Source organism: Sprattus sprattus (genome assembly GCF_963457725.1).
Source record: "Sprattus sprattus genome assembly, chromosome: 1".
NCBI classification, from domain to species: Eukaryota; Metazoa; Chordata; class Actinopteri; order Clupeiformes; family Clupeidae; genus Sprattus; species Sprattus sprattus.
The window spans coordinates 23,627,383-23,771,561 of record NC_137920.1 but is presented as its reverse complement, the minus strand read 5'-3'; the positions used below and the strand labels follow the sequence as shown (position 1 = coordinate 23,771,561).

The following is a 144,179-nucleotide window of genomic DNA, read 5'->3' as shown; positions in this document are numbered from 1 at the left end:
CATGCACAAACAAACACACACACACACACACACACACACACAAACACACATACACACACACACATACACGTGCAGAAATACACACAAGCACGTACATAAGCAAACACAGAAACAAATACACACGCAGTACAAGACACAACCCCTCCCCCCACCAGTGCTCCTCTCCTCCCCCACAGGTAAATTACGGACCTTCTCCACTGACCAGGTGTCGTCTCCTGCATTCTGGCCGGCTGGACTGGAGACTCATCTCCACTACTGAGGTGGGGGCAAGTGTGTGTGTGTAGGAAGGGGGGGTCTGTGTGTGTGTGTGTGTGTGTGTGTTTGTGTAGGGGGGGGGGGGTCTGTGTGTGTATGTGTGTATGTAGGAGGGGTGTGGTCTGTGTGTGTGTGTGTGTGTGGGGGGGGTCTGTGTGTGTGTGTAGGGGTGTCTCTGTGTGTGTGTGTGTGCGTGCGTGTGTGTGTGTGTGTGTGTAGGGGTGTCTCTGTGTGTCTGTGTGTCTGTGTGTGTGTATGCGTCTGTGTGTGTTTAGGGGTCTCTCTCTCTCTCTCTCTGTCTGTGTGTGTGTGTGCGGTTTGTGGCGGGGGGTCTTTGTGTGTGTGTGTGTGTGTGTGTGCATGTAAACCTATGGCATGGTGTGGCCCATAGCTCTCTAGCTGCCAGTCTTGCCGGGCCCCTGGAGACCCCTAATGGACTGTGGTGCTGTGATCCGTCAAACAGTGGAGCCATTCAGAGACACTGGGGCTTGAAGGCACAGGCCGTTGCCCCTACTGACACCCGTGCTATTAGAGGCCTGTCTGAGCTGCTCGTTAGAACAGGAAACATGTGGGGAGGCCAGACTAATGGCTATAAGTACTACTATTGGTAATATTACAACTACTCCTACTACTACTACTACAACTGCTGCTGCTAATACTACTGAGTCTGGATGCCAGACCGAACTTAGCCAGGCCCACAACATTTGGGGTCTGGAAGTTTGGTCTTAAAATTATGCCTGACCAAAAACTATACAGCCAATGAAATTGTCAGGGCGGACTTCATACGATGATGGACAGATAATCAACCATAACGTAATCAACCACATCACCAAAGAGAGCTTGGTTTGAAGCGTTTTCAACAATCATGGCTGCCGCTGGAGAGCTGAAATGTGGAGATTTGAGTCTGTTTTAAAAGACATTGACAGTGCAGTCATTTTGAAAGAGGAACAGAGAAACGCGATCAAGGCATTTGTCGACCAAAAAGATATTTTTGCCGTCCTTAGTACGGGATCCGGTAAAAGTTTAATGTATCAGCTGGCCCCGATGGTCTACGGTTGAAACACGCCCCATAATCAAAGCCCAATGGAGCAGTATCAGACTCATATTCTGACTAGAATTACGAGTGTGACATCGTCAGGCTAAGTACTAGTACTACTATTACTACTGTACAACTACTATCACCATCACTTGGACAATTTATAATTTATAATTTATAGTTTTTTGCCTACTTGACAAGGCTAAGGTCATCCAGCTGGCTTGAATACTTCCCATCATGATACAATGCTTTTCAAAACAGATTGGTAACGTACCTTGACAAGGAATGAAAAGGTGTCAAATATGATCAAATCATCAAATAAGCCTATGTAGAGTGCAGGTTTGTGATATCATATCATATTGCCTTCAAATACTAAATACTGTAGTTTATTTTGATGCATGTTATGGGTTGCTGTATTCAGTGTTTAATTTTGATGCTTTTACACCTTGAGTATTTTGTATCTTATGTCAAAGAACACTTTGTACCTATGTGTATGTGTGTGCTATTTTCACACACAGATATAATAATATATCTGTGTGTGATAATAATAATAATAATAATAATGCAGTAGATGGTACTGTACATTTTCACAACATCCAGTTGGCCGTCTATTCCTATCCATTCACTCGTAATTCCATCATCCCAAAACAGACACGCTTGCACACACACACACGCACACGCACACGCACACGCACACGCACACGCACACTCACACGCACACGCACACGCACGAGCACGCGCACGCGCACACGCACGAGCACGCGCACGCGCACACGCACACGCACACAAACATGCACACACACACACACACACACACACACACACACACACACACACACACACACACACACACACACACACACACACACACACACACACACACACACACACACACACACCTTGCCAACACCCCCCGACAGAGGCCCCTCCACTAACACCATCCTCCTTCACCTAGCTCGGATATGTGAGCATCCTAATGATTATTGGCTAAACAGTGAATGGTCACCGTGGTGACAGCAGCCATCCATCTGTGCCGTCGTGGCGACGCCGGATGCTGGGATCAATGAGGCCTTTTAATGCTGTCTCTGCCACTATCTGACAACAGCACTGAGAGTGAGGCCCCAGGTAATAGACTAGATAGGAGGCACAGGGGAGACCAGTCGATACGTGGCCAGAGGAACAGGTAATAAAACATGAAGGGTCGCCCCCCCTCTCTATTTCCATATGTGTGTGAGTGTGTGTGTGAGTGTGTGTGTGTGTGTGTGTGTGTGTGTGTGTGTGTGTGTGTGTGTGTGTGTGTGTGTGTGTATATATATATGTGTGTGTGTGTGTGTGTGTGTGTGTGTGTGTGTGTGTGTGTGTGTGTATATGTGAGTGTGTCTGTGTGTGAGAGAGAGAGTGTGTGTGTGGGTGTGAGTGTGTGAGTATGTGAGTGGGAGGGTGTGAGTTTATGGGTGTGTGGAAGAGAGGACATCGAGAAATAAAGGTAGACAGATAATATAACAGTCAGGTTTTTCTGTGTGTGGTGTGTGTGTGTGTGTGAGAGAGAGAGAGAGAAAAAGAGAGAGAAAAGAGGCAATATAACATCATTGTACCCCAGACACACACACTCATTCTAAAGTCTCCTGTATTCAAAAGGCACTCCCACAGTTACATATGATAAGAACCTCTCGTCTCCTTTACAGCTCTTCTGAGGCTGCTCTACACACACAACTTCTCTCTCTGTCTCTATATCCCCCTTGCTCTCTCTGTCTCTATATCCCCTTTGCTCTCTCTTTCTCTCCTCTCTCTCTCTTTCTCTCCTCTTTCTCTCTTTCTGTCCCCTTGCTCTCTCTCTGTCTCTATCTATCCCTCTTTTTTCTCATCTCTCTCTGTCTCTACCCCCCTCTCTTTTTCTCTCATCTCTCTGTCTTTCTGTCCCCCTTGCTCTCTATCTCTCTCCTCCTCCCTCTCTTCTGAAGTTGATAGCCCACTAATCAATGAAAGCCTATTTCCGCTGATAATAAGAACACTACATAATGCTTATCCAGATCACCCAGAGTCATCTGATAAGGGAGAGCCCCACTGAATTTACCCAAGGTAGTTATTTTATTTAACGAACCAATAAAAACCTTAACAATAATTACAGTTCTCCGCCTAAATCGACGAGGCCATACTTGCTAGTGAGAAGGTTTACCTGAGGTAGTTATTTGATTTAACGAACCAATATAAACCTTAACAATAATTCACCCAGACAGTACAAACCCAAATGATTCCAGTTCTCCGCCTAAATCGGCTAAGTGATCTCGAGCTGGTGAGAAAGCGACTTGTGCTGACACATTCCCACTGCTAAAGTGTCTGAAAGGGTGAAGGCTGAAGACCATGATCTCTACAGGCTTTGCCCTTAGCTTAAGTTGGCATTATGAGTAATTAAGTACTTTAATTTTATATAGTGCTTTTCTAGGTACTCCAAGATGCAAATAAGTGTGTTTAAGTGTGTGCCTATTGAGTGTGTATGCCAGTCAAGTTGTTATGGAAGCTGCCTTGTACATATTCGACTAGCACTGACAAAACCTGCCATTTAGCGATTCCTGCACATTCGTTTTGACGTGACTAGAGGCTTCTGGTTAGATGGCTGGCTCGCCAACTGGTACCTGTAATCTCAATCAACTGGTACCTGTAATCTCAATGTGAACTGCACAGGTATGTAGACAAACACAGATGTGCCAAAAACACGTAGGCTGGGACCCGTTCGAAGACATACCACACTCCAGTGAACAAAAAGGAGGATAAATCTTTAATTTAAATAACAGAATATATCTTTGATTTAAATAACAGAAAATATCTTTAATTTAAATAACAGAATATATCTTTAATTACTAAAGACAAACACAGTCAAGAAGGTTTGAGACGTGTGTGAGAGCTGACCCAAGCTACCCAGCTGGTTTCCATTTCACACACCCACTCCCAGAGATGAAGAAAAAGATTTCTGATTTGGTGCCTTTTTCTCTTCGTCTTTTTCAGCAGGCATGTGTCAAAACCCAGTGCTGGCTTCTGGACCCTCTCTTGCGTGTTGAGACAAGGCCAGAGGGTTTGTCCATAGCCTGTGCTATACAACATTCAGAAGAGGACCTTGTTTGAAGTAGCGGGTTAATTGAAAACACTCCCAGATTTGACGAAGAATTCCATAACTTTGAGAACTTTTTAAACAATGGCTATATTGTATGGGGGTGACCACACACACCTATGTTTAAAGCCTGCAAAAGCATTTTCCAGCAGCACAGTACTTTTGTGATAACAGTGTCCTACCATTTTGGTATCACAGTGTACCCTTTCGACAATAAAGGCACACTGGGTAGTTTTTCTGGTCAGAAACAAAACGCTGTTAAGAGCATACTTAAAAGTTACAATCTGAAGAAACAGTGCAAGCTACAAATTACTTTACACTGAAAGAAGTTGAACTGCAGCTAAACTGGTTTGGTCATCTAAAGGTACTTGGAAAAAGTTGACATTGACAATGTTTATACGATACGAAATTATAACAAAAGGATAATACAAAAAAGGCCACATGCCAGCAAAAAATGCAACTGACTTGAGATGACTGACTATGCCAATGTGAACATAAATTGCATGCAGTGCTGTCTTTTTTTTATCACGTCTTCTGAAGGATATCAGTGTTGTAAGTCCCCAAGCACTTTTGGGTTTTGTCATCAGATATGACATATTGCACCTTTAAGCTAAAGTGAAGTCTCTGTTCCTGAGAGTCACCAGAACCAGAACTATGGCTCCTAAAGTTGTAACCCATATGTGACTCCTGCTGGGGAAACTAGCAGCAGCCCCCCCCCCCCCGCTTCATATAATTGACTCCTTGTGCCACCCACTTAGCGGCCGTCTGTGTTCCTGGCACCCTGGCGGTGCTGCCATTGTCCACCCTCGCAAACCAGGGCATGCCGTGAATTGATTCTCGGACCTTCCGCTTTCCTGGAAACTATCCAGTAGCCGCTGTCTCCGCTAATAACTTCACAATGTAACATGCAGCTTTGTTGGGTTTCCAAGGAAATGTCTTTCTTGTTTGTAGCGTCCGTAGTAGTGTAGTTTGCACAGCCGAGGGAAAAGAACAACACCCCATGCTTTTCACTTAATCCAAGATGACATAGATATTAATGCGGTAGGAATAGCAAGCATGAAAGAGCTGGCTGTCACTACAGTGTGCTGCTCAGTACAGGCTGAGTATAGGACAGAGGTCAGATTCAGCTGTGTTGGCATATCAACTATAAGAATTAACGGACGTTTCTCTTTATATGTCATAATGGATGCTGAAAACGAATATTTTGTCAAGTAGTGGTAGCTGCTATTGCCTATCATATATATACTACTTCAAAGCTTTGAGCAGCCCTACACAGTGGTGTAGTCCAGGGTATACCCACTTCATTTTCAGTCAGAAATGCGTATACCCACTTCTCAAAACAGGCCGTTTATCCTGTGCTGTATGGGCTGCTTAAAAAAAATAAGAGTATACCCACTTCTCCAGGGACCACTACACCACTGGGCCTACACATAGTCTACAGTGGTTGACTGGTGTGGCATGTGCCTGTCCGATAGCACTGCTAATCTCATAATGCAATGTGATTGTGTTAGGTAGAGCCTAAATGTTTAATTCTGTGTAAGTGTTCGATCTTTAAATGTATTTTGTGTCTCCCTATTGCGTCTCATCCATAGGGCGCTGGATCAATGCGCTACGTTGTAATGCTTGCGTGTTAGTTTTGTGTTAGCTAGCATATTCGTTCACCATTACTGTTACTGCTACATCAAGAGTATATATTCCCTGCCTTTGTCTATCTTTCTATCCTCTCTCTCTGTCTCTCTGTTTCTCTATCTCCACGTCTCTCTCTTTCTCTCCTCTCCTCTCTCTCTGTCTCTCTCTCTCTCCCCCTTTCTCTCTCTGTCTTTATCTATCTGTATTCCCTGCCTTTCTGTGTCAGGGTTTCTCGCCTGTTGTGTGCATCCTCAATAAACGGCTCAATGTCAGAGGAACCTGCTTCCACCTTTCATTCCTCTCGTCATCCCAATATCAAATGCCTGCGCATGAATATTGTATTCTAGTTTTACATAACAAATAGCTCCCAGCGCTAACTAGTCCCTCGTGACCTTCCTGACTTTTGATGTACAAAGAATTTTTCAAAGGGGAAAAAAATCCGTCCAGCTGCCTATTGACAATGACGTGTAAAACGTAAATAAAACATTAATAAAACATAGAACCCTTAAAAATAGATTTTAAAGGTTTTGCTACTTTTTAGGCCTTTTTAATGTGGGCTTCCAGTTCTCTGCTGTGGTTGTATTCCGTCGACTCGAAGGGGGCTTCATATAGTGCAGTTAGCACTACAGAGGCTCAGAATCTGATGTAACTCACTGTTCAGACTACATTACGGGAACACGTAAATCCTTATGGATGCAGTCCTGTCAAGATATAAACAACAAAAACCTGTAGCATGAGGACTGTGCTGTATCCAATATGTCTCACACGACTTCAAAACTAATTTAATTATGCCTGTCTTGTGGTGGTGGGCCAAGTAGGCCAAGTTTGAAGTCTACATGTTGTCATGGTAAATAAAATATAATTTTCAGCTAAAGCTAGCGTTAATTGTTAATTAATGTTAATTGCTGGGATAGATTGAAGGTACCAATATCAAAGTGTCAAAGACACAACAGTTTCAGAGAGAAGGCTGCAGTTATGTTATTATTACTTTTCTGCCATTATATTATGTATTCAGTTACTGAGTCACATTTATGTGTGCTTTCCGTTGAAGAGGAACATTAAAAACAACTGCAGCCTAATGAGCAACATGCAAATCAATTTCTGTTTGTGTGTAAATCTACATTTTCAGACAAAACTTTTCTTTCTTCCTGCGTGTATATCTACATCAAATAATATATAGTAGCAGATACTATTCTTTTTGACTTAATTCATATAGACATTTTCAGAGTGAAATCCCAGCCACTTTTCCTCAGAGTAAGAGGATGACGCCCTCTTGTGGTCTAATACAGGAACTGAAAAAAAAGAAAAAAACTAAATCGGATAAAGCGAGTGCATCCTGGAGAGCGTGTGGTAAACTGTGTTCTGTGTGCAGCACAGGCACTCAAGTCACAACTACCTCTTTTAAAATGTGCTGTGCTCATTCAACACGAGTCCCACATGCACCATGCTTCTACAGTTATCAAACATGAATATATGAATATGTATGAGACGCTGGTTTGATGGGCCTATCAGCTAGTAGTCTTTAAAGCATCACCATGGAGGAATTAACCACATTTGAGGAATAGTTAGCTAGTTTTTGTATCATCTCCAAATTCATTTTGATACAGTCACGTGAAGGATATATAAACGCACTCGTCATTCCCGTTACAGTTTTTCACTGTTGCTAAAACCCGTTTTTCAAAACAGTAACGTCTTTCTCAAAACTGCACACAGAAAATTGAAAACCTCACACACAAAATGCTAAACCTGACACTCCCTTTGCAAGATGACTCTTTGCTATCAAATCTCTTAACTGTTCACAAAATGGAACTCGTGTTTTCATTTGGTACACACAGCCATATTTTCAAAACACACACACATACATTCATTTAGTACACACAACTAAGCATTAGCTGCACACTACCAAGCATTTACAGCACACAGAAGTGCAAAATTGAAAACACAATCATCGAAACACACCATATGAATGACAATGACTCATTGAGCCCTTTCTCCTTTTGTAAAATGTATCAGTGTAGGCCTACATTTTTCATAGTCAAACATAAAACAGCAATACCGTTGTTCTCACAAACCATATTTACAATTTTAGTCTCCTGTTCCACCAGATTGTATTGACATAAAATTGTATACAAAATGCTTATAGTTTTTCTCAATTGCTTACACACATTTTTTGAAAGCATGCCTCGTTCTCAAAACTCTAAACACAAATTCCAAAGCAACTAACTGAAAATGCAAAACCCTTTATATCTCCTGGAAAATGGTACTTTGCTTTCAAAAAATATTGAAAGTGTGTTTTCTTCCTCCACAGTGTGGTTCTCTTTCAGTCCTGCAAAATACAAATACTGTGAGCACACTACGTATATTATATTGATATGCAGTATTACAGTACACAAGGCAAACAGATTTCGTACTTGTTCTCCATCCTGAAGGTTCTAATGAAAAACCATGAAAACATGGTCTACCACAGCGGCCCAAATCTCATTAGAGATGACCATTCTCCTTCTTCTTTCTCCTGATCCTCCTCCTTCTTCACCTTGTCCTCATTCTGTTCCTCCTCCTTGTCCTCCTCTTCCTTCTCTCTGTCCTCCTACTCTTCAACCTCCTACTCCTCCTCCTTCTTGTCCTCCTCTTCTTCCTCCTCTCACTCTTACCCCTCTCCTTCTCTGGTTGTGGATCTTTTCAAAGTTTTCAATAGTTTATCCAACAAAACAGAGGCTCAAGACACTATAATGGTGCAATCCTCACTGCAAATTGGTCAAAAGACCTGAAAGTTTAGAGATTTGACTATTTGTGGTTTGCAGGTTGATGCTTTGAGATTTTACTTGAAAATTGTGTGCAACAACAGAACTTTGTGTACACTGTTTTGACAACAACGTGATGTGTAATTGACATCAGTGTGTTCACAAGGAAAATCGGACTCTAATGTAGATAAGGGAATCTTAAGTATTTCCCACTTGGGGCGAGCGATTGATACATGACGTGAAGGTTGTGCAGATTGTGCCGAATTTTAGCTTTATACTTTTTAACAATAGTGAAAAACTGTAACCACCCAGGGAATGCACTCTGCAGTTATCTTTTATCAGAATCATTTGTCAAGAATTTATGAAGCACTGCCGCTTTTGGTTAAGGTTGATGTTGGCAGGGGGTTGATGCTCATATTCATAGGACTGGAGTTACATGCACTGTAGCTATCGTTGTACGTCATCCGAGCTCTGCCTTCGAACTCTGCCTTTGGACTCATTAGGACCGGACCACATAACCAGATGACCCCCCTCCAAACAGTGAAACAGTGTCCCAATTACCACAAAGCACCCAGGGATATTGGTCTGTGTCTGCAGCGGATGTCCTCGCTGAAGCAGCCTCACCCAGAACAGGGTCTGCTACAGAACTGGAGGTGCACAGGTCTCTCAAAGTAACATCTTGTCTCTGAGAGGAGGAAGAGGAGAGAGGAGAAAGAGGAGGATACCGAGGAGAGAGAAGAACGAGAGGAGAGAGGAGGAGACAGAGGAGAAAGATGAGGAAGATGATGAGGAAGAGGAGAGAGAGAGGAGAGAGAGGAGGAGACAGAGGAGACAGAGGAGAGAGAGGAGGAGAGAGAGAGGAGAGAGAGAGGGGAGAGGAGGAAGAGGAGAGAGAGGAGAGAGGAGGAGACATAGGAGAGAGGAGAAAGAGGAGAGAGAGGAGAAAGAGGAGACAGAGGAGAGAGAAGAGGAGACAGAGGAGAGAGAGAGAGGAGAAAGAGGAGCGAGAGGAGAGAGATAGGGAGAGAGGAGAGAGAGGATGAGACAGAGGAGAGAGAGAGAGGACAGAAGGGAGAGGAGTAGGAAGATGAGGACACAAAGGAGAGAAAAGAGAGAGGTATGAGCATGAAGCAGTCATCTCTGCCGACACTCCACTGAAAGGGGCCTCAGACGCTACGCCTATGGAGTGAAATGAAACAAGGGGGGCAGCCGTGTGCAGCTTTGGGGGTTAGGGGTGCGGATGAGCTGAACACCTGTGTGTGAGAGAGGGGGGGAACTCTGCTAGACCCAGTGGTGTAGTCCAGGGTATACGCAGGTATACGGAGTAAACCCACTTATTTTTCAGTCAGCATTGAGTATACCCACTTCTCAAAACAGGGCGTTTATCCTGTGCTGTATGGGCTGCTTACAAAATTAAGTAAGAGTATACCCACTTCTCCAGGGACCACTACACCACTGGCTAGACCCTCTAATCGAATCTCTGCTCGCAGATTTTTAGCCATTTGAGAATGTTAAATGGAGAAAGATCAACCTTTTCCTCTTCCTCTCACTCCCCTGCCTCTCCGAACACCTCTTACTTCAATGTTGCCATCCATTGTTCTCCAAACCAGGAGCTCACCTGTCGCCCTTATATTGCCAGAGCTTTGACTCCAAATTGCAACAGCCTTGGAAATGGAAGTTTTGCCATTTGAATGGCAGTGTGTTCTGTCTGAACACAAGAAGATTTGGCATTGATAAAGTGTGCAAAATAGAGAGGATTGTGTGTAGTGTTTTGAAGAAAATGTGGTTTACAATGGACCTGGGTCTAAAGCAGGTAATTGTGTGTTGTGTTGTGAAGAAAGTGTGGTAAACAATTGAAATCTGGGTCTAAAGCAGATAATTGAGTTTATAGTTCAGCAGAGATGAGGCTTCTCTCTCTTGCATTGTGCATTGTGATCTGTAAATTCTCGCCTCCAATTTATGCTTGTCATCAATCATTTTGCATTTTGTATCTCTCCATTGCATAATGAAGTCCCTTTTGAAGGCTTTTAGGCGAAATCAGGTCCTTCTGTCTCCAAAAGTTGCTTAGAGCCTCTAGGGATATCATTTTGACACATCATGTTGCTGACCGAAGGTCCACCATGTGCTCATTAAATGCTAACATTAGCCAAAAATGCCCACCCTGTCATTGTCCACCCTGTCAGCAAGCCTCCCATGACAGGGTGGACATGGTTCGGGACAGGGAGGACATGCACATAGTTTGTGCCACATGCTGATAAATGTGGGTAATAGCTGTTGTAATATGTATATTACAACACTTTAACAGCCAATTAAAGTGTTAAGGGAACATTTTGAATGGTCTTTTAGAAAGGAATGAGTTCAAAAGGAGCTGAGATAGCAAGGAGGTATCGGGAACGTCGTGATGCTGACCCGGACAGAAGAAGAAATGACCTTGAGAAAGAGAGGGACAAATGGAATAAAGACAGAGAGACTGGAAAGAAGAAGGGTGCCAGTGAGCTCAGTGAGAGAGAGAAGAGGGCAAAAACAGAGAAATGGAGAGATATTCCCACAGCTCTATGTTCCCACATTTTAAGAGATTTTTCAAAATTAGGTCTTGTGTTAAAATTGTCAGTGAAAACAAATCCTTAGAAATGTGGGAACATAGGGTTGTGGGAACATAGGACTGACCCCATGGATTCAAGGGACACCAACCATCTCTACTTTGTGAAAGAATAAGAAAAACACGAGACAGTAAAGCTAAAAGTGGAATTTATTGTATGGATCAAATACTGGAACACAATTATCTATGAAAATTGAGCAAAATTAGAAATATTAATACAATAACTCTTTAAAAGGTAATACAAAAAAATCTTTAAAACTGGACTACTTGTTTCCTAGGCCAAGAGCGTCTATTTAGTAAAAGCGTAGTCCTAATGACAGTATTGCAAGAAACTTTGGCTTTCAGTTTAAAGCTCGTCTAGAGAAGCATAATTGTTGAAGCTCTGCTCTTCCCCTAGACCACCAGTTGGTGTAGTTGAGCTCCCCTAGGCTCTACTCGTCACACTGCTGTAGATCACAGAGAGCTCCCCCTCTGGTTGGTCAGGAGAACTGCAGGAAGACATCAGTACAGGGACAGAGAGCTCAGCACAAGAACGAGTCCATCTCATAATTATGACATACTATCTCATATTTATGACTCACCCATGTGCAGAGCTGGTCTTTTTGAACTGAACGCTGGAGTACTGGACGTCGTCCCCCTGAGCTCCTGCAGTCTCTCTGGAGCCGTGGGGCTGGATGGTGGAGTACTGATCATCATCCTCTGCCCCTCCTGCAGTCTCTCTGGAGCCGTGGGGCTGGATGGTGGAGTACTGAACATCATCCTCTGCTCCTCCTCTGCTCTGGAGTTTGATAGCGGTGTTCTGATGGTCCTGAGAAGACAGATAAAGCCAGAATTAGATGGTGAAGGAAGATAGAAGACACCTTACACTGGAATAAAAGGTGCCTTACCTGATCATCTGGTTTCTTTCTCCTTCTCATTTTCCTATCAAAGAAGACATGAAAAACATACTAAAGTAAATTAAAACAAAAATGACTAAAATATGCAATAATGATCCTTTTGGAGCCACAGGATCCCTGTCACTCACCTCAGCCCAACTAAAGCACACAGCAGACACACAAGTCCACAGACAGAGACTGCCACCACGGGAATCAACACAGAGGATTGGTCTCCTAAAAGGAACCAATTAGACATGAAGCACAGGAGGAGGACAATCACAAGTTACATCATCATTGGAGAAACAAGGAGACGCACTGATACCTTCAACTATGACTGACACAATAGATGAGTTCCCAGCTCCATATGTATTCCTGGCCTCACAGTAGTACTGTCCTCCATTCTCAGAGCTGATGTTGTACTGCTGTCCTAATCCTGCTGGAGTGGATTCACCCACCTTAAACCAGGTGTAGATCCCCACTGGTGGGTTGGCATCACTGCTGCAGGTCAGAGTCACTGAACTGCCCTTGGTTATCACACCTGAAGGTCTAGTGAAGACTGTTGTGTTCTTTGGAGAATCTAAATGGGACAAAGTAACATAAGCATCAGGTCAGATTCAGCTTGTTTATTCACTTTTGATACACTTCCATGATTGTAGCACCTCTATCTTTTGACTCTGCCTCCTTATCACTATGCCAAAACACCATCCCCAATCATATCTTGAAACTAAATGTACAAATGAAAATAATAGTATTGTATAATAATGGAAATCTTAAGTCCATAATATCTCAAGTAACCTGCTACAAAATGTAGCTTCTCTTCCCAAAGTGTTGTAAAGGCTACTCACATAAAACCTGGATATGAGAAGATGAGTATCGGGGGCCACATTCATACTCTGACCTACAGTGATACCATCCACTGTCTTCAGGTCTGATGTGTTTGATGGTGTATGTTCTCCCAGTCTCCATGACTATAGGGATACGATTCTTGTACCAGCTGTAGCTCCTCACTGATAGATCAGATGTGCTGGTGCAGGTCAGAGTCACGTCTGTGCCTTCCTGTATGTAACCAGGGGGACTGATGGACACTGATATCTGAGGGGTGTCTGTAAGATAAATCATTACATATCTGATTACATGTGTCACTAAGAGGAGATATTCAACACATGCAGAACAAGTGATTTTATTTGTCTTTACCTTTAACATCCAGATTAATCCCTGGTGTTCCAATCCAGTTCTTGCTTACATAGTTTGTTGTTATCCTGCAGTAATACTGACCACTATCTAATTTAGTCAATGACTTTATACGTAAATCACATCTTGTAGCTATATAGTCTCCACTGACTCTGTTGCTGTCTTTATAGAGATCAGGAGGATCCTCATATAAGTGTTTTGTCCAGTAAACTTGTGTAATGGTCAGGTCACTGGGGTCGTTGTACAGATAATTGTAAGTGTAAGAGCAGGACATGTCCACTGAAGACCCCAAAAAAGCACAGATGCTCTCAGGCCGGTATGTGACGCTCCACCAGCCAGCACACACACCTACAACAGAACAAAAAAACAATACACCGTTAAACAACGTCATGTTAACAAAAGGTCTAACAGCAGTATTAGACTGCCTAAGAAGGCTATGTTTGAGAAAAAGAGTCTTTGGAGAGAATGGGTATACTATGTGACTACTGACTAGCTGCTAACAGTCTTTCATTACTTTAACATGACTAGGTTGAGGTTCTAAAACTGCAATGTTAAACCAACAAACAAAATGTCTGAAGTAAAATGGGAGTTGGTGTGAAGAGGGCATGTGTTGTAAGCTGAAGACCGTGACAGAAGAGGAGTGGACAGATGTAGAGATGAAGATGGTGCAGGAGATTAAGCCCACATCCTGTGCGACTGAGAAATGTTAATGGTGTGTGTGAACAAAAACACACATTCACACTTATACATGCACACTCAAATATACACACACTCCGACAAAAACACACATGCACACTCACACACATACATGCACACTCAAATATATACAAACACACGCTCACGCTCACGCACATGCACACAAGACGTTAAAGGCACCCAGTGCAACTTTCGAGGCTCAAAAATAAAAATTCAATTTCTAGTCTTTTTTACACGTAGTAAGTTTCAATAACTCCATACCATTACATACCGACATTCAAGCAGCAAAGATGAGACGTCCTTGTGTGGTGAGAACTGAAAATGGCGGCGATTGTTGTTGTTTACGATTTTCTATCAGTTCTCACCACACAACGACGTCTCATCTTTGCTCCTTGAATGTCGATATGTAATGGTATGGAGTTATTGAAACTTACTACGTGTAAAAAAGACTAGAAATTGAATGTTTATTTTTCATTGAATGTTTACATAAAGTTGCACTGGGTGCCTTTAACACAAATCAGAGGTACACAAAAAAAATGTCATGACATCAGCATGTTGAATAGGGCTGTTTGTTCCTGTATGTCAGTCAACCACAAGAGCTGCGTCTATTAATAGTTGAAGTAGAACCTAGTGTTGCTCTTTTACAATCTGAACTCAACAATCAGAGCAGCAATACTTAACAGCAAACTGTCTCATTTACTAACTGAACTCAGCACTTAGCAAAGTAAAACTCCTCATAAACCAGCATAAATACACACACACACACACACACACACACACACACACACACACACACACACACACACACACACACACACACACACACACACACACACACACACACACACACACACACACACACACACACATACACACATACACATACTGCATAGGCACACTCTGATATACATTAAATTCAATTGATAATTCAATATTCAATATACTGTATATACTGTGCATAGTGAATACTTCAAATGAATTAGTAAACATCATGAAAAACATGAAAACATGAAAAACTCATCTACTCTCAAACTCATTTACTGAGAGACAGTAAAATTGCAGGGAAGAAAAAATGGAAAATAGACACAAATGTTTAATTTACCTTGAATTGTGAGCAGAATCACCACATAAAGATACTTCACAAAGCTCATGATCATCATCAACAGCAAACCCTAAACATTTAGATCCAACAGATTCACTATCAGAAGTAGACACCACTTGTTTAGCACAGCATGTGTGTTAGAACATAAAGTAACACTGGATACTCAATACTGGATAAGTCAGTGGTGCAGTGATATTTTAAGCATACTTCCTCTAAAATTGCCGAACGCTTCATGTTGTTCTAACTTTCATGACGCAAGTTTTACTTAATACATGTCAGAATATACAGTATATGTCTTAAGAAGCTCTTACCTTTCCACTATCCTGACACATATCATGGCACCAAATGAAAATCTCTGACAGGGAAGTACACTTTTCTAGGCTGCAGCAAATGATACAGGAAGGGAGTGCTACCCAGAATGAATATTTTAGACTTCTTCATTTGACCTCTGTCTGTCTTTTTCTTTTTGTATTTAGTGTAAACATTAGCAGAGCATTCTTCAGCATTCTCAGTATGGACTAAGCAGATATTAGATTTGTTTTCAGACAGAACACATGAAGGGTTACAGACCAGTTTTATCTTGACTTAAAAAATGGCCTGATTGCTGTGATATTATCAAAAACAGTCAACACTCTGCTTCACACAGCTTCATCTAGTGGTCCGTCTCTTGTTTGGAAGTGTTGTTTTATGCATCGTCCTGTGCTAACTATATGCATTACAGTGTTGATATTAGATAATTGATTACCATGACATGTTGACATGTTTCATAGTCTGATATTTAAAAGCTCTTACCATGTTCTATTGTGTCCTCTGTGAGACTCCAGTAATGTCCGGCTCAGAGACCAAATTAAGCTCTCTCGCCAGGGTCTTAACGGTTCACAGCGTCAGCGGGTGTCATCACACATTTTCAGAGCACAGACGGGGCTTGTGACTTCTTCATTTGACAGACTTCTGCTCAGTAACAGTCTTTCTTCATGTTTGCGGTTTTGACACATCTTGTTGAGGTGCACATGTGCATGAAATGCGCCGTATAAATAAAGTTTGCCTTGCCTTGTGTGTGGTGCTCTACACCACGGTTAAGCTGGCCTGTGCTTCCTGCCTACTCACTTTGTGTTACTGCTGCAGACTCACCATTGAGAAATAGGGAAGTGTAGGTGGGCAGTAGGGGGCTAACCACAGGCGTCTGGCATGCAATCTTCCTGCCCACTTGCCAAACATTCCCTTGCAGCCACCAATTACGGTGTGAAACAACTGCCTGTACACTGAGGCATTTACTACATTAAAGTCAAGCAATATTTAGGTGATAAACCCGGAGGAAAGTTAAAAATAGAAAGATAATAAAAGAAGTAAACTATTCCATTTTCTGTAGGAACTAAAAGGCGGACACACACACACACACACACACACACACACACACACACACAAACACAGGCACGCATGCATACACACACAAAAAAACACACATGCATACACACAAACCCACACACTGTCTGGTGGTAGTTGTTTCACGTCATCTCTCTCAGAGTGATGGTGCCCCTCTCTTTCTGTACAACCCTGGTCTGCACAGTGCTGTACATCAGAGAGGGCTCCACCTCTGGCTGAACAGGGGAACTACAATTGAAAACATATCAACAAACTAATCAACACTGACGGAAACAACACATACACACACAGACCTCTCTCACACACACACACACACACACACACACACACACACACACACACACACACACACAAACAATCACGCACATCGCACAGCTGAGAAAATACGTGTTGTCTGTTTGACTGACTTGAGGCTCTTGTGTTGTCTTCAATGCTGTAGAGCAAGGTCGGTGAACCAGCTTAGTTAGTTTGCCATGAAGAGGACAAGAAGGCAATAGCTGAAGAGTCCCTCTACAATGGGATCATGTGCAGTACAGTGACATCTGCAGTGCAATGAAACAGAAAAAACGAGACCACAATTATAAATACTTTCTTTCACCTCATTATAGCGGTGATGCATTTATTAATAAAGAGTTACTGTGCACGTTACAGAATAACACAACAGATCATGAATTAACTGAACTCCTGCAGTCTCTCTGGCGCTGGGGCTGGATGGTGGAGTTCTGAACATGAGCGGCCACCGACGCCTAAGCGCTCAAGGGCATTCAGGGTCTGTGCCCTGTGAAACACCTTGAGACATTTTCAATTGGTAATAGTGCTATATATACATAAAAACAATCCAGTTTAACTGAATTGATGTATTTCGCAAAGCTGTGCTGTTCAATATATATTTTAAGGCTGTCAACGTTAACGCGTTAATATATGCGATTAATGCGGCCACGATTAACGTGAAAAATACTTTAACGCAATTTAAGCAGCTTTAAAAACATTTTTTTTTTTTTTTATTAACTTTAGTTTAGTTTATTTAGGGCTGTGTAGGCTACTGTTAACTCGCCTTGCTCCTTTATTGATGTCAGGTGAAAACTTATGAGTGAAACAGTTATACACAAGAAATGGAAAATACGTAAGTATAAGCACATAAACAATTGAGTAACAATGAACAAGGCACAACGTATGTGTGTGTGCAATGCAATTGTTTAAGTCTGAATAAAACATTTATTAAAAGTAGCAAACAGTAATTAATGGCTAATAATAATCAAGTATAATCACATAAACAATTGAGTATGACAATGAACAAGGCACAAAGTGGAGTTGGTCTTCCTATTCCTATTATACAGAGGAGGCTACGTCAGAGCTAACTCGTCTGTGTGTGTGCGCGTGTGTGTGTGTGTGTGTGTGTGTGTGTGTGTGTGTGTGTGTGTGTGTGTGTGTGTGTGTGTGTGCGTGTGTGTGTGTGTGTGTGTACGCGGGTATGCACGCAAGCTAAGGGGAGAAAGGGAGGTTGTGTCCATGTGCACAGGTGAGAGATGGTGTGTGCTGATGATTTGTGGCACCGCCACAGAGGAATTAGGATTTAGACACCCTCACAAAAGACCCCAGTAAGTAACGGAGTTTACACTAAACTGTTGAGGTACAGGAGAGGGAGTCTAGAGAGGAAATCTTTATTTTTCTAATTATTGTACTTGATATGGGGATGCTCTTTTCTTTATTTTCTGCAGAGTTTTATTCTTATTTTACTGTATAATTGTATTTTTCATACATCCCTAATGGTTATCAGGAATGTTACTGATGATCACGTACATGAAGTAGTACTTTTAAGTTGATATAAGACAGAGCACACCTGAAGAAACAGGAAGTGAGTGCACGTTTCGGACATAGATATATATAAAGGCTAGATGTCTCATGGTGGAGTCTAGAACGTCCGGACATGGTAGCCATCTTGCTGCGGGGAGCTTGCTCTCCCATAACATTGTGTTGGCAGTGGTATGTTCTTTTTAAATAACCATAACTTACTCAATTTTCAATCGATTTTTAAACGGGTTGGTTTGTTATAAACGGAAGAGACGTAGTTATAACACTGTATACTTATAATAATTGTGTCATTTTTTCAACAATATCCAAAAAGCATTCAACATATAACCACGTTAATAACGTTTGTAAGAAACCAAGGGCCGTATTCACAAAGAATCTTAGGGCTAAAAGTAGCTCATAAGTGGCGAATTTAGGAGAAACTCCTAAAAATAATGGGCGTGTCAGTCTTAAATGTAGGACTCCTAATTTTTTTTACTAAGAGCAATTCACAAAATATTTTATCCCTAAAAGTAGCACCTAAGTCTAGGACAGCTTAAAACTCCTCATGAGGACTCCTAAGTCACTAAGACCTATTCACAAAAAATCGTAAGATGGCTGCAGCCGACTTGGAATTGATAAAAGACATTGCTTAAACCGTGAAGGTATTAATATTGTCGTAGAATTAGCGCGGGATGCAATGACGCCTTTAAACAACGATGTGTCCCGAAGTGAAATGTTTGGACACATAAAGATAGCCTATTTGGCTTCGCGGAAAACGCAAATGACGACACTGGGGATCATCATTCAGCCGTTTAATTCATCAAACTATCAACGCACTGTAGACCCCACATCATCCAACAGTTGGATGTACCGATGACTTGTGCAGCGGTCTGCAGCAGGTTTTTGAGAACTTACCAGCTGGATGCCGCTGGGGTGACAGTGGCTATTGGTCCTGGGACCAGTAGGCTTTCGCTTAGGCTATACGTTTCACGTTCGTTTCGCTTTGATCAATTAAGATTGAAGGGCTTAAAGGGCCGCATGTGCTGATATTTGAAGTGGTCAAGGGCTGGAAATATAATAGCCTTACAGTTTGCTGGGTGCTTTAATTATTACTGCCTTGATTACATGCAATTGCCATATTTTATATTGATCGCTTTATATTTCTCTTAACGTGCAAAGTGTCATTCCCGTTGGATGCACAAACTTGTTATCATGCGTGTGCATTCTGCTAACTGCACTGTCCATAACTATTTAATATGACTTAATTTGAAGGCTAGGTTATTCTCTTATTTTCAGTCGATATAGTGGGATTGTTAGAGAGACGTCACGAATGAGTTTTTAATGAGAGAGCCTGTCAACAACCAATCACCGTCCTCACCCCTTCTAAACTCGTGCATGAGAAGCGACGTCATCCATAGCAACGGAGTTTTTATCTTAAGCTTAGGAGTTGGTATTATCCTTAGTATGAGTAGGTCTCAGAGCCGTTGTGAATCACTTTTAAGAAATTACTCCTACGTAAAAGGTTTTAGCGCGAGTTAGGAGCACTCCTAGTGGTAAGATAAAAGGCTTTGTGAATACGGCCCCAAACCATTTGTAAATCCATTAAAAGTTGAGCAAGTTATGGTTATTTAAAAAGTGCATACCACTAACAACACAATGTTATGGGTGAGCTAGCTCTCCACAGCAAGATGGCCGCCATGTACGGACGTTCGACTCCTTTGGCCGGCAACCCGGACGAGACATCTAGCCTTTTTATATATCTATGGTTTGGGAAGGCCGACTTTTTCTGTTGCACCCTCCTTTACCCAATCTCATAACAGAGCAATGCTTCAAGGAATTTGATGTATAATTTGATATGTATGCTTCCTTTGTTATTTAGTCTTGCAAATGTTTGCTTAGGTTCACAAAGCTTGATCTTAAAATTAGAGTGAAATAAGGATAATGTAAACTTGTGTTTTCAATTTGCACTTCTACAGTGTCTTGAATAAAGTTTAATAATTTTAGTTTCTAAGTTGAAGCCAATTTGAGTACAAACCTGTATAACAATCCATAGCAATGAGCTCAAACATGTTATCAACAAAATGGGTGCAGTCATGCTTCAGGACTGAGCTCATATATTCTTTCTTACGCAATCATGTTATGGGGATTGTGTATTTGTGGATGAGGATGACAGAACAAAGTTTAGAGGTTTATTTCTTTAGGGTTTGGTAGACTTGCTCAGGTTAGGTGGTGTTGGGGTCCAGACTCTGGTAAACTGCATCTGGTTGGGAGGTGTTGGGGTTCATGCTCTCATAAACAACATCAGGTTGGATGGTGTTGGGGTTCAGACCTTGATAAACTGCATCAGGTTGGATGGTGTTGGGGTCCAGACTCTGATAAACTGCATCAGGTTGGATGGTGTTGGGGTTCAGACCTTGATAAACTGCATCAGGTTGGATGGTGTTGGGGTTCAGACCTTGATAAACTGCATCAGGTTGGATGGTGTTGGGGTTCACACCTTGATAAGCTGCATCAGGTTGGATGGTGTTGGGGTTCAGACCTTGATAAACTGCATCAGATTGGATGGTGTTGGGGTTCAGGCCTTGATAAACTGCATCAGGTTGGATGGTGTTGGGGTTCAGACCTTGATAAACTGCATCAGATTGGATGGTGTTGGGGTTCAGACCTTGTTAAACTGCATCAGGTTGGATGGTGTTGGGGTCCAGACCTTGATAAACTGCATCAGGTTGGATGGTGTTGGGGTTCAGACCTTGATAAACTGCATCAGGTTGGATGGTGTTGGGGTTCAGACCTTGATAAACTGCATCAGGTTGGATGGTGTTGGGGTTCAGACCTTGATAAACTGCATCAGGTTGGGTGGAATTGGTGTTCAAATTCTGATAAACTGCATCAGGTTGGATGGTGTTGGCGTTCAGACTCTGGGCAGCTGAACTCATCTGGATGGTGTAAGGGTTCTCCCTTTGGGTATTGCCAACAGAATCGCCGGCATCCTAACAAAGAAGACAGAAATAAATCTCACGCATACATATACATTAATATTAGCACAGGCAGTTCACCCTTGGAAACTTTCGAAATGTCCTCTGTCTCACCTGTTCATTCCTTCTTTTTGCCATAATCTCTTTCCTGCATTTATTGCTGCAACCACAAGAAACAAAACATGTCATGATCTTTTCAGTGAAAGGCATCATTCCCTAGTGCCCTCATTTTAAACTGCTTGCTGTCCTTTAAATAGCATTACACACATCTACGCTCACATTTAAATTGGTTACACTCGATTATCTCTTTCACAGCCACTCACCTCAGCCAGAAAACACCAGAGAAGAGACCCAATAGTCCACAGACTGTTATTACAGCAGTCATTGCTGGTCTTTGTTCACCTGCTCAAACACATGTGACATGAGTAAGGTGGGTAAAACATCACAACTGAAATAAAGACTTCTTAAGCAGTTATAATCGTAAGTACAGAGAGATAGAGATGCACTGATACCTTCAACTATGACTGACACAATAGATGAGTTCCCAGCTCCATATGTATTCCTGGCCTCACAGTAGTACTGTCCTCCATCCTCAGAGCTGATGTTAGTGATGCTGTACTGCTGTCCTGATCCTACTGGAGTGGATTCACCAACCTTAAACCAGGTGTAGATCTCCACTGGTGGGTTGGCATTACTGCTGCAGGTCAGAGTCACTGAACTGCCCTTGGTTATGACACCTGAAGGTGTAGTGAAGACTGTTGTGTTCTTTGGAGAATCTAAATGGGACAAAGTAACATAAGTAATCATCAGGTCAGAGTCACTGTGCTTCCCTCAGTCATTTCAACAGATGGATCAGACTAGATTATTGTGTCCTTTGGAAGATTTGCATACCATCAACATGACAAACCTCTTAATAAAGTCCTCATGTATGCAAAGTGTTGTTACTACATAATGTGGACTAATTGGAGAGTGTGTATATTCACTTTTGATACACTTCCCTGATTCTAGCACCTCTATCTTTCGACTGTGCTTCCTTTCTCTTTTTTCTATTGATAGTGTTATCACTATGCCAAAACGTAACTCCAACCCCAATCATATCTTGAAACTAAATGTACTAATACAATGAATTGTCCTCAATAATGGAAATCTTAAGTCCATAATATCTCAAGTTACCTGCTACAAAGTGTCGTAAAGGCTACTCACATAAAACATGGAGACGAGTAGATGGGTATCGTAAGCCACATTCATACTTTGACCCACAGTGATACCATCCACTATCTTCAGGTCTGATGTGTTTGATGGTGTATGTTTTTCCATTCTCCTTGGCTATAGAGATACGAGACTTGTACCAGTAGTAGCTCCTCACTGGTAGATCAGAGGTGCTGGTGCAGGTCAGAGTCACGTCTGTGCCTTCCTGTATGTTACCAGGGGGACTGATGGACACAGATGTCTGTGGGGCGTCTGTGAGAGAAATCATTACATGTCTGATCACATGTGTCACTACAAGGAGATGGTTAACTCTTGCAGAACAAGAGTTCTTCACCAAACACAGGCAACACTGACAGACATGAACCACCGTAGGCTGCACACATATACATTTAAGTAAACATGTACACAGACAGACAGACAGACAGACAGACAGACAGACAGACAGACAGACAGACAGACAGACAGACAGACAGACAGACTCAGACTCAGACTCAGACTCAGACTCAGACTCAGACTCAGACTCAGACTCAAAGAGGATAAATATAAGACAAGCATACTGAGATTGTATTTGTCTTTACCTTTAATATCCAAGTTAATCCCTGGTGTTCCAATCCACTTCTTGCCTTGAGAGTGTGTTGTTATCAAGCAGTAATACCTACCAATATCTAATTTAGTCAATGACTTTATTTGTAAATTACATCTTTTAGTTTCATATTGACAGACCTCTGTGGTTCTGTTGCTGTACTCTGGGTCATCACCAAGACGAGGAGCATCTGTATAGTTGTGTTTTGTCCAGTAAACTTTTGTGATGATCAGGTCACTGGGGTAGGTGTAAGAGCAGGACAAGTTCAATTTAGACCCCACATAAGCACAGGTGTTCTCAGACTGGTACGTGACACTCCACTCCTCACCACACACACCTACAACAGAAAACACACACAATGTAGCGTCAAACAATGTCATATTAACAAAGGGTCTAACAGCAGTATTAGACTGTTTAAGTAGGCCATGTCTAAGGACAAGACTCTTTGGAGAGCATGGGCAGATGTGACTAGCATGCTTACAGCCCTTCATTTCTATAACATGACTATGTTGAGGTTCTAAATCTGCAATGTTAAACCAACAAACAAAATGGGAGGTGGTGTGAAGAAGGCATGTGTTGTAAGCTGAAGACCATGGCTGAAGAGGAGTGGACAGATGTAGAGATGAAGATGGTTTAGGAGATTAACGCCACATCCTGTCTCCCTCATCCTTCTAGTAATTTGCAAATGCAACTGAGAAAAGTTGTGTGCACACAAACACACCTCTCCACACTCACACACATGTATGCACACTCAAATACAAACACATGCACACTCACACACATGCATGCACACTCAAATTGAACACTCAAATAGATGCTCATGCACACGCACTCACACACACACACAAATATGTAATGTACATCAGGTCTCTCAGTCAACACTGGCACACATCCTTAAAAAGACATGAGGTTAAGATGATACAACCTTATCAGTACTGTAGTTTCAGTTATTTTCTGATCTTTTTTTTTCTCTTTTTTTATGGAATTGTAACCTGTACTGGATACATAATTTTACGTTTGTCTGATATTTGCTGAGCTCACAGTGTTATGCACACTCATGTAGTAGCATGTTTTGTTGTGCTTCTCCATGTTGACTGATATACAGTATGGAGAGAATTGGTACAAACAGAATTCAGTCATATGCAACGTATGTGTTGCGTATGGTAACAAAATATGGGTTTGATAAATTAGTGTATAGTTTTTACAAGAGTGTTTCATTTGGCAGAGGATCTGAGGTGTTTTGCTGTGTGGTTGTGCTAATTGTGTGTAGTGTTTTGAAAAACAAAATAAAACCATCACAATTGTGCTAAATCAATCGAGAAAAACTCTAATGCTCAGAGCAGCTAGTGTTGGTCTTTTACCATCTGAGCTGAGCAATCAGCACGGTACAACAACCTCTCTCATTTATGAACTAAACTCAGCACTTAGCAAAGTAAAACTCTTTTTAGAGAGCTGTTGCCTATTTACAAACTGAACTTAAAACTCAGCATGGTTAACTCCATATAAACACACAGACACACACACACACAGACACACAGACACACACACACACACAGACACACACAGACACACACACACACACACACACACACACACACACACACACAGACACACAGACACACACAGACACACACACACACAAACCCACAGACACACACAGACACACACAGACACACACAGACACACACAGACACACACAGACACACACACACACACAGACACATACATACACACACAGAGACACACACAGAGACAGACACACAGCCACACAGCCACACAGACACACACAGACACACACACACACACACACACACACATACACACATACACACAGACACATACATACACACACACACAGCAAACACAGACACAGATACACACACAGATACACACACACACACACACACACACACACACACACACACACACACACACACACACACTCTGATATGTATCAATTCAATTGATAATTCATGTCAATAGTCAGTGTTTAATTTACCTTGAATTGTGAGCAGAATCACCACAGAAAGAGACGTCACACAGCTCATCATCATCAACAGCAAACCCTAAACGTTTAGATCCAACAGATTGACTATCAGAAGTAGATCCCACTTGTTTAGTACCACATGTTCGTTAGATCATAAAGTAATACTGGATACGAAGTCGGTGGTACAGTGTCCTGACACATATCATGGCACCAAATGAAGATCTCTGACAGGGAAGTTAACTTTTCTGGGCTGCAGCAAATTACACAAGACAGGAAGGGAGTGCTCCCAAGAATGCTTATTTTAGACTTCTTTGACCATTTGACCTCTTTCTGTGTTTTTTATTTACTGTTAACAGTCTCTTGTTTGTAAAATGTATGCATCGTCTTCAGCTAACTATGTGCATTACAGTGATGATATATTAGATTATTTATGATTACGGAAGACCTCAGAACCTAGGCAAAAAGATAATGCAGCACAGTGGTATTGACTATAACTACTACAGAAAGAAAAAGCTCCTCTCTGTCTCTCTACATCTCTCTCTCTCTCTCTCTGTCTCTCTCTCTCCATCTCTCTCTCTCTCTTTCTCTCTGTCTCTCTCTCTCCATCTCTCTCTATCTTCTTTTTCTCTCTCTCTCCATCTCTTTGCCTGCAGCACTTTTCAAAGCGTCTGACTGAAAGCAGAAGTGTTCCGTCACAGTCAGTGTGTTCTGAGCCCCAATGAGAAAATTAGAAAATACAACAAAAAATATTTATACATTCCAGAAACAGTTGACCGATATGCTGCTGTCTGAAAGATTTGTCTGAAGACATTTTTATTTTATTCTTCCAGAGATTAGTAAAGAGAGGGGGATGCACAGATACAGCAAAAAGAAGCCAAATCCTGCAAGTCGCTTCTGACAGACCCTTCTCAGACACTTTGGACAAACACTGTAGTAGTAGTAGTAGCAGTAGAAGTAGTAGTAGTAGTAGTAGCAGTAGTAGTAGCAGTAGCAGCAGTAGAACAGAAACGCTCCTACCACCTTTGTTCTTATTAAACTAAAAACAACAACAACAAGAATCTCTCAGCACAGACTAAGGCTAAACACTGTGATGCATTTTCTTTATGAATAGGATGATGACAGGTGGAGGTGAGGTGTGTGTGTGTGTGTGTGTGTGTGTGTGTGTGTGTGTGTGTGTGTGTGTGTGTGTGTGTGTGTGTGTGTGTGTTTGTTTGTCTGTGTGTCTGTGTGTCTGTGTGTCTGTGTGTCTGTGCGTGTGCGCGCGCGTGTGTGTGTGTGTGTGTGTGTGTGTGTGTTTGTTAAGCTGAATCAATATCAAAAAGGGTAAACGTGCATTCATGCTATAGTCAGCCTCCTTGTTAAATTCTGATTATGAACACCATGGAAAATTTCAACTGACTCTTGGGTTGACTGTGAAAAGCTATTGCTGCACACATGGGCACACACCTAGGCACACAGACAGACACAGAAACACACATACACACACACACACACACACACACACACACACACACACACACACACACACACACACTTCTGCTTTATTCATCTGTGTGGTTCTGGAGTAAGACATTGACACCTACGTCAGCTCTCTGAATGAGGACAGATAAACATTATGTGAAAGTATACGGTCATGTAAGTCAGATAAACATATCTGTTGGACCCCCTAGCCATTCCGACTACGCACTATGTAGTGTGTGAAAGGAGAGAGAGAGAGATAAGAGAAGAGAAGGGGATCTGACACAGACAGGAAAGCAGAGGAGGGCAGGAAGAGTTTAGGGTCCAGCTATGAGAGCCCTCTACTGGACATGTCATGATACTACACTTCAATGACACTTAACCCCTTTAACTAAAGGCTCCATAATACAGCAGCACCAGCTGTGTTTTTATCTGTGTGTGTGTGTGTGTGTGTTTGTGTTTTTGTGAGAGTGTGTGTGTGTGTTTCGCTGTGTGTGTGTGTGTGTGTGTGTGTGTGTGTTTTTGTGAATGCCTGTGTGTCTGTTTGTCCTTGTTTGTGTGTGTGTGTGTGTGTGTGTGTGTGTGTGTGTGTGTGTGTGTGCGCGTGTGTGTGTGTGGGCGACTGGACTTGGTGTTGAAGATGGGGAAGAACATGCAAGAAATGGTGGATTTTCATATAAAAATATAAACATTTATTTACAAGGGCTAGGTTGACCCCAGAACATGTGTCCACACAAAGATCAAACCAATCAAAATACAAACAGTACTCACAGTAACTCAAGTCACTAGGCACCTGCTTCGCCCATTTAGGCCCCCTCTGGCACCCTCTGCCACCCTCAGGGCACCATCTAGGCCCCAAACTAGGCCCAGAAACTAAGTATATCAGCTAGTGGCCCAAAACAAGGCACCAAACATGGCAAACAGTGTCCACACAGCTACACACAGTAGACACTTAACCTGACGGCAGGTCAGCGCTACACCTTAGGGCCTATCATCATGAAAGTGAGGAACCCTTTAAACAGGGCAGCCGGTTGGGCCTAATTGGACCAATTAGGTCTCCCGGGTCCAACCACTTATGTGGGGGAGTCCGGACCTAATCATTTCGGTGGGGGAGTCCACTCCACACCATTGCCACACTCCTCACGGTGAAAAGGGGGGGGGGGATTTCACCTTCTCACAGTGTGTCTGTGTATGAGTGTGTGTCTGTCTGTGTTTGTGTGTCTAGGTGTATGCTTGACTCTGTGTTTCTGTGTATGAGTATGTGTCTGTACGTCTCTGTGCGTCTCTCTCTCTCTCTGTGTGTGTCTGTGTGTCTGTGTGTGTCTATGTGTGTATAGGTTTGTGTGTGTGTGTGTATGAGTGGGTTTGAGTGTGTATGTGTGAATGAATTTGTCTTCTGCTGAGTATAGCAGTGCAGTGATGGGTTGATGATCTGGACTCTAGAGACACCACATGACAATCATCTGTACTCTGAGATGGAGAATGAGAAAAACACACTCAAGACAGTAAACCAAACAGTTGAATTGATTTTATTCACCAGATTATGGAAAACAAATCTTTATGAAAATTGAGCAAAATTAGAAATATTAAAACAATACATCTTTAAAAAGTTAAGCAAGCTGGACTCCTATATGTTTCCTATACGTCATGGCTATAAAATGGCAAGGCAGAGAGCGTCTATTAAGTAAAAGTATACTCCAAATGACAGCATTGCAAAGAAATGGACAATTACTTTCAGTTTCATGAATTTGCATCATTGGTGTTGCTCTGCACTATCCCCAGACCATCAGCTGGTTTAGATGGGTTCCCTTTAAGCCCACTTTATGGTCGTCCGTTTTCGGAGACACAGAGACATGGAGACACGGAGGCACAGAGACACAGAAACCCTATCCTTGGCCTGACGAGTACCTCCCAAATGTTGTAACTATCTGTCTCAGTCAATCCGTCAATACATTGCTGTTTACCTTGTGAGTAGTAGCATGCTAACATTAGATAGCTGGCTCAGACACCTCACAAATCCCCTCAGCCTTATTTTTCAGTTACATTAACAGGGTTTTTACATTGCACAGTGTGTATTAAAAAATCGAAGCAAAAATATATTTAAAAATCAACTGCATTACACTATGGATGCCACAGGCTACCCAGTACAGTAGTCAAGAAAAGCAGAGCAATTCCTACAATATTGCCTGGAAAGGAAACACTAATTATTTAAGTCGAATCTTCTCTATACTGTCAACTGAATTATTCAAACAAAGCAACAGAAAAAAAAAAATCTACTCTTTACATACCAGTATAAGAATCCATAGCAATGAGCTAAAACATGTTTCTCAACTAAATGGGTGCAGTCATGCTTCAGGACTGAGCTCATATATTTGATCTTACGCAATCATGTTATGGGGATTGTGTATTTGTGGATGAGGAGGACAGAACAAGATTAAGAGGTATTTTTCTTAAGGTTTTGGTAGACAGGTTCGATGGTGTTGGCGTTCAGGCGCTGGTAAATTGCGGCAGGTTCGATGGTGTTGGGATTCAGACTCTGATAAACTGTATCAGGTTGGATGGTGTTGGGCTTCAGGTTCTGATAAACTGCATCAGGTTGGATGGTGTTGGCGTTCAGTCTCTGGCCATCTGAACTCATCTGGATGGTGTTAGGGTTCTCCCTTCGGGTATTGCCAACAGAATCATCGGCATCCTAACAAAGAAGACAGAAAAATAAATCACAAGCACACATAAACATTAATATTAGCAAAGGCAACACACCCTTGGAAACTGACCACATGTCCTCTGTCTCACCCGTTCATTCCTTCCTTTTTCCAACATCTCTTTCTTGCATTTCCTGCTGCAACCAAAACAAACAAAACATGTCACGATATTTTCAGTAAAAGGCATCGTTCACTAGTTCCCTCATTGAAAACTGCTGTCTCTCCTTAACATGGCACTAAACACACCCTCACACCAACTTGGACACATTCGACTCTCTCTGTAACAGCAACTCACCTCAGCCAGAAAACAGCACCCCCACAGAAGAGACACAATAGTCCACAGACAGAGACTAATATCACAACAGTCATTGCAGGACTCTGCTCTCCTGCTACAGACACATGTGACATGAGTAAGGTGAGGAGAAACATCACAAGTTAAGTAAAGATGTCTTAAGCAATTATTATCATAAGCACAGAGAGATAGAGATGCACTGATACCTTCAACTATGACTGACACAATAGATGAGTTCCCAGCTCCATATTTATTCCTGGCCTCACAGTAGTACTGTCCTCCATCCTCAGATCTGATGTTAGTGATGTTGTATTGCTGTCCTGATCCTACTGGAGTGGACTCGTTCACATTAAACCAGGTGTAGATCTCCACCGGTGGGTTGGCATCACTGCTGCAGGTCAGAGTCACTGAACTTCCCTTGGTTATCACACCTGAAGGTCTAGTGAAGACTGTTGTGTTCTTTAGAGTATCTGAATAAGATCAATTAACACAAGTAATCATCAGGTCAGAGTCACTGTGCTTCCCTCAGTCATTTCACATGATTATGTTATCAAGATGCCAAAAGTTAACTCCAAACTCCCCAATTATATCTTTAAAAAAATGTTTTAATAGTACTTAATAATAATTTAAATATTTAGGCCATAATCAAGTCACCTGCTACAAAATGTAGCTGATTTTCCCAAAGTTTCTTAAAGGCTACTTACATAAAACCTGGAGATGATTAGTTGAGTGTCGGAAGCCACATTCATACTCTGAACTACAGTGATATAGTCCACTGTCTTCAGGTCTGATGTGTTTGATGTCATATATTTTTCCAGTCTCATTGGCTATAGAATCTTGGATAAGAATCTTGTGCCACCTGTAGCTCCTCACTGGTAGATCAGATGTGCTGGTGCAGGTCAGAGTCACGTCTGTGCCTTCCTGTATGTAACCATGGGGACTGATGGACACTGATGTCTGTGGGACGTCTGTGAGAGAAATCATTACATGTCTGATTACATGTGTCACTAATGTTTAACACATGCAGAAAAAGAGAGTGTTTCCATTTACCTAAGACATACAAGACTGACAGACATCAACCACTCCAGGCTTTGTTCACACAAACACACACACACACACACACACACACACACACACACACACACACACACACACACACACACACACACACACACAAACAAAGACACTCACACACACACACCCACACACACACAAACACACACAGTCCCAGGCATGCACACAAAAACACACACTCATATACAACCACACATATACGAAGAGGATAAATATTACACCAACATACTGCTGTTTTATTTGTCTTTACCTTCAACATCCAGATGAATCCCTGGTGTTCCAATCCAGTTCTGGCCTTCATAGTTTGTTGTTATCCTGCAGTAATACTCACCACTATCTAATTTAGTCAATGAGTCTATTCGTAAATTACATTTTTTTGTTTCATATTGACAGACCTCTGTGGTTCTGTTGCTGTACTCTTGGTCGTCACGAAGACGAGGAGGATCAGTATAGTTGTGTTTTGTCCAGTAAACTTCTGTGATGATCAGGTCACTGGGGTAGGTGTAGGAGAAGGACATGGTCACTGAAGACCCCACATAAGCACAGGTGTTCTCAGACTGGTACGTGACACTCCACTCCTCACCACACACACCTACAACAGAAAACACACGCTATGCACCGTTAAAGAATGTCATATTAACAAAGGGTCTAACAGCAGTATTAGACTGCCTAAGTAGGCTATACTGTATCTGAGGACAAGACTCTTTGGAGAGTTTGGGCAGATATGACTAGCTTTCTAACAGCCCTTCATTAATAAAATATGATAAATATAAATATTGAGGTTCTGAATCTGCAATTTTAAACCAACAAACAAAATGTCTGAAGTAAAATGGTAGGTGGTGTGAAGAGGGCATGTGTTGTTAGCTGACGACCATGACAGAAGAGGAATGTAGAGGTGTAGAGATGTAGATGGTGCAGGAGATTAACCCTACATCCTTTCTCCTTCCTCCTTCAAGTCATTTATAAAATACAAGTGCGACTGAGAAAAGGTTAATGGTGTGTGCCCACACAGCAAACTTACACACATGTATGCACCCTCAAATACACACAAACAGACAAACACACATGCATGCATACTCAAATACACACACACACGCACATGCACACTCACACAAACACAAACACATGCACACACACACAAACCCACACACACACACCTGCACACGCACTCACACACACACACACACACTGTGAAAGATATATTCTATATACGTAAGTATTATCATGATATGGTTTTCTGGTTATTAAATTAATTTCTTATTTGTCTGTGTTACTGTTGAGAGGCGAAGACTGTCTGGTACGAGAGAGGCCCATCGGGGATGTTTAACTTACATGTCATGACATGTTTAGGTTAGACTGAGTTATTGTCTTGGTACCTGGTACAGAGTGAAGCGAAGAAGACTCTGTCTGGAGCGAAATGAATGAACAAAGGACCTGGGAGGGTTAGGGTTATTTCATGTTAAATTTATGTGAACATTATTTTGAATAAAGTATACAGACATTTTGAGAAGGGAGCCAGTCGTGTTTGAAGAGATTCAAACAACCTCACTCCTCTGGGCCAGAGTTAACGTCTGTTATTAATAATATTTCTGTTTGTGTGAGTCTTAATTCTGAGGAAATACAGTCATAGTTAAGGGTGAATTTCCCTGACACACACACACACGCACATGCACACGCATACGCACACGCACACGCACACGCACACGCACACTGAATAAAACAATCAATCAATGAATCAATGCTGCCATATTAATGCATGACAAACCCTCCCCAATTCTTAAGGAAACCCTCCTTAATTCTGAGGAAATACAGTCATAGTTAAGGGTGAATTTCCCTGACACACACACACACGCACACACGCACACACACACACTGAATAAAACAATCAATCAATGAATCAATGCTGCCATATTAATGCATGACAAACCCTCCCCAACCCTTCCTAAGAGTTGATCCATATAAGGTTCTGTTCAGTGCTACTGCACAACATGTAAAAACTCATCTTTTAAATCTGAGAGATATTTAAATCTCAGGGAAGAAAAAACAGGAAAATAGACACAAATGTTTAATTTACCTTGAATTGTGAGCAGAATCACCACAGAAAGAGAGGTCACACAGCTCATCATCATCATCAGCCAAACCTAAACGTTTTGATCCAACAGATTGACTATCAGAAGTAGATCCCACTTGTTTAGTACCACATGTTTGTTAGATCATAAAGTAATACAGGATACGAAGTCAGAGGTGCAGTGATATTTTAAGAATACTTCCTAGAACATTGTCTAATGCTTCACAACATTCTAACTTTCATGACACAAGTTTGACTAAATACATGTCAGAATAAATAGATCTTAAGAAGCTCTTACCTTTCCACTATCCTGACACATATCATGGCACCAAATGAAGATCTCTGACAGGGAAGTTAACTTTTCTAGGCTGCAGCAAATGACACAGGAAGGAAGTGCTAACCAGAATGATTCATTTCACCTCTTTCTATGTTTTAATTTTGTATTTACTGTTAACATTAGCAGAGTATTCTTCAACATTCCTAAAATGGACTGAGTAGATATCAGACTGAGTAGATATCACAAAATTTTTGGTCTGGGAGATTCGGTCTGGCTTTGTGCAGTTGGGGAGAGAGTATCAGAAGTCAGGATTCTGTCGTACCAATTCAATTGTCAGGGCGGGCTTTATACGATGATGTACAGATGACCAACCAACGCTTGAGTTGATTAGCTAGATAGATTAGAAATCGTTCCAAGATGGCGGCGTCTCGGGAGCTTAGTGGGACATATTTTATGTGATTTAAGCTATCTACACAACTTTTTTATGTCTACATTATAGTTGTGTATGTGCAACACGAATGTTGCCGAGGATCGTAGGTCTTAACTTGTCTGGGAATTCCCCGCCCCTTTCATTTGCTCAGTTGGTCTGGCGAACTACAACAGCAGTCCACTTCAGTCACGTAATTGGACACGCCTTTAACCAATCAGACCAACGATACTATACAACGATACAACGATCGGTAATAAAGCAAACATATTTTTTCTGTATGAATTGTTCCAGGGCAAGTTTCTGTTCTGTTTTCAAAGAAAACTTGCCTTATCGAAGTTTTGCAGTGCTTTGGTGGCCACCATGTCCAATGTTTAAAAACTGTCTGTGCCGTAGCTTTTGTTACGTGGCCGTGGTTAGTTTAAATCCGCCAATGGCGCGCCAGGTAGCCAATAGCCAATAGCCAGTTTGATCCTTACAATGCTGAAATGAACTTCTATAGCAAGTTTGCCAGACCCACTTCTGAGGCAAAATCAAATTGGCCAGAAGAAGAGGGGCGGGACTTCCCAGACAAGGTCTTAACTGAAGCGCTCTAGACCATTATTGATAGGTTATTGCTAACGCTTAGACAAAAAATCCATTGAAACACATAGTAGCTAGCTAGCCTTGCTGCTAATAAGTACGTGAGCAGGCATATCACACAGATATTGACAGCGCATTCATTTTGAAAGAGGAACAGAGAAACTCGATTAAGGCATTTGTCGATCGAAAATATGTTTTTGCCGTCTTTCCTACGGGATCTGGTAAAAGTTTTAATGTATCAGATGGTCATACTATGTTGTTCTGATTGGTTGTAGGTATCCAATTGAGCGAAGAGGCATTTTGTTTCCTGGTTCGTTGAAACACGCCCCATAATCGCAGCCCAATGGGTCAGTATCAGACTCATATTCTGACTAGAATTATGAGTATGACATCGTCAGGCTAGTAATGTCCGGCTCAGAGAGCAAATTAAACTCTCTCACCAGGACCTTAACTCAGCGTCAGCGGGTGTCATCACACATTTCAGAGCACAGGAGGAGCTTGTGACTTCGTCATTTGACAGACTTCTGCTCAGTAACAGTCTTCTTCATGTTTGCGGTTTTGACACATGTTGTTGAGTTGCACATGTGCATGAAATGCGCCGTATAAATAAAGTTTGCCTTGCCTTGTGTGTGGTGCTCTACACCACGGTTAAGCTGGCCTGTGCTTCCTGCCTATACTCACTTTGTGTTGCTGCTGCAGACTCACCATTGAGAAATAGGGAAGTGTAGGCTGGCAGTAGGGGGCTAACCACAGGCGTCTGACATGCAAGCTACCTGCCTACTTGCCAAACATTCCTCTGCAGCCAACAATTACTTGGCGAGGTGAGTTCAGACAACAGAAAGACACAACACATCAAGAATTCAAGCAATGTTAAGGAAGGAAAGTTAAAAACAAAGGGTACTAAATACACACACACACACAAACCTACACCCCCCCCCCCCCACACACACACACACACACACACACACACACACACACACACACACACACAGAGGCATGCATACACACCAACCCACACTGTCTGGTGGTTGTGTCAGTTAAGCTTTCTCAGAGTGATGGTGCACCTCTCTTTCTGTACAACCTTGGGCTGAACTGTGATGTACATCAGAGAGGGCTCCCCCTCTGGCTGAACATGGGAACTACAAGTGAAAACACATCAACAGAGTAGTCAACACTTACATGGATCACACACACACACACACACACACAGACACACACACAGACACACACACACATACACACATACACACACACAGACACACACAGACACACACACAGAAACAAATACACACACACACACACACATACACACACATACACACATATACACACATACACACACACAGACACACACACAGAAACACACATATGTGCATCGCACAGCTGAGAAATAAATGTTGTCTGTTTGACTGAAATGAGGCTCTTGTGTTGTCTTCAATGCTGCAGAATACTCCAAGGTTCGGAGGGGGTTCCCCCGGGGCATAATTCCAATTAGAACCGCCACTGCACAAACACACACACACACACACACTTCTGCTTTATTCATCTGTGTGGTTCTGGAGTAAGACATTGACACCTACGTCAGCTCTCTGAAGAGATGCTGTGGAACAGAAATTAGGACATTTGCCCGTGTGAGTCAACTTCCTGTTTGTCATCCTAGGTGTTCCAACTGTGGCCAGTTTGAAATCTAGACCTAAGGCAACTCTTCCTGGATACTTTTTTTTTTTTTCATTTGAAAAAACTACTTTTGTTTTCATTTGAAAGAACTCCTTTTTTTACTTTGCTTACTTGTTCTATGCTTATATTTAGGGATGCACCGATACCGATACCCAGTGTTGTGTCTGAATGCGTGTGATTTCTTCTCCTCTACTGTCTATGCCTGGCAGGTGTGAGAGCGCCGAAGTTGCATAGAGGCCGAGAGCAGTATTGCAGACAGAGAGAGATTTTAGAAAAAATATAGCTGGCAACATATTGAAAAAAAGAACTGAACTAGTTAATTATTTGTAGCTGTGAACTAAGTTAAACATTTTGAATTATGAACTTTGAACTGAACTAATTCATTTAAAAACTTGTGAACTATGAACTGAACTAGTTCATTATAAAAATTGTGAACTATGAACTGAACTGGTTCATATAGAAAGTGAACTTCCCCAACACTGCCGATGACACTTAACAGTATTTCACTACATCAAACTGGTCGCGCTATGCGAACACAAAATGTGATTTGCTGTCCTACCTGACCTACCACTCTCTGCCCTACTAGTGAGTATCTTATTTGCCGTCTTGTTTTGTTGTGTGTTGCACTTGCTTGATGTTTGACTGCGTAAGGAAAGTTAGGGCCCTATCTTGCCGATCAGAAACGCAAGTAGGACGGCGCCAAGCGCAAGTAGCTGTGTGGGCGGCTCTATGGCGCAGTTGCTATTTTAACGGCGGAAAAAACACACTTGCGTCCAGCGCAAGTGTCAAAAGGGTTGGTCCAAAGGAGGTTACTCAGCCATAGGTGTGGTTTGGGCGTAATATGCAATAAACCAATCGGAGCGTCATTTCACATTCCCTTTAAGAGCGAGAAGCGCATAGTCCATAGCGGCTTGTTATTTTGATGGCGGAATTACCTGGTGGAAGACCGGAGAAGTTCACAGCCGAGGAGACCGACGTGAGATTTACACCAATTTTTTGGCAAGCCATATATAATTACAAGGAAAATAAAGTATTTACCACTTGAGGAAATCATTGTGACATCCATATCCAAGATATTTTAAAAATAAGCATACATGTAGCCTACACATTGACCCAAATGATTCAGGTTAATTGAAGCTGCGTGACATTTGATTTATTGTATGGCTTTGTAAAAAGCCGGAAGATAGATATATATGAGGATGCGAGAAACCCTCCAAAAGTAAGCAAAGTCAAGCAAGCATGTCAAGATATTGCCGTGATTGTTTCTGCAACGGGGCACCCGAAAACGTTGCCGAAAACGCTATAATGACGTCCGGAGACGTGGGACATCCAAGCTGGAAGGTAATACACGTTCTCGTGCCTTCACGGGAGGTGGATCTGCCTCGACCCAGGATCTGACGGCAGCAGAGGACATCGCCACGTCTACCCTCACGCCTGAGAGCGTGCAGGGATTTGGGGGCATGGAAATCGGCACCCAAGCCAGTGCACCAGCTGACCAAACCCAAGGTACATAAATAAAGTCCACATACACAGAGATGAGTTTACAAGATTTATAATAATACTGGCATTAAATAAATGCAACAAAGCCATACAATAAATCAAATGTCACGCAGCTTCAATTAACCGGAATAATTTGGGTCAATTGTGTACGCTAGATGTATGCCTAGTTTTTAAATGTCTTGGATACGGATATCACAATGATTTCCTCATGTGGTAAATACTTTATTTTCCTTGTAATTATATGGCTTGCCAAACAATTGGTGTAAATCTCTCGTGAAGACGACAGAAGTAAAGTGTAGCCTACAGGTCCTATACTGTGCGGGCAAGCACATGCGCCCTTAAAATAGCGTTCTGAATACGCGTTACAGACTTTAGACATTGCGCCTCACATTAGACCAGCTTTTTTTTGGTCAATGGCGCACGGCGCACGGCGTTTTTTTTTAAACTGCAAAATACCACTTGCGCCAGAGAAACGCCTTCTCTGTTCCGACCCCGCCCATGTCGACGCAAGTTCATTTCGAAGCGCGCCTCTGGAGGGAAAATCGCGCTGTGCGCCGGGTGCAAGATAGGAATGATACATGCGTCGGTGACAATGTCAATTGCGCTGGGTGCAAGATAGGGCCCTTAGTGTCAAAGTAGGTATAGGCAGTGGTGGACGAAGTACACTAACTACGTACTTAAGTGAAAGTATAGATACCTGGTCTAATATTTTACTCCAGTAAAAGTGGAAGTATGCACTTTGAATTTCCACTTAAGTAGAAGTATAAAAGTATTTGCCTTCATTTATACTTAAGTATTAAAAGTCAAAGTACTTGGATGAATTATGGTTCTACTGGCCTTTTATCATTTTCACATCAAGGCTCCGGCTCAATCAACTGATATAAGGTGAAAATACTAATGCCACTCTTTAAATAGTGTCTTACATTTGTCTATTAAAATGAGAATAAGCACACACATTGAAAGCTGTCTATTGCCATTAGATAAGACCAAGTGGTTATAAAATAACAGCACTAGAGAACAATTATTCCATTTTACATTTATTTGTAACTTAGTTGCACATTTAATAATACAAAATGTGGAGCTAAACATACGCTCCTTTATTATATCACATCTGCATGTCTGTGTTACCCTTAAACTCATAAATCCTGATTTATGTTTCAAAGTATGATAAGAACCATTACAGGAACTAGTTCCACAAAATCTGAGAATGTGGTGTTATACTAGTTTGTGCTAAAGATTAGTGATACTAGTTATATTCCCTACACAACCCTAAGTACAAAAAAACAGACGAAAGTCAAAACCAAACACTTGACCTCAGATCAAACGTGAAAAAAATCATTACAAGAACTAGTTTTTGCATAAATTGCACAAAATAACAGAGCATACCAGTCTGCTCTGAAGACTGTAAAGAAGTATACCTTTACCGAGGGAGAGTTTGTCAAGAACTGCATGATACAAGTTTGCAACATCCCTTGCCATGATAAACATCGTTTCCTCCATCATTTCCCTCATTTATGTAGCGTTAAGTAGGCTTAGCATGAGCATAAAACAGCCTCTAAAATGCTGCAGCGAATTCAACGTAGCTCGCGCACAATGAACGAACCAAACTGACGAAACCGAAAGGACTCCAGAGAAAATCGCGCGCTGAGCCCTGATTAGTGATTGTGCACGCACTTTGACCTCTCATTATTTGATTCGCTTTGGTAAAAAGGAACGAGAGGTTTTACTAAATGTAATGGAGTAAAAAGTACGAATTTTCACTTTGAAATGTAGTGGAGTCAAAGTATAAAGTCTCACCAAATAGAAATACTTGAGTAAAGTACAGATACATCTATATGTTACTTAAGTACAGGAACGAATTACATCTACTTCGTTACTGTCCACCACTGGGTATAGGTCAACAGATTTTGCTAGCCGTAAGCATCGCGTTAGCTATTAGCAATTCCGTTGTGCTGCCTTAACGGCAATTTGGGCTCATTTTAAGATAAATGATGACGACAGGAGTAAGGCACAGTGTAAGATCTGCACTGTAACGGTGTCGTGGGGCGAAAGGAAAGTACTCATTTGACACAAGCAATTTGATTAAACATCTGAAGACGCACCATAGTGCTAAGCACACAAAGTTCTCTCATGCCAGTGGCGCAAGAGACCAAAGCAACCAATCTTTACTGACGTCTTGCAAAATAAAAAACGCGCACGCACACAGACAGAGAGAGAGCGAGAAGGGGAGGAAGAGAGACAGACTAATAGTGTCACATAGGTGATTGTTTGTGTAATTGAGCCGGAGACTCTTTTGATCCTTTTGTAACTGAACTGTGCTCATGTGCTTATCCAGGAATAGTTCTGTTCACTTTTTGTTAAGCAGACATGTTGTTAACTATCCAGCAAATTTGAATTGCCTTTATCTGGTTATATTTACATTTTGTCTAATGTGATGATATTGACTCTTTTTTTTTTGTTAAAACCAGAAAACTCTGTTTATTTTTGGCTTGGGATAGCCTTTTGTTAATGTTGTACTATAGGCTTGACATAATCTGCAGAGGATTAAATAAAATCTTTCATGGAAACCAAATCTAGGAAGTATCGGTATCGGTACTCGGTATCGGCAAGTACACAAATAAAAATACTCGTACTAGTATCGGTTTGTAAAAAAGTGGTATCGGTGCATCCCTACTACTATACTCCCTATTTTATCCTATCATTTGTGAAGTACTTTGACTTACCAATATGTATGAATAGATATGAATAAACCTTGCCTTTCCTTTGCCTAAACTTGCAGTAAATATTAACTGAATATTTCAGTTAATGGCATCAAAAGATTAATACTTTAAGATGGATAGATTTATATTCTGATAGAAACATAAACATGTAAAAACGTTTGGTCTACCTTGAGTTGTGAGCAGAACCACCACAGTAAGAGATGTCACGGAGCTTATCTTCATCAGCCACAAACCCTGAAAGTTTCACATTCAACATTATAACTTCATGTTTATGTAACACATTATAAATACATGTTTATCTAAAACATTATACATGTTTATGTAACACATTATAAATACATGTTTATCTAAAACATTATAACTATATGCTTACTTTAAAACAGACAGCATTGTTAGCACATTTCACAGAAGTGTTGTTGATTATATTATTATATTTTAAGAATCTTTTACCATGTTGCACTGCTCACAAACAGAGTCGAATGAAGAACTCTCTTTCAGCCCAGAACTATCCATTGCTGTGGCAGATGTCACAGGAAGGAAATGCTGTCCAGAAAGATGACATCAGACTCATGTCTTGCCTGTGCCATTGCTTCTTTCTTACATTTGACAAAGAATATGACAAAGAATATGACAAAGATCTATGACAAAGAATACCACCAACATTGTTGTGTGGCAATAAAGTTTTATTGTATCTTATCTTATTTGCTGCTGCAACAAAACCACACAGAAATTGCATTCAGTGGATCAGTCATCTAGCTTTGCAGTGAAAGGCATCCTTTTCTAGTGTCAGTGCTATCCCCTCGCGTACACACGCTACAACATACACAAATAGGCTATTCAGGGTGTTCTTAGGTGACCATTAGAAGACTTTATTCTCTCTGTAACAGCCACTCACCTCAGCCAGAAAACACCACAGAAGAGACCCAGTAGCCCACAGACAGAGACTGTTATCACAGCAGTCATTGCAGGACTCTGCTCTCCTGCTACAGACACATGTGACATGAGGAAGGTTCAGATAGATAGATGGATACTTGATAGAGACATTTTAATGAGGACATTGTTATTGTATTTTAATCTGCTGGCCTATCCTGTGTGCTGAGGCCTACAGGATGCATACTCTCTTGCTGAGGCAAACCACCTGTTTTTGTACTGATAGTCATGCGCACTGCTCTTCTCTCAAGGACATATTCTGAGATCACTGCTGTAACTTCTGAAGCGATGGGACGGGAGAATACCGCCCTTTGTCTGTCATGAAACCTGTTTTTTTTTTCTACTCACATAAGGATGGCTGCGCCCAGCTCATCTTTGGAGTTTGTTCATGGTATTTGGTTGTGACACATGCTGCGCTGAAATTCTGATTGCTGGTCTCTGTCTCATTAATAATAACGTCTTAATATTAATTCATCTAACAATAGTTAATCAATTTTGCGGGAAATTTAGGAACTTTCATTGCATTTATAACATGACAAACATTTTGACTGTATTGTTCATAAACAATAACATGAGGACTTTTGACTCTGATGGCGCTGACTTGTTCATTGAAACCAATTAGTGTTGACAGAGAAACTAAGATTGTTGAGCAAATTACGGCCTTTTGCAAGTGATACATTGTGTGGCGCTGTTTAGAAATGCACTCTCTGTTTATAAAGGATGAATTGAGATATGCACCATAGCAACCTCTTATTTGAACTCTTTCTATGGCAGGTATCAGATAGTTAAAACAAATATGTATTTCTCAGTATGGACAGAGAAGGATTCCGTTTTATTGCAGACAGAACACAAGTTTATTTAAGATCATTCTCATGCTGGTCCAAGTGTGACTGCTGTCATCATGATTCATGAAAACAATCAATACTACACATCACACAGCTACCTCTAATGGTCATCATGATTCATGAAAACAGTCAATACTACACATCACACAGCTCCCTCTAGTGGTCATTGTGATTCATGAAAACAGTCAATACTACACATCACACAGCTCCCTCTAGTGGTCATCATTCATGAAAACAGTCAATACCATAGACATGTATAGATAGACACCGCCTCCACTGCTTCAGCCCGTTGCCTCGGCGAAACGCGTCGCCGCCATTTTGGGAAAGGAGCTCTCTGCCGTCAGAGGTCTGTCAGACGTGTCAAACAAGCGCAAGTTGCCAGGAGCTGCGGTTTTTCTGGATAAAAATCACGATAACCTTTTACATTTCGCAACCAATTTAATGGAGTATTCAAAGGTTTATGCTCTACGTGAAGTGTGTGAAAAAGATTTGCCTCTACGTTACTTTGAATCTCGCTAGTCAAATCGCCAGTCATACATGTGCATGGGTCTATGATAAACGCTCACTTTTCTTTCAAAACTCGTGCATTTTGAAAATACTGAGAAGATCTATAAACTATCGAAATAGTGCTTCTTTAGTTGCTAGTATTGACCATCATTAAGAAAAAGAGCATACATCAAATAGTGAGAAATTGGCAGTCAGTGTGTTTTTCATAGTTTAATTCCTTTTCAAGTATGTGCATTAAGAAACCTTGAACAGTGCAATTGGCAATACACAGTTATTTCACAATTATATATTGTGTCAATTGCACTGCATAGATCTGAAAATGTTAAGAGCATGATTGTATATTATGTCAAATTGTACAAATGTACATATATATATATATATATATATATATATATTATGGCATGCCGTTCAGGAAATTAACATTTGAATATATATATACAAAAGTCTGAATATATATACAAAAGTCTGAATATATATACAAAACTCTGAATATATATACAAAAGTCTGAATATATATACAAAACTCTGAATATATATACAAAAGTCTGGATATATATATACAAAAGTCTGAATATATATACAAAACTCTGAATATATATACAGAAGTCTGAATATATATACAAAAGTCTGAATATATATACAAAACTCTGAATATATATATACAAAAGTCTGAATATATATACAAAAGTCTGAATATATATACAAAACTCTGAATATATATACAAAAGTCTGAATATATATACAAAACGAAGTCTGAATATATATATACAAAACAAAGTCTGAATATATATACAAAACGAAGTCTGAATATATATACAAAACTCTGAACTCTGAAGCGCTCAATCCGTCTTTGTCCGCCATATTGGATTGAGCGCTTCCTATTAAATCAATGGTACCAAAATGTTTGTGATTACGTATTTTCTGCTTCATGAAACTCTGTTTTTCTGTTAAATTGTTCAATTTTGACATTGATTTCTCACTAGAAATGCAATAATAACACGTTTATTTTACACCGTTTGACTTCACCAAGGATATTTTTAGAGGCAGGTTCCCCATTGATTTGACTGGGGTCTTGTCAAAACCTTCATAATTCCTTGTTTTCTGCTTCATGAAATACTGTTTTTCTGTTCATATGGTAGGGTGACCAGGCGTGCTCTTTTTCGGACATGTCCTCTTTTTGAGACCTAAAAAATGCGTCCGGCAGGGATTCCCAAATCGTCCGGGATTTTGCCTCGTCGGGTGCTTCACAAAATGTCATGTTTGCGAGTATGTAGGGATAGACAATTTTCTGTAAACACACCCGCGACAAATGGCTAACTGTTCAACTACTCAGTACCTTATGGTATTTATACCCTTGGAATGGCCAACCTATCTAGGTCATGGTGGGTATTATTTTGTAGAAGGGAAATGGTCAGTAGCAATCTATAACACAATTATATGCTTATCCTACATAAACTATGGAAACTATTAAAAAAAAACCTATTCAATTCAATTAATAATGTCTTATTTTCATTGGTATATGCAATGAGGATTTCTGGGTAATCATTTTTTGTCCAATGTCAAGTCCCTATTTGATCATGTGACGAGAGGATACGATGTAGGCTATCCCATTTAAACGTAAAATTGTCCTTCGTTAAGTCAAACGATGCAAAATGAACGTGTTATTATTATTGCATTTTTAGCGAGAAATCAATGTTTAATCAATTTTAGCCATATAACAGAAAAACAGTATTTCATGAAGCAGAAAACAAGGAAGTACGAAGGTTTTGACAAGACCCCAGTCAAGTGAATGGAGAAATTGCCTCTAAAAATATCCTTGGTGAAGTCAAACGGTGTAAAATAAACGTGTTATTATTGCATTTCTAGTGAGAAATCAATGTCAAAAGTGAACAATATAACAGAAAAACTGTTTTTCATGAAGCAGAAAATACGTAATTATAAACATTTTGGTACCATTGATTTAATAGGAAACGCTCAATCCAATATGGCGGACAAAGACGGATTGAGCGCTTCAGAGTTCAGAGTTTTGTATATATATTCAGACTTCGTTTTGTATATATATTCAGACTTCGTTTTGTATATATATTCAGAGTTTTGTATATATATTCAGACTTTTGTATATATATATTCAGAGTTTTGTATATATATTCAGACTTTTGTATATATATTCAGACTTTTGTATATATATTCAGAGTTTTGTATATATATTCAGACTTTTGTATATATATATCCAGTCTTTTGTATATATATTCAGAGTTTTGTATATATATTCAGACTTTTGTATATATATTCAGAGTTTTGTATATATATTCAGACTTTTGTATATATATATTCAAATGTTAATTTCCTGAACGGCATGCCATAATATATATATATATATATATATATATATATATATATATATATATATATATATTATAATATGAATATATACTTATACTTAAAATATATTATATTGTATCACATATTATATATATCATATGTTATTCCATTGCACATTATACTGAGTCATTATATTATATTGTATTATATATATGCTATGTTATTTATATTACAGTTCAACTATTGAGATGTGTAGGCTATGTATATATTGAGATGTGTATATTTGTACTGCTATAGAAATATATAGATTTTTTTGTAGCCTAATGTTGATTTGTGAAATAACTGTGTATTGCCAATTGCACTGTTCAAGGTTTCTTAATGCACATACTTGAAAAGGAACTATTAAACTATGAAAAACACACTGACTGCCAGTTTCTCACTATTTGATGTATGCTCTTTCACTTAATGATGGTCAATACGTAGTAACTAAAGAAGCACTATTTCGATAGTTTATAGATCTTCTCAGTATTTTCAAAATGCACGAGCGTTTATTATAGACCCATGCACATGTATGACTGGCGATTAAACGAGCGAGATTCAAAGTAACGTAGAGGCAAACCTTTTTCGCACACTTCACGTAGAGCATAAACCCTTGAATACTCCATGAAATTGGTTGCGAAATGTAAAAGGTTATCGTGATTTTTATCCAGATAAACCGCAGCTCCTGGCAACTTGCGCTAGTTTGACACGTCTGACAGACCTCTGACGGCAGAGAGCTCCTTTCCCAAAATGGCGGCGACGCGTTTCACCGAGAAGCAGTGGAGGCGGTGTCTACCTATACATGTCTATGGTCAATACTACACACCACACAGCTCCCTCTAGTGGTCATCATGATTCATGAAAACAGTCAATACTACACACCACACAGCTCCCTCTAGTGGTCATCATGATTCATGAAAACAGTCAATACTACAGTCGTGGCCAAAAGTTTTGAGAATGACACAAATATGCATTTTCACAAACTGTTTTAGACCTAGGACCACTTAATGTAACAAAACAAAAAAACTTGCGGACCATCTAACTAAATAGTGTACAACAGGCATCCTACCCAAATTTGCGCATGTCCTATTCAAACAGACAGGAGCCAGCGAGAAGATGAGGAGGCGACGAGCTGTGCCTCATCTCAGATTGCGCCATCCCAACAGTGTGGCCATCTGAGAAGATTCATCCTGCTGCTGGGAAGAGTGCTGTGCCGTGTTGTGTCAGGTGATAACGATCAGATTAGATTTGATGGAAGTCTTTTCTACTCCCCAACAGTCACTTTCCCTCTGAAATATTGAATAGTGTGCAATACTATTGTTAATGTCTCATTTTGCTGTATATCTTGTATATCAACAATAAAACAAGTGAACAACACTGTGGCCATATGAAGTAGACCAATGCCTTCTGCTCTTAGTGGAAGAGAGATGTAACACATTGTGTGAATCAAAATTATCAGTTCAGTCTAATTCAGTGCCATTTTTACATTAGGGGCACGTGGGGGCGATAGGCCGTAGGTTTGGTCTCAGCATTGGTAGAGACACTGCTGAGCAGACCCCCCCCCCCCCCCCTCCCCTCATATAAAAAAAAACGTAGTTGATGTTATATTGAACAGGCAAACACAGAGTAAAAAACACAGTAGGATATTTAAAATTTATATATTCATTTTTGTTAACAAACTAACACAAATTATCAAATTGAATAAATACATGATTAACAGGCAAAAACAAAACGAGGCCATATTGTATGTAATATAGTGATACATTTAAATTGAGGGATGATTACTTGCTGACTTTAAGTTACAAAGAAATGGGTCTGTTACGTTGAATTAATTACTAGCACAAAACCTGTTGCTTATGACGGGGGTCAATATCTTTTCGCAGCAGTGAATATCAAGAAATTACGGACCTGCGAACGTTAGGGTGGCCCATTCAAATCAACGGAACATTCTTTGGAACTCAATTTTTTTTTTACTGTTGTCTGACAGAGTTGAAGCATAAGCAGCATTACACTAATAATATACCACAATATAGCCTACCTAGCCAGACTGTCATGTAGCTCAACTTAAGACCTACTTTTCATTTCAATAATTACGTGAACTACTGCCTGCCTACCTGTCAACCTGTGTGTCTGCCTCGCTCCATTCATTAAACATGAAACAACGCCAGTGAACATCTGGACAAGGCTTTGAAAATCATGAATTTCGTGAATTTTTTTGTTTGTTTATTTTTTAGAAAAAAGTCGGACCAGTTGCTACGTAATGTTTTCAGCGGCGCTAATGTTGGGGTTAATTTATCACCAAACAACGTTGGGGGGGATTGCACAAACATCGTCATTACCTGTTTGTCTGATGCTGCGGGTCAGAGAAGAAGTAGGCTGCAGCCGTTTGGCCTTGCACTCAGCAGTGCATGAGCAGTAAATGGAGGAGGAGGGGGAGGGAGGGGTGCAGCGGGGGGTTTTTAACACTGTGGAGCATGTTGGGGCAAAATTCTCACATTAACTCAAATAAATGCCCCGTCAGATATCAAAACACATTTGGGGTGAATATATGACAGAGAGAGTCATTTTTATTCTTAAATATTGATCAAAATTGGGCTCCAACAGAGGGGTCACTCTTCTCATCCAGGGCAAAAGGGCAGGTGCTTGAGCACCACTTGGGGTCTATCTGTGCACATGCCTGACCTTGTTGAACTGATTTAAACAAAAGATAAATAATTGTCCCCGTTACCTTTACGTGTGGTCCTCTGCGTGACGTTCGCATGAGCCTTAAATCGGACTTTTAGGGAACGTTCTGATTTGGTCTCTGCGCACACGTCCCCAGGACGTCCTTCAAAAACGTACCCGTTACCTTTACCTGTGGTCCTCTGCGTGACGTTCGCATGAGCCTTAAATCGGACTTTTAGGGAACGTTCTGATTTGGTCTCTCAACACACGTCCCCAGGACATCCTTCAAAAACTTCCACATAACCATTACCTGTGGTCCTCTGCGTGACGTTCGCATGAGCCTTAAATCGGACTTTTAGGTAACGTTCTGATTTGGTCTCTCAACACACGTCCCCAGGACGTCCTTCAAAAACGTCCACATAACCATTACCTGTGGTCCTCTGCAGGACGTTCGCATGAGCCTTAAATCGGACTTTTAGGGAACGTTCTGATTTGTTCTCTCAACACACGTCCCCAGGACGTCCTTCAAAAACGTCCACATAACCATTACCTGTCCTCTGCAGGACGTTCGCATGAGCTTCAAATCGGACTTGCATGCATGCATTTATCTCAAGTCGGTTAGATTACTGAAACGCACTCTATGCTGGTCTAACAAAACAGATGTTAAACAAACTTCAACTTATCCAAAATGCAGCTGCTAGAATAGTCACTAGGACTTCAAAATTCAATCATATCACCCCTGTTCTTAAATCACTTCACTGGCTCCCTGTACAATAAAGAATTTAATTTAAAACACTCCTTCTTGTCTATAAATCACTAAACGGCCTTGCCCCACCCCATATTTCTTTTTATGATCCATCGCGTTGCCTAAGGTCCTCCAATTAAGGTCTTCTCACGACCCCAAGAATAAACACCAATGCTGTACACGGTGCCTTTAGTTTCTGTGCCCCAACCCTCTGGAATAGCCTACCTCTGGAGTTAAGGTCAGCGCACTCAGTGCTCTCTTTTAAAAAGGGAATTAAAACTTTGTTTGTGTTTATTTAATTTTTTATTTCATGTATACTTATATATATATATTTTATATGTTTGTTTGTTTGTCTATCTGAACGCACATTGTGTCTATGTACTGTATATCATATGAAATGTGCTATAAAAATTAAATTTGAACTTGAACTTTTAAGACACATTCTAATTTGGTCTCTCGGCACACGTCCCCAGGACGTCCTTCAAAAACGTCCCCGTAACCTTTACCTGTGGTCCTGCGGGACGTTCACATTCGGTCCTTCAAAACGTCCCCTTGACGTCCTCTCTGAACGTTCCCCAAACGTAAATGTGTATGGTTCGTTTGACAGCCGGGGGGCGTACTGCAGGACATTCCAAGAACGTCCCGAGGACATTGCAGTGACGTCTGGGAAATATTTTCTAGATGTCCTGGGGATGTAATTCAAGGACTTTAAAAAGATGCACCAGGAACGCTAGATGTGCTTTTGACGAGATATACAGCTGTTAGACAGTTAGAAACATATTGTAGCGACCTGTATGTGTTGATGTTCATGTTCATTGTGTTGTCTGTGTGCCTGTGTCCTTGCTCTCTATCAGCCACGGCAGCTCATGTGTGGGATGCTATGCGCTGCAGGGCCTGGCAAAGTAGCTGGGGGGCGGTGACACCTGGATGAGATAACGCGTTTTGTTGTTGTTGAGCCTCCTCGTGCTCGCGGTTTTGTGTCAAGCAGTCGCAGTGATGTACGTGCCACAGTGATGTGCGTTGAGGTTTGTGACTGGTGAGGCACTGACTCTTTCAGAGTTAGATTTACAAATATATAAACCCAATATCTAAAATCTCCATTCAATTGGCAGCTTGCACATTGACGACTAATTGTTTTTCATACCAGCATTCTTTACACAACTAAGGTAAGGTACATACAGTTGGCAGCTGCTAGCTTTTGATGAACTTGTGTTAATATGTGTAAATATGCACTCATGAATGTGAACTTGTGAAAAATAACTCTTTCATACAAAGTTGCACAGGCACCCTGAGGGTTTCTACCTTTTCAAATTATAATTGTAAGAGTTAAATCGACGAGACTATAACATCAGAGTCATTCCATGCCAAACGTACCGATTTAAGAAAATCTCCCCACCCGAGATTTGGCTGAAAAAATTCAAGGTTGTTCATACACAGCTTAATAGAAATAGTCCCAAATATAAGCTCTTTACAAAAAGATGTTTTAGCAACTATGCCATGTGCCATTTTCAAATTGCTATACTGTAACTAGAAAAGTTTTTAAACTAGCTCATTCAAACTTTCTAGGCTAAAATATTATTACTTGAAGAATATGAACTTCCAAGGGTGTGGCTTGGATATAGGCTATCATAGTATTCGGTGTGCTTGAATTTGCGCACGTTCTGTTGCAGCATCTTTGAAGGCCTGTGGAAAGCTCAATGTTAAAGCTAGAGACTTGATATTATAGACAGACCTTCCTATGTATGCTCTGTATATTGTATTGGAATCATGCAGAAATTACATTTATAGCACAGATCAGTAGAGAAGCATTAATATTTATTTTATTTTATCATTATTAGTTTGTCTAGTTATTCTGCCTGCCTGCCCGCACTTCCGTGACGTGCCATGGATGTTAATTAAAAAAGGAATCATTGCGGAAAACCCTCAATGCGTAGTGACTGAGATCGCTACAATATGCTTTTCCTCAAACCCTCGGAAAAAAATGACTAAGCTTGTTGGCTGTCTCACACTGTGATAAAGGTGTTAAAGTGACAAAATTCTAGCCTGACAGTAGTAGTACAGTAGGTAGAGAAGTGGTTTAGTAATAGGAAGGTTGCCGGTTCAGTTCCAAAGCCTCCTTATCATGTTTGTAAGCGCCCTTGAGCAAGACAGACTGAACAGACTGACTGACAGAGAGACTGACAGACTGAAACCCTTGTCACTACCCTGGGGGTCCAGCGATCTATTATATACATATATTTTAATTTAGCTCAGCAAAAACGGTCGTTACCCCCACTGTGCCTGCTACGTTCACGGTGCGTCCTTTTACCGTCCTTGAAGAACGTCCCCAGGACATCTAAAACACATTCCCCAGACGTCACCACAATGCCCTCGGGACATTCTTGCGACGTCCTGCAGATCGTCCCCAGGACCTATAGAAAACGTTTCCCAATCGTCACCGCAACGGTCTTGGAACATCGTGCAAAACGTCCTAGAGTTGTCAAGGGAACCATACACATTTACGTTTTTAGAACGTTCAGAGAGACCATTAGAGGACGTTGAGGGGACGTCATTTTGCTTACAGGGTAAGACCTCACCTGAAGCCCTGATGGTCCAGCTGCTGCTTTCTCAACCTGCACTACAGCTGCACTGGATTTCTAAGTTTCCTGAATGCATTTCAAAATATTGCCTTATTGAACAAAAGTACATGCAATGTATTTGTTTGTTCTGAAATAAATTTTTATTATGCAGGTAATTGGTTCAGGTTTTATGGAGCTGTACTAGGCCTACATCATCTGTAATGGATTGCTGTGCAATGAAATAATGAATTAATGAATTATAGGATGCATACATATGGGCATCCCAAATTATTGCACCTTGTAGCAACCGATAACGTAATACCGGCCAATAACGTAATAACGGCCAATAACGTAATAAATTCAATGTAATAAAACCAATAACGTAATAAACTGCCAATTATGTAATAAAGTCGCTGAGCTAATAACGTAATAACTTTTGGCCAATAACGTAATAACTTATTAAGTTATTGGCCGGCTATTACGTTATTGGCCTTGCATTAAAAAAAAACTTAGAAAATGTAATAACTGAGCCAATAATGTAATAACTGAGGTATCACTTCATTTTATCTTCAATATCGCGACAGAAAGTGTCCCACTTAGCCTTAATATTGCATCTTGCAACAGATAAATATCCGACCTTACAGATACCCCTCCACCCTCAACCCTTAACAACCCTCAACCCTTAACAGGAGGCCTTACAGGAGCAATTACGGTAAGAGTCATTCTGGATGAATTTGTCACTCTTAGGGTTCTGTTATAGTACTGTGTATCCAATTCTGTGACCATGCAGGCGCTTTGATGGAGTCTTTCTAAGTTCTGAAAAGCAGCATATAGATAATATGCATCAAACAAATATTTAGCTTTTAAATATTGGTAATGAAAGCAGTATGATATGATATTATTGAATGAGGGGGCTGCAGTCATATTTATATATTATTACATTTTTGGCTCAGTTATTCAATTTTAATCCAAATCTGCAAGCAATGTAATGTTGCTTTGTAGATCAGACTGGCACTAGCACAGTTTTGGCCGATTCGAGAATCCCAGAGTAAAAGTAAAGCTCCGCTTATGGTAGCCCGACGTGTGCCTCCTAAAAATGTTACCAGTTGAGGCGACTGAGACCAATGGAGACGTTCAGATAATTCCCGCAACCCCTAGCGTTCCGGCAGTGAATTGCAATACCATACCGAAAATTGCAAAGCAGAACTTAGAAAGACTCCATCAAAGCGCCTGCACGGTCACAGAGTTGGATACACAGAGTACTATAACAAAACCCTAAGAGTGACATATTTATCCAAAATAACTCTTAATTGCTCCTTTAAGGCCTCCTGTTGAGGTACATGTAATTAAGGCATAATTACATGTACATAACAAGAGCAATCCGAGATTTCTGACCTCCAGCAAGGGGGTGCACAAATCCGGATCCAGATCCGGATCAGCCTGAAATTTGAATGGGGATGTCCCAGGACCAATATGCACCTCTTTTCAGAAAGATCTGCCCAGTAGTTTCTGAGAAATCTTGTCCACAGACAGACAAACGGACAAATAAATGAACGGACCCGATCGCATAACCTCCTTGCTGGAGGTAATTACATAGGTAGTTTCCCTGCTAGATAACTAACAACGACCTGGGCTTCTTGATAGCTGCTTTCTCCCTGGTGGTGGAAACACTTCTGATATCTCTCCCTTTATTAAGGTGGCATTTTCCTATCTACAAAGCACAAAAGGGTCAAAAATATCAATGCTGAGACCATACAAAATACTTATAAGAGGCTTTATTTCCTTTATTATTTTCTTTCTGCAAGTCACGATTCACAAAGTGTTTCTGACTGCCACTTCAGCCAATTAAATGACAGCATCTTGTCCCGCAGGCTCGAGGGCGCATTGGAAAACTTGGAAATGTATTTTTCACTCTTCTGGGTGACGAACATAGTATTAGTATTAATATGAATCAGTTTGAAAATATATTGTGCAAAATATTTTTTTCTTTAAGAAAATATTGGTGGGGACTTGTGTCGCTCCCAAACTAGTCCCTATGGACCCTATGCAAACCTACGCCCTTGAATAAACTTAACTCTAGTGCTGTTCTGGAGTAATTTGGTTTGTGTGTGTGTGCCTTCTCTGTGAAATGCTGCTCTCCGCTGTCCCTCTCTGCACCGTAGGGCAGCACTGAAAAATTAAGACTGTTGATATGGAAACAACATGCAAGCCTGATGGAGACATCCCAAAATTGACATTGGGTTAAGGGGGAATTGTAATTGTAGCCCTTGAAAAAATAAATCGTATATATCATACTCAGACAGATCTATGCAAGTAACGTTACCGATCGTTAGCTATCGCTAGTTTTTTTTACTGCAGTTGAAGCCTAAAGTAATTTTGGTTTATAAGCCGACATTTTTATAAGTTTGGTTCATTTAGCAGCATTATTTGTTGCCAGGGGGGGCCACGGCCACCATTGGTCAGAGAATGGCCACCCTGCTCCCCCAACCAAACAGGACTGTCATTTGTTTTAGTTGTGCCTTTCGCTTAATGTTGTAGGCGTCTGCCTCAAGCTTCATAAGCATGAAAGTTATTTGAACCATCTGTCTATCTATCTAATTGTTTTACTTTGTTGCAATCTTTTTTTTTACTTTGTTGCTGTATTATAAGCAACATCTTTGTGTCGTGCTGAGCACTGAAGCATGTGAAATGTATTTGAAATTGGATTTCTGCTCCCTCAAAATGCAGCCCGTATCATTGGTGTGTGTGAACACAATGTAGTCTGTCAAAGTGTTTCCACCTGTGTGTTCATTGGGTTTGAGCTATGATGACATCAGGGTATGAAATGCCAGAGGTGTCATGTGTAAAAACAAATAATAAATAGTTTTTGAAATGGGTCTGTCTTTTGGTAGATGGCGTCATGGTTTGGGATGTTTAGTTAATAGGCCCAGTTATAGTGTTTAAGCAAGCAAGAAAAACTGTACTGGAGAGACAAAAGAATGAAGAAGGACTACTCTACGCTTTCAAAGGGCCACACTGTTATCCACATTTCTGGGGTCCAGATAGGTGTAGGGAAGCTCCAGCTTCTTGTTCCGCTCCTCAATGTCAACTGACAACTTCTTCAGATCCTTTTGAAAGTCTTCAATGAGCTTGCAAGGGACCTCTTCATCATTCAAAACTTCTGGGAAATCTCCCAGAGGGTACTAGAGACAGCATGTTAAGATTTTAATCGTCAATAACACATATATAATATTTGTTATTTAAGAACAAACATGTTGCTAATAATGTTTCACACACTCAGTGTGACAGCACATGGATATTCTGTAAGTGCCCACTGCAACACTGTGTTCACAGTTTCTCAAATGTTATTTCTGATTAAAGATAAGCTTTAAAGATGTTATGCAAACCAGACAAATGTACATAATGTTGTCATCCAGAGTGATATAATAGAAGAAAGGCATTCAGATTCATCACAATAATAATATGTTTAACCTAAAAAAAACTTTAGCCGCCTTAAAACATTGATATTGTAAAAACTCACATGGTCTGTTGACCTTTTGCTAAGCAGTTTCAGGACAGCTATTGAATTCACAGTTGTCCCCACATCAGGTAGGGTCTCCAGGATGGTGTCCTTAGTGGTCTGGCCTTTCTCCTTGGGAGGGGGCTGCCTAAGGCCACTGGGGAAGTTAGGCATCCAGCTACCGAACTCAAACTAGGGACATTTTACAAAAGAATATTAGACATGAGATAAAATAACTGCATCCTTAATTAAGCCGTTTTGTTAAATGACCTGCCAATGCCAAAATGTCATAAAGAATAACTAAAGCACATCATTATCCTAATTTGAAATGGATCCTAACAGTGGAGTAAGAGAGTAGTAAAACACAGAGGTAGTGTCACGATTTGGGTACTCCGGGGCTCTAGAGGCCGCCGACTAGAGTTTCTACATGTGCTTCCTACATGTGCTTCATGTACTTCCTGTTTTATGCTTTTGTTGACTTCCTATGTCGGTTTTCCTTTCATTGTTGCCACCTGTCTCTTTGCAAGTTAATTGGTAATGACTCATTAAGTGTTCTATTTATACCCGGTTGCTTTTTGTGTTCCTTGCGGTAACTAACTTGTTTGTGTTCTGGTCAGTACTGGCTTCTAGCTCTCATGTTTCTTGCTCAAGTGTTGAGTCACTCAGGGCTCTCTAGTCTCTCAAGGTTCTCAAGTCTGAAGTCTGCTAGTTCCAGTTCTATAGTGTAAGTCATAGGGCCTCATTTATAAAAAGTTGCGTAGAAACCATCCTACATTTCGTCTAGGACATTTTCTGAAATGATCGTAAGTGAGATCCACAGAAAACGAACGGACACACAAAAAAAAAACACTTGTACGCCAATCCTTCGGTTATAAATCACAATTGGGAGGCCTTCTGGTCTTTTGGCTTTCTGAGTGCTGCACTGGTGGACATTCAACCACCAATGTCAAACTGACAATGGGTCATTATTTTTAAAATCTGAACCAAATTGATTCAAAGACCTTTTAAAAATGTTTTACCTGTCCATTGTTAAGAGCGGCATGTTGGGCAGTTACAGTGAAGATCATCATGGTGACAAACTTGATGATATCCTTCACTGCCTTAAAAGTCTCAGGTATTCCTGAGGAAAGGAACACAGACATGTACATTTCAAACCTAGAAGTCATACAATGTCAAACTGAGTTCACATCTGTGAAACATCAGAACAAAGAAAAATGAACTTCACTCCCAGTGTCCACAGTCAAGGCGGCACTAAGAATTGGTGGGCATTAATGCTAGTAGGTGTTGACACTAATTCCTCATAAAACTGGAAGTTTCATGGTGCTGTGTGGCTTTTACTAAAAATGTCTTGTACAGTTAGTTTTTTTTTTATTTCTATTCTATTCATTTTGTAATTTTTCAATTTCTTAAAGGTCAGTATTGCTGTGCACACCTGAGCTCTTCCTTCCCTGGAAGCCATTGGTAAATATCTCACTGATCCAGTTCTGCAGCTCTGTGTCCTTCTTCACGTCATCATCAGATTTGTAATAATGCTGTAAGACTCCTTCAACATACCTGCAAACGACCAGATGGCTTGGTGTACAATGTACAGAGGGACAACAGAGGCAAGCTAATAATACAAAGGGCGGCAAAGGCAGTGTTAGAAAGAGATTCGGTTGCCAACTCTGGCGAGATGTCTGAAGGGTCTGAAGACACAGGCAAGATCGTTGGTGGCGATGGAGAGCAGCAAAACCTTCCACATCCTTGGCCCTACCTCAAAGAATTGTTCGAAATTGTGGGGAGCCAAAAGGACTCATGGAGAATGCGGTGCAAACTTTGCTAACCCAAGAACCATGTAATTCCAATTTGAAAAAAAACATGTAGAGGTAAGTTCTGTATTATTATAACAATGGTCGATTTGCAATGCTTGCTACAGCTTGGCTAGCTTAGAAACATGCCAACATGCCTTAGTTTGCTTGCTAGCAGTTGCCTACTGAAGGATCCTAAGTTTCAAGTAAACCTCTGTGATGTTTGAAAAATAAGCTGTAGGCTAATTCACTACCACAATCTAAAATGTACTTCACAGTAGTAAGCTAATATTAGGCTATTTAATATTCAGTTTATGTATCAGTATTTCCCATAGGAAATGTGTTAGTAAAGGGTTGTGATTGTCTTTTAAACATTTATCACACCAAAATAATTCATGTGGTCCTTAGTGTCAAATTTGTTTTGAGCTGTCCTGTTGGTTTGAATGCGATATTGATGACATGATGTCCAATGCTTTTCAATTCATCAACTAATTTTAAAACAGCACAAAGGAGGAATTGCTAATCGCTAATGGCTAGTAGCATGTTAACATTAAGTAGGTGGCTCAGACACCTCGCAAATCCTCTCAGACTTATTTTTCAGCTACAATAATGGGGGTTTTACAATGTACAGTATCTATTTCTCTGTAACTTTCAAAAAATCGAAGCAAAAAAAAAGTAAAAAAAAAAAGCTTGTAGGTACAAATATGATGATCTACAGAGTTTGGTCCGGCATCTTTTTTTTTTTTTTTTTTTAGCTTTGCGCTCTTTAGACGTGAGCATCAACGCAATCTAATTGGTTAGCGCCTGTGCTGTCGTATTTGCATGAAAGGCAATTTGATTGGCTGAAGAATGCGTTGCCTCTCAAAAACTTGAAAAACTTTAAGCCTAAGTCTAATTTGAATGTTTTTGGGGGCAATTTAGTCAAGGTGGGGAGTTATGGTGGCCAGCAGGACTGTATAGCATAGGTGGAAAATAGAGCCAGATATACAAAACTGTATAGCGGGTTGATAAAGTGTCTATTTTAAAAGAGAATACACCCTAATCATCTGGGGAGATTATAAGACCCTTACTTCATACGCCCTGAAAAGCCTGTAGATCCAGATAAAGGCCCCCCACCCAAACAAGCTATGGGAGACCAGAAGAGTGTCTCAGGCCAGTGTGGATTAGGAAGTCCTTTATTATATCATACAAGGCCTGCACCTACCTTATCTAGTTGAGCAACAGGGTTTCATAGATCTTGTACATCATTTTCAGCCCAATAATAATGTGATATTACACAACACTCTTGTAAACAAAGTAGAGAAAGTTTCCCTGGAGTGAACTTGAGTTCATTGCCACAACAACTGACTGCTGGACAGCATACAGGCTTGGATTCATAGGTGTCACAGCACATTGGCTCAACCCCCAGACTGTGAAGAGATGTTGCGCTGCCCTAGCGTGCAAAAAGCTTAAAGGGTCACATTATTTTTCTGCCCTTGTCAGTGCTCTGAATGATAGCCACACTGAATTTAACATCCGTGAAAAGATTACCCACACCACAACTGATAACGGCTCAAATTTCCTAAAACCTTGGTGTCAACAGTTGATGTTAAGGAGGCAAATAATATCAGCACAGTCTACAAACGGGTCTCTCGCTCATTGTTTTCAAAGTGCTGCAGTCTTTGGAACAAAAGTGCAAGATCCACCACAGCAGCTGAGATCATTGAAGAGAATTGCAAACTCCAGCTCTTGAGGCCAAATGCAACAAGGTGGAACTCACTCTTCTTAGCAGTGGAAAGGATTGCAAGGGAACAAGAGGAAGGGGCCATTACAGCTGTTTGCAGTGCACTAAAATACCCATGTATGTTCCTGCGTCTTTTAATTTTTAAAGCTGAACTATATATTTTTTCACTTTGAATTGAAAAGCTAGAAAACACTATATACTGTATACAGTATATTTACCAACCCTCTCACAGATGATTAGCATTACAGAATTGGTTGGCAAAATTGAGTTGAAGGTGTTTCATGAAATAAAAATGAAATTTTGTGTTTTTTATTTGTTGTTTTAACAGGTTTACGAAATGTATCCTAAAACTGCAAAGTGTTGTACTGTTTACTTTACGCTAGTAGCTAATAGAGGAAATTCCTGCATTTGAAGTACTGTATCTCTAATATACTAAGCAATTACTGAGGACATCAAAAGCAAACCAAACCAAGTGCAAACCAAATAGAAATCTTTGTTTGTAAGCCATATAAAGTTGATAATAATCATAATGCCATCTTTCAGTGTTGTAAATTAAATGTTTTAATCCAAATCCATGGTCCAATTTGGTCATATTTTAGTTTTTCTATTCCATAGGCCTTGGCTATATCAGATACAGTAAAGATACACAAGTCTTTCCTGGCAACAGCAACCTTTCATTGAGGCTTAAGACCGCACTCCCAGCCTCAGCAGCCTGCGAAAGACTTTAGTTCAGCGGGACTTCAGCTTATTTTGAGGCTAAAGGTGTCTGGTAATCTCTCGCTCTCACACACACACACTCTCTCTCTTTCTTTCTTTCTTTCTTTCTCTTTCTCTCTCTCACACGCACACACGCTCACTTTCTTTCTCTTTCTCTCTCACACACACTCTCTCTTTCTTTCTCTCTGTCTCTCACACACACACTCTCTTTCTCGCTCTCTCACACACACACGCTCTCTTTCTCTATCTCTCTCTCACACAAACACACACACTCTCTCTTCCTCTCTCTCACTCACTCATGCACACACACACTCTCTCTTTCTCTCGCCCTCTCTCTCTCTCTCTCTTAATCACACACAGACTAATATGCACTTCGCAGTCTATTTATCTCCTCCACACTCACTGACAGGCACACTCCTTACACAGACACACTCAAGTTCTTAACAGTCTGTTGCTGCTAAAATAATGTCCTCGTAGTTTTGCAGGCCAGGGTATGTCTTGAATATTATTACACGGCTCTTTTTAATGCTGTAGAAAGCTTTATTCACTTGAATGGGGCTTCCCAACGTTCTGCGGTCCGTTATTAACCGATAGCGGACCGTTGCTATGCAATAATGACCGCTGTCAAGGAAAGTGGCCTTTTTGCCTCTGATTCACGTCTTTCGTAGCACTCCGCAAGTAGTCCGGTAACTTATCAATGGAGTTTCAGCGGACGGTTGAGCAGCTGTGTTCTAAAGAATGTTCAACGTCTTTGAAGTTCAACGTCTTTGGCGAACTATTTCTCTGCTTTTTAACACTACGTATAGTAACAAATACATTGTAAAAAGACAAACTGTGTTAAGTAATTTTTTTTTTTTTGGCAAGTAGCCGTATAATAAGCGGGATAATGTGTCGGGGTGCTGTTCGCCCTGTCGGGGCTTATTTTCCCGACAATGACCTGCGTTCTATACATCATCCCTTACTTACTACCCCTAGTTTGGAGGTCTATTTGAATTCCATTAAAGTTTGAGAAAAACATGCTCTTCTAGTTTGTTGTCTTTGACAGCATTATTACATTTTTGAATGACATTTTTTTACCATGTTTTGGGCTCCTTGTAGCACTAATTAGCTATTTATTAAGCTTCTATTTCTTACAGTCGTGTCAATTATATGAGGTCCAATTAGTTTAGCTTTATATGTTTTTTTTTTATTATTATTATACTTTTACTAGGTTACTTTTTACTTTTATACTTTAAATAGGTTTTTACCAGAGTGTTTTACCACTTTTACCAGAGTCTTTTTAAACTACAGTATCTATACTTCTACTTGAGTGACGAATGTGTTTACTTTTGACACCACTGACAAAGTAGTGGTTAAAAAAAATCTTGGCAGCTCAACCGTTGTGAGGTCATTCTGAAGGAACTGTTAAACAGCTAAATCATATTTGCAAATATGATTTTCAGATATAAATTGTTTTTAACACACACAGAGAGAATGCGAGATACAATCTGCAACATTACTTCAATTTTCCAATGGTAAGCGTACTTGTTGATAACGTTCCACAGTTTCATCCCATCATCCCTGTAGTAGTAGTTAGGAACCTTCCCCAGGCCTCTCTCAGAGATGTTATCAGGCAGACAGAGGGAGCTGTAGGTCAGGGAGGCAGTCGCACGCACCAGCAACTCATCCAGGGCTGGACCACCAATGCCTGAATACTAGGATAATAAATGATGAAGAATCACTAAGGTAAATAATACAGTAACCCAACATATGAGACACGACTATGGTTAGTGTATGATTAAACATATCCTTGAATATAAAGCATGAAAGTGTACTTACATAGTGATATAATATCTATCCTATTAACATGGTATTGTTTTATTAGCTATGTAGTTTGCATACTTTGGTGATGGATCCATTCTCGGAAATCAGCTGATTTCTCGCCATGATGTTGACCTGGAGTGTGTAACGGGTGTGAGGAATGAGAAGCTGCAAAGGGAAAACAAATGGTATCCTGATGTTGATAATTGCCCATTAAAACATATTTGGACCTATTTACACACATGCCGGACGGTATTCTCAGCAGATCCAAAATCATCTGATCAGCCCATGTGAAAGCCAATGTAAATTACTCCTTTTAAATCGATATTGGGTGTTTTCTCTGTTTGCTATTTCAAGTCAAAAGCATCTCATGCATGTCAGAATCTATACCTTGTAAAGGGGATGTGGGAAGGGAAGGTTCCGCAATGTTGCCATGGTGAACACCTCAGCCAGCAGGTGAGTTCTCAGCAGGTGAAAGTCAAGCTCATGTACACTGAACTCTGCAGCCCGCACATAGATCTTAGCCAGCTGCCAATCAGTTTTCGAGTCGGTGGGCAGGAAGATGGGGTTGTCATGTCCAGCCTTTTGCCCTAACTGTGGAGAAAAGTCAAACACACACAACAGTATGAAAGGGGGTCATCTGCCCAATTAAATCCAGTTGAACAACTTTATATATCTACTACTACTACTACTTTAGACATAGTCTAAAAATGCTGTACATTGACCAAGGCCTGAATCTACCAGAGTTGAGATCCCCAAAGTTTTTTTAGTGTCAGTGGAAGGGGTTGGGGGACTTTTGTGTAAATCAACATGGGTATGACTCAGACCACATTTACACATAGCCGGGTATTCACAGAAACTAATATTTCTGCCCCTTTGTTTTCAAAAAAGTTTCTGTTTACATGAACCTGCATATTCGGCCCCCCAAGCGCCATCATAACTATGCCAAACCTGTAGGTTTGTATAAGTAGGCTAATCCATTAAATTGGCTATAAGTACTAGATATTTAAGTAGATGCTTTATGTTTATCTGGGCTACTACAACAGGTGGACAAGATGAAATGTAAAACTTGTCGTTCACTGGTGGAATTGCAGGGGATACCACTGTTATAGCCAATAGTCACACGCTGGGGAAGGGGTGAGAGATTCAGTTATAGGGTTGAAAGAATGCAAACCTGCGTTTGCATTAACGTATAAATGAGCACTACCTTAACATCATCTTTGATCAGTAAGCAAACTAACTGTAAACAGAGGACCCTCACATGACGTGATGCAATTTTAGTCGCATACTGTGACGTTTGAGAACCTAAAACTCCGTTTGCCCCAGTGCGCACACGCAAACACAAAAACTGAGTTTTCAGAAATCTCCACTTTGGCCGGAGTTTTTAGAAATGATCGTTTTCCTGATAAAACCTCCGTTTTCGTGTAAATGAAAGGCCAAATCGTGCGTTTTCCCACCGTGTAAACGGGGTCTTAAGCGTGAATAACTTCCCCAAGAAGTTCAAAACATTATGACCGTTTGGTATTTTGGTGCATATTTATTCCTCCATTTTGGAAAATACATTTCCCAAAGAAGCGATGTGTTTACCTGAATGGCGACGGGCATCATCATATCTTTAGGGTCACAGTAGAGCAGGACCAGGGGAGCTGTGAGATACTGCTTTCTGCCATGGACTACATTTCCCACAAGTCCATCCAACATCTTGTAGTCACACAGGAAGATGTTCCCTTTCTGGATGGTTCATGTGTTGTTGAAGGCAAACGATAAATTGACAGTAAATACAGAATATAGTTTAGAAATAGGCAAACACAATCCAAATGCACCCAAGAAGAATGTGATTTTTTTGGGCTGATGTAAAAATGTTTGTTCTGCCAACGTCCATGATGAAAGCAACACAATACAGCAAAGGCGAACAATTCCCTGACGTCTTTCTACGCTGTTTTAAGTGACGGCTCAAATTTCGCTCCGTCACAGCATGATTCTACTGTATTGTAAGCCGCTTTGGATAGAAGCAAAAGTAAATGCATTGTTTCCTTCCACTGCCACACTGTTGTGTGACTGCTGTGTAGCCTACTGTTATCTCATCCATTAAGGCACTTCCTCCTAGAAGGTCTTTGACCATCTCCTCTGGCAGCTTTGGATCATCATGACATGACTTTCCCACTAGCCATCCAGTATATACACTATGTAGTTTTATCACTTTCATCAGTACCAACTTTGAGCCTACCTCCATCTCCACCTCCAAGCTGCTCCCTCCTAGGGAGTCTTTGACCATCTCCCCTGTGACGGGGAAGTTCTTTGGCAGCTCTGAGCAACGCTGGATCATCATGGGATTGAGGCCATTCAGAAACTGGTAGCCAAAGAACTCGTCTTCCTCCCAGTGTGCCTCAACGTAATCTACAAAGCATGCTGTGTCAGAACATATGCTACAGGTACAAATAGTACTTTCAGTTTTTTTAGTTCAGTGATTTGTAGCAGGTCATTTAAGATCATTTAAGTTCAAGATGATTACCAGTGGTTTTGTTTCTGTTTTCAGAAATGACGGTATGCAATTGGCAGATGCTTTTCCATGATCTACTGCTGTCAGCTGATCCTTTGAGCTTCAGAGCAGCTAACCTACACACACAATACATTGGACCAAACATTATGAGTGGAACTCAGCTTGATACTGATAAATCTCGTTGAATCCAGTGAAAAACACCAATGTTATATTATTACATATATCTAGTTAGCTCTGACATTAGTTGCTATTTTGCGAATGCCGAATGCTCTCTCCTTCTATGCAACAGTACATATGTATGGTTCATAATGCTTTTAAATCACCACAGTTCACTTTTAAAGCAGCACAATAGAGGGATTGCTAATCGCTAACGAGATGCAAGCGGCTTAACCTAGCAAAACCTCTTGCAATTTGCTTACTTTGACACTATGACAAACTAGTGAGTCAACAACTTTCCTAACACTGTCAAACATCAATCAAGGGCAACACAAGACAAAGCAAGACGGCCAAAAAGCTACTTACTAGTTCGGCAGATAGTAGTAAACCGGCGGCTTCAGGCAAACCTAGTAATATGCCTACGGACCCTTGTATGGCGATTATCCATATGAAACATCATTGTAGCACCCCAATTTCTTTTTAAGCTGTTATTTTAACGTTAAAGTGCGATTCCTAACCCTGTAGTACAATTCCTACATAATGCCACTTTAAGTAGAGCATACTTCAAATTAAACCTAGGGATAATAATGTACCATTTCCACCAATGCAATCTATAACATAACACAAAATAAGACTAAAAACACACTACAGCTGGCCAAAGCATACTTACAATTGCACAATAATAATGATAATAATAATAATAAACATGATAATAATGATATACAGTATTGTTTCTATAATGTCTCCTATTCCAATGTACGTAACTCTTCTGTGGTGCTTGGGTCTGTATGTAAACAATACATTTTCTCTGCATGACGAGTGAAACTACACAATGCCTGATGGTGTAGATTTACCATAAATATTATTAAAATCTGGCAAATCAATATAGTATGTAATTGAGTGTAGATTTGTCCAGTCTTTTACATGAATTATAATGGTTGTTGTGCGTCCCGTTGACCTCTGAACATATAGCATGTAGCAAAGAGATGAAAACCACAGGAGTGTTGGACAAATGCCTTAAGCACTCACTGTTTTGTTGCCGTGAAGTAAAACTCGAATGTCTTTGTGAAAGAGAATTGGACTTCAGCAGGCAGAGCATAGGCAGATTTATAGTTGATAACGTGGGGCATGCCCGCGGCATACACGTCCCACCTGTGAGCAGAATATACAGCCGCATTTAAGAGGAAATAAAAGTACTTAATTTAATACAATTTAATTTAATTTAATACAATTTAATTTAATTTAACGCAGACACTCTCTGCTTGTTCACTCAACGCTTGCTGTCCACACACCTATATGTCTTCTGGTGATCCTCTAGCTGCCTCATCCTGTGTCTTTGGGCTATTGGGTTGGTGTCCTGGAACACAAGCGAAGCTGAAATGGAAATGTAAGAAGGGTAGCATTAAATAACCATCTTTGTTTATTTTCAAAGGAATTGGTCAAACATTTTACCAAAGTGACTCACAAGGCATCTAAAAAAGTACACTTTGTACACATTATTTTCTGGTCATTAGTCATTTCAAACACATTGCCTCTAAACTTTCAAGTAAGCTACACGGGTAAACCTGGATTCTAGCCATGATATAAAATGGGAGTGCCTACCTTTGGCATTTCTTAGAACAAGTCTCTCCTCACTGCCAAGCCATTGGTAGCATGGGAACAAGATTTCATCACCTTCGGGTGTCTTGACCAAAACCTTGTCGCAGAACCACTTGTTTCCACGAACTATAAACGCCTTGGAGGAGAGCTTGACATGAATGAGCTCTCCTAGGGATGCTTCACACTCTACCTTATATTTTCGCACCTGATGAAAAGATAATTTAGAGTAAATAAATTATGTTCCGGTCGTCTTCCATATGATGTTCATTCTCACTCTTTAAAATATTCCCATGTGCGGTCTATGACATAAAACTAGCAAGTCAATCAGCTTATTTTTTGGCAATGTTTGATACATTTTTTTGCGGGTGTCATTCCTGGATTGTTTCCCGATCAGAAAACTACATCCTTGTATTATAAGCATCAACTGAGGTATTGCTACGTGTGCTAGCAATTCATGAAATAGACAATAGCTAATGCATGACAAAGGTTATTCATAATGACCCATACATGGAAAGCAGACCATTAACACTACGGTTGGGTACCGAGAACCAGTTCCAATTTGGCACCGGTTCCTATACAACCGGTACCTACCCGGTCCGCAGATTTGCGTGCTTCCTTTTGATGCCTGAGTCCATTGATATAAATAACAGCAACAAATCATGCAGCTAAATGAACAAAACTTACGGAAAATATTGTCTTATGAAAAGGAATTATTTCAGGCTGCAACATGAAACACGGAGGCTGGTTCCAAAGCAGTAAAAAAACTAGCGATAGCTAACGATCAGTCACGTTAGTACGATCTGTATGAATTATTTTTTCTTTCAGCAACCTCAAGGTCAACTCACATGTACATACCTGACGAAAAAACTCCCCCACTGGACAGAACAAGTGAACAGAAAGGTTGCCAGCACCAAGGGCAAGGGCATCGATGCGCTCATGAGACTGTTTACATGTTCATATGTGTGTGTGTGATACTTTGGTAGAGATGTCATACATTCTGATGGGGTTACGTATTCCTGCCGGTTAAAGAGGGGTGCTGAGCAACAACACGGCAGAACCATCATCAGGAGCCTAACCTTAACCCTAACCCAAGAGGCTGTCAGATATCCATTGGGCTTGCAGGGCACAAGCACTGAAGGCCCTTCAGAGAAATCTGAACCTGGCCCAAAAATGTACGAAAATGCGATTAACCTCGCATTCATCCTCTGCATGGAAATCACTATCCCAGCATTTGAAGTCACTGCTCTTGCATCAATTGCTCAGCAAGAAGAAAGCCTGGACCACTCCACAGCCTACAAGCTAATTGATGGTGTAATTTACACAATACAAGCATTGAGGTCTGAGGAGAAGTTTGCCGAGATATTTCAAGGTGCGTCAGAGAAGGCCGAGGCTCTCAACATTCCTTTACCTACCGTTGTGCCTGGTCAGGAGAGGAAACGGAAAGTGCTAGTGCATTTCCAATACAGCACAACTGCATTGCAAGTGAGTGATGAGATTGACTCTGTGGAGTCATTCTACAGGTTGAATGTGTACTACACATTTATTGATACCTTGACTGGGTATCTCAACAGGAGATCCCAGGGGAGCATCACTGGAAGTCCAACGGGGACGGCTCAGTGTTCCGAAAGCCCAATATTCCGAAATCTCAATATTCCGGGAAAAAAAAGTCCCCCTGGCATACTTTAGAACTAGTTTAAGTTGCACAAAACACACACAGCATTTAATTTGCGCACGCTCACCGGTCTATCACGCATATCACTTTTGCTAGGCAATATTTGTTAATTTAGCCTACTCTGGTTTTGAATATGGGGAACCATTCGTGCGAAGGAAATCACCGGCAGATTGTTGCAGGACATTACAAGCACTGACAAGGCATGCATGCGTTGGTTATCATACAAGTATTTTTATCATCGCGATGCAAATGCCATGTGTGTATAATAATATTCTGAATTAAAGTTCATGCTTGTAAAATGAATGCATTTATATGTTTATGATTGTGTGTTCAATTCATTGGTATGTGCATGTGGGCTATAGTGGTTCACGTTGCTGTGCTCACAATTTCGGAACAGCGGGCTGTCGGAATAATGGGCTTTCGGAACATTGCCATGGAACCAGTCCAACTGGCACAATCCTACGGTCCTTCCACTCTCTAACAGTGTGTGCCAACTGGACAAGCACCCCAAACCAAAGGAAGCTGTCCATGTTCTTTGTGACTTCTATGAGGAAAATGAGGACCAGCTGAAGACACAGCTAAAGGTGTTCCACTCCAGCTTTCCCTTGAAGAACCTGCAATAAATCCTTGCCATTGTGGAGGAGAACTCGTGTCTGGGAAGTCCCGCCCTTTTCTTCCGGCCAATTTGATTTTTGCCTCAGAAGTGGGTCTGGCAAACTTGCTATAGAAGGCACGGAGAGCTTTTAAACATTGGACATGGTGGCCGCTGAAGCACCGCAAAACTTCGATGAGGCAAGTTTTCTTTGAAAACAGAACAGAAACTTGCCCAGGAACAATTCATACAGAAAAAATGTGTTTATTTATTACCGATCGCTGTAACGTTGTATAGTATCGTTGGTCTGATTGGATAAAGGCGTGTCCAATTACGTGACTGAAGTGGACCACTGTTGAGTAGTTCGCCAGACCAACTGAGCAAATGAAATGCAGTGAAGGGGCGGGGAATTCCCAGACAAGGAGAACTCTGGTCAGCTCATCTGTCCAACATTTGTGAAGATGGTAAGCCAGTGACAACAGCTTCAGTGGAAAGATCCTTTTCAAAACTGAAGATAATAAAGAACGGGCTCAGGAGTCTCTGTGGAGAAGAAAGACTCTCCAACCTTCTCCTGCTTGCCATTGATCAAAAGATATTGAAATAAATCACAGTGAAGTAATACAAATCTTACAAGAGATGGCCCTGTGGGATATTTTTTATGTTAAGATGAACATGGATTAACTCAGCAGTATGAAAGTCTCACTTTAGGAAAGGCAGACTAGGCGGGAAGCAGTAACTTAGCCATAGACATGATTCACTGATGTTAAAGTCAGCACTAAAGTCATGACACAGTCACAATCCAAGAAACATCCGGTGAGGAGGGGGTCTCCGGGGGTCTCAGGGGATCTCAGGGAGCCTCAGGGGATCAAAACACGGCACACACATAGGAGGGTCTCAGGGGAGGTAGAGAAAAGGGAATAGTTAATTCTGATTGGTTTTGGCAAACAGGCAGACAGAACACACCCCACAATTTACAGACCTTATGATGGCTTTCAGAGCGTTCACACAATGAGATGATCCAGGAGCATCCCCTTATTGTTACTTATTGATTACAATAAAATCTCCAGATTTCGACATCCAGTCTCCGGTCTTCTGATTGAAAGGTAAGGTGTGGGACTCTGACTCGAGACAACAGCACCAAGGAGGTTGCTCTTGTGAAGATCCTTTAATTTATTCAGAGCAGAGTTTTGATAAGTTTTAAGTTAAAATGTTCTTTTGATTATTTAACATATTATTTAGTTATACAATATTGCCTTGTTTTGTCTGTTATTACAGTGCATGAAATGCCCTGTATTGTTATTCCTAGGCTTCTTCTTCTTCTTCTTCTTCTTATTCTTGTTACCTTTTTCTGCGATTAATTCAGCCCGAACCGCTTAACGTAGAAACTTCATTCAAACTTTGTCGCGTAGGTCTTGTAAAGGACACTTATGCTATGTATTTTTCACTTTTCTAAACTTTATACTTTTTAAGATATTAAATAAAAACGAATCTAAATTTTCCCATTGACTTACATTGGGCCATTATGACATCATAATAGGGTCTTTAAACTGGCTTGCACCTGTGCTTCACTGACAGCTGCACCAAATCAAAGGAACCTCTTCTCTGTCCCTCAATTTAACTGTAACTAGGAACATTAAGACACCTTCCATTCTCTACTTTTTTTTCTCTCCATCTCTCCATCTTTCTCTCTATCCCTCTCAGTCTACTTTCTCTCACACTCAATCTCTCTTCTTCACTCCATTTTTATCTCCTTTTTTCAATATTTTCACTCTGTTTTTCTCTTCCACTCTTCTTTCCTTCTTTCACTTTTCTTTCCTTTCTTCACTCTCCTTTCTTCTTTCCTTCTTTCACTCTTCTTTCCTTCTTCAACTATTATTTCCTTCTTTCACTCTTCTTTCCTTTCTTCACTCTTGTTTCTTTTCTTCTTCCACTCTTCTTTCCTTTCTTCACTCTTCTCTCTTTTCTTCTTTCCTTCATCCTCTCTTCTCTCCTTTCTTCACTCTTCTTTCCTTTCTTCTTTCCTTCTCCCACTATTCTTTCCTTTCTTATTTCCTTCTTTCACTCTTCTTTCTTTTCTTCTTCCTTTCCTAACTTTTGCATTTCATGCACTGGTATTTCCTTCAGGAAATGCATTTTCTAGTTCATTTATTTATTCAATTGGTTTGGTTTGTTACCAAAAATAAATAGAAAAAGTTGAATATATCCTACTGTGTTTTTAATCTATTTATGTATTTATTATAATTACTTTTTAATTTCATGAATAATTTTGGCCTGTAATGGTATTTATTATTCAAACATAAATCAGGAATTATGAGTTTAAAGGTAACACTGACAGACAGATGTGATATAGTAAAGGAGCTTATGTTTAACTCCACATTTTTTATAACTAAATGTGCAACTAAGTTACAAAGAAATGTAAAATTAAATAATTGTTCTCTTGTATTTCATAACCACTTTGTTTTACCAAATGGCAATAGATAGCTTTCAATGTGTTGTGCTTATACACTTTTAAATAGACAAATGTTAGACACTATTTAAAGATTGGCATTAGTATTTTCATCTTATATCAGTTGATTGAGCCCGAGCTTGGATGTGAAAATGATAAAAGGCCATTAAAACCATAATTCATTAAGGTACTTTTACTTTTAATACTTAAGTATATTTGAAGGCAAATACTTTTATACTTGTACTTAAGTGGAAATTCAAAGTGCATACTTCTACTTTTACTGGAGTAATATTTTACACCAGGTATCTATACTTTCACTTAAGTACGTAGTTAGTGTACTTCGTCCACCACTGCTAGATTGTCACCATCCTAGCTAGCTAGATAGATACCTCTCAGTCTCTCGCCAGAGACGGAATTCAAATTAGAATAAAGAATCTTTGTAGGTTATTAGCTAACCTCAACTATTATATACAGAACTTCCCCTGTGGTGAAAGAACATGACTAGTCTACAATGTTGTGCTGGTTGCATTTAATGAAGAGGTCGTGGGGTTTCTCATTTTTTGATTGAGACCTGCTTTTGCTTCGATTATTGTTGTGTCCCCTTTCGTTGTTGATCTTAATATTTAGGATACATCCTTCCACTGTATTTTGCAGTCCCTTTTGCCTGGATCTATTCTAGAGGATATCGCAGAGATATTACTCCAAAAGAATCACTGGCAGATATGGCGCATGTTTGTTAATCCATTTTGTTAACCTTTTGTTAAATCACTGAAAACTGTTAAATCACTGAGATAGTTATTTTGTATTAAGTTAAGTGTTAAAAGTGACTTTTGCACTACTGCTTGATCTGAAGGCCTGTTGCCCTGTTGATTAAAATAAATAGGACAAAAATATAATTATGTTTATTGTATTTGACTTGAAATTAAAAATGAGCCCTAGTGACTATGTTAATGACAGAGATAGTAACACACACTCACACTCTGAATTCTATCTCTGCATTTCACCCATCCAGGGTAGTGATACACACAGTGAAGTACACTAACCCGGAACAGTGAGCTGCCTTTGGGGGTGCCCGGGGAGCAGTGATTGGGGTTGCCTTGCTCAAGGGCACTTCAGCCGTTGATGTGGGCATGGGAGAGCAGTGGTCAACCACTTCCCCCGCACACATTTCTACCTACTGGTCGGGGATCGAACCGGCCACCCTACGGTTTCCCGCCCGAAACCCTAACCAGTAGGCCACGGCTGCCCAGCGGCGTAATAACAACTTGACGGGCCCGAGTGCAAACCAGCCATCGGAGGCCCCCTTACCGTTGTATCGTCAGGCTAAACTAATGATTTTGCGACTTTGAGAGGCACAGGCAAATGTACTTATGATATACAATACACATTAAGGGTTGTTACTAGGGGTGTAAAAAATAACCGATACATATCGATAATCGTTTTTACCGGGTAAGATACGACTACATCGATGTGTGAAGTCCCGTATCGGTTTTAAAATGTCATCAACCGGTCTTTGCCCGATTTAAAAGTTATGAATCGGTTCACAAGCGTTTGTCCCTCCGTTTAAAAAAAAACACACAAAACACTTGCTGGCCTGTTGCATTTTTTGACAGGGACATTGCGCCCACGTTTCCAGCGCAACTCCTATAGTTCACGCCCTGCTTTTAAAGCAGCGATTTCTCAGCAGTCATGAGTGCAACAGATAGCAAAAACAAAAGATTGTTGATAACCACTCGGTTACATCAGCATTTGGCGAGGTGTGCACGGCTCTGCTATTGTTTCTTACCGTACCTGTGACCGTTGCTGAGAAATCGCTGCTTAAAAAGCAGGGCGTAAACGATAGGACTTTTTATCATGAATGTATTGACTTAAAGGGCTTGCTCAAAAATGCTGTGTGTAGGTGTTCTACTTTTGTTGGTCAAGCTCTACTTTTCCACAGGAGACCCCTCAACAAAGCAAGGCTGTGAAACCAGAAACCTCATGTAAGGTTTTTCTACTAAACAGGAGAAAGCGGGTTGGTCCAATATACCCAACCTGTCTTGTTGCTATGCAGAAGTAAAAGTTATCACCGCACCTCCCTAGTTTCCTGACTGCCGTATTGTATCACACAGGTGATCTTGGACGGCACACCCCACGGAAATGTATTGAAAAGCAAATATATCGACAAAAGACACTTGTGAGCTAGCAAGCTATAACTTAAGAGCAAACTACGTGGTTGTTGGTCTTTGTTAAGTTGTTGCATGCCAATGTCGACTTTTAGGTAGGTAACTTGGCTGTTCTTGGTTTTAACTTTTCGTTTATGGAATTACCTCGCTTGTTTACATTGATTTAAATGTGTGCACTTACCGATCCTGTTGTAAACCCCTGAGGGAAACGGGCCTGACATAGATTCTTCTTCGCACTTTCAGCTACAGTACCTCGCAGTTGGATGTAGAAAACGCTAACGGTGCCAACCAAGTTCCTCGTCCCAGTGTGCACTGTTACTGTGTAGATCACCATGGCTATTCTGCAAAAAAGGGAGAAATAATCCTATGAGAAAATATAGACATGAGAACAACACAAAAGAATCCACATAAAGTCTAGAAGTCATGAAGAAAGTGAGTGAGTGATATATAAATATGTATATATATATATATATATATATATATATATATATATATATATATATATATATATATATAGAAAGAAAGAGACTCACCTTTACCTGTAAGAAAAGTCGAACTGTTATTGTTGTAAGATGTGCAAGAAAGAGAGCTGTCTATGGTAGATATAAATCTTGGAAGTGAACCCACATTGAAAGGAATGCTTATGTGGTAGGCTGGTGTCGTTACATCTACACTCCCTGCTTCTGCAGTCAAACAGCGTCAAACTAGCGTCAGCCTAGTCATTGTAGCCTCTACTTAGACTCTGATAAAAGGACTAACCATTGTGTGCGTGCATGACGGTGTCTGTAACCACACCCCTTCCCCCTGTTGAGGTGATTTCCTGATCAGCCGGGTAGGTGTTTGCTCGCAAGCAAGTGGCATAACTTTTACTTAGAACTTTTTGAGCTTACCTTTCCATGTTTGTTTTGTAGCCCAGTCATCATAGCCTTCTTTCTGCCGCTTACCTCTACTTTGGGGTATAACCACCCTTTACTGGCCTCACTACACATGGAAGCGCACCGGTCTGCTGGTCCTTTTCACCAGACGTCAGGTCCAGAGCTGTCCACGGTGCTGACACGGCAAAATTTGCGCACCTAACTCTCTGCTCCTCGACATTTTGTTTATTTATTATAAAAAAAATTGTAACTTCATAAAAACACTTTTTTATTTCAGGTCATCTGTCCGACACGAGAGCAACAAACTGCGTGTTACTTTCTAATACATCTGCATTTTTTTCCAGGACGAATTAGATGAGACCATCCATGTGTGGGATTCACATGTCATCAGACCATCAAAGAATGACAGGGTACCCAGTGGTCGACCCCAAATCATGTATACGTTTCCAGAACTCTACTCAAGTGACGACTGCATTTCCCCAGTGGACAGAGCTGATGTACAGTTGTGTCAGAGTAACTGCACATTTCGACCAGTTGTGCCATGTGACACAGATATCTATGACCTCTGCAACATTCTGATGGTGGAGTCACAGCTTCATCTTCCAACTGATGCATATCAAGCAGTGGATTTGTACCTGCATTTGAGGAATGAGATAAGATCTGCTCTCTAATGTGAAATTAAACACATTTGTAGCCATGTTACTTAAGTGATCTGATGCTTTATTTACTGACCATTACAATGATCTAACAAAGCACAGACATGAAAGAGAAACATACCTCTTTTTAAACACTATTCTGTTAGCAGTGACTGTCTGTATGAGGCTCCAGCCATAAGTAGCCATTTAAAATGTTACTGTGTCATCCTTTTTGAAGTAAGCAATTGCATAAGATTAACAAATGCACAAAACATGAACATGAATAATATAAACAATGTATATGCCTGAAAAGTTAAGATATGAATGAACAATAAAATGTTTTAAATGTACATCTGTATAAACAGCTTGCTTCAAACAAGTGGTACAACAACCTCAGAAGAAGAGGGAAATGTAAGGTCCCTACATTATATATGCCTGGAAAAGGTATGTTAACATAAAGTACGAGAGCAGGCCTTTCTGACTCATCAAAATGATTGAATTTAAACTTTCGTTTGGGTCTAAGCAAAATTAAAAGTCTTAACAGTAAAGCAACAAAACCAAAAATGTCAAAACTGTTTGTTATGTGTTAATGAAGCACAATGTTTTCTTGGTTGTAAGATATGAATGAACAATAAAATGTTTTAAATGTAGATCTGTATAAACAGCTTGCTTCAGACAAATGGCACAACAACCTCAGAAGAAGAGGGACATGTGTAAGTCCCTTACATTCACTACACAATATCCATTGTAAAGCAGTCACCAGACAGGACATTGTCAAACTCCTTACGAAACTCAGGGTATGAGCTGTAGGTGCACGGTAACTCAAGAACTGCTCCACATGTGTGTGCTACAGGTCTGCGACTTAATCCACACAATCTATTAAAAGTTACTTCAATTGTGTCTTTGCAAAGCACAGTGCAGAAGCGCAAGAAGATCTCCAGCTTTCTTTGGTCAATGTTTCTCACGTACCGCAGCAGGTGGTTAAGAGCTGTCTGCTCTTGTGGATTTAGGCTTTCAGGTGATGGCTGTATCATCTGGACCACTTTTTTGTTAGTTGGCCTCTTCGATTCATAAAGCCCCATTATGCTGCCTTTGGTTATGAGTGTTGGCACATAACTGTGAATAATGTTTTGGAAACAGTCAATTATGAACTTTGGCTCTGGAAGAAGAGCTTTGTGGGCCATTGTCAAAATGGATGCCCGCAAGTTGTCTTTAGAGGGCATGCAGTGTGAGCCCATTCTTGAGAACATTTCAAGTAAGTCCTCCTCAACAGTTTCATCAATGTTGCCCTGCAGTGCTTTTTCAAGTGATGCACGCTCTTTCTCTGAAAGAAATCTGGCAAATGACAAAATCAACAGTTCGTCATCCACTGAAGTAAGTCCTTGACAACAGGAAAGAGCCAAGGCGGGTGACAGTCTGACTGGTATGATTTTGTGGTCCAGGTATCCTTTGAACCACACTCTTCCAAGAGCTTCCCATTTCTTCTCAGAATAGTTTGGTTGTAGTCTGGGTACTCATTCATCTTCCCCTTCACACAAACTGTTCCAAGAAATGTTCCCAGAATGCGGAATATGCCTCTCTTGATACCCCATCACTGTCCACAGCTTTCTCATTTGTGAATTCCATATTTAAATGAGCAGTCAGTACCTTTGGATCTATAAAGACATCGAGGACATCATCAACTATGTTTACCCGTCTAAATTTCACAAGTAGTTCTTTTTCAGATGGGTATGGTGATGCTGGAAGACTGCTTGATGATACAGGCCCATCATTCAATGTAGAGTGCTGCAATATAAGAAGAAAGAAAGAAAGAAATCAGAAGTGATTATAGATTGATTAATCCATTTGTGAGCAGAACATGACTCAACACCTTTGACAATCAATATATGAATTAGCATGCAAAATGCTGATTATGTTGTGGTTCTAGAGTTGTTGCTTTTCTGTTTTATATGACATTGCATGGACTATCCGTGTTTTTAAATGTTTGGATGAAAACTATTTTGTAATGTTTTTGTACGTTTGTAGACAAAATAACTGAGGAAAAAATATTTAAAAGAATCAGTAATTGCAACTTAGACATGTGGGTAAACACTATTCCTGTATCTGCTAGTACGGGTCCTCATGCTCTTGTATCGCCTTCAAATTTCCGCAGTCGCCATGTATGGCATGCAAGGTCCTGTCTACCAAGGTTCCGAGAATTACATGCAAGGTCCAGCCTACTTGCCAAACATTCCTCTGCAGCCACCGATTACTTGGCGAGGTGAGTTCAGACAACAGAAAGACACAACTGTCTATAATCTGATGCATTTACTCCATTAAACAAGTCAAGCAATGATAAGGTTCCTTGATAAACAGAAGGAAAGTTAAAAACAGAAAAGATAATAAAAGAAGAATGGCAAGCTTAATGTTCCATTTTCTGCAGGAGCTAAAAGAGGGACACACACACACACACACACACACACACACATGCACACACATGCATGCATGCACACAAACCCACACACACACACACACACACACGCGCACACCCGCGCACGCACGCACTCACGCTCACACAAACGCATACAAACAAACCCACACACTGTCTGGTACAGTGCCTTACATAAGTAGTCACCCCCTTGGATGTTTTACCCTTTAATTGCTCTTATAAATCAGTCATGGTCAATATAAGTTGGCTTTTTGGACAGAAAAAAATCAAAATAAAGCCCTCTTTAATGTCAAAGTGAAAACAGATTTTTACTAGTGCTGTCAAACGATTAAAATATTTAATCGCGATTAATCGCATTTTTGTCATAGTTAACTCAAAATGAATCGCGATTAAATTAATCAAAATGAATCGCGATCGCAAATTTGTATCAATTCTAAATGTCCCTTCAATTATTTTTTTCCGTCATTTTTATTTTATTTGAATGCTCTTATCAACATGGAAAAGTGGATTGGCTTGTTTTGAGCAAAGTTTTATTTAATTGAAAAACAAGATTGCCAAACAGGGCGGTACAAAATAAAATTATAAAGTGCACATTTAAGATAAACAAGGACTCAGCCTATAGTGCAGTTAAACCATGGCTTAATATTATTTTTTTTCAAATTTGCTGTGAACATAGAAGTCAGGCCTCTTATTTCAAAAACATTAAACCGTAACAGTTAGGTTACCAATAAAAGGTCAGCCAACTACTTCTGTGCTTTCAACCAGCTGCCTGTTGACATTTTCAGACAACAATGAAGCTTGCTTCTTTTGCACAACACAACTTTTAAAGGTAAACTTTCTATTCAGAAGCTTTTTATCATCTATTTCGCCGTATCGCGCTCATCATTCACTCAAACGTGACGTTAGCCTACTACACAGTTTGGGAGGGCAAAAAGAACGTTTTTTTTTTTTTTTTTTTTTACAACACGTTAATCGCACGATAAAAAAATTAACGGCGTTAAAATGGGTTCGCGTTAACGCCGTTAATAACGCGTTAAACTGACACCACTAATTTTTACATAGTAATGTCAATTAAATAAAAATATGTAATGAAAAATAAGTGATTGCATAAGTATTCACCCCTTTAAAGTGACTGACCTAATCAACAGAGGTCCAGGCAATTGGTGCTAGAAGTCTCACAATTAGTGAAATGGGGATCAGTGTGCAGTGAATGTGTCTAAAGTGACTGTAGTATAACGACACCTGTGTCTGGAAGGTCCATTCACTGGTCAGTATTCAGTAATCAGTATTCCTGGCTACTGTTACACCATGAAGACCAAAGATCACTCCAAACATCTCAGAGAACAGGTAATTGAAAAGTATAAGTCAGGGGAAGGATACAAAAAAATGTCCAAGGCACGAAACATCCCCTGTAATTCTGTTAAATCCTTCATCAACAAATGGATGGAATATGGCACAGGTGTAAATTTGCCTAGAGTAGGCCGTCCTCACAAACTGAGTGACCGAACAAGAAGGAGACTAGTAAGATAGGCCAGAAGACACCTATGACTACTCTGAAGGAGTTTAAGGTTTAGCAGCTGAGATGGGAGAAACTCTGCATACCAAAACTTTTGCCTGGGTTTTTCACCAATTGAAGCTTTATGAAAGAGAGCCACTGTTAAAAAAAAAGCTCCACTTTGGTCTCATCAGACCACAGAACCTTCCTCCACTTGACCAAGGAGACTCCTACATGCCTTTTGGCTAACTGTATTCGATACTTGATCTGAGTTTTTTTCAACAGTGTCTCTCTTCCATAAAGCTTTGATTTTTCAAGAACCCAGGCAACAGTTGTTGTATGTGTGTGTGTCTGTTTGTCTTTGTGTGTCTAAGTTTGTGCCCTGACTTTGTGTGTGTGTGTGTGTATGTGTGTATAAGTGTGTGACTGTTTGTCTTTGTGTTTCTATGTGCGTGCTTGACTGTGTGTGTGTGTGTTTGTATATTTGTGTACGTGTGTGTCTATGTCTGTGTGTGTATAGGTCTGTGTGAGTGTGGATGAGTGTGTTTGTGTGCATGTGTGAATGAATTTGTCTTCTGCTGAGTATAGCAGTGCAGTGATGAGTTGATGATCTGGACTCTACAGACACCACATGACAATCATCTTTACTGTGTGGAAATGGAGAATGAGAAAAGCACACTCAAGACAGTAAACCAAACAGATGAATTGATTTTATTTACCAAATAATGGAAAGCAAATCTTTATGAAAATTGAGCAAAATAAGGCATATTAATACAATACATCTTTAAAAGGTAAAGCAAAAACTCTTTAAACTGTACTCCTATATGTTTTCTATATGTCATGGCTATAAAATGGCTAGGTAAAGAGGGTCTATTAAGTAAAAGCATACTCCTAATGACAGCATTGAAAAAGAAATGGAAAATTACTTTCAGTAACAAACTTCTCTAGAGGAGCATAATTATTGATGCTCTGCTCTTCTCCCAGACCACCAGCTGGTGTAGTTGAGCTCCCCTAAGCTCTACTCGTCACAGTGCTGTAGATCACAGAAAGCTCCCCCTCTGGTTGGTCAGGAGACCTGCAGGAAGACATCAGTACAGGGACAGAGAGCTTAGCACAAGAATGAGTCCATCTCATAATTATGACCTACTATCTCATATTTATGACTCACCCATTCGCAGAACTGGCCTTTTTGAACTGAACGCTGGAGTACTGGACGTCGTCCCCCTGAGCTCCTGCAGTCTCTCTGGAGTGTTTGGGCTGGATGGTGGAGTACTGATCATCTTTCTCTGCTCCTCCTGAAGTCTCTTTGGAGCCATGGGGCTGGATGGTGGAGTACTGATCATCTTTCTCTGCTCCTCCTGAAGTCTCTTTGGAGCCATGGGGCTGGATGGTGGAGTACTGAACATCATCCTCTGCCCCTCCTGCAGTCTCTCTGGAGTGCTGGGGCTGGATGGTGGAGTACTGAGCATCGTCCTCTGCTCCTCTGCTCTGGAGTTTGATTCTGGAACACTGATGGTCCTGAGAAGACAGATAAAGCCAGAGTTAGATGGTGAAGCAAGATGGATGACACCTTACACTGGAGAAAAAGGTGCATTACCTGATCCTCTGGTTTCTTTGTCCTTCGCATTATCCTATGAAAGAAGACAAGACATAAACATGAAAAAAAAAAATATATGCTAGATTTATTTTCTGTGAGTGTGAGGATCCCTGTCCTATTCACTCACCTCAGCCCAACTAAAGCACACAGCAGACATACAAGTCCACAGACAGAGACTGCCACCACAGGAATCAACACAGGGGATTGATCTCCTAAAAGGAACCAATTAGACATGAAGCACAGGAGGAGGACAATCACAAGTTACATCATCATTGGAGAAACAAGGAGACGCACTGATACCTTCAACTATGACTGACACTATAGATGAGTTCCCAGCTCCATATGTATTCCTGGCCTCACAGTAGTACTGCCCTCCATCCTCAGAGCTGATGTTAGTGATGCTGTACTGCTGTCCTGATCCTACTGAAGTGGATTCACCAACCTTAAACCAGGTGTAGATCTCCACTGGTGGGTTTGCATCACTGCTGCAGGTCAGAGTCACTGAACTGCCCTTGGTTATCACACCTGGAGGTTCAGTGAAGACTGTTGTGTTCTTTAGATTATCTAAATGGGACAAAGAAACATAAGTAATGATCAGGTGAGAGTCACTGTGCTTCCCTCAGTCATGTCACCAGATAGATCAGTCTCGATTCTTGTGTTCTTTGGAGGATCTGCATACCATCAACATGCCAAACCTCTTAATAATGTCCTCATATATGCATACTACATAATGTGGACTAATTGGAGAGTGTGTCTATTCACTTTTTATACACTTCTGTGAATCTAGCACCTCTATCTTTTGACTGTGCCTTCTTTCTTTTTTTTTCTTCTATTGATCGTGTTAACATTATGCCAAAAGCTAACTCCAATCATATTTTGAAACTAAATGTACTTAATAATAATGGAAATCTTAAATCCAAAATATCTCAAGTCACCTGCTACAAAGTGTCGTAAAGGCTACTCACATAACACCTGGAGATGAGTAGATGAGTATCGTAAGCCACATTCATACTCTGACCTACAGCCATACCATTCACTGTCTTCAGGTCTGATGTGTTTGATGGTGTATGTTTTTCCAGTCTCCATGGTTATAAGGATACGATTCTTGTACCAGCTGTAGCTCCTCACTGGTAGATCAGATGTGCTGGTGCAGGTCAGTGTCACGTCTGTGCCTTCCTGTATGTTACCATGGGGACTGATGGACACTGATGTCTGTGGGGCGTCTGTGAGAGAGACCATTACATGTCTGATTACATGTGTCACTAAGAGGAGATGTTTAACACATGCAGAACAAGTGATTTTATTTGTCTTTACCTTTAACATCCAGATTATGCCCTGGTGTTCCAATCCAGTTCTCGCCTTCATAGTTTGTTTTTATCCTGCAGTAATACTCACCACTATCTAATATAGTCAATGAGTCTATATGTAAATGACTTTTAGGTTGACTATCGACTACACTGACTCTATTGTTGTAATCTCGGTCAAGACGGATATCAGGAGGATCCCAATTGTTGTGTTTTGTCCAGTAAACAATAAACCTCAGGTCACTGGGGTAGGTGTACAGATAAAAGTAGGTGTAAGAGCAGGACATGTCCACTGAAGACCCCACAAAAGCACAGATGCTCTCAGACTGGTAAGTGACGCTCCACCTGCCAGCACACACACCTACAACTGAACACACAAACAATACAACGCTAAACAATGTCATATTAACAAAGGGTCTAACAGCGATATTAGACTGCCTAAGTAGGATATGTCTGAGGAAAAGAGTCTTTGGAGAGTATGGGCATAGTATACTATGTGACCACTGACTAGCTGCTAGCAGTCTTTTTTAATACTTTAAAATGACTATGTTGAGGTATAAAATCTGCTATTTTAAACCAACAAACAAAATGTCTGAAGTAAAATGGGGGTTGGTGTGAAGAGGGCATGTGTTGTAAGCTGAAGACCGTGACAGAAGAGGAGTGGACAGATGTAGAGATGTAGATGGTGCAGGAGATTAGGACCACATCCTGTGCAACTGAGAAAAGTTAATGGTGTGTGTCAACAAAAACACACATCAACACTTATACACATGTATGCACACTCAAATACACACACACACCGACAAAAACACACATGCACACTCACACACATGCATGCACACTCAAATACACACACACACCGACAAAAACACACATGCACACTCACACACATGCATGCACACTCAAATACACACACACACCGACAAAAACACACATGCACACTCACACACATGCATGCACACTCAAATACACACACACACCGACAAAAACACACATGCACACTCACACACATGCATGCACACTCAAATACACACACACACCGACAAAAACACACATGCACACTCACACACATGCATGCACACTCAAATACACACACACACCGACAAAAACACACATGCACACTCACACACATGCATGCACACTCAAATACACACACACACCGACAAAAACACACATGCACACTCACACACATGCATGCACACTCAAATACAAACACACGCACACGCACACGCACACGCGCACGCACAAGCACTCAAACTCACACACACAAAGACACATGCGCACACACACACACACTAATGCACGCACACACACGGCGTGCACACACACACACACACAGACACACCCACACACACACACTCATGCGCACACTTGATCAATCAATCATTTAATCATTGCTGCCATATGAATGCATGGCAAACCCTCCCCAACCCTTCCTAAAAGTCTATCCATATAAGGTTCTGTTCAGTGCTACTGCACAAGACGTAAACACAAACCAGAAGTACACAAAAAAAGATGTCATGACATCAGCATGTTAAATAGGGCTGTTTGTTCCTGTATGTCAGTCAACCATAAGAGCTGCTTCTATTAATAGTTGAAGTAGAACCTAGTGTTGCTCTTTTACAATCTGAACACAACAATCAGAGCAGCAATACTCATACAGCAAACTCTCTCATTTACTAACCGAACTCAGCACTTAGCAAAGTAAAACTCCTCATAAACCAGCATAAACACACACACACACATACTGTATACGCACACTCTGATATATATCAATTCAATTGATCATTAAATTCAATATTCAATATACTGTATATACATAGTGAATATTTCAAATGAATTAGTTAACAACATGAAAAACATGAAAACAAGAAAACTCATCTTTAAATCTGAGTGAAAAATAGGAAAATAGACACAAATGTTTAATTTACCTTGTATTGTGAGCAGAATCACCACAGAAAGAGACGTCAAACAGCTCATCATCATCAACAGCAAACCCTAAACGTTTAGATCCAACAGATTCACTATCAGAAGTAGATCCCACTTGTTTAGTACAGCATGTTACTGTGATATTTTAAGCATACTTCCTAGAACATTGTCTAATGCTTCATAACGTTCTAACTTTCATGACACAAGTTTGACTAAATAAATGTAAGCATCAATATATATTAAGGAGCTCGTACCTTTCCACTATCCTGACACATATCATGGCACCAAATGAAGATCTCTGACAGGGAAGTACACTTTTCTAGGCTGCAGCAAATGAAACAGGAAGGAAGTGCTAACGAGAATGAATATTATAAACTTCTTCTTCTTCTGACCTCCTTCTGTGTTTTTAATTTTGTATTTACTGTTAACATTAGCAGAGCATTCTTCAACATTCACAGAATGGACTCAGCCGACATTAGATACCAGTCTCTCTGTCACCATCTCTCTCCCTCTCTATCTGTCTCTCCATCTCTTTGCCTGCAGCACTTTTCAACGCGTTAGACTGAAAGCAGAAGTGTTGCAGCACAGTCTGTGTGTGTGTGTGTGTGTGTGTGTCTGTGTGTGTTTGTGTGTTTGTGTCAGTGTGTGTGTCAGTGTGTGTGTGTGTGTGTGTGTGTGTGTGTGTGTGTGTGTGTGTGTGTGTGTGTGTGTGTGTGTGTGTGTGTGTGTGTGTGTGTTTGTGTGTTTGTGTCAGTGTGTGTGTGGTCTGAGCCACAAGGACGAAATAAGAAAATACTTATACCAGTACTCACAGGAACAAAATCAATATACTTACTTGGACATGAGAACAGAATCACCAGAGAGATACAGACTACACAGATCCTCACAATGACCAAAAAACCCCGAACCCTGAGTCAACACTCGTATTACTGCGTTCTCATTTTAATGACCAGTGCAGAACTCAACATGACAAGTATTGCATGACTCAACATGAAGACTCAACATGACAAGTATTGCATGATTCTGTAGCATTGCATGTTTTAGTCGACACAGTAAAACAGATTCTTCCTTACCAACACAGTAGTGAAATGGCAGCAGTTTAAACATGTACACTCACTTGTTGAATGTTTCATAGCCTGATATTTAAAAACTCTTACCATGTTCTATTGTGTCCTCTGTGAGACTCCAGTAATGTCCTGATCAGAGAGCAAATTAAGCTCTCTTACCAGGACCATAACTATTCACAGCGTCAGCGGGTGACATTAACTTTTCACAGCGTTGGCGTGTGTCATCACACATTTTCAGAGCACAGGAGTGGCTTGTGTCTTCTTCATTTGACAGACTTCTGCTCAGTAACAGTCTTTCTTCATGTTTGCGGTTTTGACACATCTTGTTGAGTTGCACATGTGCATGAAATGCGCCATATAAATAAAGTTTGCCTTGCCTTGTGAGTGGTGCTCTACACCCTGGTTAACCTGGCCTGTGCTTCCTGCCTACTCCCTTTATGTTGCTGCTGCAGACTCACCATTGAGAAATAGGGAAGTGTAGGTGGGCACTAGGGGGCTAACCACAGGTGTCTGGCATGCAAGCTACCTGCCTACTTGCCAAACATTCCTCTGCAGCCATCAATTACTTGGTGAGGTGAGTTCAGACAACAGAAAGACACAACTGCCTGTGATCTGATGTATTTACTCCATTAAAGAAGTCAAGCAATGTTAAGGTTCCTTGATAAACAGGAGGAAAGTTAAAAATGGAAAGATAATAAACACACACATACACACACACACCTACACGTACACAAAAAAACATTCACACACACAGAAACACACATACTTGCATCGCACGGCTGAGAAATAAATGTTGTCTGTTTAACTGACATGAGGCTCTTGTGTTGTCTTCAATGCTGCAGAATACTCCAAGGTCGGTGACACCAGCTTAGTTAGTTTGACCATGAAGAGGACAAGAAGGAGATAGCTGAAGAGTCCCTCTACAATGGGATCATGTGCAGTGCAGTGGCATCTTCAGTGCAATGAAACAGAGAAATGAGACCACAATTATAAATACTTTCTTTCACCTCATTATAGCGGTGATGTATTTATTAATAAAGAGTTACTGTGCACGTTACAGAATAACACAACAGATCATGAATGAACTGAACTCCTGTAGGCCCTCTGGAGCGCTGGGTCTGGATGGTGGAGTTCTGAACATGAGCGGCCACCGACGCCTGAGCGCTCAAGGGCATTCAGGCTCTTGGCCCTGTAAAACACCGTGAGGCATTTCCTATTGGTAATAGCACTATATATACATAAATAAAATTCAGTTCAATTGAATTCATGTATTTGGCAAAGCTGTGCTGTTAAATATATTTTTTACAAAAGGTGTTCTCACTAAAACTAAACAGTGTGGCTAACCTACTGCTGTGATGTGTGTTTAGGTCTCTTTACATGTCAATGGAGCCAATTACTGCAAATAAATGAAATGCTTCTTTCAGAGGGGGTTAGTAATGAGCAACACAGATCAGAGCGGTCTCCACCTCTGGCTGAACAGGGGAACTGCAAGAGAAAACACATCAACAAAAGTAATCAACTCCGACATGGTTGGTGCTGTAAAATCTATTCTTACAAGAGATGTACTCACTACAACTATACAGTGGGGAGCCTACTGGTGTGATGTGTGTTTAAGTTCCCATGGAGCCAAATACTACAATTACTGCGGGTGAGAAACAAGGTAGGCCTGTCAGAAAATCAGTCAAACACTCACACACACAAACAAAAGAAAATCATGATTGCGCCAAGCACTTTGAATACTGAATGATAAAACGTGTGTGTGTGTGTGTGGGGGGGGGGGGCTGTCAATTTCAGCAACTTGGAATGTACTTTTTAAAAAGTAATTGGGTGGCTCTTAAAAGAGCCTTTGTTTGATATTTTATAGATCGGATTTACTTGGACTTCTCGGTCTTTTTGGGCAGGAGCACAGCCTGGATATTGGGCAACACACCACCCTGAGCAATGGTCACTCCGCCGAGCAGCTTGTTCAACTCCTCGTCGTTGCGCACAGCCAGCTGCAGATGGCGGGGAATGATACGACTCTTCTTGTTGTCACGGGCAGCGTTGCCGGCCAACTCGAGGATCTCAGCGGTCAGATACTCGAGCACAGCAGCCATGTAGACCGGGGCACCAGCACCAACACGATGAGCATAGTTGCCTTTGCGGAGCAGCCTGTGAACCCGGCCCACGGGGAACTGAAGTCCAGCCCTGGATGAGCGAGTCTTGGCCTTAGCTCTTGCCTTCCCTCCGGTTTTGCCTCTGCCGCTCATTTTAGGAGTTGTTTGAGTTCTTCTGATCTGAATACTAGAGTGTGCCGTCAGTCAGAGGGGAGTGTATTTATTCTCCTCTAGCTCAGCGTTGCTCATTACCTGAGTGGTTGAGTCGAGAATGCTGCGAGCCAATCAACGTGTAGGACGTGAGGGAAAAATGAAGCAAAATTGCTTCATTTTGGCGCCTGCTGGATGTCCTTCTTCCCTTTAGCGCGTGGTCTCCAAAATCACTGAATATTTTAACGCATGAAATAGTTAAAAAGACACCTTCCAGTTTAGGTTGCTGCTCGGTTTTCAGATATGCCGGTTCAATGGTCACTGTAAACAGGAAGTCCGTGTATTGCGAACACTATTACAGTGGAACATACTGAAGTGGTTGGGTGATACAAAGTATCGTATAGACCGGCTTGTATCATGTTTGAATTGTAAAAAATGAAAAACGATGAGCAGAATTCTGCAAGCATATTTCTATTATTTGGGGATAAGATCAGCTGTATATAATTTACCAAATGTATTTGAATAACTTATTTAAGTGTGATTTATTAACACCACACTGTTTTATTTATTATCAGTCACTCTGGCTAAACTTCACTTAAAGATTAACCTTCCTTTCGGGCCCCAAAGCAGGTGAATAAATACTGCCATACCATGTGTGTTCATTGCGAGCAAGACCGTGACCGCAATGGATGTCGTCTATGCTCTGAAACGCCAGGGTCGTACTCTGTACGGTTTTGGAGGTTAAGAATCATTCTGAGACTAAAATCAAAGGCTCTTTTAAGAGCCACCCAAATAATTACGTAAAACATTATTCCAATTGCGTTTTAAATTAAAAAATTAAATTCGATGTGTGGTGTAAGCTGTAAGTGGCGAATAGACCAAGAGAAGTAGGGTTGCAAAATGCAGGCTATTGCCAGGGAACGCAAAAGAAGCTGAAAAGAACAATCTCACCATCTAAATCCCACGATGATGGGCCCCCTACATGTAAAGCATACACTGCCAACCTTTTTCGAGGTTTTCCTATTCTGTTTGGTATAACATATAGGACATACAGGACACTGAAGATGACTGAAACCCCCATAACACAAAGGAGCACTCATATGGAAACCAATAATGCTTATCAAATTCACATCTTGGTCTTGTTGACATGTAAATATTCTAACTGAAAAAAAAAACGATTCGGTTATTGAGTCATATGCTGCAACTTATTTCATGGATGCACTAATAGGCTACTTTAATTTCCCCTATACAGACTTTGTCAGTGATAACGATGAACATTTATTGAAAATATGTATCACTTACAATGAGGCTCGTATATTGACTTTATTTTAGTCATGTCAAGGTAGCTCAAACAGTGCGGGGAAATAACAAAAGAAGGGGAAGTGCGGACTTAATGTATATTTCTGTGGTCAGAGCTGGTTTAGCAGACAGACCCGCCCCTGCGCTTCAAAGTAACCAACCATCGTCTGGGATTCTGGTCATGGCTGGCCTAGGTGACTTATTAGCATAGAGCGCTGCTTATATAGGTGGCACGACTTCACAAAGTATGCCACTCAACTGAACAGTCAAACAGAAAGCACCATGCCTGAGCCAGCAAAGCCCGCCCCGAAGAAGGGTTCCAAGAAAGCCGTGACTAAATCCGCGGCTAAAGGTGGCAAGAAGCGCCGAAAGACCAGGAAGGAAAGCTATGCCATCTACGTGTACAAGGTCCTGAAGCAGGTCCATCCCGACACCGGCATCTCCTCCAAGGCCATGGGCATCATGAACTCCTTCGTGAATGACATCTTCGAGCGCATCGCTGGAGAGTCTTCCCGTTTGGCTCACTACAACAAGCGTTCCACCATCACCTCTAGGGAGATCCAGACTGCAGTGCGTCTGCTTCTGCCTGGTGAGCTTGCTAAGCACGCCGTGTCTGAGGGAACCAAGGCCGTCACCAAGTACACCAGCTCCAAGTAAAGCGTTATACGCTTTCTAACCCAAAGGCTCTTTAAAGAGCCACCCACATTGTCTTTGAAAAGCAGTTTCAACATTATCAAAATTGCCATGTGTGATAACTTAGCTCTGTCATAGATGGTTCACTCCAGAGGATCATGTTCAGTTTTACAGTTTTTCTCCATAGCTTTGGGTAATTTCACGAAACAGAAATGACATTCTCAAAAATCTTAGTGCATTTGGCAAAATGGCCTATATGGTTCAGCACAACTACATAGATCACCTTCAAAAGGTCATATCTCACCCAAAACAGTTTACCCAAGCTTCAAAACCAAATCATTTTCTCATATGAATAGTCATTAACCCAAAAATGAAAGGTTCCTTCTAGATTGCTGTGGTTCATCTCTCTCTCGAAAAAAAAGCACATTCTCAGGGCTTTAAATACATTTGCCAAAATGACCTAGATGGTTTAGCAAAACACTATGGCACACCTGCAAAAGGTCATAGCTCTCCCAAAACAGGCAACTCATCAGTCAAAACTAATTCCTTTTCTCATACAAATAGTCAGTGCCCCTAAAATGAATAGTACCTTTGGCATTGTTGTCAGTATGGCAGTGGACCATAGAAATATCCCTCATGTGCATATTTCTTGGCTTAGTCCTTTGACACTGAATGGTTACTAGATGTTTTCTTTTCAGAATACTATGTGTATCAAACAGAAAAACGATGAATTCAAGAGAAGCCAACAAGGTTTCACATACTGTATTGCACTCATACTGCCATGGAAATTGTTACAGTAATTGCCAAACAGAAACAGAAAATGTGTACAGCACAATATACTGTCAAGCAATAAGTACATCAAAACTAAAATTATGTATAGCCTTAACTCCTATAACAACACATACAGTAGGAGAGTAAAGCAAAGCTGGAGTTGAGTTTTCGTCCTCACTCTCCTACTCAGCCTCGCACTCATGTCTGTCTGGCCACATATTTTCATCAACATCACATCTGATGTTCTCCCTTGCTATGCAACAGGGGTAGAATTGGCATGCATGCTGAAACCATCCCTTACACTGATCTGCTGTGACATCGACACAAGCAGCATCCATTGCCTGGAGAAGGGACCTCTGGTTTAGAGCCCGATGCTCGTAGAACCTCCACCTCCATGCAGAAAAAAACTCCTCGATAAGGTAAGGGGAGTAGGGTGATTAGAGCACTATCAGCATCCTTGGATGGGCAGCGAACCACGCCCTGATGAGCGGGCCTCAGTGGAAGCTAACTTTGTCCCACACAATGACAAATGTAGGCAAGTGAGGCCCTACCAAACACCCCTCATGCAGAGGGATAAGATCAGAGTGCAGGCGGTCCAAGAACAACAGGAGCTTATGGTAGTATGGGCCAAGACTGGGAATGTGGGTGCTAACACCATTCTCTGAAATGGCAGCACACATGGTGATGTTGCCCCCGTGCTGGCCTGGGACATCCACCCTTGCTCTTCTTCCTTTTCTTCTTCCTCCTCTTCCTCGAGCAGGCAGTTGCCATTGGATGTTTCCCTGGCCAGGTGCTTCCATGTTCATAAATTGTACTGAACTTGGTCAAGCTCTAGATTTTTGATTGAAGCATTTATACTCCTGGATAGGACCTGTCAGCTAACTAAACTTACAGTGTGATCGGTGATCAGATGTGTGAATCTCCCCCTTGATTAGTAAAGTTCTAGTTGCACCTGAAAATTAAGCCGATGATCCAAGAGATCCATATTACAGTATATACCATGATGTTTTTCAGGGTATTATGTGCCTGAAGGATTTTGACAATGGAGTGAACTATTGTGCAGGTGATGACGTACAAAAGGAAATTACGCCAACATGTTTTGCAGAGAACGACGACTTGACTAAAAAGCAACAGTCAGTTTTGGCCAGCAAGATATATTCAATTGGTAATTGGGCTAACTGAAGGCATCTGAACCTAACCATACCAAAGTTGTGCTAAATCATTTGAAATATGTGCTAATGTAATTGCAATTTGATTAAAGGAATGCATAATTCCAATCTGTTGTGAACAAGTGCCCAGTGGTTTGGAGGTTTGCACGTGTTGTTTTGAGAATGTCATTTCTGTTTTGTGAAATTACCCAAAGCAATGGAGAAAAACTGTATGTGCCTGAAAGATTTTGACAGTGGAGTGAACTATTTTGCAGGTGATGATGTACACAAGGAAATTATGCCAACATGTTTTGCAGAGAACAGCGACTTGACTGAGCAACAAAAGTCAGTTTAGACCAGCAAGATATATTCAATTGGTAATTGGGCTAACGGAAGGCAATTGAACCTAACCATTTTCAAAGATGTACTACATCATTGGAAATTTGTGCAAACTATAGGCGATTGTACTTGTCATTTACAAGGATGTGCAAATACAGTTGCAATTTGATTAAAGGAATGAGAAATTCCAATCTTTTGTGAACAAGTGCCCAGTGGTTTGGAGGTTTGCACGTGTTGTTTCGAGAATGTCATTTCTGTTTCGTGTACCCAAAGCAATGGAGAAAAACTGTAATATAAGAAAGCACAGAGGTTGTAGATAGCACATTAGTCAGGTTATCGCTACTTGATCTGGTATCAATGTCTTGACCTCGAGGTTAACTATATCCTCCTGATGGAGTGGGGTGGTATTGCAATAGTATTTATATGAACCAGATAATCAGGATACCACATTCCTCCCCCCTTAAGAGTAAACTACTCTGGTGAGCATTAACATTAACGGTTCCCTTAACTGCTCCCTATATACTGTAGACAGTAACATTCTAACTAACCATCCTATATGATTTAACTATCAAGATAATCTAAATAAAACACTCTTGACTATCTTTAATATAGTGTTCAGATGTCAACTTTTAATTGAAAAGTATCATTAGCCTATATCATTGGCAGTGTTTACAGGTGTTGTGCATTGTTCAGATTTCGGTGCTTCCTTTCGGTGCCTGAGCCGATTTAAAAAAAATACTTTCTCACATTGGCTATGTCTTGTGTATGATGTGTACTGTGTGCTGACAAGGTATAGTGGAGTGTTGATGTTACAAACCTCAGCACGCTAAATGTGGTTTATTTGTGGATTAGTGTAAATATATTTCAGTTCTGTGTAATGATATTTTCCCACAAAAATACTTTGTTTTCTGTAAAATGAAGCACACAGTGCTTTGCAAAACTGAATTGAATTGCATTGCAGTGGATTTTGCCAAACTCAACTTTAACGATGTAACCAGCCTAACAAAAGGTTTTAGTTAGGTTTGTTTTAGTTTAGTTTGTAGCTAGCCTGTGACAGTTCATAGTGACTGTAAAAAAAAAAATTGACCCACAAATTTGATTTTAAAAAGGAATAATTACATAATAATTACAGTTTCATCTTGCAATTCTGTTATGTTGTGATTCAAGGTTTGAAAAACTGAGACCAAGTTTCAGAAAATATGTGAAAGCAGTTGTAAGAAACTGAAACTCAAAACAGTGCAAGGTTGGCCAGTATTTCAATCAGAATCAGAAATCAGAGTCAGAAACAGATTTATTGTCAGTAGGTATAATCCTAAAAATTCTCCAGTCACCGCAACACTCACCGCACTGTCTTTCACAGTATTTATCTAAAACTAATATAAGGAAAAAAGCATTGAGGACTATCCTTTCAAAATGCCACACTGCATCCCATGCATGGCCCTTGTATCTATCTATCTACCCTGAGGTTTTCATTGGTGTGTGTTAACAATTCTGACTCTGTCAAAGTGTTTCCATCATGAACTAAGCTGTGTGCAAACTTTAAACCAAATGTATACTAAATGTATTCAATGTATTCCGATACAATTACTAATTACCTGTTACATTTTTGTATTCAGTAACCTAATCAAAGCATCACAATATTAAAGCAATGTAACTTGATTACTTTCCTTTACTTTTGATAACCTCAATGCCAAATGTGCAAATGAAGACAACAGAAAAGAGACATCAATAAGATGGGTTTAACCTAAGCTGATTATGTAAGTCAACAGCACAATGTAATCTTAAATCAGATGTTCGTTATACAAATTCAGCCTATAGACCTACAATGAAAGTGCACAACACCACAGTTTACAAAGGATAGACTAATACAAAATAAAATCAGCTTCTTTTACAAGAAAGAAAAAGGTTCTTTCCTGGTTATAACACAGTGTAAAATCATGGTTTGGAATGTTTAGTTCATATTGCCCAGTTATAGCGTTCAAGCAATGAGAAAAACTGTACTAGAAAGACAAAAGAATGAAGAAGGACTACTCTACGCTTTCAAATGGCCACACTGTTGTCCACATTTCTGGGGTCCAGATAGGTGTAGGGAAGCTCCAGCTTCTTGTTCCGCTCCTCGATGGCAACTGTCAACTCATTCAGATCCTTTCGGAAGTCTTCAATGAGCTTCCAAGGGACCTCTTCACCAAACAGCTCTTCCAGGGAATCTCCCAGAGGGTACTAGAGACAGGATGTTAAGGTTGTTAAGACTAATAACATGGTGATAATAAACGTGTTGCTTATAATGTTTAACACACTTTGTGTGACAGCACCTTGATATTTCGTAAGTGCCCACTGTTCAGAGTTTGGAAAATATTAAGTCTGATTAAATGTACATGCTTACAGATGCCAGATATGCTTTACATAATGAACAGACTGCTATTCTTGTAATATAACAGTAAGGTCATGCAAACCAGACAAATGCACGTAATGTTAGTAAGCCATTGTCATCCAGAGGGATATAATAGAACAAGGGCATTCAGATTCTTCACAACATTCATATTTTTCACTTAAAATAAAACAACTGTACTGCCGTCTTAAAATATGTGTCTTGATATTGTACAAACTCACATGGTCTGTTGCCTTTGTGCTGAGCAGTTTCAGGACAGACATTCCATTCACCGTTGTGCCCACATCAGGTAGGGTCTCCAGGACGGAGATCTCATTGGTCTGGCCTTTTTTAACAGGAGGGCGCTTTCGTAGGGCAGTGGGGAGGTTAGGCATCCAGGCGCCGAACTCAAACTGGGGACATTTTACAAAAGAATATTAGACACGAGATAAGATAACTGCATTCTTAATTGTTGTTTAATGACCAGCCAATGTCAAAATGTCATAAAGAATAACTACAGAACCTCATTATCCCAACTTAACATGGATCCTAACAGTGGATTACAGTAAGTAGTAAGACACAAAGGGAGGTTGTGGCACTGCCACAGATTACGTAGGACGTAGATCATATCCTCACACATATACCCTAGTTAAGTACAAAAAAGTGTATTAAGGCAGTGGGGAAGTAAGCATCCTGCTGCCGAACTCAAACTAGGGACATTATACGAAAAGAATATTAGACCCGGGATAAAAAAACTGCATCCTGAATACGCCTTGTTGTTAAATTGAGACATTGGTCAAATATTCGTAAAGAATATTTACAGTACACCATTCTCCTAACTTGGATCCTAACAGTGGATTTAGAGAGTTGTAACACACAAAGGGAGGTTTTCCTTTTGCCATTGTGGCCCTGTGCTTGCTCTTTGGGGCTCAGATGTTGGGATTTGAAAAGCACCTTGCAATAATGATAATTAATAAAGATAACAGTCAACAGTCTGGCCTTTCTCCTTCAGGGGAGGCCATCTGAGGGTTGCACTAGGGTAGTTGGACATCCAACCACAAATGTCAAACTGACAAGGCGCAAATTGATTCAAAGACCTTTACAAGAAATTACCTGTCCATTGTTGACAGCGGCATGTTGGGCAGTGACAGTGAAGATCACCATGGTGACAAACTTGATGAGATCTTTCACTGCCTGAAAAGTCTCAGGTATTCCTGAGGAAAGGATCACAGACATGTACATTATAAACATAGAAATCACACAATGTCAAACTGAGTTAACTTAATTCCCCGTGATTACGGCACTTAGAATTGGCAGGCATTAATGCTAGTGTGTGTTGACTCTTATTCCTCCTAAAACTGGAAGTTCGTGGAAGTCCTATGTGGCGATTACTCAAATGTCTTGTACAGTTATTTCTTTTTTTATTTTGTATTCTATGTATTTTTGTATTCTTAAAGGTCAGTATTGCTGTGCACACCTGTGCTCTTCTTTCCCTGGAAGCCTTTGGTAAATATGTCACTGATCCAGTTCTGCAGCTCTGTGTCCTTCTTCACATCATCATCAGATTTGTAGTAATGTTGCAAGACTCCTTCAACATACCTGCAAACAACCACATGGTTTGGTGTTCAATGTAGTGGTTACAAAAAATTAATCTTTGCAGCTCTACCATAGTGAGGTATTTCTAAAGGAACATTGAAAATGTGAAACAGTGAAATAATATTTGCAAATACAATTTTGCAAATACAGATTGTTTAAAAAAAAAACATGATAGAAAGCGAGATTTGTGTGTACAATCGGCAACACTACTCCAAGTTACAATGGTAAGCGTACTTGTTGATAACGTTCCACAGTTTCAACCCGTCATCTCTGTAGTAGTAGTGTGGCACTTCCTCCAGGCCTCTCTCAGAGATGTTATCAGGCAGACAGAGGTGGGTGTAGGTCAGAGCGGCAGTCGCACGCACCAGCAATTCATCCAGGGCTGCACCACCAATGCCTGAATACTAAGATTATAAATGATGTTTATAACAAATAGAGTTGAAGAAAACAGTAACACCACATTTGAGTTTACATATAGGTTGAAATGACTATTGTTAATATATGATTGAATATATCTCTGAATATAAAGTATGACAGTGTACTTACATAGTGATATAATATGTTTCTTATTAAATCCCTTTGGGGACTGAGGCGTGTTAGACTTTTTTTAAGGTAGTGCCTTGATGTTTATGTATATTTCCTCTAACTAAAAACATTGATGCACAAGTGGCATATAAGATTAAAGGTTTCTGGGGGTGTTATTTTTAAACTTGCAGAGCTTTAAAGGCGTATTGACAACAAGAGCAGAACGCAAAATATCCCTCCAGAGGGATATAGTCCCCATGTTGGCATTGTTTTATTAGCTCTGTGGTTTGCATACCGTGGTGATGGCTCCATTCTCGGAAATCAGCCGATCTCTCGCCATGATGTTGATCTGGAGTGTGTAACGAGTGTGGCGAATGAGAAGCTATAAAGGGGAAAAACAGTGAACAGCAGGTCAGCTCATGGTATACTGATTGTTATTAGTTTTATAATTAAAACATTAAATCAAATTTGGACCTATTTATTTACACGTTGGACAGGATTCTGAGCATATCCAAAATCACCAGATCAGCACATGTGAAGGCCAATGTAAATTACTCTTGGGTGTTTTCTCTGTTAGCCATTTCAAGTCAAAACTATCTCATGCATGTAAGATTCCATACCTTGAAGAGTGGGTGTAGGAAGGGGAGGTTCCGCAATGTTGCCATGGTGAACACCTCAGCCAGCAGGTGAGTTCTCAGCAGGTGAATGTCAACCTCAAACACACTGAACTCTGCAGCCCGCACAAAGATCTTAGCCAGCTGCCAATCAGTCTTTGAGTCAGTGGGCAGGAAGATGGGGTGGAGAACCCCAGCCTTTTGTCCTAACTGTGGAGAAAAGACACATTAAACTGGCTCACCAGTATGAGAGGGGGACATCTGCCCAATTCAATCCAGTTGTACTTCTTTGTATGGCACCATTATCAATAGACATACTCTTCAAAAATGCTTTACAGAGCCCTAGGCCTGAACCCCCCCAGAGCTGAGATTCTGTGTAGTGTCAGTGGAGGGGGGTTGGCGGTGTTGTCATGGCATAATTCTCGAAGGAAAGAAGGAATTTACTAAGACTTGTAAATTAGCATGGCCATGACTTGAATTAAAATGTATTTTAGTCCCCAAGAAGTTTAAAACATTATGACCATTTGGTATTATGGTGCATATTTATACTCCATTTTGTTCAGTGAAAGAACATTTTGGAATATACATTTCCATAGAAGGGATGTGTTTACCTGAATGGCGATGGGCATCATCATATTGTGAGAGTCACAGTGGAGGAGTACCAGGGGAGCTGTGAGATACTGCTTTCTGCCATGGACTTCATTTCCAACAAGTCCGTCCAACATCTTGTAGTCACACAGGAAGATGTTTCCTTTCTGGATGGTTTGCGTGTTGTTGAAGGCAAACAATGAATAGACAAAATATACAGAAAATAGTTTAGAATTGGGCAAACACAATCTAGATTTACCCAAGAGGAATGTGATTTTTTTTTGGGTTGATGTCAAAAAAATAATTGTTCTGCCGACGTCCATGATGAAAGCAACATTATTATAACATTATATACAACAACACTATACAGCAAAGGCAACTATACAGCAAAGGCAACTACTTTAAGTATCATCTTCAAATTCATTTTGATGGTATATGATCATGTGAAGGACTGTGGGATATTTTTTACGTTTAGATGAACATGGATTAACTCTTCAGTATGAAAGTCTCACTTTAGGAAAGGTAGACTAGGTGGAAAGCAATAACTTAGCCATAGACATGGGCCTCGTTTCCCGAACGCGCACTTAGCCTAAAAAGCACTTGAAATCGTTCGTAAGAGGAATCCTATGTTGCAGACGGGTTTCCCGACGCGGCACTTAGCTTAAGTGTATCTTTCGTTGAGAAGAATTCTACGTGTGGTCAGGACCAGTAGTAACTTCACACTTAGCGATTTAATCCACCAGGGGCGTCGTTCGGCCGTCGTTCGGAAGAAAGGGGAATTTAAAAAAAAAACATGGCTAATTGAAGCGAGGAATATTTTACATTAATAAAGCTATCTACACAACTTTTTATATGTTTATAATCACTCGGTTTGATCTGAAATGTGCTACGCGACCAATGCAGAGTATGTAGGTCTTAACTGAAGCTTTCAAACAGTAGTTTTAAGGCACAATTAGCGCTCATGCCACCACTCCATTGGCTTATATGGTAGCTTTCTAGCTAGCTGCTTGTTTCGTGCTCTACACAGCTGTATACATATATATTTGCAACCATGTTCTACTTTGAAACTTTTTTTAAATCGCTAGTTTCATAGCTCATACGGTCACGCATGACGTATGCTTCAACCCCCTCGACACCTTATCCAGGGGCGTCGTTCAGCCTATTAAAGAAGAAATCCAAACGATGTTTCTGTGTATAGCACGTCATGAGAATGTCATTGTTTCACCTGCCTATTCCCATCAAAATAGAAATAAAGAATATTGAATATTTGAAAATAAAGATTAGGCTATACAAAACTAGTGCAGTGCCCGTAGGAATTATGCATTCTGTAGTGTTAGCAGACGTAGAGCTGTTGGGTAGTGTAATGGCAAGACATATTTGCACTCCACATAGGTACAGGTTACACTGAAGTATTATTGTGATGCATGTTTCCTTTTCATTAAGAAATGTGTTAATGGTAGCCTTTTTGGAGAGTTACCAACAAATAAAGTTTGAGATTATGTAGTGGATGCAGTTGAATATACTGTAGATGTCAACGTTGCTGTCTAAACTATAAACTAATTGTCATAAAGAAAAACATTATTTAAAATGAAGTTATGGTTGAAATAGGATCACTTCTTTATTGTAAGGGTAAGTGTTGGGTAAGAATGGTCATGCAGTTGGACTCAAATGTAGGTTAATTTGATTGAATGTATGTAGCCTACTGTACTGTATGACTGCGATGATGCTAGCTTTGACAGCCCACTCTCAGACAGATCGTAATAAATGTCCTTACAATGGGAACACAGTTTAAATACTCTGCTGGAGGTGGCGTTACTATCCCCGCCCCGAATTCAGTGCACAGTGCACGTTCGATGCACGCATACATACGCACGCTAACCCTATAGGCTAGCTAATTTCACAGCAATTAACGTAAACAGGTTAACCTGACGTAAACAGCTCCTAAGAGCTACTTAAGAACTCGTGCACGTTGCGCTCGTGCACCTGACTTTACGTGCGTTTCCCAACCATCAACTTAAATAGAAAGTGTTACTTAGTCTACGATGTCGCGAAAATCCACGTAGGCCGTTAAGATACGTCGTTATCGGGAAACGAGGCCCAGATTCACTGATGTTAAAGTAAGCAATAAAGTCACGACACAGGCACATTCCAAGAAACTCCCTGTTAGGAGGGGGTCTCCGGGGGTCTCACAGGATCCCAGGGGAGCCAGACACGACCAATCACACACACACACACACACACACACACACACACACACACACACTGGGGTACTGGGCCTCGTTTCCCGAACACGCACTTAGCCTAAAAAGCACTTGAAATCGTTCGTAAGAGGAATCCTACGTTGCAGACGGGTTTCCCGACGCGGCACTTAGCTTAAGTGTATCTTTCGTTGAGAAGAATTCTACGTGTGGTCAGGACCAGTAGTAACTTCACACTTAGCGATTTAATCCACCAGGGGCGTCGTTCGACCGTCGTTCGGAAGAAAGGGGAATTAAAAAAAAAAAACATGGCTACTTGAAGCGAGGAATATTTCACATTAATAAAGCTATCTACACAACTTTTTATACGTTTATAATGACTCGGTTTGATCTGAAATGTGCTACGCGACCAATGGAGAGTATGTAGGTCTTAACTGAAGCTTTCAAACAGTAGTTTTATGGCACAATTAGCGCTTATGCCACCACTCCATTGGCTTATATGGTAGCTTTCTAGCTAGATGGTTGTATACATATATATTTGCAACCATGTTCTTCATTGAAACTTTTTTTAAATCGCTAGTTTCATAGCTATACAGTCACGCATAACGTAAGCTTCAACCCCCTCTACACCTTATCCAGGGGTGTCGTTCGGCCTATTGTAGAAGAAATCCAAACGATGTTTCTGTGTATAGCACATCATGAGAATGTCATTGTTTCACCTGCCTATTCCCATCAAAATAGAAATAAAGAATATTGAGTATTTGAAAATAAAGATTAGGCTATACAAAACTAGTGCAGTGCCCGTAGGAATTATGCATTCTGTAGTGTTAGCAGACGTAGAGCTGTTGGGTAGTGTAATGGCAAGACATATTTGCACTCCACATAGGTACAGGTTACACTGAAGTATTATTGTGATGCATGTTTCCTTTTCATTAAGAAATGTGTTAATGGTAGCCTTTTTGGAGAGTTACCAACAAATAAAGTTTGAGATTATGTAGTGGATGCAGTTGAATATACTGTAGATGTCAACGTTGCTGTCTAAACTATAAACTAAATGTCATAAAGAAAGACATTATTTAAAATGAAGTTATGGTTGAAATAGGATCACTTCTTTATTGTAAGGGTAAGGCTGAATCCCATTTCTCCCCCTACCCCTTCGTCTTTCCCCTTCCCCTCCGTTTTGCGTGTTCATGTGGAGGGGTAGGGCTGTCCCAATTCACGTTAAGACAGAGGGGTAGGGGAAGGGGAAGCGCTTTCTACCCCTCCAAACGGAGATTTTCCGAGGGCACACTTCAAACGGAGGGGTAGACTGATTTCCCTCAATGCATTGCGAACCCGTGATCATTAAAGAAAAAATATCGCGCGAGTCCATTTAAAAATGTCGGAAACAGCAGGGAAAGCATCACACAAATGAAAGTATTTTCTTTGTAATTCATGATTTTAAAACTTGTTTGATGAAATGTTGCATTGTGTAAATAACAGCTGCAGGCGCCATGTTTGTTTATGTCTGGTGAGTGACAGCTGTCGCTCTCCGGTAACGTAACAGCTGACGCTTCGTACTGATGACGTACGTAATTGTTGAAGTGCTATCCCAATTCGAAGGGCTAGCGTTTCAACCCCTTCGGCTACCCCTCCGTTTGAAAAAGCGAAGGCGAAGGGGTAGGGGTAAGGGTAGGGGTAGAGATTAGAAATGGGATTGGGCCTAAGTGTAGGGTAAGAATGGTCATGCAGTTGGACTCAAATGTAGGTTAATTTTATTGAATGTATGTAGCCTACTGTACTGTATGACTTCGATGATGCTAGCTTTGACAGCCCACTCTCAGACAGATCGTAATAAATGTCCTTACAATGGGAACACAGTTTAAATAGGCTACTCTGCTGGAGATGGCGTTACTATCCCCGCCCCGAATTCAGTGCACATTGCACGTTCGATGCACGCATAGGCTAGCTAATTTCACAGCAATTAACGTAAACAGGTTAACCTGACGTAAACAGCTGCTAAGAGCTACTTAAAGGCACCCAGTGCAACTTTATGTAAACATTCAATGAAAAATAAACATTAAATTTCTAGTCTTTTTTACACGTAGTAAGTTTCAATAACTCCATACCATCACATATCAACATTCAAGGAGCAAAGATGAGACATCGTTGTGTGGTGAGAACTGATATAAAATCGTAAACAACAACAATCGCCGGTGGGGAGAAGCCATTTTTCCATTGACTGGAAGCCTGCTTTATTTATTGGAGGTTACAAAAAATTAAGAAAATGGCGGCGATTGTTGTTGTTATCGATTTTCTATCAGTTCTCACCACACAACGACGTCTCATCTTTGCTGCTTGAATGTCGGTATGTAATGGTATGGAGTTATTGAAACTTACTACGTGTAAAAAAGACTAGAAATTTAATGTTTATTTTTAAGCCTCGAAAGTTGCACTGGGTGCCTTTAAGAACTCGTGCACGTTGCGCTTGTGCACCTGACTTTAAGTTGATGGTTGGGAAACGCACGTAAATAGAAAGTGTTACTTAGTCTACGATGTCGCGAAAATCCACGTAGGCCGTTAAGATACGTCGTTATCGGGAAACGAGGCCCTGATGTGTAGCCTACCTTCACCTCTTTAATTAAGGTGCTTCCTCCTAGAAGGTCTTTAACCATTTCCTCTGGCAGCTTTGAGCAGCGCTGGATCATCATGACGTGTCTTTCCCACTAGCCATCCAGTAATACACTATGTAGCTTTATCACTTTTATCAGTTCCAACTTTGAGCCTACCTTCATCTCCACCTCCAAGCTGCTCCCCCCTAGAGAGTTTTTGACCATCTCCTCTGTGACGGGGAAATTCTCTGGCAGCATTGAGCAGCGCTGGATCATCATGGGGTTGAGGCCATTCAGAAACTGATAGCCAAAGAACTCGTCCTCATCCCAGCGCTTCATAACGTAATCTACAAAGCATGCTTTGTCAGAACATATGCTACAGGTACAAACAGTACTTTAATTTTTTTCAGTACACTGATTCTGAGCAGGTCATTTACTAAGAAGATTTAAGTTTAAGATGATTACCAATGGTTTCGTTGTTTTCAAAAAAGAGTCTGTCCAGTTCGTTGATGCTTCCCCATGTCATTTTGCTGTCAGCTAATCCTTCCAGCTTCATAGCAATTAACCTACACACACAATACATCGGTTCAAAGTCCAAACATTATGAGTGGAACTTGATATAGCCTACAACCTATGACCAATCACAACATCTTGTTAGTTACTTTTATATTATATATTAGTATGTTCAATAACGCAAGGCTGTTTTGCAAATGCTCGCCGCCTCTATGCAAAATAAAGTAGGCCTATATATATGTTGTTAATGTTAAAATCACTACAGTTCACTTGTAATTAAAGCATACTTCAAATTAAATCTAGTTACACATATTAAGTATTTCCACCAATGCAATCTAAAACATAATTAAAAATGACACTAAAAACACACTACAAATGTAGGCTAACCTAAAAACAGAGGACGATTAAACTGTTCGTTGAAAAACCCGGCATCATTGTCACAAATCGGCTTAATTCTCACACAAAACGGCGTCAAATAAACCGGCCTCGTCCTCACTCAAAACGATAATAAAAGCCACCATTCTCTCATCAATATCACCTATACCAATTTACGTAACTCTTCTGTGGTGCTTTGGTCTAGCCTATGTAAACCATTACCATAGGTTAGAAAAAGGAACGACAACGGTCAGCATGTCACAAATAGATGAACACCACAGGAAGGTTGGAAAAAAATGCCTTAAGCACTCACTGCGATAGTGCAGTGTATTTAAACTCGATATCCTTCGTGAAAGAGAATTGGACTTCAGAAGGCAGAGCACTGGCAGAGTCATAGTTGTTAACGTGGGGCATGCCCTCAGCATACACGTCCCACCTGTGAGCAGAATACAGCCGTATTTTAGAGCAAATAACTTTAAATAAATACATTAAATGTAATACAGACACACTCTGCTCGTTCACTCTGCGCTTGTGTCCACAAACCTAAATGCCTCCTGTAGATCCTCCAGCTGCCTCATCCTGTGTCTTTGGGATATTGGGTTGGTGTCCTGGAACACAAGCGAAGCTAAAATGGAAATTTATGAAGGGGAACATTAATTGACAATCTGAATACATTATAGTTTAATACTGTTAATTTTCACATAAATTGTTAAACACACTTGTCCAAAGTGAGCATTGAAAAATTCCTTTAATTTAATTTAAATGTTTGATATATATCACTGGTGTGTTGAGCCAATGGATAAATCAGTCTTCTGAGATATTTTTTTCAAAGATATCTTGACATCAACATGAATTAGAACTAAATGAACATCACATCAATGAACATCACAACAATTGTTTAAGTATGATAGCCATGCAATCTCTAGTCCTGACCCTATGCAGGAGGTCTCTTTACCACAAGAAGACACACTATTGTTTGGTTACAAACCACATACAGAAGAGTAAAATATACAATCATGTGGTGCGTTTAGTACATTTCAAACGTATCCCCTCTGAACTTTCAAGTAGGGTACACAGGTCCTAGCCATTATCTGAAATTGGGGGTCCTACCTTTGGCATGTCTTAAAACAAGATCCTCCCCACAGCCAAGCCATCGGTAGCATGGGAACAGAATCTCGTCATTTCCGGGCGTCGTGACCAAGATCTTGTTGCAGAACCACTGGTCGTCAATATTCATAAATGGCTTGGAGGAGAGCTTGACATGAATGAGCTCTCCTAGGAACTCTTTGCACTCTACCTCAACTATTCGCACCTGATGAAAAAAAAAAATCTTTGAATATCATTCTCCTTACTCTTTAAAATATTTTCCATTAAAGGTGCGGCCTATGATTTAAAATGTTTTTTGAATTTGAATATTTAGCTAGCATTCTGACTTATGCTTTTGTTGTTGTAACCTTACTGAGGTTTAAAGTATTCACTGTATCTTTCCACAACTTGGCTGTTCTTGGTTCTAGTGAGGGTTTTGCTTATTGCTTATGTAATTAGCTAGCTAGTTCAAGTTGCTTTAAATGAGTGCACTTACCGATCCTCCTTTGAACCCCAAAGAGAAATGATCATTTAGATTCTTCTCCTCACTCTCAGCCTCAGTACCACGCAGTTGGATGTAGATATAGCTAGATGTGCCAGCAAAGGGCCTCGTTCCAGTGTGCACTGTTACTGTGTAGGTCCCCATCGCTATTCTGCAAAGTAATGGACAGTGATTCCTAAAAGAAAATATAAACATGATAAATCGACATGAAGTAATGGACAGTGATTCCTATGATAAAATAAAGAACACTTGCTCAGGCCACAGCTCACGCTTACAAACACTCCTACTCACACAATCCCAACATGCACTGTTTGTATGTGTGTGTGTGTGTGTGTGTGTGTGTGTGTGTGTGTGTGTGTGTGTGTGTGTGTGTGTGTGTGTGTGTGTGTGAGAGAGAGAGAGAGAGAGAGAGAGCGAGAGAGAGAGAGGACTCACGCTCACTCCTCTGTGTTTGTGTGTGTGTGTGTGTGTGTGTGTCTGTGTGTGTGTGTGTGTGTGTGTCGGTGTGTGTGTGTGTTTGTGTGTGCGTGTGTTAAACTCACCTGTAACTGTAAGAGAAATTGCACAGTTACTGTTGTAAGACGTATAACAAAGGGATCGCTGTCTGTGGTCTTCAAAAGAAATCTTGAGAGTGAACTTTTCTTACATTCGAAGGCATTCTTATAGTCCACTGGGGAAGGGATGGGAGGATTGTATTTTTTTAGTTTGCACAATCCACAACTTCCTCAACGGGTGATTAATTATGGCCTGCAGCCTTTTCAAAAGAAGTGACAGTTCATCTCTTGCTTATCAGTTAATCTACTATTCAGTGCAACTGGTTTTACTGTCATTGAGTAACTAGATGACTGAAAACACAGACAAAGGTGACTCTCCTGACGCCAAACAATTCACAAATAATAATTCCCAAAGCAAGATCTCTCAGGTAAATGGCCTACTGTGTTAAGTAATTGGGCTGAAATGGATGTATTTCAGAGATGATTGCTAATTCATAAATGTTTCAGTTCAGTTTTTACTTTTTATGTTGTGCCATTTTTAAAATACCAAACTTAAAGTCAGTGTCAAAGTAATCCTTATAGGAACCACTCAGTACGTTTTCATAGAAATGAGAGAGACAAATACGTTGTCACAGTGTTTTATAAGAACACCAGCCAAACCACTCAGTTCACATTTACAGTTTTTTACAATCGGATACACACTAAAATCAAAAGTGTAACACAATTATCAAAACCTCCACTCAAGGAGCAAAACAACGGCTCAGATCTGCACAACTATAAGCACATTTAAACATCACACTTTTTGCGAAACCATACACACAAGTGATTTGCAAAGCACTAAACACACTTTTATGCTTTAGACACAGACGTATATCAAGAGGTCACTTCCTTGCAATTCCAAAACACTCTGTCAAGTTACCACACCTACGAGCCGGTCAAATAAACACAGCCATCAAGTGCCCAAGCACATGATTGCTTAATTGTAGACACGACAAACAGGTTTAAGCACTATTATATAGAAATGCAGCAGATGAGTGACTGTAATCTGTCTTCAACCAAAATGGAAGGGGTCAAAAGAAGAAGAGTGAGGGTGAGAGGGGGAATCCACAGAGGAGGAGAAGGAGGAAGAGGCCAAGGCCATGCCATGAGGCTGAGGTCAAGGTGGAAGTAGAGGAAGAGGAAGACCTGTAGCAGGAGGAAAATGTGCTCAAAGAAAAAGAAGACCAAATGTATCAAATACAGTAAACTTGAAAGGAGGACAGGCCCATATTTGTGCAAGAACAAGATATAGAGATCATAAACATGCTTTTGGCAAATACGTAATGCTATCAGGCTCAGAGAAATTCAAGCAAACATTATCGGTGACCATGCCATTTTCAATACAGTCATATCCATCAGGTCTCTCAGTCAACACGGGCGACACTGACAAATCTGTACATTTTACTGTAAATGGAATTGTAACCTGTATTGGAAACATCTTTTCACCTTTGTCTGATATTTGCTGAGCTTACAGTGTTATGCACACTACTGAAGTAGCATGAAAACTGGGACATGTTTTGTTGTGATTCTCCATGTTGACATGTTGACTGATTTGGGTATATGGAGAGAATTACCTAAATAATATTTTCATCAGCATTGGTCTTGGGTAGTGTTTTTACTGTATTGTGTATTTTCACTTTCCCTGTGTACTTCAATTACACTACTCTAATCACTGAGAAGTAGTATTGCTAAAAGTGTTTTAGGTTTATAACAGAAGTGTGTAAGTGGTACAAACTGAATTCAGTATATGCAATGTGTGTGTTTCATATGGTAACAAAATATGGTTTTGTTAAATGAGTGTATAGATTTTACAAGAGTGTTTCATTTTGCAATGGATCTGATGTTTTTGCTCATTGGGTGTGTGGTTGTGCTTATTGTGTGAGGCGATTGAAAAGCAAAACAAAGCAGTAAAAATTGTGTGTATCCGATCATAAAAAACTGTAATTTGGCACTGTGCCACTATGCCCTGCAGTGTGCAGTACCAGTTCTCTCCACAGTGTATGTTTCTTTCTAATCCTCTATCTAATTAGTTATTTAGTTTGAAACATACTTGATCAAATGTAATACAGTTTTTCACTGTTGCTAAAACCCGTTTTTCAAAACAATAAGGCTTTCACAAAACTGCACACAGAAAACTGAAAACCTCACACACAAAATGCTAAACCTGACACTCCCTTTGCAAGATTACTCTTTGCTATCAAATCTCTTAGCTGTTCACAAAATGGAACTCGTGTTGTGTTTTCATATTTTCAAAACACACACACATACATTCATTTAGTACACACAACTAAGCATTTGCTGCACACTACCAAGCATTTACAGCACACAGAAGTGCAAAATTGAAAACACAATCATCGAAACACACCATATGAATGACAATGACTCATTGAGCCATTTCTCCTTTTGTAAAATGTATCATTGTAGGCCGACATTTTTCATAGTCAAACATAAAACAGCAATACCGTTGCTCTCACAAACCATATTTACAATTTCAGTCTCCTGTTCCACCAAACACTAGATTGTATTGATATAAAATTGTATACAAAATGCTTACAGTTTTTCTCAATTGCTTACACACATTTTTTGAAAGCATGCCTCGTTTTCTCAAAACTCTAAACACAAATCCCAAAACAACTAACAAAAAATGCAAAACCCTTTATATCTCCTGGAAAATGCTACTTTGATTTACGTAAAAAAAAAAATATTGAAAGTGTGTTTTCTTCCTCCACAGTGTGGTTCTCTTTCAGTCCTGCAAAATACAAATACTGTAAGCACACTATATTTTATTGATATGCAGTATTACAGTACACAAGGCAAACAGATTTCGTACTTGTTCTCCATCCTGAAGGTTCTAATGAAAAACCATGAAAACATGGTCTACCACAGCGGCCCAAATCTCATTAGAGATTACCATTCTCCTTCTTCTTTCTCCTCCTCCACCTCCTTCTTCACCTTGTCCTCATTCTCTTCCTCCTCCTTGTCCTCCTCTTCCTTCTCTCTGCCCTCCTACTCCTCAACCTCCTACTCCTCCTCCTTCTTGTCCTCCTCTTCCTCCTCCTCTCACTCTTACCCCTCTCCTTCTCTGGTTGTCGATCTTTTCAAAGTTTTCAATAGTTTACCAAACAAAACAGAGGCTCAAGACACTTTTATGATGCAATCCTCACTGCAAATTGGTCAAAAGACCTGAAAGTTTAGAGATTTGACTATTTGTGTCTTGCAGGTTGATGCTTTGAGATTTTACTTGACAAGTGTGGGCAACAACAGAACCTTGTGTACAGTGTTTTGACAAGAACGTGATGTGTAATTGACATCAGTGTGTTCACAAGGAAAATCAGAGTCTAATGCAGATAAGGGAGTCTTAAGTATTTCCCACTTGGGGCGAGCGATTGATACATGACGTGAAGGTTGTGCAGATTGTGCCGAATTTTCGCTTTTTACTTCTTAACAATAGTGAAAAACTGTAAAAGCTTTAGCAATATAAGGGCCATAGGTGAGCTCCTGGTTTGGAGAACAATAGATGGCAACATGGAAGGTAGAAGAGATCAGAGAGACAGAGGAGTGAGGGTAAGAGGACGAGGAGGAGGATGAGGAGGAAGAGGATGAAGAGGAAGAGCAAGAAGGAGAGCCATTATCTCTGATGAGATTCGGGCCACTGTGGTCAACCATGTGGTCAACCATGGTTTGACCATGCATGAGGCTGGCCAGAGAGTTCAACCAAACATAAGCCGCTTCTCAGTTGCATCCATTCTAAGGACATTCAGAAGAGATAATAGGTAAGAAACACTATGACAGGAAAACACTAGTTTGAATGCCTTATCAGGAGCAAAGTATCCTTGTATTAACCAGGTGTACAGGGTGCCTTTTGACAGAAACTCTGAGTCAAACAATTATGCTATGACTATGTGCAAGTAAGTCATATACATTTCCACAACTGATTGCGTCCGTTCTGATTCTGATTCTGAATCTATCAGCACTGACACATATTTGTACTCCAATCCAATGTTTTCAAGTGTTTCACAACACTGTGTAGGTCTATTTCTGATACAATATTGTCAATATTGTCTTGAGCTAGAACAGGATGCAGCCTAGTTTTTTTTTGTCCTTATTTATTTGACTAATTTTTTTTTCTTGTAACTATTTGTGTAGTTTATATTTTAGTTAAAACATTATACAGTTATATTTGAATACAGGAGTAAGCGTACAGTAACACTAAACATGAAAAGGCATAATGCTCCTGATAAGGCCTTCATACTGGTGTTTTCCCATTCATAGTAATGTTTTCCATTTCGCACATTAGAATTCAACCGATGCTTAGACTTCTATGTCTACTCATATAATCGTCTGTGTTTGTCATTTGTAATTCATACTTTGTTGTGAGTAATGAATTATTTTGTAATGGCCATTTATTTGATGCAATAAATGAAATGAAAAACTGTACTTTTCACAGTATGATTATCTGATGCGGAGTCTAGAGAAAAATACAAATATGACCCGTATGCCACACATATTATTTTACTGTATTATTGAATCTACACTGTATGTAACCAATTATTGTAAAAGGGATGGAAGATCACAGATGCATGTACGATTATGCTTACAAACACACACACACACACACACACACACACACACACACACACACACACGCGCAAACACAAATCAAATTTCATTGGAGCGCCCCAAAGTTGTGTAGGGGGCTATGCAAGTCTAAACATAAAGGAATCTTACTCTTTATCCCTCTGACTCAAAGGAAAATATAAGCATGAAAATAAATAAGCATGACGGAATCAACAAAGAATGACAAATAATTATTGGTGAATTCAAATGTAATAAGTGTCACCTCCATTCATCTTCATGAGTGCATCTAACTAATAGCACAATAGGCCCCACACACATGTATCCATAAACACACACACACACAGAAAAACACACGCACAACAGAAACAAGCAATCTGTCAGCATTATTCATAAGAACCCAGCAATTTGACTTGGCACTTATCCACTGTGCTCTGGGGATGAGACAAGGCAGTATCAGTTCTCACCAGAGTCTTGGCTCCTCTCTGTTTTAACCCTTCAGCTGTTACTCTCACACATGGAAAAGATCAATTGTTGATGAAATAATTCTTGAAATAGAATATTCAGAACTCTGAAGGGTTGCATGATTTTCCCTTCCTCTCACCGAACCGACCGACCTCTTCGAGGCCTCTAGCCTACTAAGCCTACGCTTACTGATATGTTTATATCTGACAAAAGCAATTGTGTTGTAATGCCGTGGAATTTTATCAAATTGTTGATCAAATCATTGTTTAACTATTAAACTAAATGTATTAGTATTTACTGAATAAGCCGTGAACTGACTTGCAGTATACCTAAAGTCGGTTATGGCCTACAGCATTTTCTAAAACTTTACAGAAAACGTTTTTCAGTGCAGCTGGTTGTGCTCTCATTGGGCTAAATAGATGACTGAAACCACAGACAAAGGAGACTCTCTTGACGCCAAACAATTCACGAATAATAATTCCCAAAGCAAGTTCTCTGAGGTAAATGGCCTACTGTGTTAAGTAATCGGGCTGAAATGGATGCATTTCAGGGATGATTGCTAATTCATAAATGTTCAGTTTCAGTTCAGTTTAAATGTTTTATCTTGTCAATGCCATTTTTTCAAAAACCAAACTTTAAGTCTGTGTCCAATTAATCCTTATAAGAACAACTGAGTATGTTTTCATAGAACATAGAAATGATAGAGACAAATTATCTGTCAGGGTTTGTCAATGCCATTTTTACAAAAGCAAATGTAAAGTCTGTGTCCAATTAATCCTTATAAGAACAATTCAGTATGTTTTCGTACACCATCAGAATGAGAGAGAAAAAAACGTTGTCAGGGGGTTTCTTAAGGACACCAGCCAAACCACCCAGTTCTAATGAAATTTAATTTGACACTATACAAACACATACCACACACACACACACACACCCACACACACACCCACACATAGTCACAGAGAGATTTATGCAGTGCCTATCAAAGGTGCCTTGATAACAATCGATACTGTGAGATTCTGTGGAAAGTTGCACAATCAAATTTCTTGCGAACGCCACAACAGACAAAATACAAGAGATAAGGGTAAGCTGAGGAGGTGGCTACGCAAGCAAAATGGAATCTTACTCTTTATATCTGTAACTCAAAAGAAAATATAAGCATGAGAAAATATAAGCATGTAGAAAATATAAGCCTGACGGAATCAACAAAGAACATCAAATGTGTCACCTCTTGCTGTTTTACACTATCAAGCCAAAGTGTCTACCTCTCTACACCTATAACACAACATAACAGATCTTGCACTTCTGTTTTAACTCCTATAAGACAGCATGACATATCCTGTACTTCTGTTTTAACTCCTATAAGACAGCTTGACTGTGTACACCTGTGCTTCCCAGGAGCCATACCTGCATTGTTACATTCGCAGGGCACAGTGGCAATGTATTTGTCTCTCTCTCATTCCTATGGTGTATGAAAACATATTGAGTTGTTCTTATAAGGATTCACTTTAACACATATTGTATTTTATTTTATTTCATTATTTTTGCATTGTTTAGCATGACCAGTGGCACTGACGCAAAGTAGATTTTCTGGAAAGCTTTCTCTAGGCCATAGCATACTGTAGATTTACTGCAGGTCAGTTCACGGCTTATTCAGTTATCTAGAGATATGGCACAATCTAATGTCTATGCAGGCAATTCATTATCTACTCAATTAAATACAGTTTAATAGTATAACAATGGTTTAATCAACAATTTGATCAGATGCCAAGGCATAACAACACAATTGCTTTCTTCGGATATAAACACATCAGTCAGCGCAGGCTAGAGGCCTTGATGAGGTCGGTCGGTTTGGTGAGAGGGAGAGAAAATCATGCAACCTTTCAGAGTCTCGAATATTCTATTTCAATAATCCATTCATCAACAATTGATCTTTTTCCGATTCCATGTTGCATTTGATCATTCTGCAGACATCACTGATTTTCCGTAGAATGCCCATACTACTGTCACAGAACAGAATGTGGACCACGTAGGTTACTGGAAGCAGAGTTTATTGCAGACGGTTTACAGCGCAGCAAACACAGAATGCAGAAAGCACAGCAGACACGGGACGCAGAAACACAGCATGGAGCGTTTGTCCCGGGTGGACAGCTCAGCCCAGGAGGGGCGCAGGCTCGAGGCACTGCCTCAAAGTGCGAGTTCACAAGAACACGAAAACTAAACTAAGAGGCAACCTCTGTATGAAATAAACACAAACACTATCAACACCGTAAAGGCAAACAAAACGGCGAGTCTAACTCGGAAAGAGCAACGTTACATATAAACTATCTGTAACAGTGATTTCAGCATTGCCCATGGTGGGAGTCCCATCCATGATTGCTCTACCGTAACCCCTTGAGTTCTGAACCATAGCTGGTGTGTTCTTAATTGATTCGTCATTTCCTGTTTGTTAGAAACACTGCAACCTACCTAGCCTACTCCTCTCTATTCTCAATATTCTAAAAAAGCCGAATACTTTTACTTTTTACATCATTCCAAAGATTTAAAGGATTTAAACTCAGACTATACCCCGCAAACAGGGAACGTCCCCAGGACGTTAACAGGACATTGGCAAGGTCCCCAATCGTCCCCAATTGGTCCCCGCCACAGCGTTCGCTAGAGGACGTTACCAGAACGTTTTTGACGTTTGTAGCAAGTCTACGTTTGGTCCTTCTGTGACGTTCGCATGAGTCTTAAATCGGACTTTTAGGGAACATTATAATTTGGTCTCTCAGCACACGTCCCCAGGACGTCCTTCAAAAACGTCCCTGTTACCTTTACCTGTGGTCCTCATGCGTGACGTTCGCATGAGCCTTAAAACGGACTTTTAGGGAACCTTATAATTTGGTCTGTCAGCACACGTCCCCAGGACGTCCTTTAAAAACGTCCCCGTAACCTTTACCTGCAGGTCCTCTGCGTGACGTTCGCATGAGCCTTAAAACGGACTATTAGGGAACCTTATCATTTGGTCTGTTAGCACAAGTCCCCAGGACGTCCTTTAAAAACGTCCCCATAACCTTTACCTGCAGGTCCTCTGCAGGACGTTCGCATGAGCCTTAAAACGGACTTTTAGGGAATGTTCTTATTTGGTCTCTCAGCATACGTCCCCAGGACGTCCTTCAAAAACTTCCCCATTACCTTTACCTGTGGTCCACTGCGGGACATTTGCATGAGCCTTAAAACAGACTTTTTTCCAAAACGTCCCCTTGACGTCCTCTGATGGTCCTCTCTGAGGTTCCGCTAGAGAAAAATGTTTTTCATTTGCCCGACATTTTAATGATAAGCCGGGCAAATAAGCTATCTATTTCTGCTCCTATTGAAGAAAACTGACGGCCTGCGTAGCTTAAATTATAACATAATCAGGTAGTTTAGAAAGCAACATGTTTATTTTCCTTAGTTTACAATGGGAAACAAAAACATTAATGTCTGATGAGCGTCAATAAGTGACCTTTAATCGCAACCTGCTGTGGCGTTAAAATGAGCGCTGCAACATGGTCATTGCTCTGTTCAATGAGAGAAGAGATTCTTAAATTATACGACCCTCTTGTGAATCCTTTGCGTCGCATTTTCGCAGTGCTAACAGAACATTTTACTGTGACTATCAAGTACCTCGCACCTTAGTCAAGAGAACTTGTCACTCCATAACGACAGAAACGCCCGACATTTCGGCTTTTTTCTCTGGTGAAGCTGTTCGAACATCTAGGGCTTCAGGTAGGCTATTCAGTGTTTGGAAAGTTCACTTTCTACATGAACTAATTCAGTTCATTGTCCATAATTCAAAATTTTGAACTAAGTTCACAGCTCCAATTTTCAATATGCTGCGAGTGCGAGCTATAATTTTTCCAAATCTCTGACTCGCGGCTCGAACTTCGGGGCGCTCACGCACAGGCATAGACAGTATAATACAATTCAGACTCAACTCTACAGGTATTACAGGTTCATTCTCGTCAAAAGGTTTACCCTCATCATTTGTGTTTGGCCTCTGAAAAAAAGCTTTTAAGGCTAGTCTGCTTGGCCATGTTGGATCCTTGTCACTCAGTTCGCTCCTCGTTCGAAACCGAGGGTTTGCGCTTTATTTAAATGCAGCATGCGTGTTGTTAAATAACTTTGTAACGGCAGATTAGCCTGTTCCTTTAAAACATAATAAGGGCAGTGCATGTTTGCTTTATAGGCCTAAATATTAGGATTGTTGTCAAATCCAGATTGTGTTTGCGAGACGGGATTTTTAAGAAGTTCCAATCAGACAATTTGACCGGTAATCTCTAGCCTACGTTCTGTTGCAGCATCTTTGAAGGCCTGCGGAAAGCTCAATGTTAAAGCTCACTTGATAGACCTTCCTATGTATGCATTGTATTGGAATCATGCAGACATTACATTTATAGCACAGATCAGTAGAGAAGCATTCATATTTATTTTATTTCATCATTCTTAGTTTGGCTAGTTATTCTGCCTCCCTGCCCGCACGTCCGTGACCTGCCATGGATGTTAATTAAAAAAGGAATCATTAAGGAAAACCCTCAATGCGTAGAATCGCTACAATATGCTTTTCTTCAAACCCTTTGGAAAAAAATGACTAAGTTTGTTGGCTGTCTCACTGTGATAAACTTGTTAAAGTGACACAATAGTCCTCACAGACAGTTATGCAAAGCCGATTTAAAAGTGCCTTGATGACAAACCAAATCATAAATCTGACACCAACTGTGATGTTCTGCGGAAAGTTGCACAATCAAATTTCATTGGAGCGCCCCAACTGACAAAAGTCAAAAGAAAAGGTGGAGTTGTGTAGGGGGCTATGCAAGTCTAAACATAAAGGAATCTTAAAACATAAAGAGGAATCTCTTTATCCCTGTGACTTAAAGGAAAAAATAAGCATGAAAGCAGCAAAACAAATACAGTTTTTTACAATTGCTAAAACACATTCTTGAAACAGTCACTCATTTTCTCTAAACTCTAAACACAAAACCTCATCTTCAAGCACTATTTACAGAACCTCTGAATCCTCTTGCAAAATGAAACTTTCGCCTCAAAACAGTTTTACCTGTGCTCAAAATCAAACACAGCTGTCAAATCATAAACAAAGTGTTCACAATTATATACACTTTCAAGCAGTCAGTAAACAAAACACCAAAAAAATAGAAAACACACTGTTCAAAACATATAGTTCTCAGGGAGAAGTACATTTTTTTTTAACTCAAAACAAATTTCATATTTATCTATCATTGACTTTTGATGAATGAAAACATGTTCTCTCATAGTAGCTATACAAATGTATCAGAAACGACTACTTTGCTTTGCTCTAATTTGTGTTGGTTCTTTCTCCTTCTTGTACCCCTATAGTACTGTACCCTGCATCTCACTACTCACAACTCACTCTTGTTCTTTGTTGATATGAAACTGCAACCAAAATCTATTGAGCAATCAGTACTGTTACTGTACCAAATAGAAAGCACAATGTTCAGGGCCATACAATTTGTTTACGTATTGTGCTTATACAGCCTACAATGCACTGTAGGCCTACTACAGTATACACCAACAGTATACACTACCACAGTAAAAGGGACACAAATCAAAGGAGTCAACGGGGTGTTTACTTGTCCTCCTCCCCTCACATTGTTTCTTCTATTCATTCTCAGACTTTCTCCTTACCACCTTCAACAACCTGTTTGCTCCCTAAACTGGCTCATATTGGTTGTGTCACATCATTTGATAAAAGTTAAATCGATTTTGAGTGGTTGTGTTCAATCAATGACATTTGTTCTCTATTTGTATTTGATTGTTGCCACTTTACCAGTATGGATGACATGTGAATTAGAGTGCAGAATGTGTTTTAAGACTGATAATGTGTTTAGAGTTTTGCTGAAAAGTCTAAGTGAGACCTGCAAATTGTGTTTTACCGTGTGAAAAAGTTTAAGGTATTGACAACAGACTGCACAATTAGCTTCATGAGTTCAGGCAACTGAGAACTTTGTTCAGCCAATGGGTTGTAGTGTTTTAGTAATTGTAAAAAACTGTAACAAAGAACATCATGAAGTCCAGAGGAAGGGAGTGAATGGGGGATAGAGAGAGAGACTGAGTAAATGGGAGGAGCAGAGTGAGTGAATGGGAGAAAGAGTGAAAGAGAAAGAAAGAGTGAGCGAATGGAAGAAAGAGTGAGTGAATGAATGGGAGAGGGAGTGAAAGAGAGAGAGAGAGATAGTGAATTGGAGAGAGAGCAAAAGAAAAAGAGATAGTGCGTGAATGGGAGAGAGAGAGAGAAAGAGAGAGAGAGAGAGAGAGAGAGAGAGAGAGAGTGAGAGAATGTGATATTCTCACATTCAAATGTAAGACAGGTGAAAATGTTACCGCTGAAATAAGTGTAACAGCTGTTGTTACCAGAGAGAGAGAGAGTGGTCTAATGTCATCAAAATACTTTTTAGAAAGTGATAGTTTCCTCAATGTACAGGCGCTCTTGTTGTACATACAAAATGTATTTTTCTGGAAATCCTGATCAGAGGATTGTTGTCATTCCCAATCCTGCCTGATGATCCTTGCATTTCAGTGTGAAAATAGAACTGTGTTCAGTTGACATAAATACAGTGAATAAAAAAGAGCAATGCCTGCAGTCAAGCATTGAGTTATTGATTCTTCCTTATTCTAGCGCAAACAAAATGTGTGCCACAGGTGACACGTCTAGCTGTTTTACACTGGGAAGGCAGAATATCACTTAATTATCTTACTTATACTTATTGGTGAATTCAAATTTAACAAGGGTCACCTCCATTCATCTTCATGAGTGCATCTGACTAATAGCACAATAGGCCCCACACACACATGTATCCATAAACACACACATACACACACACAAATAGACAACCTACCCCTGGAACACTGTCCATTTAAACAGCATGGTCTCTCTCTTTCAAGTGTTGATATATGTTTAAAAAAAACGTTGGTGTTATCACGCTATTATGACATTGTGTCATCATACTCATGCAAAATATCAGCATTGTAACAGTTCATCACAGGTAATCATGGGACACCAGAGGTGTGATACAGCAGCAGTAGTGATCTCCTGTTACGACTAGAATTGGTGACCAGTCATGCTGCTTTATTTTGACTCTTGAGTTCTTGTTAAAGTGTTGGGCTTGTGGGGGTGCTCTGTTTTTAAAGTTTTTTTTACTTTTAGTCCTTATAAATGTGCTCCTCTCGTGAGTGTTTTGTACGCACCCGTGGGAAGTTCACGAGAGGCCCATTAAGTTAAAATAAATGTAAATTATTATTGATCTAATTATTTTTATTCAGACGTTATATAACTTTCATAACCACAAATATAAATTGGCCAGCGATTTATTTCGTTTTTTTTGTTCATAAATTAATGTAGAATGGTCGGAACAAAGCCTCATGGGAAATGGCACCTGCGTATCGCTCTGCATTTGTACAGCAAACGTAACTTGGGCCAGATGGGCTCGTTGTGAGCCGGTGCAGTCAGAATTGTGCCGGTGGATTTTTGTGTCCCACTCCACCCCTGGTACATCAATTCCATGGAACCACTCCAGTAAATCAAGTGTGCTGACAATCCCCACCCAAAACAGTGGGAGTCACCATGTTAGCTATGTAGGTGACAATGACAGGACGATGACTGGAACTTCCAAATAGCTTTGTGTTTTTTCCCCCCCAATCACTTATGGGTGGGATTTCAACACATTTAGGTTTCCTCATCATATTCTAGTAGAGGTGTTGTCTTCAGTCCAGTAGAGCTATTTGTGCAGGGCCGGATTAAGACATTTTGAGGCCTGGGGCTACCAGGATGAGGCCCCTATATCGCCCAGATGCATCATGACTAGGGTTGGGTACCGAGAACCGGTACCAATATGGCAGCAGTTCCAATACAACCGGTACCTACCCGGACCGAAATACAACGCAGATTTCGCTGCTTACTTTCGGTGCCTGAGCCAATATTTTTTTTTTGTATTAATACAGCAACAACTCATGCAGCTAAATGAACAAAACTTCCGTAAAATGTTGTCTAATTACCAGGAATTATTTCAGGCGGCAACATCAAACATGGAGGCTGGTTCCAAAACAGTACAAAACTAGCGATAGCTAACGAGCAGTAAAGTTAGTGGCGTAGATCTGTCTGAGTACGACCTGTATACTTTTTTGGGTTGCTAGCAGATTTCGTGGGGCACATATAAAACTGCTCCATTTCCCAATGTAAACTTGGCCTGTGTCGCTCACGCTCATTGGTGATTACATTGCAACAGTCTTATGACAGCAAAGAGCAGGCAGCCTTGCACAGAGCAAGCACAAAAAGAGCTAGCCATCAATATAACAGAGAAATGCCGAAAGGTAAACGATCAAAAGTGTGGCTGTATTTCGCACAAAAAGATTCAAACAACGCAACGTGCAGCCAATGCAACAACAAATTTGCGTGTAAGGGGGTGAGAGAAGGCAAAAGGCAAAGGCAGATCAGATATCGCAGACTGAAGACTAAACGGAAATGCCAGCAGCCTTAAACCTAAACTCTTAAAGGGGCAGTACACATTCACGAAACCAGTGGTTTAAATAAATGCAAACAAAATAATACATTTTTGACTCTGAAGGCAAACATGCTCATATTTCTGCAAAAGAATTACTGAAGTGTGAAGCTGTAGTGTGTGTACAGAGTGTGTTTTGTATTTAGATGTATTTAAGTATACTGTAAACAGTTGTTAAAAGTTAATATATTGTTTATAGTTTGAAGTTAAAAGGTTTGAAGCCAAGTGTTTTGTATTTATTTTTATTTATAGTATACCTTAAACAGTTAATATATTGTTAAATTTGAAGAAAACTATTTGCCTTGGCAATAAATAAGCCTTTAATGTCGTCAATCGTCGTTTTGTGCTATTTTAAAAAAAAAAGTATCGGTTCTGGCACCGGTATCGTTTTAAAAGTATCGGTTAAGCACCGGTATCGGAAAAAAAAACAACGATACCCATCCCTAAAAGTTGAGTAGCAATAGTTTCAAACGTTTCAAAAAGTTAAACGAGACTTTGACTCATGTTTCAATATCGGTGCACCAGAGACCATGAACAACCAGAGGCTCACAAACATCTAAACAAAAGGCATCAACCGGACGTTCCTGAATATATAGTTAACCTTATGTCACCTTGAATATTATTTTGTATGTTTGGACAACCCAATGCTAATAAATCGAGTGTTTCTGTTCGAGTATGCATCAAAATCAAGCCCGGTTGCTGGTGTTTACATAAATGCCAGTAACGCAAACGGCATTGACCTGTGCCTGCTACACCAGTTAAAAATAAAACAACTGAAATCCCTTTTCTGATACAGGTGTATGTGCCAATAGGGGGGGGGGGAGTCAGCAACTTGGAATGTACTTTTAAAAAGTAATTGGGTGGCTCTTAAAAGAGCCGTTGTTTGATATTTTAGAGATCATTTACTTGGACTTCTCTGTCTTCTTGGGCAGGAGCACAGCCTGGATATTGGGCAACACACCACCCTGAGCAATGGTCACTCCGCCGAGCAGCTTGTTCAACTCCTCGTCGTTGCGCACAGCCAGCTGCAGATGGCGGGGAATGATACGACTCTTCTTGTTGTCACGGGCAGCGTTACCGGCCAACTCGGGGATCTCAGCAGTCAGATACTCGAGCACTGCAGCCATGTAGACCGGAGCGCCAGCACCGACACGATGAGCATAGTTGCCCTTAAAGGCTGATTTATGCTCGGTTACGTAAGCGTAAGCACAAGCGCAAGAGGCTGCGCAAGCCCCTTGCGTGCCCCTTGCGCGACTTTTCACGTCTTGCGTGCATCGGCCCCTTTTTCTAGACTTGCGCCATTTTACGCAAGCCTATTGTTCTGGGTGTGAATTGCTTGGCAACACCTCCAACGCAACGCGTAAGCACCTAGCAATTCATGCTCCCTTTAGAAGCATGCAAGGGCCTTAAGGCTGATTTATGCTCTGGGACGTAAGCGTAAGCGCAAGCGCAAGAGGCCGCGCAAGCCCCTTGTGCGACCCTTGCGCGACTTTTCACGTCTTGCGTGCGTCGGCCCCTTTTTCTAGACTTGCGTCAGTTTTTACGTAAGGTCTTACGCGAGCCTCGCAGCCTGCATTCTATCAACGAATGTTACGTGATGAGATTACTAAAATGTAGTCTGCACGTCTGCTCAGTTTAACAGTGCTACCCAAGCAAAGGTTTGAAAAGAACTTCAAGCTTCAGACTTTATGTTAGGGAATCAGCTTTCTATCTGCCAAGCAAATGGCAGGCTCTTGACAACACGCGCAACCTTTGGGAGCATGAACTGCACTGAGTAAATTCTGCGCAACAATTGACCCCCAACGCTGAAGCAAGCAGCCGCCTTTACGGAGCAGCCTGTGAACACGGCCCACGGGGAACTGGAGTCCAGCCCTGGAGGAGCGAGTCTTGGCCTTAGCTCTAGCCTTACCACCGGTTTTGCCTCTTCCGCTCATTTTAAGAGTTGTATGGGTTGATCTGAATTCTGTAGTGTAGCAAGACGCAGAGGGGAGTGTATTTATTCTCCTCTAGCTCAGCGTTGCTCTATGGAAAGCCAAAAATGACATAATTAGAAATAAATACATATGTAAAAATGTGAGTCATAAATAAATAAAATGACTAAAAATTGCACCAAAGAAAAGCATTAGAAAAAATATATCATGCAGTTATGTGAATGGAAATAGAAAATTAGTCCTTTTTATTTACTGTTACATTTATTTACGCTTACATTAATTCCCAAATACATTTCTTCCTCCTTTTATTTTTCTATTTATTTACACATTTTTTACCGTACTATTTCCCGTACGTATTTATTTCTTCTCGTGCCTTTTTACATTTCTTTCTCCTTCATTTACATTTTTGGCTGCATTTATTTCTGTATTCATTCTTGTCTCGGTATGCAAATTAGGTGGGCTATCATTGGCCGGCGCACCGTCTCGCTCATTGGTCGAGCTGCTTACCCCACTCTCCCCTATCTGTATTCTTATAACCAAAGCTATGCAAGCTAACCAGCTAACTCACGTTAGTCACCTTCACACACATATCACCTTCACACACACTGATCATACCCAAGCTGTCAACCTCAACTTTACACGTATGAGGTTTATCGTTTTGTTTGCCATGGTTCAGTTAGTTTAGCTAACGGAAGCTAAGCAGTGCACAGTTAGTTTAGCTAACGGAAGCTAACCAAGTTAAACAGTGCACCGTTAGTTTAGCTAACAGAAGCTAAGCAAGTTAACCAGTGCACATCAGCAGTTGAGATCCTTGTCCGCTCTCGTCAGCTCGGTTGTAACGTGAACTGCAGGACGTGATATATAGCTTTTGCAGAGCTTTGTCAACACAATATTCCCCCTAATGACAAGTGAGAAAAAAATCGCTGGATTTGTCACCCAAACCCATGAAATCAGGCCACACATAACGTGAGGATTGTAATAACTCTAAGGCAATGTGTGCAGCTCTTTAACTTTCTCAAAGAGTTGATAGATAGTCTCTTTATTGATCCCTCGTGGAAATGAACTGTCGTGCATCTACAATGAAAGTACTAATACACCAAAGCTATAAAATGAGACGTAAATGAGCTATAAAATGAGTCGTTCGGGTCCCCTATTTTGTTGCTACATCACACAGCACAACAGGTAGCGGGCATCTTCGTTTGAGTATGGCGTATTGTAGCGAGCGAGCAGGGTAAGAAATCTGGAGTCAAGGTCTCAGCCATCTCTGCGAAGCCTCGAAGCTCCCTCGCCACCATACTCCAAGTGATCGGTGGATTAATTAAAACAAAAATGTGATTCAAATTCCATCAAAATAGCTTTCAATCTCTTCCGATACAGCTTCTCACCTACACTTAGGCCAGAGGCCTAGCGAGACCAATGAGCGAGACGGTGCGCCGGCCAATGATAGTCCACCTCATTTGCATACCGAGACAAGAATTAATACAGAAATAAATGCAGCCAGAAATGTAAATGAAGGAGAAAGAAATGTAAAAAGGCGCGAGAAGAAATAAATACGGTACGGGAAATAGTACGGTAAAAAATGTGTAAATAAATAGAAAAATAAAAGGAGGAAGAAATGTATTTGGGAATTAATGTAAGCGTAAATAAATGTAACAGTAAATAAAAAGGACTAATTTTCCATTTCCATTCACATAACTGCATGATATATTTTTTCTAATGCTTTTCTTTGGTGCATTTTTAGTCATTTTATTTATTTATGACTCACATTTTTACATATGTATTTATTTTTAATTATGTCATTTTTGGCTTTCCATATTGCTCATTGCCTCAGTGGTTGAGGCGAGAATACTGAGAGCTGATCAACGTGTAGGTCCTGCAGGAAGACCAAAGTTGCCTCATTTTGGCGCCTGCTGGATATCTTTCTTTCCTTTTGTGCGTAATCTCCAAAATCACTGAATATTTTAACGCATGAAATAGTTGAAACGACACCTTCCAGTTAAGGTTGCAGCTTGGTTTCCAGATATGTCAGTTCAATAGTCGCAATAAACAATTGTCCCAGAAAAGTCCCAGAATCTCCTTGTATTGCGAACACCTTTAAAACGGAACAAACTGACATGGTTGGGTGATACAAAGTATCTAATGGACCGGCTTGTAGGCCTATCATGTTTGAATTATACAAAAATAACAACGATGAGCAGAATTCTGCAAGCATATTTCTATTATTTGGGGATCACATCAGCTGTATTTAATTTATATAGAATTGAATAGTTTATTAAAGATGTATTAACACCACACTGTTTATTTATTATCAGCCACTCTGGCTAAACTTCACTTAAAGATTCACTTTTCTTTCTGGCTCTAAAGCAGGTGAATACATACTGCCATATGTGTGTTCATTGCGAGCATAAAATATGGCTTTGGTTGGTGGGGATTTAAAACCTTTATAGACTTTACATCTTCAGCTGAAAATATTGCAAACGTAGCTTGAGCTTGAAGCATACATTACTCATTACGACCAATTGTTTTTATAGGAACAATGCGTTTGAAAGACCGCACACCATCATGGGTAGTTGGCTAGCGAGAAAGAGGGTTACATACATCAATTTAAAGACAGATCCCGTAGCCTTACTATGAAAACAACTATAATAAAATGGACTGTATGCCCTACAAAGAATCGAGATCCCAAAGGCCATGGATCCTTCTAGTGGTGCGGTCGGTCATAATAATTTAATTGCGGACAAAGAGGATTGGATATAACCGTCCACTTCAATTTTATGTAGGCTACGTTGAATACTGAATGACGTGTGGCGTGTCAAGGTGACGTTCAATTTGCTGCATGTACGCGCCACCACCAGTAGAGAAAAGTAGTGATGGGCAAATGAAGCTTTGTGAGGCACTGAACCATTTAGGCACAATGTTTCAAAAATTGGCTCATTACTTGAAGCTTCAGTAACAGAGACCTCTCCTGGTGATAACTAAATTAGACCAGCTAGACAGTGGCAAGAGGCTTTAAAACAATGACAATCTAGTGTGCACGCACCAAATCCAATACAATTTTGGGCGCTGAAGTTTGTATGCTTTGACGGCGCTACAATTCAGTATCGAGACAAGGGCAACTGCCTGGTTCGTGTGAGGCGCTGTGAACCACTCAGGTGGTTCATTCGGAGAAAGAAGCGATTGCTGTTTCGTACGTAATATGTCACGTGATTTTTCTGTACCAAAGCAACTTCGAAGCAGTGGTTCAATGGTTGGTGGAGTTAATGGTTTGAAGCACGTTCCGGAGCTTCAGTGTCAGTCTGACGTCTGCTATCAGAAAAGTAGGAGGGACGGATGAGGAGGAGGTCCTCCAGATGGGTATAAGACCTCGTACAACACGTTTAGGTGCACACATTGCTGTAAAACTTATACAGTGACAATGAGTGGAAGAGGCAAAGGAGGAAAAGGACTCGGTAAAGGGGGCGCCAAGCGTCACCGTAAGGTTCTTCGTGATAACATCCAGGGCATCACTAAGCCCGCAATCAGGCGTCTTGCTCGTCGTGGCGGTGTGAAGCGTATCTCTGGCCTCATCTACGAGGAGACCCGTGGTGTGCTGAAGGTGTTCCTGGAGAACGTCATCCGTGATGCCGTCACCTACACCGAGCATGCCAAGAGAAAGACAGTGACCGCAATGGATGTCGTCTATGCTCTGAAACGCCAGGGTCGTACTCTGTACGGTTTTGGAGGTTAAGAATCTTTCATCTCATTCTGAGACAAAAATCAAAGGCTCTTTTAAGAGCCACCCAAATACTTACCTAAAACATGGTTCCAATTGCGTTTAAATTGAAAAATTGAAATGTTACCTACTATGCAATGCACAACCCAATACGCCCAACAGCCACTGTAAATGCGTTATTTATTGAAGTAAGCCTTCTGTTAGGTTCATTATATATGTACTCCCACTGATTACATAGCCATGCTTAACATTAAGCATTACAACTATATCCCCATATTCGATACCAAGTTCTAAAGTACAATTGTATGAGCTGATCCATGTTGCATGTAAGTGGCGAATATACCAAGTGTAGTGGGTTGGTAAAAGTATTGTGAAGCAATGCAAAATGCAGGCCATTGCCAGGGAACGCATAAGTAAATGAAAAGAACAATCTTACCAACAAATTCCCACGAAGATACTCAGGGGCCCCCTAGTACTCTATATTACTCTATTCTAACTGAAGAACACTGATTCGGTTATTGAGTCATATGCTGCAACTCACTTTCATGGATGCACGCATAGGCTACTTGAATCTCTCCTATAAAGACTTTGTCAGTGTTAACGATGAAGATTTATTGAAAATATGTATCACTTACAATGAGGCTAAATTAATGCCGGAGGTCTCGTATATTGACTTTATTTTAGTCATGTCAAGGTAGCTCAGAAAGTGCGGGAAGATGACAAAAGAAGGGGAAGTGCGGACTAAACTATCTTTCTGTGGTCAGAGCGGGCTTCGCAGACGGACCCGCCCCTGCGCTTCAAAGTAACCAACCATCGTCTGGGATTCTGATCATGGCTGGCTTTGGTGAAGTATTAGCATAGAGTGTTGTATATATAGAGGTGGCACGACAGCTTGCGGTACCGTACTTCTGTCTGAAGCCTCATACAGAAGACATCATGCCTGAGCCAGCGAAGCCCGCACCGAAGAAGGGTTCCAAGAAAGCCGTGACCAAGACCACAGCCAAAGGTGGCAAGAAGCGCCGAAAGACCAGGAAGGAAAGCTATGCCATCTACGTGTACAAGGTCCTGAAGCAGGTCCATCCCGACACAGGCATCTCCTCCAAGGCCATGGGCATCATGAACTCTTTCGTGAATGACATCTTCGAGCGTATCGCTGGAGAGTCTTCCCGTTTGGCTCACTACAACAAGCGTTCCACCATCACCTCTAGGGAGATCCAGACTGCAGTGCGTCTGCTTCTGCCTGGCGAGCTCGCCAAGCACGCCGTGTCTGAGGGAACCAAGGCTGTCACCAAGTACACCAGCTCCAAGTAAAGCGTTTTACGCTTTCAACCCAAAGGCTCTTTTAAGAGCCACCCACATTGTCTTAGAAAAGCAGTTTCAACATTATCAAATTCTCCTTATGTTTTCAGGATGTTCCGCTAGAGAGGGTTACGCCTACCTAGTTTCGGAAAATGACATAATACTCCACTATCACACATTTTTGTAATATGAACGATGATCAAACCGGATTCCGACCTCGAAATACGCACCATGCGCACTTGTTTTCTTTATGGTGTACGTCAGCTGCAGCCTAATTCTAAGGATGAAACGACATATGTTGAGCAGTTTTGCAATGCCGGGAACACAAGCTGCAACACACACTGCACTATACCATAGGTTTGCGTATAAGTGTAGATGACTCAAACACTTTGGACGCAAGATGTTGCACTCATCTGTTTGTCAATAACGGGCGTGTGACCGGGAGTTGTAAAGTACTCCGCAAATATTTCAGAACATTGTTTTGCACAAAGTGCTGTCTTCCATTTGATGTAGGCTAGTTCTTGGTATCGCCTCACTTTATTCTTTAACTTCGGACTTGACTGATGTTGATACAAATAAAACTGCAATTATCACGTTATAGCTTAAATCTTTATGCACTCTCCCTGTTTTTATGTATTTGATTTAAAATGTATGTGCATCACTGTGCTCGTACATCTTTTGCTGTTAAGCAGTTTGAGCTACGTTGTTCTGTATGAAAGGTGCTATACAAATAAAGTGTATTATTATTACTATATGCCATACACCTAGTAAACATGGCAACATAGTAGCATGACATACCACATACTCTCTCGGTCATTATCGGCTTTCAACAGTGACGTATACTGGGGGGCTAAAGGCACTGCATTATAGTATGTGCGTGGGCTATCATATAGAGTGTGTACCAACACTGGATGGAAAATGAGCTTCATTAGTTATTTAGGTGGCTCTTAAAAGAGCCGTTTGTTTTTCCTTGACGTTGTCGGGATCAACTTAAGCACGCTCCCCGCGGATGCGACGGGCCAGCTGGATGTCTTTGGGCATGATGGTCACCCTCTTAGCGTGGATGGCGCACAGGTTGGTGTCCTCAAACAGACCAACCAGGTAAGCCTCGCTGGCCTCCTGAAGAGCCATGACAGCAGAGCTCTGGAAGCGCAGATCGGTTTTGAAGTCCTGGGCAATTTCCCTGACCAGACGCTGGAAAGGCAGCTTGCGGATCAACAGCTCAGTGGACTTCTGGTAGCGACGGATCTCTCTCAGAGCCACTGTGCCGGGCCTGTAACGATGGGGCTTCTTCACTCCGCCGGTGGCTGGTGCGCTCTTACGAGCAGCCTTGGTGGCGAGCTGCTTTCGAGGGGCCTTTCCTCCGGTGGACTTACGGGCGGTTTGCTTCGTTCTTGCCATTGCAAAGTCTGCTTCAATGCGAAGAGTGTGCAAGTAAGCAAGCAAGCAGGGTACTTATAGGTTACAACCTCGACCAGCCCCCTGATGACGTTTACTTGTGGTTGCCGCTGATTGGTGTTCAACGCCCTGCTTCCGGTGGCGCCTAAAATTCAAAGTACAAAGCCCTTGTCCTACTTCAGAACGTTTTTGCGTAAATTCGTTCAGTAGCATGACGTACATAATGTATAATCTTATCCAGCAAATACAAGAAGTGTTTGCTTGCATTTTTTATTGACATATTTGCCAATATCTTTATATTTATAGGCAGTCAATGCCTAATGTTAGGCTACTAAACTTTAGTTATATTATTTTTTTCAAAAATTATTATACATTTTCATTGTGGGAAAAGGGGGTCATAGTTAGCAACTGCGGCTATCAGAGGACTATGTCTTGGGCACACACAAGCATTCGAAACTGGATTCAAAACCTAGAACCATGGTCAAGTTACCAATACATACTTGGACATCTTTACCGCACATACGTTTGAATCTCTTTCACTAATTAGATGTGAGTTTGTATGTAAAGTACAGTACAGAAACTTGAAATGCGTGTTTCGCATTTAACCTTCTGACTAGAAAAGTACATTAACTTTATTTTCCTATTAAGCCATAGGCATGTCCTATTTTCCATGCATATATCTTATCAGCAAACATCAAGTCTTTACTTTCACCCATTATATTTTTGGGTCCAACATAATAGATAGGAATTCACGTTCTCAAATAGGTTTGGGTGGCTCTTACAGTTTGGGAAGCTCTCAGCACACCTTTCTTTTTCTACAACAAAGCTGGCACATTATTTTAATGAAGGAATTTATTTTAAATTAGTATCTAATAAAGTATATTCTATTCTATCTTCTGTTTATATGCACTAACCTGAGAATAGGATACGTGATTGTATTGGACGTATTTAGGCCAGGGAATTGGCTATACAATGTTGAGCAAACGACATTCAAGGCACCGAGTCATGATCCGACCTTCCCATCACCATGTCTAAGCACAAATGTGAGGGTACACGTGGAGCCAGCATTTTGTGTATATGCTTTGTCTCCCTCCCTCATTGGCTGAGGTTACCATACTGAGAGCCAATCAATTTATAGCTTACCATGTGATGCCAGGTCAAGCTTAGTTTGGTGTCGGTCTCTTTCTATACTCCACTTTCCCGCTTCTAATTCAAACCCTCCAATAATTTAACAACATAGGTTAAGAACATGATGCGTGTCTTTTTGCATTATAGAATTAAGACTTAATTTCACTGGCCTTAATAAATCACTAGATTATGTCAATGCATCTTATCTGCGAATAATGTGACAAACTGAGGTAATAATGTGACAAACTGAGGTGGTTGAGGAGTCAACTGGATATTTGTGGCATGTTTGGTAAAACAATGGATAGCATCCATTGTTACATAATCGTTTTACTGGGGAAAAAAAGTTATGTTCCATGAGTTACGATGTAGCAAGCTTCCTCGGTTTTTCGTCATTAGATCTTTTTTTCAGTTGAAATGGAATGTAGATGGTTCATGAATTCAATGTATCTATGTGAAACTATTTAACTTGCATGTGGCAATGCAGGTGTAATGCTTTTGAGACACCCAAGGCGTTCCATATTAACAAAGGAAACAGCCTTTTCTCGTTTAACTGCAGTTTACAGTATGACGTGCAAAGTAATATATATTTTTTCACCAGTGTGGGAAGAGATGCTTTCAAATGAAATTTTGGGTGGCTCTTAAAAGAGCCTTTTTTTAACTACATAGAGCAGCACACGAAGTGCAAAATTTACTTCTTTTTAGGGGCAGCCTTTTTCGCCTTGGTGGATTTGGGCTTGGCCACCTTGGGTTTTGCTGCCTTAGCTTTCTTGGGGCTCTTCGCTGCCTTCTTGGGTGCGGCGGCGGGCTTTTTGGCCTTCTTGGGGCTTTTAGTTGCCTTCTTAGGCGTAACGGGTTTCTTGGCTTTCTTCGGAGACTTCTTTGCAGCAGCTGCTGGCTTCTTCGCCACTGCCTTCTTGGGCTTCTTTGCTACAGCGGGCTTCTTTGCTATCGGCTTCTTGGCTTTGACGGGAGCCTTCTTCGCAGGCTTCTTCACCTCTGCCTGTTTGTTCAGCTTGAAAGAGCCGGACGCGCCAGTTCCTTTAGTCTGAACCAGTGTACCCTTTGCGACGAGACTCTTGATGCCCACCTTGACACGAGCGTTGTTCTTTTCCACATCGTATCCACCGGCAGCCAAAGCCTTCTTCAGGGCAGCCAGAGAAACCCCCTTCTTCTCCTTGGACGCAGTAATGGCTTTGACGATGAGCTCGCCCACACTCGGTCCGGTTTTCTTGGGTCGTGGTGCCTTCTTCTTGGGAGACTTCGCAGGCGCGGCAGCGGGGGCTGGGGCAACTTCGGTCATTTCTTCGTCTGGTTCTACGCACAGCCTACGAGAGAGAACAGTTGTTTTTGAGTTAAGAGAGTGTACTGGAGCTATATGAAGTCAACATGAGAACCGTTGAGACTCAACTGAAAGAGCTCTCAATGCCTCGCTTCCGCAAAGGGCTCACTTGTGTTTTCTCCTCTCGCGTTCTGTTAAAAATGTGAGCGACAAAACAATATTTACCAACATTGAAACGTCTGTTGAAAAGATCAGAGTTTCTGCTCTCAAGCAAATGTACATGGGCCTTTAATTGTCCTATATTTGTGTTACAACGAACTGACAAACGCGCAAGTCAGATCGGGTCGTGGTAGTCTGTCTTTATCTTGCAACGAAAAAACATCTCTAAAAATGTTAAAGTCGTGTGATGTGGGCTATACAAACAGCCAGGTAACAAGGGATGCTTCTCGGTAACCAGTTAAACCTAAAATAAGTTGCCCTCTGCGAATCGGTATTCAGAAAATTACAGTTGTTTGGGCACAGCGAAACACAGAGTTGCTATGCATGTTAAGCCGATCATGACATGAACGCACGAACTATCTGAATGAAGGTTAAATAAAACGACTGGGTGAACATGTAAACTATCGGTGTAATCTAAACCTTTTATATGCACATATTGAGATTTAAAGACAAAATAAGAATCCATCTTTGTCGAAACATTAATTAGGCTACAGGCTGAATACCTGCAAGACATTCATCCGCCATCATGCTTCTAGGCTATGCCTATTTCGTGATGACTTATGCTTATACATTCTTTATTCTAGAGATTATTTCAAATTTAGGGTTTGGGTTCAAATAGGAGATCTTATGACCTTGTAAGGTCGTTTCAACCATGCGCAACTGACACGAAATCGAGAAATGATATATTTTAAGATTTTACAGACAGCCCTACTTTTTACCAGGTCGCGGTCCTTCGATCATGGCTGTAGGCTATCAGTGGAATCGGTGGCATGTTGCTCACATCACATGTTGCTTATTCGCCAAATAGGCCTGTTCAGAGTCCATCTCGGGCTTGGCCAAAAACTTTTTTTGATAAAGGTTGATATTGTAAAAGTAATTTCGACCTGTCTTTATATGCTTAGCCTACTCTCAGACTGTGTGCATAGGCTACTGCCGAGAGTAAAAATGTGTTTCACTTATGTTGTGCTTAAGATTGTTTTGAGTAGCCTATACACAAGCAGAACACTGAAGTATGTTCCTGACTGTAAACCGTCTTTATCCCTTATTCATTAGTCTGCCCATCCATATCTACATGGATGCAGATGCTTCAGAGATATAGCCAGGAGTTATCCCTCAGAGGTCGAACAAGAGATACGTATTCTCTCGTCCTGGGCCTCGACTGATTTAGTGGATGTGTGTGTGTGTGTGTGTGTGTGTGTGTGTGTGTGTGTGTGTGTGTGCATGGCTACATACCTCCGTCTACAGCTCTGTTGTTGTTGTTGTAGTCGTTGCCAAAAAAAAGTCGCTACAAGCACGTCCTCTGCTAATAACTCAGACTCGGTCAGCTCCGCCATCGACCGATGTCTGTAAGTTGCCATCGTTTGCTGTATGTGAGGAATGCCGGGAGGAGGTATTTATACAATAAACGACTACCACACACACAAAGACGATTACTCTAAGGTCGTCTTCTTGAAAATTGGGCATTAAAGGTGTGAGGGTGTGAAAATATACTCACCTGGTATACTTTTTAATTTTCTTTCTGGTTTGTATGTTTTTATTTATTTTGTTTGGACTTCTTTCCATACGATGAGGACTTTTGTACCATCATTGATTAGGCTATAGTTAATTTGATTGATTACAGATGATGTTTACAGTTTTGCTTAAGTAGGCTACTAGTTCTTGAAGGTCTATCTCTTAATGCATTAACTTGTAGCCAATGCATTTACAGAGTGCCAAACTGAATGAACGTTACTTGCTGAAAAGGCCACAGGCAAACATTTTGTGTGGATTACAATGGAGGCCAACATAAGCCAGAGGGTAGGCTACGAGGAGGATGAAGAGATGAAGAAGGAAGAGAAGGAGGACAAGGATGAGTTAAAGTACAATGGGGGGTAAGGAGAGTAAGGAGAGTCAGGAACCTAATAACTGGTTGACCATGGTTGTCAGCCACAAGATGAGCATGAGGGAACCATGAGGCATCGTCCAGATATTTTGACATGAGAACTGGGAAACTGGGAACTGAGAAAGTTTTTATTTTAAGATTTATTTCGGGCTTTTTATGCCTTTATTTGGACAGGACAGTGAAGAGTCGTGGACAGGAAGCGAGGGGGAGAAGACGTGGGCAGAGAATCAGGAGAACGACAGCAGGCCAGACTTGAACCTGTGTCCCCGCGGGCAACGAAGCCACCAAGTGCTGTAGTCTTATTACTGTTACTGAAATGCTCCGTCTCTTGGCCAAACCCTTAAAGGAGGTGAGATTTAGCTTGATTTTATTTCTGACATCAATATTGTAAGATTCATGATCAAGCAGCTGCTGTGACCCAGGCAGAATATCCAAAATGGTTATCATATCATGGTCACAAAGGAAAAGTCCCCACACTGGTATTGCTCAGACACCTGGGGTCAGGAAGGAAACTGAGGTGTGAGTGACTGCAATTAATCATAGTAATGGAATGGGGGAGGCCATTGAGAACCATCTCAGTCAGAGAAACCTGATTATCATACAGATCAACAAAAGGTTGCCAGACCTGTTTGCATTACAAGCCTAGCTCATTTACATTAGAAACCTAGAAGGTGTTAGAACAGTATATATGGCTAGAATTGGAGATGGATGTTGTTCAGTCCTACACCGCTGAATCCAGAGTAAGCTGTTTGTCACTGCACTTTACTGGAATAAAGATTGCTGCATCAGAAACAAAGAAACTTACTTCATTTCTTACTTACTTAATATATATATATTTTTTCTTCCACTGCACTTTTCCCCCTTATTTGTAGTGTGTTATGCTCGGAATATACATCTATGATTTTGATACGGCATGTCTGACAAAACTTCATTGCAAAATTCTATGCCCTGGACACAGAGAAGGCAAAAGCCATGGATGTCTTTCATTTATCTAATCAGTGTGTAGTTGGTGATGGGTGTGTGTTTATTGAAATTACACTTTGTGTGTACTGTGCTAAAGCAGAAAGACAATTTTCAGAAGAGAACAGTTTACTTTAGCAAGAGACTGGCTGCTGGACTTTCTTACTAACAGACCGCAGACAGTCAGAGTCGGAAACAACTCCTCAGCGACCACCATCATAAACACGGGGGTGCCGCAAGGATGTGTGCTATCCCCTCTGCTGTTCACGCTGATGACCCACGACTGCTGTGCCAAATTTGAAACGAATCACTTCATCAAATTTGCAGATGACACAACAGTGGTGGGCCTCATCAAAGACAACGATGACTCAGCATGCAGAGAGGAGGTACAGCTACTCATCAACTGGTGTGAGAGGAACAATCTGCTTCTCAACGTCAACAAAACTAAAGAAATTACTGTGGACTTCAGAAAGAAACAACCAACACACATCCCACTCATCATCAACGGCAGTGCAGTAGAGTCTGTGAAAAGCACAAAGTTCCTGGGAGTGCACATCACAAATGACCTTTCATGGACCACCAACACCACCGCACTGGTCAAGAAGGCGCAGACACGACTCCACTTCCTGAGAAGGATGAGAAGAGCTGATCTCCCCACTTCTGCCCTCACCATCTTCTTCAGAGGTGCTATTGAGAGCATCCTGACCAGCAACGTCTCTGTCTGGCATGGCAGCTGTCTAGCTGCAGACAAGAAGGCACTGCAGAGGGTGGTGAGGACAGCAGAAAAGATCATCAGGTCATCCCTACCAGCCATTCAGGAACTGTACACTTCACACTGTTCAAAGCGGGCAATGAACATCATCAAAGACACAACTCATCCAGCACACAGTCTGTTCTCCCTTCTACCATCAGGGAAGCGGTACCGCACCCTGCGGGCCCGCACAAGCAGACTGAGCAACAGCTTCTTTCCACAAGCCATCAGACTCATCAACACACTGAAGAAAACCACATGAACATTCCATAGTCACTTCACCATGCCACTGGCACTTTACTTTACTGTTGCACCTTATGACCACTGATTGTACTTCTGCTGCTATGTGTGTGTGTGTGTGTGTGTGTGTGTGTGTATGTGTGTGTGTGAGTGAGAGTGTGTGTGAGAGAGAGATTATTGTCAATGTCTTATTTAAATGTTTGTGTGTGTGTGTGTGTGTGTGAGAGAGATTTTGTCAATGTCTTATTTAAATGTTTTAAACTGCACATTGGAGACTGGTCAAACGCAATTTCAAACTTCTGTGCTAACCCTGTTACATAGATTTTTGACAATAAAGTACACTTGACTTGACTTGACTTGAGATGATTAGCGGCTTGCTGGTTTGGTGTTCGGTTTCGTGGCCAGTGTATAGAATTTTGCATAAATAGCCTTTAGTTTCAAAGGTGGTGCTAGTACAATGCCTGACAAAAGTCATGTCACTTATCCAAGTTGTAGGAACAACAGATAATAACTTGACTTGTAGTTGATCAATTGGAATCAGAAATGGCTCATATGAAAGGCAAAGGCCTCTAGATTATGCTTATTATACCAACATAAAGTTGTGTATCATTAATTGAGTTTTATCATGTAATAAGGACAGACAGGTCAGATTGGGTTTGGACAAAAGTCTTGTCGCATACACAAAAATATTTTTTTTAATTTTGAATTTTACTTTGATAACACAAGAATGCTACAATAGCATCAGAGCATAAAGTCATGGTGCCCTGGGGGGAAAAAACAATATCATATATGACTCAGATGAGCTTGGAGGACTGCATCCATACTGCATCCACTTTGATGTGGAGGCCGAAATATGAGAAGAAGCGCCATCCTGCTGAAGAATTTGCCGTCTCCTGTGGTTTGGAATGTAATCGCCATCAAGAATCCCTTGATATTTCAGGCTGCTGATGTTGCCATCCTCTCTGCAGATCTTTTGCACACCCCCATACAAACCATGATTTTTCCTCCACCAAAGTTGACTGTTTTCTGGGTGAATCTTGGGTCCATGCGGGTTCCAACAGGTCTTCTGCAGTATTCGTAGCGATCGTAATGCAGTTTAATGGATGATTCATCAGAAAAAAAATCAACCTTCTGACACTTTTCCACTGTCTATCGTTTTGGCAAAAAAATGGTTTGGGGTTACAACCAGTATGGGTGTGCAGAGTGGATGGCAACATCAACAGATTATTGCTGCCTATTACATCCCAAACCACAAGAGAATGTAAATTCTTCAGCAGGATGACGCTCCTTCTCATACTTCAGCCTCCACATCAAAGTTCCTGAAACCAAAGAAAGTCAAGGTGCTCCGGGATTGGCCAGCCCATCACCAGACAAGAACATTATTGAGCACGTCTGAAGTAGGATGAAGGAGGAGGCTTGGAAGATGAAACCAGTCCTGCAAGACTGCTTTCTTTGCCATTCCATACTTCATCAATTAGTTATTTGAGTAATTGCCGAGACATATGGATGCAGTTCTCCAAGCTCATGGGAGTCATACACAATATTATTTATTTTTTCCAAGGCACCATGACTTTATGCTCTGATGTTATTGTAGCATTTTTGTGTTATCAAAGTAAAATTAAAAATTAAAAAAAATTATTTTAGTGTATGCGACGAGACTTTTGTCCAAACCCAATCTGACCGGTCTGTCCTTATTACATGATAAAACTCAATTAATGATACACAACTTTATGTTGGTATAATAAGCATAATCTAAAGGCCTTCGCCTTTCATAGAAGCCATTTCTGATTCCAATTGATCAACTACAAGTCAAGTTATCATCTGTTGTGCCTACAACTTGGATAGGTGACAAGACTTTTGTCAGGCACTGTATAATCCATGAGGTGTTTAAGTGTGTAGCCTACTGTCATCGATTCAAGTTTGAACTTGGTGTAAGATGTGTTTGTAGTCTATTTGGTGTTTAAGTGTGTACTGTCATTGATTAATAAGTGTAGTTGGTGCAAACTAAAACACCGCAGAGTACACACCAAGTTCACATATGCATGGCGGTACACACTTAAACACCACATAGACTACACACCCCTGAACACATTGATTAGTGGTTACTTGGTGTGAAGTCTATATGGATTCAAGTGTGTACTTGGTGTGTAGTCTTTATGGCGTTTAAATGCGCCCCTTGATTGATTTATGTATGATTTGGGTGCAAGGTGTGTTTGTAAGGCAAAAAAAATGGCATCCCTCACCACGGAAGTTGGTTCATAGTTAAATCATATTAAAATTTTATTAAGTTACCCTATATTAAAATAAATCAAAAACAAAGAGAAAAAAAAGGAAAAACAAAAAAAAACAAAGAAAATGTAATAATGACATGAGATAGATTATGGAATGTCTCTTTTTCGTCAGTAAATAAAATATAGCTCCAACTGTCACAGAGAGTGCTTTATCTCAGCCATTGGGTTCAATAAAGCACTGTAATATCATATAATATTACATGATATATCATATGATACAATATCATATAATATTTCATATCATTTATAGATATATATTTATATATATACTTTCTTAGCTCATGTACACCTCCAGGCAACATTTTGAACAGATTCTTTTTACAGAATCAAGTTTCTTGTGGTTCTTTTTCTCTCATTTTAAATGTACAAGTAAACACACCTTGGGCAATCAACCACAGAAAAAAGCAAGGCAACCTTTTTTTTTTATATGCCTCTTCCATAAAGTACAAAAAACTGGCACGGAGGACATTTTATTTATACACCTTAAAAATGCAATAAAATTAAATTAAGTAGAGAAGAAGAGACTTAAAACTGTAAACCTTTCCCCGTGACGTTACAGCATCCTCAAAGACAATTCAATCACTTCAGAAGAGAAATAAACGAGATAAACAAACAAAACAAAAAAACACAAACAAACGAACGAAAAAGAGAACGAGAGCCACCTTGCACTTTAGGAGACATGTGTGTTGTCGTCTGCGATGTAATCTCCAGTTGTGGGGTCTGGCTTTTTTCTCCCTCCCTTTTCTCTGTTTTACTGTCAATAGCCGTTTTGCTTGTTTTTAAGTTGTATTTTTCCTTGGGTTTCTCTAGAAATGCGCGCGCTCGCGTTCGTGTTCGCATGCACTCTACTGACCCCTTTAAAAAAAAAAAAAAAGTCACGGAGCACAAGGTTGTGGCGATCTCTTTGTCTGCTGATAGTCCATGACACAGAAACTGTCAGGAAAAATATAAACAAGGATGGGGAGAAAAGTAAAAGAAATCATACAGAGTGAAAAAGAGAGAGTGGGGACAAATGAAACGACAGAAGACGTCAAGAAGGTTGAAGATCATTGCCTTTCGGGGAGGGGGGTTGGGGGCAGTCAAGCAAACTGAAGCGAACTGAAATGTGATTAGAGCGTCGCAGACAGATGAGAGCATCCTTGTTGGACTCCGCCCACTCCAAGTCCACTCCGCATATTTTGGGCGGGAAAGCGAGTGGGAGGGGGGTAACAGAGGAAGTGTCATCACGAAGGAGAAGGTTGGGGCGGGGCTCCCTTGGCAGAGGCGGTTGCCTTGGCCACGGCGGTGATGGTGGCCTCTATGGTCCTGTACAGCGTGTCCAGCGCGTCAGACGGGCCCCCGCACCCCGCGCCCCACAGCGCCGCCTCCGACGGCCCCGACAACAGCAGGGCTGCGTCGTCATGGGAGGAGGAAGAGGATGAGGAGGACGATGCTGCCGCGGCGGTTGCCGTAGTCGCAGCAACACCGCCTCCCAGAGTCTTACAGCCGTCCTCCCTCTCCTCCTTTGTCTCCCTCGCCCCGTCCTTCCTCCCCTGCTCCTGATCCTCTCCTTCATCTTGCTCCCCCCCTCCTCCTCCTCCTCCTCCCCGCTCCACTGTTCTGGGGCCAGTTGCGGCCGTCTGCTGCACCATGGGCTCCTCCTGCTGCCCGAAGCCCTCGGGCATGGAGGAGGAAGAGGACGACGACGAAGACGAGGATGACGAGGAAGAGGACGACGAAGGCTCCATCTTCTCCTCCTTGGGGGAGGCGCTGTCCGGCGAGGGCGGTTCGTGCTCCGTGCCCGGGTCGATGAGCGACGAGTCGCGTGTCTCCGTGTCCGAGGGGCTGGCCGGCGATCGGGGCGGACCCTCGCCGGGCTCCGCCTTCATCTCGGGCCCGGGAGCCAATGAGGAGGTGGAGGGGCCGGCTGTGGAGGGGCCCGCGACGGAGGGCATGGTGGAGCTGCTGGTGCCCTCGCCCGGGTGGTCGTCTCCGCTGCTCACACGCCGCCGCTTCACCGGGGTCGCCCCCTCATCATCCACTGAATGAACGAGAGAGAGAGACATGGAGGGAGGGGGAGAGAGAGAGAGATGGAGAGGGACAGGGAGAGAGCAATAGAGAGGGAGAGAGAGCAATAGAGAGGGAGAGGGAGAGAGATGAAAGGAGAGGGAGAGAGAGAGACATGGAGGGAGGGGGAGAGAGAGAGAGATGGAGAGGGACAGGGAGAGAGCAATAGAGAGGGAGAGGGAGAGAGATGAGACCAGAATGAACGAGAGAGAGAGAGAGAGAGAGAGAGATAGATAGATAGATAGATAGATAGATAGATAGATAGGTAGAGAGAAAGAGTGAGAGGGAAGGAGTGAGAGGGAAGGAGAGGGAGGGAGAGAGGGAAGGAGAGAGAGTGAAGGAGAGGGTGGGAGAGATGGAGGGAGAGTCAATAATTTGACTTTTATAACCTTTTATGTGTGAGTGTGAGTGTGTGCGTGTGCGTGTGCGTGTGTGCGTATGTCACTCTGCCCACCTCCTTTGCTCTTGCGCTCCTTGGCCTCCAGCTCCAGGGCGGTGCGCTGCTGCAGACAGGCACGGCACTTGGCCAGCAGCTCCTGCAGGGCGGGGCCCAGAGCCGGCTCCAGCTGCTGAGGGGTGTGCACCGACAACATCAGCACCAGCGCCCGCAGGTCCTGCAGGAGGAGGAGAGAGGGATGGAGGGAAAGGAGAGATGGGAGGGGGTAGAGAGATTGGGGGAGAGGGGGATAGAGAGATTGGAGAAAGAGGGATAGAGGGATGGTTATGAAAAGTGATATGAGCGAGAAAAAAAAAGTGCAAAAGTTCCATTGATTTGAATGGGCCACCCCAACGTTCGGAGGTCTTATATTTATTTATAATGACTGCTTCTAAAAATGACTGACTTCAGTTGTGCTTCTAATTCAGTCTGTGAACTCTCTCTGATTGCCTGGTTTAGTTTGCAACCACTTTTACACATATAAAGTGTGTATGTGTGCGTGTGTGTGTGTGTGTGTGTGAGTGTGTACTCACAGCATTGAGCAGGCCACTGGTCTTGCTGATCTCTGGTCTGTGATTTGCCAGCTCGGGCTGCAGGCTGTGGTACTCGTTGAGCAGGTTGGTGACCAGAATGTTGATGAGGTTGGAGCAGCTCGGGCCGGACAGCACCTGGGACTGCACCTACACACACACAGGCATGGAAGGAATATTATTACACACACACACACACACACACACGACAGCACCTGGGACTGCACCTACACACACACAGGCATGTAAGGAACATTATTACTAGGGATGGGAACCGAAACCCGGTTCTTGTTTAGAACCGGTTCCTAATGAGCCGAATCTTTGGAATCGTTAGCCAAATTCAAAACCGGGTCTGTAAACGGACCTCTGTGCCGTTTGCGCATGCGCGAACTCTTCCTTTAAAAATTCAGACCGCAGCAGAAATGGCAACTAGACAAAAGCGATCTAAAGTGTGGCTTTATTTCACTCGAACAAATGCAAACATGGTCACTTGTAACGTCTGTAAAACATGTATTTCGTCAAAGGGAGGAGGTACATCTACTATGAATAAGCACTTGAGCACACAACATGGTATTAAATTACAAGATTGTCATGTTTTTGACTAACTAACGACGGCGCTTCATCCCTAACTTACCAAGTTAAACTCCTCAAAATGTTTTATCATAACGGTGTTACTCGTGTGTTATCAGCAAACGTTTGCGTTGTCGTGTTAACCATAACTAAACTTAGCATTTAATTGCTTAACAGAATGGGCGATGTTGGACATTGTCATATAACGTAGGCTAGCTTAGCTGTAGAATCTTCTATTTTCAGCCGTTGGCTTGAGGCAGAGGCAATGCTTGCCTCCCCTCTGTTGGTTCTAGAAAGTTTGCTGATAACACACGAGTAACACCGTTATGATAAAACATTTTGAGGGCTTTACCTTGGCTTGGTAAGTCAGGGATGAAACGCAAAAGACTCCGTTAATAATGGCGTTGCCTAGCAACGCGTGCAGCTCCCTAGATATGGATACGTTTCTCTTTCAATTCAGTGGCAGCAATAGTTAAGTTTTAAATATACTGAGTGCCTAGTTTGCGAATCATCTTTGTTCAAATACGTATGTGAGGCATTGTGTGCATGATACAAGTAAGTATGTTTCAGTACGTTATTGTGTTTGTAGTGGGTTCTACATTGCTATTAGAAGCGTTAAGCATAATAGTTCGCAATTAGCCATACAACCAAGCAACCTACAAGAAAATATACAGTCCATCAGTTTACTCAATAACAAGGGCTTCATGTCAGATCAGACAATTCAACGATTTTGTTAGTGCCATTTTATTGCCAGATTTAGTTTATCTCAAGAGTGCAATGAGGGAGGGGTTTAGATTGGACTAACTTAAACTAAACCTGGATGCATTGTAATGTTCCAACAATTATGAGACATTTCCTGAGGTATATCTGCTCTGGAAAAGAAAGATCAGTAGGTAGCAGAGGAAGGGTTGTATAGGGGTTGTTTGCTATTTCACTCATTCACTCATACACTCATCTATACAGTATAGATGAGTGAATGAGTGAAATAGCAATCAATAGTGCTCTACAATGTCAATGTATAGCTTTAGAGTTGACACTCTCACCACATATGCATTTAAATATTGTTGTTTTATATTTAGTGGCAAGAATGTCTGTTTTTTAATAAAAGTTTTTGGTTATTTATGTAAACATTCTGTTTATGGTGTGTGCAGCATTCTAGAAATTTATATAAAAGAACATTAATGTAAAAAAACCCGTTTGTGCTCTTTTTTCACCCCTTACCCAATAAGAATCGAATAGAGAATCGATAAGGAATCGAATGGATAAGCAGGAATCGATAAGGAACCGGAATCGTTAAAATCGTAAAGGTTCTCATCCCTAATTATTACACACACACACACGCCACATCACCTGGGACTGCACCTACACACACACAAAGGCATGTAAGGAACATTATTACACACACGGCAAACATTATTACACACACACACACACACACACACACACACACACACACACACACCAGCATCTGGGATTGCACCTACACACACACAGGCATGTGACAAACATTATTACACACACACACACACACACACACACACACACACACACACACGCTAAAACGAACCTATAGACACAGGTATATAACACTCGTTGATGAGTTTATGCACGAGGCCATCCATACCTTGTGCAGGAAGCAGGTGAGGAAGGAGTAGGCCATGTTGTTGTTGAGGAAGGTCCTCTCGTCCACCAGGATGCACTTGATGTACTCCCCAAACGCAGGGTCCTCACACAGCAGCTTCACACAGGTCTTAGCCAGGGACGACTGGGTGAGGAGAGAACGAGGGATAGGGGGAAGGAGAGGGGGAAAGAGAGAGAAAGATGGGGAGGGATAGGATAGTGGGAAAGAGAGGGGGAGAGAGAGGGAGAAAGAGGGAACGAGAAAGATAGGGATGGAGGGAAAAAGAGGGAGAGAAAGAGAGAGGGGGAGTGAGAGATGGACGGATGGGGAGTAGATAGAAAAAGTGTTGTCAAAAAAGAGGCAGAGCAGCATTTGGTTCAATGACTTCAAATCATTACTTGACTTTGCTTTCACTTTGTGCAAATGTGTGTGTGTGTGTGTGTCTTACCTGAGACTGAGCGAGCTCAGCCCACAGCTTGGGAAAGAGAGCGAGATGGAGGGGTAACCCTTCATAAGCTATCAGCACACCTGAGAATGAAGACGCACTATTTTATTAATCCACACTAACACTCACACACAATACTAAAGCAAACACAAACAATACTTAAACAAACACTAACACACAATAGACACGAGAGAGGGCAACACAGAGAAAGATACAAACAAAAAAGGACAGAATAATATAATGAGTCCACATACACCATCACAGTACAAACATGTAAGCCCAGAGAGAGAGAGAGCGAGAGAGAGAGAGACAGAGAGAGATGCGTACTTAGTTTGACCAGCGTCTCTGTGAACTTCTCACAGTTGATGGCCACGCGGCAGAGCAGGTGGATGAACTGATGATAGGAGAGGAAGTATTCCAAAAGCATCCGGTCGTAAACTTCATCTTTACCCTGCAGACGAGACGCACACAGACTCATTCATAGCGACTCCTCATTTCACTAAAGAGCTACCTACAGTATAACCAGTACCACTCTCACACAGAAATGTACATTTAATTCATAAATTAACAAATGTATTATTTATTCTTACTAATAGGAAACTAACTTTACATTCACAGTTTGAAACTCCCTTCCAATTCAGGCTGTGCCAATATCATACTGAAGTTTATGAAAAAAGTTTCGAAAAGGTAATTTTAACGCATACCAATTCCTACGAGACAGAAAGACACACACACACACACACAGACAGAAACACACACACACACACACCTTGCTGGTTTCCACCATAGAGGGCAATAGGCACATGTTGAGCTCAGGTCGGGGGGGTCTGATGTTGTTCTTGCCACCCAGCAGCTTCATGTTCTCTCTGCAGGGCAGATACGGCCCAAAGGACACTACACACAGAGGGGGGGGGGGAGAGACAGAGAGACAGAGACAAAAAGAGAGCCAGGAACAGAGAGGGAAATAGAAAGAATGAGGAGAGGCAACGTTAAGAAACAAACAGGTCATTTTCATTGACAAGCATGGCTGCAACACACTTTCATACTTGCTCACACAACACTACAACACACCTTCATACTCGCTCACACAACACTACAAAATAAGACAGAAACGAATCCTCCAGTTACACGTGCTGCTTGACATTCATTATGATGGTTCGTGCTGATCATGTGACACTCCGAGAAGCATGTCATTGGCTGGGCAGGAGTAAAGGGGCGGACTCACTGGGGATATTGCTGTGGTGATAGGTGCAGTGGTTGTGCTGCAGGAAGGGGACCAGGGTGTGGAGGAAGTCATGGGGACTCAGGAGCACCAGCTCCTTTAGCACGTCTGGGGGAGAGACAGAAAGGAGAGGGAGAGAAAGAGAGAAAGAAACAAAGAACAAAATAAAGAAAAAAAGGAAAGGGAGAGATAGAAAGAAAAGAGAAAGAAAGAAAGTAAGAAGGAGGGAGAGGGAGAAAGAGAGAGAAGGAGAAAGAGAGAGAAGGAAAGAGAGAATTAATAAACTTGACATCAATCAATAAACAAGATTTCAAAAGGAGCAAACTGGCCATGATGTTCAGTTTTGATTCATATGAAGAGGTAATAACAGGGGACATTTGAGCAGCATATGTCCTGTGCATTACGGTGCATTAAAGGTGTCTTTTTGTCAAAGTGGTGTGTGTGTGTTAGTGTGAGAATGTGTGTGTGTGTGAGAAAGTGAGTCTTACCCAGGCAGGCATTGCGGAGCTCTGGGGGGCTGTAGGAGTTAAGAAGGGTCAGGAGCTTGTGGGCGAAATCGATCCTCTCCTGCCACTGGATCAGAGCCTGTTTCACATCTGCACACACACACACACACACAAAAGACTCAAAGGTTAGCAGGAAAGAGCAATGGAATTATAATGTAAGTGTGAGATAAACAAGGACAAACAGGTCCTACAGTTTTACACTACAGCTACATTAACACAGTTTCTATAAAACACAGTTATATAAAACACAGTTTCTATAAAACACAGTTTCTATAAAACACAGTCTATATAGCACCTGTTCGATAGAACACACCACTAGCGGAACACACGGCTAGAACCCAAGGCTGTCGACGGAGCCTGGCTGTCCACTCACCTTTGCGCTGCAGGTAATACTCTGTTTGTTTGTGTGTGTGTGTGTATGTGTGTGTGTGTGTGTGTGTGTGTGTGTGTGTGTGTGTGTGTGTGTGTGTGTGTCGGGGCCTGGCTGTGCACTCACCTTTGCGCTGCAAGTAAGGCCTGGTGGCCTTGAGCACGGACAGAAAGATGGAGAGCAGCTCCACCAGGTCTCCCGTCACGTGGCACGCCGTGGCCTCATGGTACATCATGTGCAGTGTGTTAAAGGACTGAGAGAGAGAGAGAGAGAGAGGGATGGGTGGAGAGGGAGAGAAAGGGATGGGTGTGGAGAGGGGGGAGAGAGATGGGGGGATCGAGTGAGAGAGATAGATAGAGGAGGGAGAGAGGAGGGAGAGGGAGAGAGGGGATGATGGGAGAGAGAGATAGAGGGAGGGAGAGGGGATGAGTGTGGAGAGAGAGAGTGGGAGGGAGAGAGGGGAGGATGGGAGAGAGGGGAGGATGGTTGAGAGGGGAGGGTGGGAGAGACAGATAGAGAGAGCAATGGAGAGAGAAAAGGATTATAGATCAAGGAATTCATATTTGCCCTCCTAATTATATAAATGGGAATTGTAATGGCCATGTTAGCCCAACACCATGCACTGACATACTGAACAGCAGCGCTCCTTATAATTAACAGTTTATTAATGCAGATTCATCCCAGCTGGCTATGAGCAGAATCAGAATAATTTACCCTGCAGCTGTGTGTGTGTGTGTGTGTGTGTGTCTAACCTCAGTCATGAGAATGAGTCCTCTGTTAAAGACCACTAGCAGTCGGTCCTCATCGTTCTCCAGCAGCACACGGAAGGCACTGAGCACAGGAACGACCACACACACAAATAACAGTTCAGAAAACAGCGATAGAGGAGTGTTAGAGTATGGCATTTACAGTGTGTGTGTGTGTGTGTGTGTGTGTGTGTGTGTGTGTGTGTGTGCATGCCTGCGTGCACAATGTTTGAGTTAGTGTGTGTGTGTGTGAGTGTGTGTGTGCCTGTGAGTGTGAGTGTGTGTGCCTGTGTGTGTGTGTGTGTGCCTATGTGTGTGTGTGTGTGTACCTGATGAGCGTAGTCCAACAGGAGCGTCCGTCCAAACAGCGCAGGTAGCAGCTGATGGTGGTCTTCTTGAACTGCTTGATGTCCTCCAGCTCCTCCTCCCGCATGTCCGGCCGCTGGGCCACAAACAGCTGCATCAGGTTAAACAACTCCTCCACCGCCTAGGGAGTGAGGGAGAAAGAAAGAAAGAGAGAGATAAGTAATAATTGTTGCAGACAGTAAAACAAACAAGAGAAACTGCAACAGGGAAACATACATACGACAGACAACGGTGAAAATGCTCCTGCGGGAAAATGCAAACATACAAACAAAAAACAAAATACCACAAAACGTAGTTTGAATATTTATCAATTACCCACATTTGAACAAATGATCTAATTCCAAGTAAAAAGTGGCCGCCCCATTACCTATCTCTTTCTATGCTGCTGTGTCTGGCTCTTGCTCTCTCTCTCTATCTATCTGTTAAAAGGCAGAAAAAAGAGCCAGACACACACTTAAGAGTCGCCCAGAACGAGTGGCACTCACCCCGGGGTACTGGCTGGCGTGCGGCGTGAGGTTCTTGAAGGCCCACTGGATGTTCTGGTGGGAGGCCAGCTGGCGCGTGAAGGCGGCGGAGAGCTCGCAGCACAGGCGCAGGATGCCGTAGTAGGCGGGCAGCATGCCGCGGTTGAACAGCACCACCTCCTGGTCGTCGTGGTCGGCCAGGATGTAGTTGAAGGCGATGTTCTTGGTGACGGCCGGGTTCTGCACGATCAGGCGCACGTTCTCGGGGCAGTCCACGCAGGCGTTGTACCAGAAGGAGAGCAGGGCCTGCTTGTTGTGGTTGGTGGCGATGGCGGGCTCCGACAGTTTGGGCTGAGAGGGACACGGCGGCAGGAACGGAGGATAGGAGAGGGAGGGGAGTGAGAGGGAGGGAGAGAGAGAGAGAGGGATATGGTAAAAACGGTCAGTGAGAAGTTGTGTGAAAACAGGACTTTTTAGACAGCATCATGGCCTTATTGTAACGAGCCATCAGCTGGATGCCAAACAAACACACACCCCTAATGCAATGCACAAAGGAGGGCTTGTAATGACGATAAATATAATGAACAAACCCAAGAAATATATATTCATACATGCAAACACGCACTCACACAGCATCATACACCAAAACACAGCAACTCTTTCAGTTACTCTTACACAGTCGCACACACACCGAAACTCACTGTCTCAGTTTCTCACACACACACACACACACACACACACACACACACACACACACACACACACACACACACCTGGAAGAGGTTCCACAGGTCCATGAAGTAACCCGAGAACATGAGCTTCTCGGTCTTGGAGAGGAGGCAGTAGGTGAGGAAGCTGAAGTACTGCACCAGCTTGGTGGTGCCGTGCACGGCCACGTCCACGTACAGCTTGGCCCGACCCAGCAGGCCCAGCAGCAGGTTGTACACCTGGTGCAGCACCACCGTGGTGTCGGGGCTGAGCGGAAGGTCCCGCGTGGGGATGTGCAGCGAGCGCGTGGTGCGGAACATCTGCCGGAAGGAGTTGCTGGGGATGAGCGAGACCAGCAGGTACGCCGCCGCTGGAGAGGAACACAGAGGAGAAGAACATGAAATACTACTACATGATATACTATCCAATACTATAATATCGTGAAATAATACTACATAATATAATTATATATACTATAAAACAATATACTTCACCCTATCCAATACTATACTATATTATGTTATTGTGTTCAGTACCATACTACAATATAATATAATTTAATATAATATAAATATATAAAAATATACATAATAGATCACAAATGCCATTCTATTTGCCAAGGCAAAAGCTTAAAAAATCCCACAGTGAGTGTGTTATTAAATGGCGTATAGATGAAAAAAAAACAAGAGAAAACATATAAAATACTGGAACAGGGAGACAAAGGAGATGAGAAAGAGGTCACAGAGTCTGTAAATAAAACTATAGCAAGAGTCACAGAGTCTGTAAATAAAACTATAGCAAGGTCACAGAGTCTGTAAATAAAACTATAGCAAGGTCACAGAGTCTACGACTGAGAAAGAAAGAACACGTAACAGGCAGCGGGGACGAATGGGGTTCTCACATGTGCGGACGCGTGGGTAGTTATGGGCCAGCAGGAAGCGTTCCACCCAGTTCTCCATGTTCTGTAGCACCCAGCTGTGAGCCATCTTGTTCCGCGGGGTCTGCACG

General features: G+C 41.2%; 9 protein-coding genes across 9 annotated transcripts in view; 3 read left to right on the top strand and 6 right to left on the bottom strand.

Moving 5' to 3' along the window:
- Positions 1-29,050: 29,050 nt before the first annotated feature.
- LOC308368686 (hydroperoxide isomerase ALOXE3-like) lies at positions 29,051-72,099 on the bottom strand (the record flags this gene model as incomplete). The annotated part of the gene is made up of 19 exons (XM_080842926.1): positions 29,051-29,308; positions 29,941-30,069; positions 31,080-31,276; positions 50,296-50,398; positions 53,560-53,727; positions 54,066-54,236; positions 55,064-55,164; positions 55,477-55,598; positions 59,796-59,965; positions 60,153-60,239; positions 60,462-60,665; positions 61,659-61,802; positions 62,299-62,468; positions 62,650-62,687; positions 63,757-63,879; positions 64,020-64,101; positions 64,402-64,531; positions 71,383-71,542; positions 72,092-72,099. The coding sequence occupies 19 exons, from the start codon at positions 72,097-72,099 to the stop codon at positions 29,051-29,053; spliced, it is 2,565 nt and encodes an 854-aa protein (XP_080699052.1).
- Positions 72,100-84,402: 12,303 nt separating this feature from the next.
- Positions 84,403-84,780, bottom strand: LOC308374726 (histone H2A-like; the record flags this gene model as incomplete). Its single annotated transcript, XM_080850645.1, has 1 exon — positions 84,403-84,780. The coding sequence occupies one exon, from the start codon at positions 84,778-84,780 to the stop codon at positions 84,403-84,405; it is 378 nt and encodes a 125-aa protein (XP_080706771.1).
- A 1,578-nt stretch (positions 84,781-86,358) lies between these two features.
- Positions 86,359-86,733, top strand: LOC308374737 (histone H2B 1/2-like; the record flags this gene model as incomplete). The annotated part of the gene is made up of 1 exon (XM_080850656.1): positions 86,359-86,733. The coding sequence occupies one exon, from the start codon at positions 86,359-86,361 to the stop codon at positions 86,731-86,733; it is 375 nt and encodes a 124-aa protein (XP_080706782.1).
- A 4,274-nt stretch (positions 86,734-91,007) lies between these two features.
- On the bottom strand, positions 91,008-99,786 carry LOC308368679 (arachidonate 12-lipoxygenase, 12R-type-like; the record flags this gene model as incomplete). Its single annotated transcript, XM_080842913.1, has 9 exons — positions 91,008-91,187; positions 91,578-91,748; positions 92,449-92,549; positions 92,813-92,934; positions 93,166-93,335; positions 93,752-93,838; positions 94,077-94,280; positions 94,682-94,825; positions 99,625-99,786. 9 exons carry the CDS (start codon positions 99,784-99,786, stop codon positions 91,008-91,010), a joined length of 1,341 nt encoding a protein of 446 aa, XP_080699039.1.
- Positions 99,787-121,397: 21,611 nt separating this feature from the next.
- On the top strand, positions 121,398-121,709 carry LOC308374747 (histone H4; the record flags this gene model as incomplete). Its single annotated transcript, XM_080850668.1, has 1 exon — positions 121,398-121,709. The coding sequence occupies one exon, from the start codon at positions 121,398-121,400 to the stop codon at positions 121,707-121,709; it is 312 nt and encodes a 103-aa protein (XP_080706794.1).
- A 915-nt stretch (positions 121,710-122,624) lies between these two features.
- Positions 122,625-123,625, top strand: LOC308374758 (histone H2B 1/2-like). The gene has a single exon (XM_080850678.1). The coding sequence runs from the start codon at positions 122,631-122,633 to the stop codon at positions 123,003-123,005; it is 375 nt and encodes a 124-aa protein (XP_080706804.1). The 5' UTR covers positions 122,625-122,630; the 3' UTR covers positions 123,006-123,625.
- A 358-nt stretch (positions 123,626-123,983) lies between these two features.
- On the bottom strand, positions 123,984-124,394 carry LOC308374719 (histone H3.2; the record flags this gene model as incomplete). Its single annotated transcript, XM_080850632.1, has 1 exon — positions 123,984-124,394. One exon carries the CDS (start codon positions 124,392-124,394, stop codon positions 123,984-123,986), a length of 411 nt encoding a protein of 136 aa, XP_080706758.1.
- A 1,813-nt stretch (positions 124,395-126,207) lies between these two features.
- Positions 126,208-126,819, bottom strand: LOC308374704 (histone H1-like; the record flags this gene model as incomplete). Its single annotated transcript, XM_080850607.1, has 1 exon — positions 126,208-126,819. The coding sequence occupies one exon, from the start codon at positions 126,817-126,819 to the stop codon at positions 126,208-126,210; it is 612 nt and encodes a 203-aa protein (XP_080706733.1).
- A 6,335-nt stretch (positions 126,820-133,154) lies between these two features.
- Positions 133,155-144,179, bottom strand: part of usp34 (ubiquitin specific peptidase 34) — a 65,875-nt gene continuing 54,850 nt past the window's right edge. The window contains exons 65-79 of the mRNA XM_080842902.1: positions 144,073-144,179; positions 143,237-143,541; positions 142,485-142,814; positions 141,963-142,120; positions 141,640-141,718; positions 141,014-141,140; positions 140,500-140,607; positions 140,015-140,119; positions 139,559-139,683; positions 139,117-139,240; positions 138,793-138,872; positions 138,348-138,488; positions 136,157-136,303; positions 135,642-135,801; positions 133,155-135,161 (exon numbers count right to left, since the gene is read on the bottom strand). The exon at positions 144,073-144,179 is cut by the window's right edge and continues 41 nt beyond it. Coding sequence (XP_080699028.1) covers positions 134,365-135,161; positions 135,642-135,801; positions 136,157-136,303; positions 138,348-138,488; positions 138,793-138,872; positions 139,117-139,240; positions 139,559-139,683; positions 140,015-140,119; positions 140,500-140,607; positions 141,014-141,140; positions 141,640-141,718; positions 141,963-142,120; positions 142,485-142,814; positions 143,237-143,541; positions 144,073-144,179 — 2,893 coding nt within the window. The 3' untranslated portion in view covers positions 133,155-134,364. The remainder of the gene's footprint in view (positions 135,162-135,641; positions 135,802-136,156; positions 136,304-138,347; positions 138,489-138,792; positions 138,873-139,116; positions 139,241-139,558; positions 139,684-140,014; positions 140,120-140,499; positions 140,608-141,013; positions 141,141-141,639; positions 141,719-141,962; positions 142,121-142,484; positions 142,815-143,236; positions 143,542-144,072) is intronic.

Excerpts from the sequence above, each read along its gene's own strand:
- LOC308374758 (XM_080850678.1), top strand. The coding sequence starts at position 122,631 with ATGCCTGAGCCAGCGAAGCCCGCACCGAAGAAGGGTTCCAAGAAAGCC.